This window comes from Epinephelus lanceolatus, chromosome 10, assembly GCF_041903045.1.
Source record: "Epinephelus lanceolatus isolate andai-2023 chromosome 10, ASM4190304v1, whole genome shotgun sequence".
NCBI lineage: Eukaryota > Metazoa > Chordata > Actinopteri > Perciformes > Serranidae > Epinephelus > Epinephelus lanceolatus.
In genome coordinates, this window is record NC_135743.1 from 32,322,479 (window position 1) to 32,466,657 (window position 144,179).

The following is a 144,179-nucleotide window of genomic DNA, read 5'->3' on the forward strand; positions in this document are numbered from 1 at the left end:
AATGGCTGTTCGTTTTCGGAAGAACAGACTCATGTACAAATGGGCTTTTGGTCCAATGGGACATTTCTTGGATTACTGGGGCTTCAGAAATCTGGGCTGTCTGAACAATGGGCAGTCCCCCAATAGACAGGGATGTCATTAGTTTTCAAGCTGTTTATGTTATAAACTCATGTATTGGACAAATTACTATTGTTACCTAATGATGGCTCTAGAGGAAAAGTCGTCCTGACATGAGTGTCTATCAGATTTCATGGCCATTCATACAACACTTATAAAGATATTTCAATAGATTTACTCAAATGAATATTCAATGACAACCTCTTGGTGGCGCTACAAAAGGAGGATCACCAAAGCCAGTAGTGTACATCCTCTGGGAAACATAAAATGAATTTATTTGAAAATTGTTGAGATATTAAGTGGGGGGCAAACTGACTAACAGATATTGGCATCCCTACAACCACACCGCTAGTGTGGCTGGAAAAATCCAAAGGTAATAAAATGCCCCAACATATTTGCAGGTGGACAGTAAATGGGAGGAAACGCTGAGAAAGCTCACGTCCACTTACTCAAATTGCAGTGACCTGTGATCGTCACAAGCTGGCAAGCAGAAAGAGTTAAAACACTGATAGTGTCCCTCCACATAAGTCAGTGTAAGAACCATTCTGTCTCTCCCATCCTATTGTGTCACAGTGGCCTGGAACTGACACAAATAATAACCCCATATTTTCACAGCGGAGACGATGAGGTGGAGCAGTTAAAGTATAAATCCAACTAACCTGCCTAAAGAGGAGGTAATATGCTGAATCTTAAAATAATATTACTGCCCTGTGAGTTTCATTTTTGGCTCCAGAAAGAGCCTTTGTAGAATGTTTAAGCTGCTGCAGCTCCAGTCACGAACTTGTAGCGTCGTCTTCCATCATTGCACAGTTGTAAATATAGTTTTGAAAGCCAGAAATCTCAACACCTGGCCGAATAATTGTTGACTCAGTTGATATTGATCAACAACCATAACAAGCCCCTGCTGACATATCACGGTTATTTTGTGCTATTGGACAGTAAAAACTTTTCTTTTTGCTCCTTTCAGCGAATTCATTCTTTTCACAGAAACCTGTGTTACTCGGGAGCACAAACAGTACGACAGGAAGAGAGAAGAGAGACAAATACAACAAATAAGCCTTGCCATAACATAACACAACATGGCTGCGCGTCATCCCCAGGAGGTTGTACGCGGAGGCCCACTGCCTGCTGGCCGGCCAGGTACGCTGCTTTGCTCTCAAGTCTTGGGGTGATTAATGAAATCTTAACGGCAGGCCAGACACAAATATTCATCACCTGGCTGCCCCTATTGTAATGCATGTGGAGAAGCCGGAGCGTGACAGAGGAGAGGGGAGACGAGAGCCGGCCCAGAGACAAAACACAACATGGGGCACAGGGATTATTACCAGGCCCACGGAAACAACGCTTTTTGTTCTCCTCAACAAAATGGAGGCATGTGATTTATGGACAGCCAGCATCTGTTTGGAGCAAGGGGAGACACAGATTCATGTCTGCTATTATGGGCTGTCCATGTTACCGGGGTGAGAATTTGAAAGAGGGGGGTGCTGTTGGTTGGGTTGGTTGGGGGGGTGGTTGCAGCCGTTAAGAGCAAGACCTTCTGGGAAAGTACACCGTGTCAATTCCTTGTCGTACTGTGAATCTGTGACATTGTAGCGTGTGGGTGAGGTGTTGTATTACATTGTATATCACAAGCAGATGTAGGCCTATGAGCCACCCGGGGGTGGTTTTTTGGAAAGAGTCAAGTGTTTGGTGGGTGGGACTGAGAGCGAGACGCACACGGAAAAAAAAAAAAAGTTTGATACACCAACTGATAATGTGTTACCACGCAGAGCAAGAGGGAGGATGAAATCTATTGTATCATCACTCCTCGCAATAAATACGGCTTTGTGCGCAAGACTGATATGATCATTTTGATTTATGACACACATGCAAGACTTCCAGGAATCCCTGAGACTGTGTGTGCACGAGGTTGTGTGTGCGGATTTTTTAGTGTCTTTGAGAGCAGCAGAGGCAGAGGGACAAAGAGACATACATAAATACAGATAGAGGGAATGAAATAGCCAAGCAGCGGAAGTGAGACAGAGTGCAGTAGACAGTGAGGGAGATTGTGTGTCGGTGTGTGCAGTGTAGCATTGACTCCTGCATGCTCCCAGTGATAGATAGTGTCAGGTTAGGCTGCTCAGTGGCAGGTCTCACACTGTCAATGCTATGGCTGTGGGGAGAGCAAGGGCCTGAAATGTTTTAACACCCATCGCTGATCCCTGTCAACATACACACTAACACACATGACATCAGGCGGCGCTGGCTGATACGCGCTGTGTATATGTGCACCTGAGTGTGTGTCTTCATGTGTACACGACCCCCACGCGCTTGTGTGTAACATTGCACACTTCACATTCTTTTGTGCATAGCATCATCTTGTCTCCTCCCTTAAAAACTAAAAAAATACTTAACATCTCCGAATCACAGCCTTAGAAAACAATTATACCAGCCCAGTTTTTTTTGTTTTGTAAGGATCTTTTTTTTCTCCTCCAGGCAGCAACAGAGAGAAAAAAAGCCCCTCATTGTTCCATTGTTCACATTGTGTCATTCTTTGCCTTGGAACAGCAATTGTTTGCTGCACAGTTAGGAACACAATGGTGTTCACATAAAAATGAGCCACTTAGCTCTCACACTAAATTGCAAATTGCATAGCACTGCAGAGGAGAGTCAGGCTTTCCAAATTCGCTTATTCACATTTTCCGCTCCTTACCAGCCACTATAAAACCAGCCGCTTCTGCTGAGGTGGACAGAAACGGTGACAGCCGTAGCGCACACTGTATCTGTATCCTGTGTTTTGATAGAGTAAGAAGAGAGATATTCAATTATATGGGGAGAATTGTATTATCATTCGCCATAATCGCTTGGAATCAAAATCAATATCCCGTTGCAAATAATGTCTAACAACAAAAATATAGCGATTAACCGTAAATGCAGACACGTGCAGCACAGTTGTTGGAGTTTTAGGGAGGTAGTGTGTTCAGTGTGACATATACGCCTCCAGTGGGAAATCCTTTCTGTTTTCCGTGAGAGTCCTATGCTCACTTTTACTCTAAATCTTACATAGCAAGTGTATGCTTCTCCCTGCTTGCATAGCAAAAGGTGGCATGTTGCACCACTGCAGCTTTAAATCTGAAAAGTGGCCATGAGGTGCTCCCGGTGACGAGTGACTGGAAAGTATTGTGTCATCTGTAAAGAAGAAAAAAATGGTGCACAGGAGTGGGTGATTTTTCCAGGCGCTGTTAAAAAATAGTTTTGCATGGGTGCCTTTGCTCTCCTGTTAGTAAAACACGTCTCGGAGCCCTCCCGCTGCCGTGACCAAGAATGAAGTACTCTCTTGGGCCAGACAAAATCAATTCCTCACTCGGGCAAATTTCCTCCTTCCCTGCTTTTTTTTTTTTTAGTTCAGCTATTTGTTTTTAATGCTGGCATAGACTTATGGCTTGAGGAAGGCAGTTATGCCAAACAGTATAAACTGCTCCTCCTGACAAACATTCAGAACGCCATTGAACTTTCATTCATTTTTGGTGGTGTCAGCCTCAACTTTCCAAGGCTTTGTTATGAAGAAGTAATGTTGTGAATTCCACAGTTCCTCAAATGTGGCACACACCTTTTTTTTTTTTTTTTTTTAAGAACGCACATCTGTCTATGTCTTCCCAAAGCCTACATTTATCATTGAGATCTGTTTATTTGAATGATCCCCTGGATGAATTACCTGAGCCGCTACATGCACAGCATTTACAAGAGATAAAGGTCTTTTTTTTCCTGTGGGAAATCAGAGTCACTGACTCAGTACCCAACATTGCCATTAAATCAAGTGTAATCTTACGTTTACAGCCTAACACTTACCCATAAGTGCAGCACTTGTGTCATTAATTGATGTCGCTCACTCAATCATGATGTACATGTTGTAGAATGTATTTTTCTTTTACCAGAGCTGATTCATAGATGTGACTTTTAAATATACAAAATGTACTTGTGCTTTTCTCACTCCTCTCTGGAGTTCTATAGATTGATTCAGGGACTGGCACATGATTAGGAAATGATTTAAATGTCTTTCCTTCAAGTTGTATGCAAGACGTTTTTGTTCTAAACGATCTCAAATGCCAATTTATAAGCTATAAATGTGAAATATGAATTAACACATTGGCACAAGAGGAAGGCCATTGTACTAAGCACAATTCCCTTCTTGATAACATAAAAATCCCCTTGTGAGCAATCATCTTTGTGTATTTGGCCGAAGTCAGTTTCACACGGTTTCCAGCTCCTCCTCCTCTCTTTCTGCGTCGACCCGGGGTGATTTCCATGAGAATCAATGTGGCGATTAATCACAGTGTTCCTCCACTCCCAGATGTCATTCAGGGCCTTTTAAAGACATCAGCGCTCTGTGATGTTTATGGGAGGAGAGAGATATGTGCTTGGCAGCCCAGCCCAAAGACCCAAGTGCAATCTCCCTCTGGGACACTCATACAGTCAGGCAGCTACTACTGTCCTGGATCATCCCAGAACACAGTCAAACTTCCTCCTCTAGAGGCAGACACAATCGAAGCCAGGCCTGACCGACAGCTGTACTCAATTTCTGATTGATGGTGTTTATAAGAAGTTTCCAAGACAGCCCTACACGCATACTTTCTGCTGTGTATTTGTGAGTTTTGGGTTTTTCTTCTTTACCAATGTGGTTAATTTACTGTAAATGAATTGAAACTCTTTTTTACTGACTGGTGTAACTTTATAGTTTTAAAGCATCATTTAAACCCTATCAGAGGTCGATAGAACTATGATTTTTAATTATAATAATTTTACTAATTAGTCTCATTTCTGGGTAAAATATGTATTGTGTGCTTTATGTGCTGTATCATTTTCAAAAACACAAGAACTTTTTACACACTTCAGGCCACACACTCAATAATGACCTCTATCAAACCTTTAAGCCAGCGCCCATAAGGAATTTTAACAAAATTATAATCACTTTATAAACTTTTTTTAACCTGCTACTTCATATCATAACCCAAGGCAACAGAAAGTGTTCTGACTTTCATATCCCCCTACTTGAAAATTTTCAATTTTTACATGCAATAATATGACCTGTTTTTGATAAAAACATCATCATCCTTTGATTAATCCAAAACAAAATGTTTGATTTTAGGATGGGAACAATCTCTCACAAATCAGAGGTACAGAAATCAGGTTAAAAAAAGTGTGCATGAATTGTTAAAGAGGCATAATTGATGGTTTAAAGGCATATTTCATCTTCTTAAACAGGGATTTTTCCATTTTTCATACACCCATTTGACTCATTGTGTGAGGCTAACTACTTATTTGGCCTCGCACATTGTGTGAGGCTAAATAAGTAGTTATCTACATATAAATGCTTTTAATTGATACATCATTAGAAGATCAAAATCCTCCAAAGGGCAGGATAACCAAAACCCCAATCCTAACCCTAACTGTAGCCTGACCCTTAACTTAAAGATAACAACTAGTGATGAGCGAGCACACCATTATCTGTATCTGTATCTGTTCAACCAACTAAATTATCTGTATCTGTACCCGTTATGGGTGGAGTTTATATTGAGGTGGGTGGGGCTTAAAGTGAAAGTGGGTGGGACCTAACTGGCAGTTACTATTTTAAGTCTGTAATTGATATTGTTTGATCAGAAGTCACTATATTTATCAGAATTGAGCTTCAGATTTTTGAAACAAGATTAAGCGAATAAACACAGTAACCCAAATGAGGATTTTTCTTCATCATGAGTATGGATATTGACACATTTTACTCGGATTATACACGTACAAATTACATTATCTGTACCAGATACTTGTTTCATCCAAGCATTCGTCTCAACCCTACCAGTAATTAGAAAATGATATGCTGCAATACAATATGCCAAAAATATTTTATGTGGTGACAGCGTAATTAATCATTAACTGAATATAACTGATGATGCTTGTGGTGTAAGAATGGTTTCTGTCTGCTTTAAAACCTGCTGCTGGGCCAAAATAAACAAATTATCGGCATTGCTACTTTCTCTTTATTTAATGAAGTAAAAACATGACTGCCTCCACAGGAAGTACTGGCAGAAATGAGGACAACAAAAGCAAGTGAAGGGAAATTCCCCAACATGAACTGAGCTAAAAGGTTAAGAATCCCGAGCTCTAACAGGTCCCTGATAATGAAAGGGAAAGCGCAGGCTTCAAGTGATGTCTGAGTGAAGGTGGTGGGTGGAGGGGTGAGCTCAGTTTAAAGAGTCTAGTGAAGTCAAAGACGTGTTAATAAACAGTTATGGAGAGCCCCGGGGGTGGGGGTGCTTGGGGGTCGTGAGGATGGAAGGAAGCAAGAAGGGTGAAGGGGCTGGGGAGGGCAAAGGGGGGGTGCTGGATGGGGTAGGGGGGGGGGGTCAGGATCATGGTAGTCAAACCGCTGTTTCCTTCTGGGGAGAAGAAAGGAGTTAATGACACCCTAGAGCTTCCCACCCCCACCCGCCGCTCCTCCCTCTCCTTTATGGAGGGTGAGCGACACACACAGCCCTTTCGGAGGTGAGGAGGCCAGGAAGACAGCCATGCCGTCCCACCGCCCCGCTAGCGGGAGGCTCTAACAAAAAGGAAGGAGGAGGAGGCGCGATAACTGTGATTATTATTACTAAATATAATATAAAACAGTCAGTGCGGGGGCACGGGGAAAGGGATCCACCCATCCGCCCACATGCTCACTATTGAAAACTCTGTTGAAGATGCGGGGACAGGTTTAAAGACAGCGCCTTTTCAATGCCAGGGGAAAAGGGAGGGGTTAATGAGGGGCTTGGTGAAGGAGCTTATGGTAGGGTGAGGGGTGAGGGAGTGGGGAGAGGAGAGAGGGGTAGCAGGGAGGGATGCCTGGATGCCGTGTTGTCAGCAGAGGAGAAGCAGGAAACAGACCTGGAGACAAAGCTGAGACAAGGCGACAGTGAGCATGTCTTCTACCCCACAAATGAGGGACAATCAGTAACAAATATGTCACCGTGTTTTGAGCTGTAATTGTGGCTTCCTCTCTTGGCCAGGAAGTGTAATTTTTGCAAAGGTGAGATGCATCATTTCTCCAGGTTTTGTCAAAATGAGGAGGCAGGGGTGTCTGAGGAATCACATGTGATGGAAAGAGTAACAAAGTAGCTTCCACTGCTGTGCCATTTTGAAAATACCAGAATGTAGTCGATGCAGGATGATATTTTTTCACTGTTTTCCTGCCTGTGATTTATCATGAACATCGTTTCCCCAAGTTTCTTGAAAAGTGGAACAGTGGTGACAAACCAGTGAACAAACAAATAAACTGACACAAAGCCTTTCTTTGATACATGGATAAAAGAATGAGTTAACCTGATTTCCTAGTCTCTCCATGATGAAATGACAGCCATGGCAGCATCCTGACAGGCACAGGAGAGGTGTTGACCACTGGAAAGTCAAGTTGAGACAACACCGGTGCAAGTCAAGGTCACAGGAAATCAGGGGAAAGACACCAGTTAAGTGCTGATGTGCTGTGGCAGCAGCCCTGAGCAAAGGGGCACTAAGTATGGGACGGTCCAGGCTGGAGTCCCAGGGCTATAAATCCCTCCTCTCCCTGTCCAGAATTCATTAATGGCCACACAAAGTGGCCAGTGAAACCAGATGGAGGGAGAAATGAGGGGGGAATAGGTGTGTGCGTGTGTTGGGTGGGGGTTAGCGTCTATTGGTGGAACACAGTGGGTCCTGGGATAGGGGATAACTGGTTCTCCTCCAGTGTAGTGTGAAATTATAAAGCGTTACCTGCTTTAATTTTCCAAATACAAATTAAATCCTCAGTAAGCTGACTTTAAATCAATAGTTTCATTTAAGGGGCCGCGTGATTTAACAAAAATGAAAACTAGCTGGTCTGCTCAATGGAGCCGGGTCATAAATCACAGGGCTTTGGGAGGCAAAAAGCCGATTTGACTTGTATATGGAGCGGCCGGTGGCCAGGGGGGAGCGCAGCGGGGAAATGAACTCACGCTTTATTAGGACTCATATTGACCTGCCTCTCCTCCACCAGCACCACCTCTGCTCTCACAGCGTTATGCTGTATACACCCCCGATTGAAAACCAAGAGGTGTTCGACTGGAAAACATTTATTCCTTGAGTCACATGCGACCCTGAGTGAAATTTTCTGTTTTTGCTCCTCAATTCTGGCGACTTTCTGGTTTAAGAGGAAAGAAAATAAGAGATAAAACAATCCAAACTTTTAAAAAGGGGGAAAAGGTAAACTTGAATCGAATCTGGAAACAACAGAAACAACAAATGTATTGTCAAAATGCAAGAAGAAGAAAAAAAAAACATGTCTCACCGGTGAGGTTTTTATTTGTACATCAGTTGTGCATGCCAACATCAAACATTTAATGTCAGCATTCTTCAGAGACACAGACGAAAGGAAGCGAGATGCAAGGCTCACATTGTCATCAAACAATCAAACAGTCATCCGCTTCTCCAAACAGCTTGCAGCTCAGCTCAGCTGGCACCAGACACTCACATTACAATAAACATCTCTCCTAATGTTGTGCTTACACCACGCCATGCTTACACAGACACAATGCACACAGACATAAAAAAATAATACTCTGTTTAATAGGTCGGCCTGACAGCTGGAAAATGGAAGTCAGAACAAGTCACACACAAAAACAGCGCACACACCGTCACGCAAAGATCAGCACTAGTTGAAGTCGCTCTTGCCATCAATACTTTGCCAGAGGATTATAAAGGAAGAAGGCCATGAACATTATGCTTGATTGTGAATGAATGGTTCAGGGCGCCACAATAAATCCATTATCAAGTTGTTATGTCATACTTAAATTCTCCCCCAAAGTGTTCCCATATATCTTGTCAGTGGTTCATTAGCCATTTGGACAGGTAAAGCTTTCTGAGTTCGGCCCACAGCTGACCCCATATTCTGCCTCTGTGTTCCACTTAAAAATAATGGACATCCCCTGTCCCGCATCCATCAATCACACGGCAAGAATCCCAGGGAAAATAGTTGAGAGGGTTAGGAATTACAGTTACAGTGGCTTTCTGACTGGGGATAGATTAGCCAGGCATTAGCAGTGTTTCATTAACCTTGCGTTAAGTGACATCCTCATATGATTAATGGACATTATTAACAAAAGGAAGATTGTATTTCCGAAAATGAACCTTTTGTGAAATGTCCGCTGCATTGTTAATAGCTTTGTTTATTAATCATTCATAGGAGAGGGCCTTCATTTCTGAGGTAGTGATACATAGAATGGCTATGAAGGAGACTGACAGCAGCACTGAGTGAGCTCCATGCAGAATGCAAGCGTTTGTTTGTCTGCCAGTCCACACCATTTGCATCTGAAGTATTCAACAGTTTAATGCAAGCATAAGCAATACTAAAAAGAAACTTAGTACTGCACTTAGTGTAATTTCAGGCTATTTGTACCTTACTTAAATATGTCCACTTCTACATTTCAGAAGAAAATACTGTACTTTTTATTTCACTACATTGCTCTAGAGATATAATATAAAAAGCACATGAAATACAATGCATTATTAAAAATTAAACCAGCTGTCCCAAACATTTTTGGCTTGCAAGCCCTTAAAAAAAACAGCATGTAGTTGGAGCCTCTTGTTTTGTTTCAAATGTCTGTCACTTAGCGGTTTTATTCCTGGTTTCATTTAAAGAGGAACTTCAAAAATTATACATGTGGTCTGACGCTGTCCAAAAAAATTAGTAAACACCAACAACTCTCTCCCAAAGAGTACTAAAACTCAAGTTTGTGATGTCATAGAGTATAAAGGCTGGAGCTGCTCCACAGACAATGAATTATAAAATGTGTTTTAGATGACACTGAGAGCACCTGGGGACTGTTGGTATATGGGCACATTTTCTGTTTCGTAACTGAGAACACTACAACAGAATAAAAATCATGTAGGTAAAAAGAAAACATCCACAAAATCAGTCTCCCATTCATTGTCTATGGAGCAGCTCCAGACTTTATACCGAGTGACATAACAAGTTTCAGACTCACTTCTCTGGTTTTTGGCTTTAAAAGAGAGTTGCTCATGTTCACTAATATTGTTTGATTCTTCCTAGGCCATCTAAATAACATATTGGAATTCTTAACTTAGGTGGTGTTCCCCTTTAAATGTACTTAATTATCCAATATTTCACAAAAAATACATAAAAGATTTGAAAAAAAATGTATACAGATTCATGTAGCATGACTTTGTGCATTTAAAATAATGTCATCATCATCTCATGACCCTTCAGATTTATCTTGTGACACTTTGGAGGAGCCTGACCCCTATGCTGGAAACCACTGGACTAATGCGTCTTTCCCACTGCATGGTACAGCTCAACAAGTTGTAGATCGTATCTCGTACCCGTACTTATTTTGGTCTCACTTCAGTTGAGGTTCCAAGCGAGCTGAGCCAATAACCAAAAAAGTTGAGTTCAAACACTGCAGGCCACTGATTGGTCAGAGTATCATCACCAAAGTTGCATGACACGATGTCATGGACTAGCCCGACATTTTTAAATAGCCAAGCTACTCTCAATTGACGAGCTGCAGACATTCCTCTGTTTGGTTGCCAATGAAAGGATTCCACAAGTGTCGCGTTAAAGATGATGTCACAGCAGTTTCATGTTTCGTCCCAGTGACAATCAGTTAAGAATCCTGCCTACATTCACGGGGTATTATCTGCAGTGATAAAAGAAATTTAGAAATGTACCTGGTTCCAAAAGTGTGTCAAGTTGAGGCCAATCAAGCTGTGCCATGCAGTGCAAATGAGGCATAAGTGTACTAAAATGTATGTAAACTAGTTCAAACAAAAACAACTCAAACCACTACAACAGTAAAACACTAAATATGAGTTGATGCATCAGTCACAATCAATATCATGTATACTAATATATCAGTCTGAATCTTTGTCTTTAAGTACATTTTGCAGATAATATGCCTGTGCTGTTAGAATTTTAAATGAATGACTTTTACTTACTTTTTCTTAAGGATGTGAGTACTTCTTCAACACTGATCATCATCATTTTACAACTGTCAATCACTAATATAACACAGTAGTGAATCAAATTTGACTTATTATAAAGGCTTTGACATTTGCTGTTCTAACAACCAAGTGTGGGGCACACAGGAGGTGATGCATTTGACATTTTAGATGAATTATGAGCACTGATAACCACTGTGGCGAAGCATACAAAGAAAAGAGCACCACCTATAGAAACTTAAAGGGAAAAAAAAGACCCCACAGATGCTCCTGGATTGACACGTGAAACCACAAAGCAAAGACATCACAGCAACGTACGGAGACAGAACACGAGCATTTTGAGGATTACCACTTAAACTCTGCTTCCTTCTCTGCTGCTGTATGTCACAGCGAGCTGTCTGTCCATGACGTTGGCCAGAGAGGGCGAGAGTTCACACCAGAGACGGCCTGTCCATCACCTCTCATCCTGCCGGGCTCTTCTGAGGGTTGCTGTCCTGCATGGTGAGAGGCAGTGGGTGAGGCTGGAGGTGAGGCAGCAGGTGAGACCAGGGAGGGGGTGGGGTGAGCGGAGGCAGCAAGATGAGGGGAGGGCATGAGGTGCTGCTGTCCGGGCCTCCTGTCCTGCTGTCTGGAAACTCTCCAGGCCACATGGGAGCTCACGGTGCTGTCGGCGCTGTCGGATGACCTGACAAACCGGGCTGCCGTCACATCTTCAGTGTGTGTGTGTGTGTTTATGGGAGGTATGAAGTGCAGGTTCGTTTGAGTGTACATCTGTGTTTGTGTGTGTCCTTGAGTGTTTGTAGCAGGCGTTTTATCTGCGCTCCTTCTGGGGTGACATATTGCACCCTCCTGCAGCTTAGGCTAAAAAATATATAAAGCAGCATAAAATGAAATAAAAATGCAAGTCTAGCCGTCAGGTCTGACAGGATAAGCAGCTCAATCATCAACTTGCCGGCTGTCAAATCCCCAAGCCAGGCACAGACACACACACAAGCCTGATGCAAGAGGTTAGAGAGCCACTCGGGTTGCTTCAAATCCGTGGACCAGCTGGAAAAATAGGTATAACCCTCCTTTTCTCAGCACGTGTGACTGTATGAATGTGAAGCATGGTGTTGATGAAAAGAAAAGTGAGATCTAAATGTTAGAAATATCAAATGAAATGCAGGATGTGTTTGCATGTTAACGCTGGACTCTACTCCCTTCCTCACCACCTCCTCGTCAGCCTGTGGTGGAGGTCTCGCTCCTCCTTCTCCTAACCCTCCTCACCCTCCTCCTCTTCTCTGTCCCACAGCCTGCTGCTGGGCTGGAGGATGACTGACGCTGTCATAACGTCTGGCAGTCAAACAGACCCGCTCCTGACGGGTGGCGGCAAACGCAATGTGACACAGCCAGCAGTATCTGGTTTCTCCTGCACCGACTACATTTCATATGGCTCAGAGGGGCTTAGAGCGGCCACGGGGAGGGCGTCTCTCTCTCTCTCTCTCTTTCTGTGTGTGTGTGTGTGTGTGTGTGTGTGTGTGTGGCTGTAGGAGGTAATCGAGCAGATGTCAGGAGAGAGTCTGAGAGGGGATGTGTACACTGAGGGACGACTGAAACCTGTCACATTGATTTTCAGTGGTCTGGTAGCATGGGCGTGTGTGTGTGTGTGTGTCTTTGTGGAGTGTGTAGAGTATGTCCATGTTCAAAGCAGTGTGTAACAGAGCAAATGTAATCACACTGTAGGAACACACTGTTACATTCACTTATAGTGTTAAGTGTAGAAAGCACAAAGAAAGAAAAGTACGAACACAAAAGAAAGGATAAATAAATATTTGACTTTTGAAAACATCTATTTCAGCTCGTGCTCATAAGAAAGTAGAAATTGTAACATAGGCAGTTTGTGAGTCATAATCCATTTTTCAGAGAGCAAATTTCACATTTTCTCCTATATTTTTTTGATAATGATTCCCAATTAACCCACCAAAAAAGGGGAAAAAAAGGACGCTCCAATCGTTCATGTCTGGCAAAAAGAAATAGTTTAGTACAGATTTAAAAACTGCCTCCGCAGCACCGGCGTGAGGAAAGAATGATTAAAAGAAATCAGCAACACCCATAAAAAGACAATTTTGGTGGGATTAATGAGTGTGCTTCATGACAAATTTGTTTTTTAAAAAAAGATCTTTCTCATTCCATGATCATTTTTATTTTAGGAACCAAAAATATTAACCTGTACAAAATGTCCTACCTGGTTAGCTGGAGCATTTATTTTCTGAATGAGACGTTTAAAACACAAATCATCAGGAACACCATCAGTTTTCGCCATATTCTCAGATTGCACTGTAACTCCACATGTTCTACAGACAAAATGAACCGGAGGGGTGGGGTGGGGGGGGCTCTCAGATGAAATGTCACAGCTATATATCCTCAGGCTCATTTTAGTGTAAAAGCAGCCACAGTACGGCTTGTTGAGCAACATGGGCAGAAGCATGACATCCGTTCACCTACCTAGCTCCTTCTTCTCCCTCCTCCTCCTCTATGAATCCTAGAAGCAGAAGATTCCCAGCAGAGGAAACACAGACGCTCTCCAGGTTCTAGGTTAAATACAGACACCAACAGCCGCCACAATGCTCCTCTCAACCCTCTTCCCGCCATACATAGTGTGCCATCTTTTGGCCGCTCGCAGAACTGCTCGCCCTGCCTCTTCTCTTTCCCTTTTTTTCATTCTTTGCAGGAAAAGATCATAAAATCAGTGAAATAAAGTGAAATGGTTGTCTGGGGATGGATATGTCCCTTGCAACGTGAAGTGGAACTTGAGGAAATCGACGGATCTCCTGCAGCTTTGCGGAGGACTATTGCTGCAGGGCTCTTTTTTCCAAACCCTTACAATTTATGCAGGCTCTCCAGCCGTAAAAACACACATTTCTGCCTTCTGATGTCTCACACGCTCGCTCCTGATGAGAGGATTGGACGAATGAATGAGCCGAGAGCTGAGAGTAATTATGGCGGTTAAAAACAATTAGACATAAATATTACAACTTCGTATAAAACCACGAGGACTTGTGTGCGTATACGTGTGAGTGTGTGTGTGAATGGCATGCATGCATACACTTGCACACAGCAAAATACAGAGAGAGATAGAGATATTCACCTTCGAAGGGTCACTCTCCTCTTCCTGGCTCATTAAAAACAGCCCCATTAGCAGTGTTCCTTCAGAGCCTGACTGCCGACAGATATGTGAGCGTGTGTGTGTAAGTGTCTGTGTGTGAGTGTGTGTGTGTGTGTACACTGGATTGTAAAGACATGCAGCGTTTTGGAGGCCTCTGGGCTGCCGAAGAATACATTAAACAGCAAAGAGCCCCTCTCCTCTTCCTGACTGACTCCTGCTGGGACTACTTAGCATTTCTGGGGTGAAAACTTCTCCAGCAAGGTTGTCAAACACTATATACAAATTACAGCCGAGCTAAATTGCTCCTGTATATAGTTATTTAACTTTTGTGGTGGCTCATGTGTGTTTTTGAGCGTGTGTTTGTCTTGGCCCAATGAAGGCTGTATTCCCTGGATACACTGTACGGGCAATGTCGCTGGAAGGGAGAGAGCAGATTTGTAAAAATTTGTGAAAGAGACGTTCAAAGCTGTGAATCCCACAAGGGTCCAAAACAACTTCACAATCGTTTGCTCATGAAAATTCTGGAGGATTTAATGTGTTTTTGGGTCACAGATGGTGAGAGAGAGTAAAAATATCTCATTTCTTTGCACTCATCTTATCGTGATCCGCCGAGAGTTAAGCTGAAAAATTAAATTAAATGCTAATCACAATCAGTTCACATGTTAAGTTTGTCCTTGTTGCCTCATGAAGCTAATGAGTGAGGTTTGATTGGCAAAGGCCTGATCTCAGATCAGCGCTGGAAGTCGGTCTCCAAACTATTCCTCTTCATTACAAGTGTCCCGGTGGTGTAATGAGAGGTGTTAAGGTGTCTGTTCTGCACCTTGTACTTTATTGCTCTATTTGTAAGAACCACTGAATATTTTAGACCTGTAACTCTGAAATTTCACTGATGCAAGAAGTGCTCTGACGCCTTTAATTAATTAAGATTATAAGTACAGAACATTCCATTACATGTTAACAACCTGCATTCGAAATTTAGTATGAGAACTAAGTATCAGCAACATTTATTAAAAGTATCAAAAGTAAAACTAGTCAATCTGCAGAAAAGTGTCCATGTGACATAAGATTATTAGCACCAGAGGTGGACAAAGTATTCAGGTCTTTTACTCAGGTGAAAGTAGCATTAACACAGTCTAACAATACTCTGTTACAAGTAAAAGTCCAGCATTCAAAATCAAGACTAAGCATTAAAATACAATTTAAGTACCAAAAGTGAAAGTACTCTTTATATGCAGAATTGCAATGTATATATCAGTGAGTTATAATTAGTGGGGCATTAATGTATACATAACTTTAACTTTGCAGCTTTTAAGGGAGCTATTTTTTATATTTCATTCATGTAATGCTGGGCAGGCAGCCAACCAACAGTAACACATAATTAGCTGATTTATATTTTGTATTAATCATCTGAATCTGCAAAGTAACTACTGACTGATGTTGTCAAACCACTGCAGCAGAGTAAAAGAGCAATATTAGCTTGCCCCAAGGTGGTGGAGTGGAGGTATAAAGTAATGTAAAATGGAAATACTCAAATAAAGAACAATTACCTCAAGATTGTATGTAAATACAGTACTTGAGTAATGTTCTTAGTTACATTCCACCACTGAGTACAAATGCATCAAGGTGTGAGTATCATATTGCAGTTGTAGCTGTTGTAGACGGAGGTACTTTCACTGCATTAGTTTGTAGTTTAGTCCAGTGTTTCCCAAGCTAAGGGTCTGGCCCCCTTCAGAGGACCATAAGATAAATCTGAGGGGTCATGGGATGAGAGCTAAAACCAAAGCTTTGCTGCACAAGTTTGTATAAATCTATGGAGCTGTTTAAAAGTGGTATATGTTTATAGAGGACATATCTGTTTAGTGGAACTGCTGACCACTCATAGGCAAAATCTGACAAGTACACGTCCACACGTTGTTAGTTTATTTGTTTGTTTGTTTTTTGGTCACAAGCCCTCCAACGTGTGGTAATCTTAAAAAATGTGTATCCATTTTTAATTTTTTTTTAGTATATATATTTTTGTCCATAAAACATAGTTTAGTTTATAAAGATGTGAATTTAAAATTATGTCTTCAAATTTGTATTAATTTAGGTCGAGACTGAGAATTTACATTTGTAAGAATTTAAAAAATGTCCTGTAAAATCATTAATGTAAAAAATTGTAATATTCAGTTTTGCCTGTGAAGGCAATCATTATCACGATTAATTTAATCCATGGTTGACAGTTCAGTTTTGGTTTTATCTATCAACAGGATTATCTTAGGATAAACTGTACAGCATTGATGGTGAGGCAAGAGGGAAAGAATTGTGTCCATATAGGTCCTTAGAAAGACAGTAATACCTGTGTGTGTATGTGTGTGTGTGTATGTGTATGTGTGTGTGTGTGTGTGTGTGTGTGTGTGTGTGTGTGCATGTCTTGTAGGAGTGATAACAAATCGCCCCGCCGCTCACCACCACCAGTCATCCATTAAAACTGAACCAGGATTCAAATACTCGACCCATCAGAGGTGCCAATAACGAGGAGCCCCGTAGAAAATTACAGGGGAATTTAAGTATGCTGGCTAATGGCATTGGCACCGACACTTTGCCAATACACATTTAGCAGTGTGGTGGTGCGGCTGGCCCGGGGTGCCGGCGGAGACTGACACATCTCTCTTGAGTCTGTCCAGGCGGGAGATTGGCCTGTCTGTCAACGGCCAGGTCCCTGCCATTACCCATGATCACCCCCAGCTCTTCTTACCCTTTTAACCCCCCACCCCTGCACTAAAATACCCTCTCTTCTCCCTTTGTCCACAACATCCCTCCGTGTTTTCCTCTTTTACTGCCACCTCTGTCCTCCATCCTTGTATTACAGCAGTGCTGCGGTGGTAAACAAAGAAGGTGTTTAAACTCTGCCCTCCAGTCGATGATCTTAATGAGACAAAACAACCGACGTAATAAAAATCAGATAAACCTGCAGAAAAGCATTAATTAATGGGCTTTTTGCCTTTTAAAACTTTAATTGCTCTAACACTGTTTAGCACTGTTTCTTTTGGCTTACATGTAACATTTAAATTACTCTGGAGTATTACAGTACTGTCGGTAATGATACAACACTGGTGAGAAAAGATATTGCTAATGTGGCAGTGTTTACTCGCACGTAGTTATTCAAAGGGTATGTGTCGAATTATTTTAAATGAATTAGATCTATTGAATTGGTAAAAAAAAAGAGAGAATATAAGTCTAACTCAAATTCTTAGCTTTTACATTTCACATTTTACTCCATTTAATTAAGTCTGATGTGTTTCATATGCCAACTTTTCTGCGTTGGTTAACTCACACAGTGTTTTAACATAAAGCCAGATAAATATTACTGAGTTTTCCTTACTCAAAAATATGCAGTTCACCCAACTCTTGAGGAATGGTTGGAAAATGTTGCCTCATTTTTTTTTAAGTTTTATCAACTCAACAGTTTTTAGAGTGATAATGTTATCAATTTACAAGTACATTCAACATAATGTCAGCTTATACATGTAAAGGTTACGTGAGTTTATTACATTCCTGCATCCCTCTCTTCCTTCCTTCGCCCCTCAAAAGAAGTATTTGCCGTTAAATTACCTTCATATTATGACAATTTGTAGCTACAGAGGCTGATGCTGAACCACCTTTGTCGCATACTTGCTATAGGGTTGGGTGACCTCCCTGTAGAAACACATGGGAAAAGCTCTCTGCCCTTGAACAAGGTTGGAGACCATCACTAATTACCAGCGTGGAGGGCGGAGGGCTGGTGGAGACTGTCGTTTGATAGAAACACAATGCTCATTTTTCACACAATAATCTCCTCCATGTACAGATCTAAGCAAAGGAATGATAATAAAATGCCAGCATCTCTTCCGGCCCTGTTATCCTCTGTGATTTGGCTTTGCTGGGTGCAGAACTATAGCGGAGTGAGGTTCAAGCCGCTGAAGGAGAAGCAGAGATGAAGGGTATCGGACAGCATTTGTTTGAACAAGAAGGCCCCCCCCCCCCCTTTTTTTCTTAATCTGCTGCGATGCTCATGTCAATTGGTAAAGGGGGTGTGACCGATAGAATAGATTTCGAACTTAAAGGCTTTATACGACCCCCGTCTTTAATTCTCTGTCCTTGTTGTCTTCTTGCAAAGGAGCAGAAAAAAGTAAAGTGTAGAAAAGGACGACTGAAAGATCTCTGCCAAAAGTGTAACATGAAATTTAAGCTCCAAGAAGCAGCCACAAGCATTAGCTGGTTAAGTATCAGCAGCAGAGAAGGGGTAATGAATGTAGAAGGGGAGACATATGAAATGTCATTAATGTTAATTCTAATCACTTTTTGGCTATTAAGCACAAATTAGTGAAGGCGATGTTAAATGTCATGGTCTGTCCTGGGATTCATATAAGAGAGGGTGGGGGCCACAGAATAGGTTCTCATTTACATACTTAAGATCCAACTTAATTCTCACAAGGGGTGATGGAAAATGAAGCCGAGTCGTAAACCGATGACGATGACACGCAGGCCGGGGAAAAAAAACACAAACGTTTTCTGGCGGCTGATTCTTCATTGTTCGTGCTCAAGGTTATTTTCTTGAGCTTGTCGTCGAACGTCATTCCCTTGAATAATTCCGCTCAGGCTTTTCCTCCCTCTGGCTTTAAGGTTTGTGCTATTTAAGACCAATCATGTCAATGTGGAAAAGAATTAATCCTGCTTAAAAAATATATTACATGACTAGAATGTATGTTAACATCCCCCCTGATTCTGTCTCTGGATATAGACTTTAGTTTGGTAGAGCAGGAGATAGTTGAAGTAAATAATCATGTGGGCTAGATATCAAGAGGAGTTCATTGTCAAGTTCACTTATATACTCACAAGAGCTTGTTTTCATGTAGGTACTCTGTATCTGTCAAGCACTCCAATCCTGGGAAAAAAATCAAGGCAGCGAACAATGCAGCATTTTAAAAGCAAGTCGAGCCAGAGCCCCACAAAAACCATGTCATGTAATTCATTGCGATAGATAGATTAACCTCAGTGCACCGCAGAGGCCTCTGCATTGTTGTCCACATTGTTCTAATGGCAGCCCACGGTCTTTGGGAATATCCTGTGTTTTTTTTTTTTGCTGCTCTCTCTTTCTTTCCTCTGTGGCTACAGTTGACTGTGGGAGAGTAAATAACATTTGATATGCATAAACAGCCCCTTCCTATTCATTACTGTCAGAGCGTTGGAGTGCAGGAGGCGGAGGTCAGCATGTGAAGGTCCTCCTCAGGCAGGAGAAACGCCTGTGGTAGCTGTCACTCCTCCACTCCCCCCCTACACCACCACCACAACTCAACCCCCAGCACTCCCTCCATCACCTCCTCTTCCTCCCCCTCCCTCACTCCCCTATTAGCACAGGCTCCGGGTCATAACCTTTCCGTGGCATTTTGCGATTCCACAACCCTTTGATTAGTGCAATATTTACATATTTCACAGTGGAGAGGGCGTTCTTGTGTCGCAGACACTTGAAGTGTTGTAAATGCGTTTGGCCTTTTGCCTGGGAAATGCGGAGGAGTCGGACTCTCTGGTGGTAACCGTAGTCAAGGCTGCCGTGCTGATATACGCCGTAGTGTGTTTTAAGTATATTTACCCCTCCACCGCCCGCACTACCACAGCCATTGCACATGTACAAGTGCCATTTGGTCTGTGATGTGGCCCTTGTCCTCCTGAGGAAGGCCGTTTAGCAGCCATTAGAGAGGAATAGTGCTCCCTAGTGGCAGATATAGATCATGCCCTCTGACTCGGACAGTACACAGCACAGCCACAGAGGGTTACATGCAAAGAAGAAGAGAGGACGCTACTCCGGAGGGATTACTGCAGTTCATTCTTACACGCAGGAGCAGCACAAGAGATACCAGAGAGACACGGATGAGATGCAAGGTGTGGTCAAGGCCAGACATTCTATATAGCGTACTGTAACAAGGGTTAGATGCTGGCTCTCTGTTAGTTGTTAACAGATGGATTTTTTCTTTCCTTTTGATGGATGTTTGTTTGCAGAGAAACGAAGCCATTCTGGTACGAATGAGTGCAGTTCACATGTCTCTTTCAGCCTCTTTATTGTGTGTCCTACAGTTAGGTCATTGTGGGGAGGTGTAACATTGCACATTGCTGACTTATGTATGTGATACTTCCATCGGATGGCACCAATGTAAGATTTTTTTAACAGCTAGATGTCAGCCAGACATTTTTAGTTGTCATTCATTTGTTGATTAGAAGTTGTTAGTCTTGCTGGAATTATATCCTCAGGGATGGCAATGTTGGCCATCAACTGGCAAGTCTACCACTTGGGTCTTTAAGCTAAATTATCTCTACAACTATTTGTTGATTTGCTAGAAAGAATTTCCTTCACACATTCATGCTCCCCTCAAGATGACTTGTAATCACTTTGGTAATTTCTTCACTTTCCATCTAGCACCATCATCAGGGCAAAATTTGGCCAATACTTTTGTTTATGACCAAATACCCCAAGACTTTGAAGCCAATTTGACATGGTGGCTAAACAGTCTTCACTACAACTTCCTTGGTCTGTCATGTGATGCCATTGGGCTGAAAAAGACTTTTTTCCCATGGGAAAGACGTCTCTAAATCAGTTTATCAGCAGCTCTTTTATACTGGTGGTGTATGGGAAAATGTTTTTGGGCTGCAGCAGATTTTTTTGTGGTAATATGTGTGGCCGGTGGGAAAATTTGGCTGCAAGGTGAAGCAGCGTTCCTGAGGGCCTGACTGGAAGAAGCTGGCTCAGCTAGCAGAGGTTATAGTCATAACTTTTGCTCAGCCGGCTCTTTGCTCTTTTCCAACAATACAAAAAAAACAACAGGTAATTTTATGCACTGGTGAGCAACTTTCATTGGAATGATCATCCTGTTCTCCATGCCAAATACCTGCAAAGCCAAAATTTTATTAAGCCTCACTTAATTTCTGTTTAATAGTATGCTAACATGCAAAACTAAGAACAGTACACATTATGCTAAAAATAGCACGTTAGCATGCTCGTGCTAGCAATTAGCTCAATCAGTGTATTTATTTGTTATATGAAATCATAAAATATGATTTCGTTAAAATGTAATTGTCAGTTCCGTCAATATATAGTAGTGGTGGAAATAAATAAATATCATGTCTAGAACAAGGGCAGGTCATCAATCAGTATCCTTATGGCTTGAAGCTCCTCCTGAGCCTTTCAGTGCTGGCCTGGTGTAACCGGTACCTTCCTCCCGACCTCAGCAGGGTGAAAAGGCAGTTATCTTAGTCGCTGGGATCTTAAATGATTCTCCTGGCCTTATTTTGCAGCGACTGGAATAAACAACCTTTATGCAGGGTAGAGCAGCACCTATAGTGTGTTCAGCTGAATGAACTACTCTTTGCAAGTTCTTGCGGTCCTGTTCAGTCCTGTTTCCATACCAGGAAGTGATGTGATATGCTCTCAATCGTGCAGGAGTACACGTTTCTAAGTATTTGAGAGGATTCCCAGAATGTCTTCAGGCATCTGAGGTAAATCTCAGAGCTGCTAGCGTCCATAGCTGTAGACTCTTGTTCTTAACCTCTTAAAGAAGCACTTGCAAAAATTTTGATCACCTGTTACGGTGGAGCGTCTGGGAGCTACTTCATAAAAACTGTTGTCCACCCACATCTAAAAGCAGAACTGTCACCAACAGCCAAATTCATACCATTCAAAAGCAGAAGCGCACATTTTTTTCTCTCCTTGAACTTATTCTTGGTGATGCATTTGTTTGAACAACACAATAATTGATGACAGTATTTTGGTGAAGAATGAAAAGAGAGAGCTCGAGAGTTTAAATCCTGCCTACTTTGTTACCACAGTGCTGCGTGAAATGGGCTTTCTTGTCAGATTTGGTTTGGATAAAGTTATAAATATTGTCAGAAACAGCCCCCTAACATCCATGGTCAAAAGGTGTGGAAAGAGGGGGTTTCTTACACTGCTCAACATCCAAACAGCATTTCTTTTGAATGAATGAAATGCCACATCATTCAATTAGTCACATGATATCCGCCACAATGAGTGTCAATCCAAGAATCCTGTTTCAAAGACCTGTATCGGATGAACCCAAGTCGCAGCCACACATAGATAAAAAAACAGACATGCATTTAACCAAGTGAAAATAAAACTTAGTATATCTTCTGTTCAATGACAAAAGTTATCCGCAGCTCTAACCCCTTGGTTACAGCTCTGTAAAAGCAAAGACTTCCAAAGAGAACAACAATGGCTTTCTTGCGACATAAAGAAGTGAAATAAGAAAAGCACATTATACTGTGTTCCTCACCACACCTATCCATCAAATCTGACTCAGCCTGACGTTCGGCGTATTTTCCGCCTCAGTCAGTCATTCAGTCAGTCAGTCAGTCGGCTTCTCTCTGCTGTGTGACAGAAAGAAGAGATGTCAGCGAACAGGTTTTCCAGGGAGCTCAGGGCCGTCACGTCTGCCTTCGCAGTGACTGATGAGGTTGGGAAGAGTGACGGGCAGCTGCAGTCTTTTCTCAGCCCGCGGGCCTGCCTGGCATTAACGTTATGTGCCATGTTCTCAGAGGGAACCCGTCAGTCAGCCGTCGCTCAAACCGACAGACAGATGGTGCACATAGACACCGAACATGAAAGAGACTGGCAAAGTAGCAACGAATCCCTAGGTGGTCCCTCGTAGTTGAAGGGTGAGGGTTTCTCATCACCGTTGCTTGGCAGCTCGACTTCAACCGCACGGCCACACATGGACATCAAGGTGCCAACGGGCCCGGGCGAACATCAAAGTCGCTATCCATCAAACATGTCACATGCTATGAAAGGGAACAGCTTGCAGTATGGCTTGGGTCTGATCTGTTTTCACCTCATCTCCATGAATCATGACCACTTTGGCTTTCTTCTGCCGGTCATGGAGACTGTGTGTAAAGCTAATCAAAGACACAAGATTTTAGAAAATAGATGCAATACTGTATTGTAGGCTATAGGCAATCTGTAACATTCACTTGTTTGTGTTTTTGGAGTGAAGTTGCAGATTCAACTAAATTTGTGGCATAAAATAGAACGAGAAACGCATTACTCCAAGGATGCTTTGAAGGTAGAAATACTTCTATAGGAACGTGTACATTATAATGAGACACTATGGGAAACAGCACCCTTACACATTTTGCACAGTGACTGCACTATAGAGCTGCTACAAAGTCCCATCTTTATGCTGCCTCTGCTTTTCTACACAGAACCAAACAACGGTGGCATCATGCAGCCATAGTGTGTGATTTTACATAGCATGCCAGCATCCTGGAAACAAAAGAGGCATGACAATAGTGACATGTAACACAACAGCATCTGCCTCTGGTGTGACATATAAAATATGTGCCATCAGCACTTTCTAAACAATAACAATGACATACATGGCAATAACAATCATTTACTGACCCTGTTATATGTGTTATATATATATATATGTATATATATATTTACTCAGAGGATAAGGAGCTCTCGGACGTCATTGTCACCCTAATTTGTGGCTGCTGCTCTCCTTTGAGTTAGCTGCTAACTGCTTCTAGCTGCTTGTTAAATTTCCCATTGGTGGATCACATACATAATACATTGTCACAGCAGCACACCTGTCCCATCCCGTCTATGGTCCCATCCTGCCGGCCGGACATTTACACGGACATTGATTCGATGCTGCGACTACCTCCGCTGCTGACTTTAAGGCAAGAAAATACTCGCCATTTTCTTGCCTGTTATACAGAACAGCGAGGTGGGATAATGACTTGACATTCTCCCGATGAAAAGTCAGTGTAAAAGGGGCTTAAGACTGAGTGGTCAGACCCACCATATTCATCCATCCAACTAAAAGGAGACATATCGCATTATTTCAAAAGGCAGTGAAACATCTTGGACACGGATTCCGCAGTCAAACCAGTCAGGTTGGCTGCAGCAGGTACTCTGTCCCCGCTGTTTCCATCCTCATGGTGTGCCAATGTCGGACGGTGGGTTTCTGCTGCTGCTTGCTGTGTGTTCTTATGTCCCCTCACACACACATTTTTATTGACTGATTAATTGGCACTGGGTATTTACATTGCTGTTGCGTACTTACTATGAATACAGTCCATCTGATGCTGGTTTTGTTACTGTTTTCGCTGTTTCATCACTACTACAAATCAGCCACAAAATAAGTTTGAAAAGCTGGAAATCAGAACAGAAGTACAAAGAGATGTTGCATAGAGATGAAACACCATCTCATCTTGTTGCATTGGTGTGGACCAGCAGGTTTTTAGAACATTGCAGAACGACACATTGCAAGTAGTTGTTGTTTCACCTCGTCTCGTCACTAGTCTTTCTTCTGAACTGGGCTTTATATGGTAGGCTGATAGTAGATGACTGTGGTTTGTCTTACGCCCCTGGCTTACAAAAAATGTAACATCAGCTGGTTGAAACTGTCTGTTGAACAGGAGGTGAAAGATCAGTTCATACAGATGTGGCAAAGAGAGATCAAAAGTATGTATAACTGTTCTCTTTATTTTGATTTAAAATAGGAATTTAACAGGAAAAGTACCTATCGTATGAAAACCAAATGTACAGATAGGCTATTTGTAAATTCAGGGTGAACAAAACCAGGTTACTGGAAGATATAAAGACCTGGCTTAAGGCTGGAGGGTCTGCAACCTTTGCAATGAGCTGTCTGAGAGACAAATGTCTCATTATGATCATGACAGAATATAACCATCATGAATAATAGGTTGTCAACCTAACCTTAAATTTAAACTGTCTTTGAACGTGGATATTCATTTTGTTCAGATATACAATTTATGCAGATGAGGCTGATTATTGAAGAACGGTCCACCTTTGATCAGGTAATGTACACTGTACAGTACCTAATTCCTGCTGGATGCTATTGTGTATTTTGGTTGTGTTCCACACTGTAACCATAGTCAATAAATCAATAAATCTGACTCCAGTCATTTAGAGCTTCTCGTTTTCCTGACCTTTGTGGACTGTATGAGGAAACATCTCAGAGAGGAACATATGAAGGCCCCATTTAGTGTGAACATAGAACTGCCTTGTTACAAGATGCTTGCCAGGTGATGAGTTTAGGGTAAAATCCCAAGAACAGTTTCAATGATTAATTTGAAACCATAATTGTAACAAAATAAATTGTAATCGTCAGGCTTTTGTTGACTGTAGAAAATGTGGACATGACTGACTGGCTCTTTTCAATACTGAGGATTGATATACCAGCACAGCTTGTGAGCACAGTGCTGACAGTAACAACTGATGACAGCGAGTGACCATGGCAAGAATAAGTTGTGTGAGAGACACAAAAGAACACAAAATATGCTCCGTGTTTTTTTCATCTTGTCAATATTCAGAGACTGCTGGGCTCTTTGTAAAATTTCACACCGGCAGTGTGAGTAAAAGGGAAAAAAAAAACATTTGCAAACTGCGAATCTGTGAAGCTTTTTCATCTAAACTTGGACGTGTTCAGTCACAGTGGCTGAGGTAAATTTAAAACAAACAAGGAAAACCAGATGAAACAGCGCCAACAGGTGCCATTTTGTGTGTCTTTATTGTGGACATGACATTACATCTTTTTGAAATGATGTACAAAAGTGTAACAGAACTGAGAATGGCTCAGACGAGGTAGAGCTTTCACATCGGCTTGCTGGCATGAAAACTACACAGTATAAAAACAAAAACAACCCAGAAAAAAAAAATCAAATTAAACAAACGCTCCTGTCTGCCTCTGTCCTCTAATCCTTTTTGAAGTGATAATAAATACAGATATCAACCAAATACATTTGGAATAATAATGTCTTCTAAGGTAAATTAATCATGAAGTTCATAACAAATAAAAAAAAGCAATACGGACACAAATAATACAACTTAAGAGGCATGATAAAAACCCAACCAAAGAGAAAAGAACAACACCTGCCAGCCCCTCTGGGAGGGCAGCCATGACTAGCTACTGAACAAATCCTACAGTTTAGCAAAGAGAAAGACTAAAAACACACTCTTACATCTTTATGAAAAAATAAGCACTGCTGCACCTAGCATTATCAAACTTTCAATGAGGAGACGTAGCTAAAAAGCTGTGCCACACAGCCGTCACAGAACAAATCATCTGTCATTTAAATCTATGGAATCATCCTATCAAAAAAAAAAAAAAAAAAAAAAAAAAAAAAAAGCCTCTAAACCATAACTGACATTGAAGTGTGTTAGCTGGCACCATGAAAAAGACATTCTCAAAGAAACCTTAGCTAAAATCAGACAAAATGAGAACGGTTAAAGCAGTAACCTAGTCTAAGTGCACTAGTAATGCCATTTGGTTTCTACCGCTGTATATAAGGGTTTGGTAAGAGTGGATTACAGATATACAGTTTATATTACATACACTCACTCCTGCTTCATAGTTTTTCTAAGTCACACTTCGGAGTAGAAATTCATAACTGAGGAGTTAATCTTAAAGGGAATTCTGTACAACATTGGTATTAGTACTACACTACCTCGAAGGCTAGAGTATCCGTTTCAAGTATTTTCACTACCCACACCTTCAGTATACACATTTGTGTATTATTAGGCATATTCAAGCACACAACATTGTATGCATAACTCAACAACCCACTGGTGTAGCAACCATTTCGTCGTCATGGCAAAAACTACTGAGGTCTCAAAATAGATGGGAAGTACAGTACTCTGTATGCTCCGTAATCTTTAACTGGTTTGAATTTTGATTTGAATGCGTACAAAAATGCCTCTCCACTCCTGGTCTTTAATTCTGCTTTCAACAGCCATGCTTTTCTTCTTCTTTTCCCCAGCGTGTCAAGGCATGGCTTCTTTTTTTTTTTAAGTTGTAGAGGCCATTGAGGGAGAGAAAACCAAGAGAGCATCTCCTCCTAGCAAAAACCAATCCTCAGGCTTCATACCAGCCGATAAACTTAAAACAGGCTTTCATTGCAAAGGAGGTAGGCTAGTATACAAAGCATCTAGAGGGAGGCTGGAGTACACAGGAGTTAGTCAACCTCTTATACAGTACTGAGAGGTTTGAAAAGAATGCACATACACACACATAAATGCACACTCACATGCACACACGCACACACACACACACACACACACACACACGCACACACCTGTGTTAAGGCTGTGACGGCTGTACAATTCAATGGGCTTCAAAACATCTCTATCTCGTGGATTCATACCTGAACTCTCTGGAAGCCTGACTTCTCGACCTCTGGCTGTTCTCTCTACGACCTCGTCGCTCTTTCCTCCAAGAATGCAAATCTTTACATCACCATTTAAGAAATTAGACTGACTGATATGGGAGTTTGGCTTATTAGTCTGCTTGAACGCTTTGGTAACAAAATCAGCTCCATCTCTCTCTGTGGCTGTTTGCTCTGTCGGATGTGGAGGCTATATTACAGCCAACATGTTGAATTATACGTCACTTTTATCTGTTTAACAAACCTGCCAATTCTGAAGGAACAGTTTGGGATATTTTAGGAAACCAATATCACTCTCATGTTTGTCCACTAAATGTACATCAATCATTAGTTTAACACAAAGACAGCCAGTCAAATTGTTTAACTGGTATTTTTCAACATGGACCCTATTTCGCCGTGTTTTTGTGTCTGAGTAATGGGAACGAGAATTTTTGAATTGGTCCAGCATTGAGAGCGCTGCAGCCAGCAGTTGCCAAACCAGTTGGTGTAATCATTTGGGGCAATTATGCACGGTCAATGTATGTCCAACAAAAGTGCTCAGATTTTCACAATAAGAGCCTGACAACATTATGGAAAGGATCCCGACAGAGGTCGTCGTCCTTGTTAAAGAGTAAGATTTTTTCTGTTCAACCATCAACAGCCTTGAAGTTGCCATCGCCAAATTTACCAGACTCCATTTAAATGATTAATTTTAAAGTGCACAGAGCCAGCATCATTTCAAATCTAACTGGCTGAATTACGGGTTGGCCATCATTGGTACAGTGGAAAGATGAACCAAGAGGGCTTTTGGGAGTTTTATTTTGTCTCTGTTACTTTAAATGTACTGTGTTGTACAATAATAGAATTGCTGCTTATTTAAATGGAGTCTGGTGGGTTTGGCAATGACATTTTCAGGGTTGTTCCTGGTTAAATAAAAAGGATCTTACCCTTTAACATAAAGGTCTACATCTGTAGGGATGCTTTCCAAAATGGTGTCAGACACTTCACAACAATCTGAGCCTGTTGTTGCGAAAACAGGCACTTTTACTGGACATATATTGATGGTGCACAATTGCCTATTAACGTTACATTGCAGCCTGTATTGCCGCTACAGCCTGCAAAAGTCTCACCAAGTACTGGACAAATTTCAATAATTGCTGTTACAATTAGTCACTTAGACACAAAAACGTGAAAATATAGGGTTAACATTGAAAAATACCAGTTACCTGTTAATTTAAAAAGGCCTGAATGGGAAAACTGGTTTTCAATAGGAAAAAAGGAATGGTTAGAAAAGTCACAAAAAATTAACCTAACTTTGGTGCTAAAGTACACTGTGCTGCTGCTTCTACCAGAGACATTGGGTAGGTTTTGGTGCAGCTGTGTGGGCCCAGTTTGAAACAGGCCGAAAAGTCAGTTGCCCTTTAGCAACATGATGCATCTATGCTGGCTCGCATTTGCAGTACCATATTATCTTACGCAAATACACAGGTTGGAGTTTAATCTGTGCAAAGCAGAGCCAAGCAAGCGTCTTCCTGTTGCTGTTTTGAAGTCAGTCTAACTCAAAGTCAGAAGTGTCGGAAACACTCCTTAACATGATGGAGTTATGGAGGGAAACTGCCTCCACTCAGTCCCTTCCTCTTAAATGGACAATAATTGAATGGCCATAAAAATGGTACGCTCATTTATATTGGCTATTAAAAAACGCACCCTCTTTTTAATGAGCACTAAAGCAGACACCCCCATTAGCGCTCTCTCTCTCTCTCCCTCTTTAATCCTACCTCTCTCCAACTCTCTCCCTCCTTCTAATCATCAGCTACACAGCCTCAGAGTGGTCACTACACTCCTAACATTACACTCTGGAGTGGAGGGAAGTGAGTTTAACACACTTGTGCGCGCGCACACACACACACAGACACACACACACAGATGCAAGTCTTCATCTTGGTGAACCCAGAGGGAAACGAACTTGCGATGCATCAATTGACTGTTGATGAATTGCAGAGCATCTTCTCTCTCGTCTCATCTCTGATGATTGGTGTCCTGAGGAATGCACAAACTCTTATACAATAAAGCTAAAAAAAAAGAAAGGGGAGAGAGGAGGGACAACTACAGCAGCCATGCAATGCCACAGTCCTTGATTAAAATGCTAGCAGTTGCATTCATGTTCAGCTTTTTCCGCTTCTTTTCATTGAAAATGTAGCTTTTCTTGTAAAGCTGCACTAGGCAACTTCACGTGTTGGTACCTCTAAAACGCCAGCAAAAGGTAACTCTTTGAATTCTGAGGGCTTCTATATTCAGAAATCCTTTACGGTGATGTAAACTACACACAGCTGGTTCGTTCTTGCAAACAGATGAACTGATGAAGACCAACAGAAGCAAAAGATTGATCGTTGTGTGTCTAGCGTTCCTGCTGAGGAGAAACTTTATATTTCATTTCTTCTTTGTGGATAGCATTGCCCACTTGTGTGCACACCTGACACCTGAATTTCTAACAGCAGTTTCTCACCAGAAACTCTTTCAATCAGTAGAAAAGCCACTCCCCTCTGCTGCAGCCCCACGTTTTGATTTTAAAATTGCCTAGCACAGCTTTAACTATCTTCTTATTTTAAAAACAAAATAAAATAAAAACAACTACAAGAGCCTTCATCGTAGAAAATTCATCTAAGGTCATTAAAGGATGACGGGTGGAGAGGAGAGGCTCAGAAAGTTTATCATGAGTCTCAGGTCCTACATCCAGTCCTCTGATGTTTAGGAATGGTGTTTTCAGGTTCCCTGACTAGTCTGGTCCCAAGTCCAGATCCTGGTCTATCAGACGGTCTACTGTTTTTGTGGGGTTGGTGGGTGTTTGGCAGCCAGCGCTCCTTGCTCCTCCTGGCTCAGCAACAAGCTCCTTGTGTCTGGGTACTGGCTGTTGTCAAAAGGCATATGGTGGACACTCTGGACGTGCGTCTTTAGGTTCCCTTTCTGAGAGGCTCGGTATGGGCAGAGCTGGCAGCAGAATGGCCTCTCCCCTGAGGAACACATACACAACACACAGATTCAGTTGAAAGGTCAGGTGGAGCCCGAGAAAGGACGTCATACATGGAATTCGAGAGGACAAGATTTTTAAATATACAGGGGATTTAACAAGAGACAACGATGTGAGCCACGGATGAGACTTGCTGCGGTGGAAAACAGAAATAAAAAAAGAGGGAGAAACAAGCAAAAACACAGACAAACACAAACCAAGACACATGATGGCATTCAACTAGAAATAGGAGAATATTATGCAGGTTGAGCGCAGCGTTCACATTTCATTTTTTACACCTAATTTCACTTAAAAAGTTAACTTTGCCTCTCTATCCTGACCCAGATGGACAAACTCTTCCACTCTCTTCCCTGCCATCTGGGGAAGAGCATCCAACGTCTGAAAAGTCCTACTTTTGTCTCTGTGTATTTCCCTCAATCACCCGAGCCACCCTTTGTCCCCCACACACACCCTTAAAACACTCTGCACACACCCTTTAGACTCTCTTCTAATTAGACTGACCTACAATGGCACAGACACCTCTGCAAAAAAAAAAAAAAAAAAAATATAAAAAACCTAATAAGAAAATAAGCAACACACACCTGAACAAAACAAATGAGATTGCCATTTAATTGCACCTAATTATCATTTTGATAAATGGAAGAGTATCAAAGCGGGAAAACAAATGACTCCCCGTGCCCCTCCCGCACCCTTCTCCCTGAAGAAGAAACAGGGAAATATAGCTGTTATCATACATCATCAGAAACACAACGGAGAGAAAGAAAGGGAGGGGGGGTGGAGGTGGTGAAGGAAGAGAGAGATAAAAACAAAAAAAGGTATAATTAATCACACAAAAATCTGAGAAAAAAAAAAAACAGCTGGAGAGACGGTGAAGGCGAAACGTGAGAAGAAAGCGAGAACCTCCACGACACCGTCCTGCGAGGAAACATCGCTGACGGGACCGGTGCACTACATTATAATAAAGGTTATCGTCACCGTAAAGCAGCGTCAACACTACATCTAATTGGACCCCTCCGCCGCGCCTGCTCCCATCATTCATAGTGTGCGGTAAATCTGAGTCCGTGTGGGTGTGTGTATGTGTGAGATGTGTGTGATTAATTAAGATGGAGGCGCAGCGTGTACAACCCAGCTCTTCTTCGAATGTCAAAGCAGAACAGATTTACTCCTGTGTTCCTCCTCCGCCTCGACGCTTATCTCAATGACTGACTCTAAAAACTCTTTAAAGACATTAAAGAAGCTACAGGGAATGTGTTGCTATTTTTTAAGTTTGCACATGTTTGCTTTAAAGCCCATATAGGCTACACTTTTCTTACTCCTAACAAAGGAACAACTAACACTCATTTTCATTACTGGTTAATCTTCCATTTATGTTCTCATTAAATTGATAAAATGTTAGAGTTTTTCTAAACTTTTTATGAAGTTTGAACTGGTTAAAGGCTGAACAGCTGTTGTCTTATATCAATTTGTAACAAAAAAGAAATGAATATAATGTCCTCTAGAGCCAATCTACCTAGATTACCTTTGAAAAAGGTAACTGATTTCATTGTATATATTTTAAAGTACAAAATTCAGTGCAGCCAAAGACAAAACCACACTTGAATAAAACAAAGAATAGGTGAAATCATCAAAATCTGCAAGAATCTGACTGCAGTACTGACAGTGTTTTAAAGGTCCAGTGTGTACGATATAGAGGGATTAAGTGGCATCTAGTGGTGAGGATTGAAAATTGCAACCAGCTGAAACTTCTCTCGGTTAGAGTTCCTTTTGTGTTCATTGCTCACAAGGTTTTTAACAGGAGCCGATTTACCTGCAGAGCTCTCTCCTTCTCCACAACAAACAGACCAGGGGTCTCATTTAAGTGTAGGATTCATACTAAAAACTACAGACAAAAGCCAAAAACGCCAAAAAATATTCAACAATTTCTACAATCAGACTTCCACTTCACCAGCTGCATCACCAATTTCCCGTTTCGAAACTGTTCGTAAGCATGGGTCATGGTTTCTCTTATCAAATCAGTTTTTATATCAGAACATTTGAGAGGGAAGTGGTGTACGCCTCTTTCAGGCCTCGTTATATGCGTACGTGATGTTTATAAATGAGACCCCAGGTGATTTAAATGGATAAAAACACTGCAAAAAGCATAAACACGTTGCAAATCAGTGTTTCTCCTACGATGTTTGCCATGTTGGAGACAGGCGGCTAGCCCAGCACCTGCTAATGTGTGCTCACCTTTGTTCTCCAATAACCTATAATTTTTTCTGATCTACACATTCAGAAGGTTTTAACAGGAAGCGGAATTATCCGCAGAGGTCTCCTCCTCTCGAGGACCAATGGACCCAGTGACTTCAACCGGTAAAACCAATCAGTGTTTTTCCAACGTTCTTGTCACGGAGGTACTTCTAACTATGGTGGCACTTTAAATGGCCCTATATATTTCTTCTGATCTAGATGTTCAGGAGGTTTTTACAGGGAGCTAAATTCCCCGCAGAGGTGTCTTCCACAAACGGACCAGGTGATTTAAACTAGTAAAAACACTGAATAAAGCAGTTTCATGTGAAAAATCAACATTTCTCCAAAGCTGTTTGGCCACTAGCCCAGCACCTGCTAATGTGTGCTCACCTTTTTCTCTGATAATTTAAGATCCTGATGTTCAGGAGGTTTTTAATGAGAGGTCTCTTCCTCTCCAACGAAGACTGACCTTGGATTTATACTAGTAGTAACACTGATTAGGCACTGGCAGTTTCACATAAAAAAAAAAAAAAAAAAAAAAAAATCTGTGTTTTTCTAGCGCTCTTGTCACAAAGGGGCTTCTAACTAAAAACACAAATGCCCCCCCCCAGAGCCATTGTTTATTTTGTCCATTCTGGGCTACTGTAGACAAGTGGATGAGGACCCGCTCCCTGAAGGTATAAATGGCTCAGTCTAAGGTAATATAAAGTTCTTATTTCCAGGTTATAATACAGAGAAGAAAACATACTTAGTGTATTTTATTCAATTCTTGCAAATATATCCCCCTAAATCCTACACACTGGACCTTTAAAACAAAAAGTGCAATTATTATTGTATTGAGTGAAACTTACAAGCATCTGGCAGCCTTTTCCACAATTATTTAAAAAACCTCTACCCCTTCAGGTGTAATTAAAACCAAAATGATTTTTTTTCAATGAGGAAAACTGTGATATGTACACTGGATACACACGCTGGTGTCAGGTGTGATCCAGCAGCATGTGAGAATGCCAGGTGTTAATGCCAGGTGCAGAGGGTGCCACATGTGACTGCTACACATGAAAAAAACAAAACACTGACAAAAGGATCGGAGAGTTGTGGGACTGACACAGACACACATGCGGAGGTGAGACAATAATAATGCAAAAAACATGCAGAAGCAATGGGGGAGCCCAGTGGTTAGCCATTGTGCCACATACTTGTTTGGGAGCTTCAGAAGCGGTGGTGTGAGCGTCAGTACCTCTGTGGAGTCCGTTAAAATCAAACCCAACTGTGGGGGGAGAAGGAGGATGGAAGGGGGAGGAAAAGGAGGAGGAGGAGGGGGAGGAGGAGGAGGAGGAAGGGGAGGAGGGCATTCGGTTAAAAGCTCTACCAGATCCACACAAGCAATTTTTTCCCCCCTTCCACCACCACCACCACCCGCGCACTGTAGCGTTTGCCACCAGCACCCTTGCTAATAGAGGGGACCTGGCAGTGATGATGATGGTGATGATGGTGGTGATGATGGTGATGGAACCTGGTGGAGGCAAGTCAGTGATTTAATATGACGCATGTTAATAGAGGCCTCAGGGTGGCTGGCCTTTTCTGTGTGTGCACGTCCATGCTGAAGACAACCGTCGGTGACAACATTAATTACAGCCTCGGCGAGTGTTTACAGACCCTATGCATGGGCGTGTGTGTGTGTGTTAATGCAGTGTGTGTGTGTTTACAACAGGGCTTGGGGGGAAGCTGAGCGCTGCATCACTTACCATTTGGCCTCTGTCACTTAGAATCACTGGCTGTGCCACATATCATTCACACTCTCTATAAAGAAGCTACTTATCTCACTGTCTACTGTGATCACTGCCGGCCCGGCTGATGGACATGACAGGACAGGAGAAGGAAGAGGAGGAGGAGGAGGAGGAGGAGGAGGAGGAGGAGGAGGAAGTGGGAAATTGAAAGGGAGGACAGCAGACAAACCAGAGAGGTAGGGGAGATGAAAAGGTGAGGAGGAAACAAGAGAGGACAAGGAGAGAAAAAGAAGGGAGAAGAGACTGTAGATGGGGAGAGGAAATGAGAGGAAATGAGGAAGAGGACAGGAGAAAAGGTGGAAGGGGGAAGGGAAAAGGAAAGGAGAGATGAAAGGAAACAACAGAGAAAATGGGTGAGAAAGAGTGAGAAAGAGGGGAGGAGACACTACTGGTGGGAAGAGGAGAGGAAATGAGGAGAGAGGAGAAAATGTGAAATGAGACAAGAGAGGAAATCAGAACAGGAGAGCAGAATAACTGAAAGAGAAATGAGAGGAAACGGCAAGAAAAGAAAAAAATAGATGAGAGGAAACGAGAGGAAATGGGGAGGATGACAGAAGGAAAGGTGAGACAAGAACAAATGAGAGAGGGGGTAGAGGGCAGGAGAGACTGCAGGTGGGGAGAGGAAACATGAGGAGAGGAGAAAAGGTGAGATGAGACAAGAAAGGGAAATAAGAACAGGAGAGGAGAGGAAAAGGAAGAGGAGAAAAGAAAAGTCAGATGAGAGGAAACAAGAAAGGAAATAGGGAAGAGAACAGGAGAGGAAATGAGAGGGAAGGAAAGAGAAGAAGAGGAAAGGTGAGATGAGAGGAAACAAGACAGGAAATGGAAGAAAGAGGGGAGAAGAGTCTATAGGTGGGGAGAGGAGAGGAAACAAGAGTAGAGGAGATTAAATGAGATAAGAGGAGAGGAAATAAGAACAGGAGAGCAGAATAACTGAAAAGAAATGAGAGGAAAGGAAGAGGAGAAAAGAAAAAGTCAGATGGGAGGAAACAAGGGAGGAAATGAGGAAGAGGATGGGAGAAAGGGTGAGATGACAGGAAACAAGAGAGCAAAAGAAGGAGGAGTGGAGAAAAGGTGAAATGAGAGGAAACAAGACAGGAAATTTAAAAAGGAAAAAGGAAAGGAAATGGAACAATAGGAGAGAGAAAGGGAAGGAGGGGAGAGGGGAGGAAAGTACACTAAGGAAAAGTAACGAGGAAAAGGAGAAAGTGTAGGAAAAGGCAGGGTGTCTAAATCAAGCAGTTTAGTGAATGGCATTGGGACGCATGCAAATGGATTCATAAGGCTGGCGTGGACAAATGCTGTTCTGCTTCATTAGAATGCGCAATTCCATCTCTCTAATTGACATGTGATTAATAATGTATACAATTTGTCACAGGTCAGTATCCGGAGCAAATCATGTTTCACTTTAAAAAATAGAGACAGCTGCCCAGCCCAGGGCGGGGAAGGACTCACAGACTGGCTGTCACACTCAACTGAACAAAAAGATCTGTTTTGATTTATTTTGGAGAAAGCAGGAACGTAGCGATGAAATATTGTCCAGAATGTGAATCCCCATGCATATATTCTCTATATCTCATGTGAGCGTTTCTGGGTGAATAAATGGCTGCGAGGGGGATGATGTGTGTGCACAGGTGGCACGGGAATGAGTGACTGTTGAAGGAGTGGCCAAAAAAGTGGGAACATCCAGTAATACATGAATAACAAGTAGCTAATGAGGATTTCTTACGCACAGTTTGGTAAGATGTCATTGTTGTTTCCTTTTTGTTTGCTGAGGTTGTTTGTCTGTGTCTGTCACACCTTCACCTTTAAATAATTCTTTTTTTGACTGATGCTTTTGCAACTTGATTACCAACCATTTTTCACCCATAACCCCTTTAATTACTGCTCGAGTCCTAGAGTCCAAGGAAATCAAGGGCCCTATTTGATAGCACCAAAAATATACTTGACGTGATCACCTAGATGCTTCATTATATCTTCTAACTTTAAGATAATTGTTTGATGAACCATGAACTGCTTGATTTTGAACATGATGTGTTTTAAAAGTTACTTCTGTAGGAACGTGTCATGTAACTGACCCCAAACTGAAGTAACACTGTTGTACATTTACTAAGTAGTAATGACATAATTGTTCATGGAAAGCCAATATAATATGTGAGACATGATTTATTTTCTTATTTGGTGTAATACCACAGCTTCATCCTCATGTTCATATTTTGGGCGCATTCACACCAGGATAGTCTGGGGGGGCCTTGGTTCGATTGGGCGGCGAATGGCGAAAAAATTTCACACCTTCATTTGGTTCGGTTCACTTTCACACTGCAGTTTTTAAAGTGGACCAAACCACCTGGACAACGTCACACTAGCCCTTTTCAGATAGTAATTGTGCAAATTTGCAGGAAAGCCCAATCAGTCTTCTTTCAGCATTGGCAGTATAAAAACAAAATCGGGGAGTGTGGCAAAATGTCACCTACCTACTTTTGTTTATACAGAATGCTCCTTTTTTGGGGCAATGGGGGGCGTGAGCAAGTAACAAAACGTGTAGCTCAGCGTGTGACGTAACCAGTGACGTAGGAGGGAGGCCACGGCTGGTCAGTCCTTCTGCGATTCTATCATAAGTCTGCCCGTTCTTCATCGTTCTGTCATTTGATGATTAATGGCCTCGTCGTTTGCGAGGGCAAGGAGGGTGCACAATTCTTTGTCTCCCCAGTTGCTCATCTTTACAGTGTCTGTCAGGTTTGCATTTCCCTCTTGCTACTAGCTGCTCACTGATTCCTGCTATCAGCTGTTTCATGTTTATCCACCACCAGTGCGTCGCAACAGCTCCTCCCACAAGTCATCAACAGCCCCTCCCAATGCGGAAGGCCGCCTCGGTCTGTTTAAACTAAAAAGGTTCCGCCAATATGACTACCCTACGAGACGGAAAATTGGGCACCTCGGATCAACTTGCCAATCCGGCTCTGTGTGTCTAAACACTCGCAGCTTCCCGGCAAAATGGCCCAACATTCGCGAAAAATCTGGCAGTGTAAAAGGGGCTTCAGTTACAACAACTGCTCATTTGGGGGCAGTATTGCCCAAAAAGACCACTGACCAGGAAGAAAAGAAGCATGAGAAAGAAGAAAACCCAGCTCATCGATTGGCCAGGACCGAAAACGGAAACCCATCCCCTTCAGCAAGCTGGGTCACCACAAAAACAATGGTGCAACACCAAATTTACGCCGTCTTGGGCCCATGAGACATTTTCCAACTTTTTTTTTTTTTTTACCTGTGCTTCTCCCACTTTTTTTTTCTACCAAAATGCACTAAGCTCTACGTCACTTACTCTCTTTGGTTCACTTCCTCTCTTTGGTTCAATGGATAGTCCGTTTGCATTTCCCACTGTAAGCGAACCGCACCACTATTCACTTGCAAGTGAACCGAGACCCCCAGTTTTCAAGCAGACCAGGGTTCGCTCGTTTGGTCCACACCAGAGTTCGAATGAGAGTTCACACCATTCCAAACTAACGGAGCTATCCGTGGAAGTGGACCAGGGTTCGTTTAAAGCGGACCAAATAGCGCCAGTGTGAATGCGTCCTTTGTCACCTTAATCATATCTGAAAGCTCAGTTTGTGGGTTGCCACTCAAATACTTTGCTTCATATTTGGGTTTTAATAAGGTCAGAAGGAAAGGAAAGAACTTTTTATGCGAAAACGCTTAACTTACTATCATTATTATCATTTTTACATACAGCAGTGGAGACTGGGATCCCAACAACTTGAAAGTAAAGGCAACTTTAACAAAACACAATGGCTAGAAGTTGTGATTTAATTTACTTAAAACGCGTCTTAGTGAGATGTTTCCATTGTTTTGTCAAGCCACTGGAATCGTGCACGTATGCAATCTGTGTTCCTTTGAGTGTGTTTGTGTGTCACTGTCTTGTGGCTGTATTTACCTGTATGGGATCTCATATGAGTACGCAGGTGGCTGGGCTGACTGAAACTCTTCCCGCACTCGTGACAGAAATATTGTCCCTGCCGCATCAGAGACCGCAGCATCCCTGATCACACACACACACACACACAGGAAAGAAAAAACATATGGTTAGACAAAGTACTGAAGAGCAAATCTTAGAAGAGTTCAAACATGGGTTCAATATAACAGTGGCCAAAACATCAAGATACTATATCCTCCTGAGACCCTGTGTCCTCATATGAGGACATCACAATTTGGGTTTATTGACCTTATACTTCATTCTACTTAAAGCCATAGTTGGTAATCCTGTTCAGAAACACTTTTTGTTATGCTGGGTAAAATGGTCCTTCCATTCTGAGAGTAGTCAATACTCTACTCCAGCTGCAGGCCTGTAAAAACTCTCCAATCCCTGCGAGTCGGTGTGAATGTAAAGAACCAATCAGATGCAATCAGATGCCTTTATGTCTCGTCCTGCCCGAGCCCCCCTCCGTCCCTCCCTCCCTCCTCCCTGCGCGCACTCATCACATGTCACCATTGCCGGAAATATTCAGCACACTCCTCAGCAGAAATACCGAGTTAGCAGGAGTTTGCTGCACAATGGCAGAGAAAATGCAGCCAAAAGTATCACTTCCAGCGTTATTTGTAACGGCTCGCCCCACTAAACAGGCTGAGAAAGGAAAGTTAGAGGCAGAAAAGGCTGCGATGAAAAAGGCTTTGGATAAAGTGAGAGGACAAACCAGACATCAACAGCAGTCCAGCTTTTGAACGGTGGAGACAACTGAGGGAGCTGGAGGGCCTGAAAAGTGATGCAGAGGTTGCTGTCTTTCTGTTGGACAGGTAATTATTTGTTTGCTTTGGGGGGATATGTTATTTTACTCGGCTCTCCTCTGCTCTGCTGCTGACTCCTACTGCAGGATGCGCGTTCAGGCATGTCTGGGCTCGTGGCTTTGGACGTAGCACTGATGGGAGGGGGAGCAGGGGGTGGAGCTTAGAGGAGGTGCCGCTTTCAAATCTTGCTAGCTCTCCAACATTACCAACTATAGCTTTAACTCAGACCTGCTGTCCTCGTTCTTGGACGCTTTTTTGTGCCATCTAGTGATAGTAAGAGCACAATACACTAATCCAAGTTAAAACAAGACAGCAGCCACCTCTGCCAAGTCAGTCTGCAACTGATCCTGACACAAAAGTGGACAAGGTCCAAAACCTGATCACATTTTATAGTTGAAACTTTATTTATGATTAATAATGTTTGTAGTTTGATATGGCAACAAATCTGACCAATTTTAGCAACAGTAACAAGCAAAGACACCGTTACTTAGGAAGTACTTGTTTGAAGACATTTGGACTTTAGTATCGTCTCGTTTCAGGAGATTGGGACTTTATTATCGTTGACAATGTTTTGTTTTTTATACTTATCAGGCCCTACTGATATCAAATAGCTCAGAGAATTTGAAAATGCATACCAAACAAAAGTTCAGGTCTCAGGAGGATACAAATCAAACATAGGCCATTGATGGTCTGTAAGCAGGTACAGCCGTGTTAAGATAGTTCTAGAAGTTATTCAATTTAAGTCAACGTTTTTTTAAGATGGCCAAATAGTTACATGGCCTGTGTCAGAAATTCCTCTCTTTTTACTATATTGCACTAAATATAATATCCACCATTTTGTTAGAGTTTCAGAATTCTAAGAGGGAATATCATGCACAATACAGTGCCCTGAAAAATCCCCACAATGGAATAAAAAAAAGCAGTGCTCATTAAGGTATACACTGCTTTCTGCAAACAATACCACCATGACATTTGCTGCATTTTATAGATGCTAAAATTACTGTTGTACTTTCAGTGATGACACAAAATGATAAAGATTCATAACTATCCATAATCTAGATTTACTGCTCACAGTAGAGTAAATCACTGTGTCTATTCTTAGACCACAGGTGAGGTAAAGCAATGTTTCAATATTAATCCATCCGCAAATTTCAAAGTGTGTCTTTTCTTGCTACACCTATTCATATCTCAGCAGATATTGTACTACAACAGGTTTTTTGTGCTGTTGGCAGGTGCGATTTCTGAAAAATGCACCATTCTTGAAGGAAGGCAATTTCAAAACATAAGCCCTTTTTGGCACAGGTGTCACAAATGGAACCCTAATTTTATATACCAAAAGGCAATTTTTAAAACATTATAAGGGGAAACAAGTTACATGTTCACATTTAAAGGCCAGTGTGTGCTTTAAAGTCCCACGTACAATTTCACATCGAGAGTGGTGGAAAAGGTGGACATCAGCCTGAGTTTATTCCAAAGCAGAAGACATTTCCACGTGTTTGCAGAGATTGAATGACGACGTAAAGGTCAGTAATGGGCAGAAAGTGAGTGGGTGTACATAAGCACAGAGCCACGGCTGCAGCGGTGGAGGTAGGTAGCGTCAGTAGTGGACTCGCGCAGGCATCATTAGTATGTCTAATGTGTCATTATGAGCGGCTAGCTCCAGGGGCTGGACTGCAGCTGTCACACAGCATCATCTCAGAGGCTGACAGCCAGACACACACAGCACACACACACACCGCATAAATTACAGGCAATTAAAACGCCCCGGCTGTGATGTGCCCGCTCCGCTGCCCGTGTGTCACATGTCAGGTGTGTGTGTCTGTATGTGTGTGTGCTTCAAGAGTTGTATATATGTGTGTTTGGTCCAAGGGAGGAATGTGAGGCATAGGTTGTGGTGCACACCGGCGACACAGACAGACACACACACACACACACACACACACACACACACCATGACACAACAACACTCCCATTACATGCACAAGTCAGATTAACATGTTAATGGCCTTAAATGTTGAAAGAAACTTGTTGAATTTTGATATATTTAAAGCTCATAAATCCTGTCATGTGACATGACACGAGTAATTGAGAAATCAGGACTGTTTTTTCTGTGTGTCTCTTAGTGGAGGAGAGGAAAAGATTGCATCATTGTAAGTGACAACTTTTTTTCTCTGTAAGAATTTACGCAAAACTTATAATTTATTTAAGCTTGTTGTTCAAACAACTGAAATTATGCAAACTGAAGTAATATATAATTCAGTATTATTACAACACTTCAGTAAAGTTATTCCACCTGAGATGAACTGATTGACCTTTACATATTTTTTTTTTTAATTGAAACCCCCTATATAATACATATAATACATTTCTTAACAAGAGCAAATTTCTGTTAATTGCAGGTAACAAAATTCAGTTTAAGAATTTAAAAAAATATTTTTAATAAAGCTACATCAATACATCAGCAGGCCCATAGATCAGCCAATATTAGCTCACTGAAAAAATATTATGGATGTATATGTCAGCCGAGAAGAAAGAAATGCCAAACTCGGGTTGAGGGAATTTAGAAAAAGTTTTGCCATCACATAGTTTGTCCACTAGAGAGCACTTATGGCCTGTGTCCACATAACGTTTTCTTTTAAGAGCCAGCATCTTTTTTCAATTGTTCTCAATAACAAGAGAGTGTATCCATTATGTAACCACGTGCGGCCAAAGAAAAAGCGCTGCGCCCAGCAAGTTTTTACTGAGTACTCCAGCTTTTTTTGTGCGGATGCTCCAAGCACTTCTAGTTCTAGTGTCATTACTGCCACTACTGTCTATCCCCAACTGTATAATATGACAGTCAGAAACTATCACAACAGACAGACAAGCCTATTTGTGTGAGTAGATGGGCCAGACACTCATTAATGTCGCTTGCGAGTTTTGTGCTTTTATCATCATGCGCATCGTAAGCTTGTTGTTAACTGTGTAGTCAACACTGTAGTAATGTAGCATCGTTAGGTTAGCTACCTAGCTAATGTTAATATCAAGATGTTGTTGTCATAGAATCAAAACCTCAACCTTTTTTTCAAATCAAAGGGATCAGTATCGAGACTGCAAGACTGGACGTTAATAAAAAGTTGGTTAAAAAAAAACCATTTTCCCAGATATCAATACTAGTATCGGCTGGGCATTCGTTTTTAATCATTTTCAGTCCAATTTGAAAACAAAAAAAAAACCCTGACAGTTCTTTACTCAATATAGTTAATGGGAGTTCTGAAACTATATGGAGCCAATATACTAAAAATGCCACTTGGAAATTGATTGTTAATGAAAATGAAGCCTTAATGTGTTTGCTGAAGCAGGCAGAATGCAGAGATTGGCTCAAAGAGTGGCCATTCAGCATAAAGAAACTTGCTGTTATCGGGTGAGGAAAACTGGAATGACTGTATTTAAGACAGCAAGAGAACCTGTCAGTCATGTCATAATCATGTTTTCTGGTGTGCATATAAATTTGGTCAGAGCAGCCACAGGGACAGCAGCAAGATATATAAAGAAGATTTAAGATTTAGAGATGGTTAGATCCATTTCACAACACTGTGACTACCACACACACATTCATGCACACAAACACATACACATGCACTCCTGTGACCTCTCCTGCTGACAGATAACAGGCCTGGGGGTTTGGAGGTGCTTTCGTTGATGGGGGGGTCTAACTGCACATACACCCCAAGCATAAGGGCTGGCATACACCTGGGCAGTGCCCAATAGTGGTGTGTAAGTTGGTGTTTGTGCGTGTAGAAAGTGGTGGGGGTGTGTGTGTTAGAGCAGCAGGACAAGGAGGACAGCGAGGCGGAGGAGGTGACAGAGAGTGTCTCTGGCAGCCCGACTGCTGGCCTCTGGATACTCTACTTCTACTGTGGGCCGCCAGCCCTTCTCACTGATGCACTAATGAAAGACAAGACAGAGCTGGACGAAAAACACAAGCAGACACACACACTCATACACATGTTACAGAGAGAAACAGGAGAAAGACTCAGTTGCTCAAAAAAGGTCACTTTATAGCATGTGACTCAAAGGGCTAAGGCGGATCGTGACGATATGAGCCTGGACGGGTGACAGCGATGTCATGCGTCTGCTTTGGGGCTGTTGTCTTTGACCCCTGGCTCCATACAGCCCCACTTGACCTTAGAGACACAGCTGAAAATGGGCAAATAATACGCGTGTTCGGTAATGACCATTTCCAAAGCAGCTGGTGGGGTAATTATTCTGTCTCATCTCTCTCTTTGCCTCTTATTTTCCCTCTCTCTCTGTTTTGCCTCCCTCCATTCGCATCTGTACGAGTCTCTCGTCAGGCAGAGCCGTGACCTAAACAGTTTGTGACAGCTTGCTGGGAGAGTGGAGCTGGAGACTAGGCATGCCTTGCAGACCTGAGAGCAGCAAAGGTTCTCTCACGTCTCTCACATAAAAGCACACACACACACACACACACACACACACACACACACACAATCCTTTTGCATCTAAAAACCCAAGCACATATGGACACACATGCACAGACACACATGCTGCCCCAGATTCAGCCTTTAATCATACCTCCCAAACATGCAAGCACATGTGTGTGCCTGTTTAATGGATCTCCTCTTTATTATTCAAAATCTTGTCAGAATGGAGCAGTGTATGTGTCTGTCAATCACTTCCTGCCAGATGGCGAGTTAGTGCGAGAGAGTGAGTCAGCGTGTGTTAGAGAGGATAAATATGTAAACCTAACTGAATATGGTTTATACGTTGAGTGTGGATCTGTGTGGATCTGGGTGTCATTTCCTGGTTCAGCCTGTCAAGTTTAGGCAATTCTACTCGTGACAGCTAAAGACAAGTCACTGCGTACCATTTCTCTTCGACTACTGACATTTGGCATTTTCTCCAAAGCAAAGATCCTCTGGGCATTTTGTATGTGAGCTGATGATGAGGGATTGCACAGGACTTTCTCCAAGAGAACATATTCTGATTGGTGGTATTACAAAGACTCAAAAAAACATTATTTAGCATTGTGTTGCTGCAAATTTTACCAAATACATTTGTCAACAAGTCAACAAATTGAACAAAAATTGAAATTGCTCCCTACCTGTGGGATCCAGCAGTGTATTGGCCGCACCCCAGCGGTGGTAGAGGGCAGCCAGTTCATGGGGGTTGTAGTTTTTGAGGAAGCTAAGGATGTCAGTTGGCATCTCAGGTGTCTCTGCAATTTGCTCCTGCTTCACATCTCCACGAGTTTCTGACGGCAAAGAGGAAGAGGAGGAGGAGGAGGAGGAAGAATTCAGCAGAGTGCCTCCATGTGCCTGGGAGGCTCCGTAGTTGTGTCCTGCCGTGGAGCTGTGGGTGATGGTGCTGGGCCTCGTAGCGTTGGCCCGGTTCTGGCTATGGGAGTTGGGAAGTGGCTGATGAGGGGAGCCCCTAGCTCGGCTGTACTCTGCAAGGCCATGTTTGCTGGACAGCATGAAGCCAAGGCCCTCTTGAGGCATTAAATAGCGGTCAGACACACGGGATGCAGTCGCAGAGCTGGGGCTTGGGACTGAGGAGCGTGAGAGGGCAGCAGTGCTCTTCTCCAAAGAGCTGGAGGAAGATGATGAGCCTCCCCGAGGATACATGTCCACTTTGGGTCTGAAGCGAGACTGATGACTCTGGTCCTCCATGTGTCTGACACTGCTGCTGCTGCTGCTGCTGCTGTTGTTGCTGCTGCTTGGCCGGACGGGGACCCTTGCAGCTTGGTTGCCTGAGGTGGATGAGGAGCCCCGGGAGAATGAGGAGGAGGGGGTAGAGGATGATGATGATGATGATAATGATGATGATGATGATGGCATGGCTGCCTGACTGGCTGGCCTGCTCTTCTTTAGAACCTCACTGGAGTAGGTTGGGGGCCGGGTACGTTGGGCACGCATCAGCGGAGGCAGCGGTGGACACTCCTTTCCTTCCAGAACTGGCGGGGGACCAGTGCGTCTCTTGAAGGATAGTAAGCTGTCTCTGGAGCCCTTGGAGTTGTTTTTCAGGGCCCACTTAGGAGCCAGATTGGAGCTACTGCTGTTGATGCGGTGAGCCACAGTCTGGTGCATCCAGAGTACCTCAGGGTAGCGAGTGGAGTGGGAGCAGAAAGAGCACTTGTGGCTAGGGAGGCTCTTCCTGTCTTGGGTTAGAGAGATTATGCCCCTGCAGCCCTCAGCCCTCACACATAGATCCACAGGGGTCAAACTGGGATTGAGCTGGGAGGATCGAGCTGAAAGGTAAGCTGGAGGGGATGCAGAGTTGTTCAACCCCTGGAGAAGAGCTTTCTTCAGCTTGGGATATCCACTTGGGGTGCCTCTGTCCGAGCTGGAGCTCGGGCTGGGTATTGGGCTGGGTCTGTCTCCGGGGGCAGCCGGGTGTTGGACACGAACATGAGTCAAGTAGGCCTGCAACTCTGTGGTGACAAAGTCACAGAGGCTGCAGATGTAAGGCTTCTCATCTGTAGAGAAAAGGAATGACAACATAAAGGTCAATAACTGCTAAGTAAACCTTTAGGATTACACTACCAGCTGAGCTCACTCCTACAGCTCACTGTGCCAGATTCATTATGTTCTATCCAGATGTAGTTCTGCTGAGCAGCCACCAGGCTGCAGTACTGGCCAGCATTCCCATTTATCCTTATTCAGTTCACATGTGAACATATCACATGTAAATAAAAACTGAAATAAAATTATTACTTCAACTATTACAAGGACAATGACCATATCAACATAAACATAAACAATGCACACTTATATTAAGTCATTTCAATATTGTTTCAAGGATTTGATATTTGTTCAACAACAGACAGTGAGAATGTATAAAGATAAGCATTTTCCTTAAGGTTATCATGTTCAGATATTAAAATGCCTCAGAGAAGTGTTGATTCATCTCTACAGTAATGGTTGGAATGTATTATGGTCTATGGTGTGTGAAACAATGACACCATGATATCAAACAGTGTAATAGAGTTGAATAAACATATTTTGACAGATTTAACAAACTGAATATTATATGGGTTGCATAATCTCAAACGATGGTTCATTCACTGTGATGCTCCTGTGCTGTAATCCCATAATATTGCACATTTACTGTATTGAGTCAATATCACTGATTCTTGAAGTGTAACTCTATGAATTCCCCACAAGATGGCGTCTGTGACCCATCTTTCTTTACAAGTGAATTTAAATGTTGTGTCAGGAGAACTTTGGATCTCCCAGTGTTCAGTTTCAGGAATTCAGAGAATTAAAGATATAAATAAAAATAAGGATTATGGAGTAGAAGTATTTGTATTGCCAGTGGATGTAAATTATTATTATTGTTACACATTAATTTACAGAAAACATTGAAATTGTTGGAACACAAAGGTTTTGAACATGAACTGTAAAACTAGACAGCACCTGGGTCACAGATGCATGATATCACCTTACACCCACATACATGCAAACTATTCCACAGATCAGATTCTGTAAGTAGCACATTATATTACTCCCCACCACACCTCCCCTTTTTCACAATAACACCAGTAACCTGCCATCTGTTTTTCATTTGGCTTCCTGTTGGCAACACTGGCCAACACACACAGCTCAGACTCTGCCAAGGTGAAGCCCCGGGGCTGGGTAGTCTAGTAGGGAGGGTGGTTAGACTGATGTGTCCTGTTTATCAGGCTGATATTGGTCTTTCATTAATTAATTATTGACCAGTCAGAGTCAGAGGATTCAAAGTAAGCGACTGAATATCCTGATTATACATGGTTTTATACCCAAAATATTCTTAGTGCCCTTCCAAAGGAAGCATCAGTCTATAATCTCTAACTACTCAGAGCTGATGATCATGTCAGTATGTGCTTGTACACTGTCACTTCTCATTTGCATTCCAAAAAAGTACCTAAATGGCTGAAAGGGACATCAGAGTATTTGCGACTAAAGCGTCCTCTGAGTGTCTCTTTCCCCACTGCCTGCATCCCTCTCCATCGGGAGGTGACTCTATAAATAACCAATCCCTCAGACATCGGGCAGCCTGGCTGGCTCAATGGTAAGAGGAGTGGATGAGTGACAGTGGAAGTGTGACAGGAGGTAACCTTAGAGATTAGGGAAGAGTCAGAGGGGACACAAGGGGGAAAGGTACCGAGAAAGACGATGGATAGACGGACAGAAGACTTTAGATCCTGACAAGAATAATCTTTTGGTAAATGCTGAGTTCTTATACATTTTATATATAGGCCTATTATCACATGATTGGCTTTGTCACAAATGTTAACAGAATTAATCAAATAATAGCAAAGAACCATGCTTCTTGATGTTGCAGGTTTTGTGTCTGTTATATACATTTGTGTATATTGAGCTAGAAAGATCCTGTATCCCACATACAATTTCTGAAAGCAGACACCAGGATGCCGGTGGGCTGGAAGAGAGTGAACGCTATACAGCACATTTATTACTATAAAGGAAGTTAACCACGCCTGTAACTGCTAGAACACAGGACTGTTATTGTGTTTCATAACTAATCAGTTGTTATACAATAAACAACCTCAGTAAATACAAAAAGGAAACATGGAGACAGATTTCCATGGTGAAGACATGAAAAGGAGAGCAAAAGACATATTCACACACAGATAAGGGGGGTGAGGGGAGTTTCCTGAGACAGGAAGACCTGAAATAGCACACAGCTCGATCAGGCCTGAAGAAATGTTACTGCTATTTTTGAATGTCTGTACTAACAGGGAGGAATGGAAGCAATCACTACAATTCTTTACCATCCACTATCCTAACCTGTACAAACAGAGTCCCCAGTGAGGTTGAAAGTTAAAAGACAAAGACCAGAGAGCTCTGACAAACTGTGTACACAGGAGTCCTTCGTTTAAGATGATTATGGGTGTTTTGCCCTTGCATACGTGGGTTTTCTTTTTTTGCTCGGCAGTGTTTATTGGTTGTGGAGGTGAAAAAAATGATAGGCATTCCAAAAATGCCATCTCCTCGGCTGACATGCCACTGAAAGGCACAAAGTTTCACTTAACTGTTAGCTTTATTGCTCTGTGATACAAAATAATTACACTGTTGTAAACAGAACTTTCAGTGGCAGTTAAAGTTTATTGACCATATTTGATAGTATTTGTGTGCAGCACTCTATAGAAGAGCTAAATTCAGATGTCATTCTGACTTTTAGCCACACGGTGGCTCCAGTTCCCTCTCCATAGAGGCTGAGCTGAGGAGCTGCACCTACACAAAGCACATTTCATCAACAGATGTTTACTACAGAGTGACAGAGTCAGAGGCCTGGAGTGGGAGGCTTGAAAAGGGCTGCAGTCATTTCTGCCACTGAAAATCAGCAGAGCGTTCTTCTATTAGTGAACTGGTGAATGTACCATTCATTTACTTAAATGGCATTTACAGTTTTCTATTGTTATGCTGGAAAGTTGAGTCAGTATCTTAAAAAGACAATAAGAATAGGCCTACTCACTTTGCAATGGTGGTCCTAAGCATGACCAAAACAGCAACAAAGGGATTTTCAAGGCCATGGCATACATTTTTTGACTTACAGCCAAAAGTACATGGACTTACAGCCAAAAGTACATGTGACCGAATGATTGAGATGGAAAATTACGCTGCAATTAGCTCTTCCTCAGTCCTGCCTCTTTTCTCTCAGTGCTCCAATAGCAGTAGAGCTTGGAACACAACAGGACCTCAGTCAACTTTCCCCTTTCCTGTTATACTTAGACATGTATGCACGACGCTTGTCTGTTAAAAATAAAACCAAATTTTGAAGATAGTTCAAAGATGTGGTTGGGGGACTGTCACAAGCTTTACAGACACATTACATTGTCTCATCTTAAGTTAAGCTATTGTTAGCAAAACGCTAGCTGGCTAGCTAACGTCAAAGATACTCTATAACAGAAGATACCCTATTACAAGCTGAGCCGATGGTACGAAATGGTATACACTTCCTGTTTCCTAAGTAGGCATGGTTGTCTCTCCTACGCATACCCCAACCTCATTTGGAAGTGTAATAAATGTGTGTATGGATGAAATCAGATTCAAAACAATAAAACACTATATACACTACAAATTCAATGTTTGTTCCTTATTGTGCCAATTGTTTTTATCTGCTAGCTTAATGTCTGATATCAACCAAGTGTAAGATCTTGTCAGTGGTTGCCAGATCTTGCGAGATTATGTTGCTGAAACAGAGACATGTATCGTACAGTTAATTTTCTCCTCCTCGTGTGTCTGGAATAATGCCATTTTCACGTAAGAATGTCTAAAAGGGTTGGGGCTTGTGAAAATGGTCCCAATAGGCTATTTACTTTAGTGACTACGGGTTAAAGGGAACACTTAATCTGTACTCATGTTTACTTTTCCCATTGGAATGAACAGACTCAGGACTTTCGCTGGTTTTCTTAAGTGAGCCATTTCGGTTTATCAACAGTCTCTGCTAACGTGTACCTACCTGGAGAGAAGTTAACCTAATGTCAGATTAACAACATCAGCTAGGTTTGCTTCATTCCTTATTCCTGTGTTAACGTTAACAAGCTTTGGGAAAGAACAGGTAAGTTGGTTGCTGACATATTTTAAAGATGACATGAATTACCCTTAGACAGAAAACATCAAGTCTAAGGTTCTTTTGTTTATATTATCCCTGTAAGGCTACATGCTGACCTAAAGTAACTTTCTGCAGTAAATAGATACTAACATTAGGTCAGCACCATGGTCTGACTTCACTAATAAATTAATAGAGTACTTAGTGATCCCCAGTAGGGGAAAGGGGGACACATACCCAGCAGTGCAGGAGCAATGATGACTGATAGTCTTGTCATCCTGAGTCCCTACTCATCCCTTTTTGTTGAGACAAGAAGCCTCAATTTGTATCATTTTGCCTCATTCATAACTGTTAACATGATGAATCCTACCATCTCATACTGTAGTCCTTGCTGTCAGTGTCTTGAAGCTATATTACCTGACTCTCAGAAGCTAACTAATAACACTGCAGCACCAGAACTGGCATCACCATGTTTCTTTTTATCAAGCATGTTTGACTTAGCTACAATAACTGAGGATCAATCATTTCCCAATATTCCACTGCAGTGCCCTCCTCAGATTATAGATTATCATTTCATATCAGTACAAGGCAAAATACAGGACAAAACCAATGAAAGAAGTTTTGGACCAACCTGCAATCTCTCCAGAATTTGCAGTACCCATCTCTGAGGCCTGGTCTCCAAGGGCAGATGCTGGTGGAGAGTCTCCATACCCCGGGGTGCTGGGGCGGCTAGGGGAGCCTGACTCAGGGTCGCTGGTGGAACCCCATCTGTCGTCTCTTGCAGTTCTTTCCTTGTCTCCCACGGATGCTCGACCTCCATCCTTCCTGTGGACTCGCTGGTGAACCATCATCTGATGACGACTGCGAAACACCTTCCCACACTCAAAGCATTCATTAGACTTGGAGGAGGATGGTCGCCGTCGGTCCTGGCGAGACGAAGGCCGGTACTCAGAGTCGCTGAGGCTCTCCGGTGTGCGATCCCCTGAAGAAGCATGGCTTCCCAAACCAGAGCTGCTGCGGCGCCCGGAGCTGCGTTTCTCTTGACCTTGCAGGACATAACGGCTGCTCTCTTTCTCAAAAACAACAGCAGCTCCAGCGAGAGCCTCCTCTCCCATACTTCCTCCCCCACAGGAGGCTTTGTAACTCTGCTCCACTGGCTCAACAACCCTTCCTTTAGTAGCTAATTGCCAGGCCTGGTAGCTGCAAACTGGATCTAACTCAGGGATTCTTTGACCTAGCATCTTCTTCTCATTCTCCTTCTCTTCATCCAGGGTCTTCACAACAGGTTGAAGGTTTAAGTAGTCAAGGTAACGTCTCTTTGCAGCTGGTGAGTCCTCATCATCACTGAGACTGCACTGGCTCTGGGATTTCCTGCCATAGCCGAAACTATGGATTTTATCATGGGCCCTCAGGCTCTCCTTGTTATGAAATAGGTTCCCACATTTGGAACACATTTGATAGATGGATGTAACAGAGCCTGTGACAATTTCAGGATCCTGGGCAACGTCATTGATGGTGGCAGGATGCTCAGTGGAATCTGCTTTTGACCGTGACCTGGATTTGGTGTTGTGCGTTTTCATGTGTGATTTGAGAAACCAAGCTTCACGGAACCGTCTTCCACAAATCCGACAGCAGTGGTCAAGAATCCCTGCATGTTTCTTCATGTGTGACTTGAGAAACCATGCCTGGGAAAAGACCTGGCCACAAGTCTCGCAGGGGAAGGTCCCATCACTCTGGGGTTGGATGGCATCAGGTTCAGGCACAGCCTCTTCCTTGACAGGGGTCTCCTCCTCTGCGTCTGCTGTTATGTGGACCTTTTCAATATGGCTCAGGAGCTGATCTTCTCGTTGGGCCTCGTAGCCACACAGTCGGCAACAGTAAGGCCTCTGGTCGGTAACAGACTTCTCTCTTTTCATGCTCCTCCCAGGCACTTTCCTCCGACTCTCCTCACCACTATCCCCATTGATCATCCGGTTACAGGCTGAGCTGCTCTTAGTTGGACTCGTACCTCCATCAAGACCCTCTGAAACACTCATCTCCTCCTCCTCTGCACCACCCTCTACGTCCTCATTGGAGTGGTGGGTAGAGAGCGTGCCCAGTTTGTGGCTGCGGATGTGAACTTTGAGGTTGCCCTTCTGAGAGGCCCTGTGGTCACAGTAAGGGCATTTGTAAGGGCGCGCACCAGTGTGGCGTCTCATATGTTGCGACAAAGAGCTGAGGAACGGGAAGCTGCGTCCACAAACGTTGCAGTCGAAAGACCCAGGGATTTTGTCATCCTCACCCTCAACCTCTTTACCAGGGTTGACCTGGTCTCCAATCAGCTTCTCCTTCTGAACTCCCGCCCGTGTCTCCATCACCTCCACACGCTCTCTAGTATTCATTGTACGAAATAAACTTCCCTGTCTACCTGGCCTTTCACAAGCTCAAAAAAACAGAAACTACTGCTATCTGCAGTTAAACATCTAGGGATGTCTACTGCACCTTTGGTGGTCAGTTAAAATGCTATCTGCCTTCAATCATACAGAGATCAAGCTGCTTACACAGCAGCTCATTTAGCACTCTCCAGTTACTGGATACAACACCATCTATCCATCTTCATCTAGTGCTGTCAATGAATAAGTGAATCAAACTATCTGTGTGCCTCTGGCACCACAGAAAGCAATGCATGTAGCTTTATCATTTATTCAGACACATGCATCAAATGTGAACTCTTTTGCAGGGTAAATAAGCCCCAGCAAATAAATCATGAGTGAGATTTAACTCTAATCTCTTTCTCCGAATAAAAGGAAGGTTTTCAGTCAATTCCAGGTCATCATTGTCCGTGGATGGATGTTCTGAGAGGTCTTTTCATCAGAGTTGCTATCCAACCACACTTCCTTTCTTCATTTTATTGGTTTCTCTTCATTTTTCAAGCATATTAGCAGCTTCCAGGTCATGAAACAGTGAGCTCTGTTTAACACGGCTTGCACATGCTGTGTATCATTCACCTGAGAATGAAAGAAAGAGACAAAGTGGGGAAGAAGGTGAGAAAAGAGACACAGAACATGTAAGTAAAGCCAATCTACTTCAAAGGCACTTTCAGTTTTCATACACACTCAGTTACCATTTGCATACACGGCTATGCTTGCCACAGTAGGAGGACGGTATGTGTCATAAAGATTTGCATATGATTCTGTAGTAATGTTGCCATGAATTAAAAAGCAAGACCTCGGGTTGGGGATCATCATAAGGGAAACCACCAACAGAAATAGAATAACATCCATGATACATATTGAAACACGTACATTTGCGCTTTTCAGGCACGACTGCAAGCGCTAACACACAAGCAACTTATGACTGAAGGTGTTTTATAGATTCACTTTACACAAAATCACTGAGTGTGATAATCAAAATCAAGCAAGACACGTATTTATTCACAAATTTGTTTGTTTACTCCTTTAATCCTCAAATTCATTGTAACCTGTATGATTTCAAATTTGCCAAAGATTATATCAGTAAAAACTGAGTGTAGATGGGGAATTATCAGGGATACAATCTTCTATGTATCTGTAGCTTACACTGTGCACTGACACTATGCACGTGCATGTGTGTGTTGTGGTTGTGCACGAGTCGTGCAGGGCTCTGACGCCACACTGGCTGAGTCGACACTTTACACAATCAGGGTGCGGGGGTGGTGGAGTTGGGGGGGGGGGTGCTGTGTTCACATCAGCAAGATCAGCAGTGCCACCATATTCCCTCCCCATACTGGCCTCACGCACCCGCCTCAACTGACACTATCACATGACAGGGATCTTAAGTACACAACAGGAAGTGGCTCTTCAGACAGTTTGCTTTGCTCTATTTCTCAAACTGGAGTTGAATGGGGTCGGGTGAGAGAGTCAAACAGAAAGAGAAACAGAGAGGGTGATAAGAGAAGAAAGTAAACAGTGTGCACTCATTTCATACTTAATGTATTTTCAATAGGTGGAATAATTTGCATATTTTAACAGTTTTTCTGTTAGTTTGCTTGTTTACTGTTGTTTTGAAACCTTAAAATCTGCTTGTAATTTATATACGTATAATGAACTGTATTGTATTACATATGTCAAACTTGTCAAATGTTTTCACCACCTTTCTTTATTATGACCTATTAATAGTATACCTTGTTGCAAAGTCTTAATCACTCTCACGTCATCACTCAAGTTAAATCACATCTTTATTCTTTTCTCCCTCTCAGCTCATCGATACTATCATTACAAAAGACCTCTTTCTGTTCCAGCTTTGTTGATTAAACTGACACATTTCTTACTGGAGTACTAATTTCAGCAGATGCTAGAGCCTGAAAGTGTGGACTATATGAAATGTGACTGACAGCATTATTACAGGCTATTATATAAAGTGCCAGAGCCCATAAGCTGAGTTACTGCCAGGCTCTAATTATAAGTGGATAATTGATCATAATCATAAGAGGATAAGGTAGTGGAGGAGGGAAGTTAGCACAAGAACAATCATATGTCTTAAACTCTCGTACTGAAAATGACTACCCTGCGCCAGAGCCACCTATCTATCTGGAATGATTTATGCTATTGAAATCAGCGCGCCCTCAATGGTTCACCATGCTTCCTCCTGGAGTGCTTAGTAAGCTCAGGCTCCCAGCTAACAAGTGCTGTTCCAGCCAATAGTGCAGCTGTGGCTGACATTACTTTGAAACAAAATGTATTTTCAGATCAAGACCTTTTTTCTGTCTAAATATAACATGCAAGGCTTTATCAATGTTGACTTAAAAAAAAAGGATAGAGCCTCACTATATCTGCTTACATTTCAAAACTTGTACCTTATACATTTTTTAGCCACATTAGCGGTGTCACTCTATGGATGTTAGTGACATTCTGTTGGTCAGTTGGTCCACCACTTTGTTCCAGGCTAAGATACTTGATGGACTGCCATAAAATCTTCTACATACATTCGTGTTCCCCAGCGGAAGAACCCTTATGGCTTTGGTGATCTCCTAAATTTTCCTTTAGTGTCACCAGCAGGTCAACGTTTTGACATATTCTGTTAAATATCTCACTCTCCATGACAGATTGGCATAAAATTTGGCAGGCATTCAAAGGTTCTAGGGGATGAATACTGACTTAGGTAATCCCTGACTTATCCTCTAGCACCACTCTGAGGATCATGCATAGACATATGTATAAAGTAACGGATGTAGCTACTGTAACATCACCTATTGGTTTGTGGTCTCGAGTTCTGCATCATTTCTCAGCCCCAAAGGCTGACGCTTGGCTTCACATTTGTGGTTGTGAGTAAAATGTCTCAACGAGTATTGGATGGATTGCCCTAAAATTTGGTATAGACATTAATGTCAACTTTGGGATGAATTATAATCACTTAAGTGATCTCCTGACTTTTCATCTAGAGGTATCATCAGGTTGAAATTTCAATTTGTCCAATACTTTGGTTTAAGACAAAATACCTGCAAAACTAATGACATTCGCATCAGTCTCAGCTCTAATTTATGTTTTCGGTTCTAAATCAAAATGTTAGCATGCTAACATGCTACACTAAGATGGTGCACATGGTAAATGTTATACCTGCTAAACATTAGCATGTCAGCATTGTCGTTTTGTTTTTACAAGTATTGGAATTTGTATTGCATGCATTATTGTCATGGTTGTGATCTGTGTGCCTCCTGCAATCACATGACTCAGAAAACCAGTGTGTGGTTTTCAGTTTGAATTATTTTAACACAATGACTACATTGTTACAGGCTATTATATTCACACAGGTACAGTGTTTGGTGGGACTTATGTGCCTCAGTAACATACTATATTCATAAACTGTTTATGACTGTATAAATACCTCAGATCTGACTGAGTTCATTTCATGACTTTATGAGCTTCTCTGAAAAGATTAGAGATAAAGGAAAGGCTTGAATGAGGAACAACAATTCTTGAGAAAATTGCGTCCAACACATGGCATGATAGACAATCAGGTGATGTTGGACATAAATCAGCAAACTAAGGAACACAACCCCTGTCTATCCATCCACTATAGTTTTCTCCTCCATCTGTTCCATCTGCTCTCTGCCTCCACATCCTAATGTTACTCATTAATACTTAGTAGTTTCTTCCAGTTCTGGCGCTAAAAACAGAGGATAATAATCTTATTTCCTGTTTAAATGGCCTTGCTGATTGGGGGTCAGGAGGGCCGGGGGGGTTGAGACTATTCAACAGTAAGCCTGTCATCCACCAGACAGTCGTATGTGCAAATTGAAATGTAATAAGATTAACCACCAGAAGGGAAACAATACAGGCTCCTCGCCATAGAGGCAAAGGGGGGAAAAATGACAAATTGGCTTAAGGGTGGAGGAACCGTCCAGGAGAGATGGACAAGATTAGCAATCATCTCAGTCATCAAAAAAGAGAAGAGGCATCAAAGCTCTGTTAAAGACCAAAATGGTAGCCACTGACATCTTTCAGCTAACGAGCCTCTCAAACACAAAGACACACAGAGATTAATAAAAGTGGAGATAATGTGAGTAGCTGAACTGAATTGTCTTTTTGTCTTGCAGGAAAATGATCACCTTTTAACACTTAAGACCAGTCCAACCATAGTTAGGACCGTCACTGGTCTGATATCAGACACATGCCATTATTGGACACTTAAGCTGCCCTACCATGAGTCACTGGGAGTGAGTGCAGGCCTACACTCAGCTGATAATGACTGCTGTGTCAAACAAAAACAAACTGTTCTTTTTCCCCCTCCTTCCATGCATGCTCAACCTCTGCTGTTCTGCTTTTTGAACGCTGAACCGAAGCGGCTGAGGTCCCGCAAGAGGAGGAAATCCACTCTTATTTTCCCATCCCATACACAACCTTTTCACAGCAGCCTGGCTATTTCTGTTCCAGAGACTCCTGAGGTTCACATCTGGAGTGAGTCTTGAAACAAACAGTGTCTAACAGTGCGTGCAGGCAAGCAGAGAACCTGCTTATAGCTGTAACACTGTTCTTGTTTCACACATTAGTGCTGTCACAAGGCCAGAACTTAAAAACTAAGATTAACATCAATACTACCGTCATGAGACAGTGCAAAACACCAAACATGAAGTATATTTTTTTTTGCCTTTCTGTCTCTTTAAATGAAGCAACTAAAAACCTGTCAACAGGTTTAGGACAAAAATAATCAAGCTCAAAACTAAGTGGTATGTTTGACTTTTTCTGTGCTAATCATTATTGCAGTCTGCTCAATTGCCCCCTCTAGAGGCCACAAATCCAGCTCACACATCACATTTGGTGCAACAATATTTAAAAAAAAAAATTTAAAAAAAGTATTCAAATTCGGTTACAAAACAGAAGCACTGCAGTCTACTATTTAAAGAGCATTTGAACAAAGAGTCATGCAAAGCTTTCGCAGAAGGTGCTAGGCCTCGCTGTTTTGCTCCTCTGTGATGGAAAACACTGTCATCCAGCCAGGAAGCACCTTCATCATGGCAATCATCTCAGAGGCAGCCATGACACAAATCTCCTGCACCCAAGGGTGCGGAGATTGGCTTTCATAACACACTGACTCACTCACGCTGTCACCTTATCACTGATAATGACTGTAGGTCGTTCTCGTGTGGGACATCCTTCAGCTGTGATGGGCTCTGCCTCCCTCCCACACGGAGAGAGCGCAGAGACGAGCAATAGAGGTTAAGAAAAAAATACACAGCCGGGGAAAATAAAGAGTGGACCTCTTGTTTAAATGCACACACACACACACACACACACACACACACACACACACACTCATGCATACATGCAGGGGAACTGAGGAATCAAGAAGCAAAACAGAGGGGGCTTTTAATGTTGTCCACACACATCTTTTGAAAGTCTATATGTGCACACTGTGGGCTTTTAACACTGTTTCATACAGGCAGCATTGAGAGCTTAACGGCCCATACAGAGAACTGCTCACACACGCGCGCGCGCGCACACACGTTGCTTCACGGAGCATAACATACAGAGAGCACTTTACAAAAAACCTTGCTATCCTCTGTTCAGTTGCTCATAAAGTGGAGACATTCAGTGCTCAGAGTGGGACAGAGGGGATGGTATGGAGTCTTAAACACACACACACACACACACACACACACACACACACACACACACACACACACAAACAACACACACAGTGCAGAGCCAGTGTATTCTCAGACCAATCAATAATCCATTATGAACAAACTGCTCTTCACCTCACACCCTGCTCTAAACCGGCAGACAAAGAGGTCTGCTGCAAGCTCCACCATGAAGAGAAAGAGAGGGGTAAAATACAGCTGGATGCACACACACACACACACACACACACACACAAACGCTCAGACACCTACAGGCTGTTTGCAAAACACACATACATTGGAGCTTGAAGACATTTTTAGGGTGACAATGTGTCAGCTGTGGTGCACAAAAGAAGCTTTTCGCAAACTTTGTGACTGACAGGTAACATTCTGCTTCAACTGCTGCAGAGTACTGTAGGTTCAGTTACATCCCATTTAGTCACTTTGAAAAACACCACACGTGTTTAGAGGTAAATGACACTTTCAAGTATTTTTACAATGTATTTCAAAAGATTTTGCATGTGTACATTATCCCTACATTGTTATTACTGCACTGTTTAAATTTATGTACAGTACTCACATACTTGCATGTAACCACATCTGACCATGTATGCATCTGTGTACGCATGCAACTCTTTAGAGACTATATGTAGATGGATGTGGTGCAGCTGTGTGTTATGTCAGTTTTTGGTTCAGTTTTGTGCAGGCTGCTCACAGATTTAGGTCGATTCTGACTCCAGATTGTGTCTAGACCGGCAGCTCAATAAGTCTGACTCAAATGTGGCTCTTTTTTCACAATTGTGACTCAATTTTAGCTCTAATTTTGACTGTGGTTTTGGCTGAGGTATGACTGATTCTGGTGACACGGTGCACATTTGAGTCATTTTTGTTTGACTCTGTATAAGTATACACAAGGAAAAAATATGACAGGATCTTATCTTATGAGGTTTGCTAGTTTGGCTGTAGTTTGATGTGACCCCTGTCTAGTTTGACCTCACTTGTACTCTAATGTAGGAGCAGTTTAGGTTTGATTGGTTTCACTCTGGGCTGAGTTATGTTATAGTTTTGGTCTAGTTTCCCTCTCGTTCCTGGTCTGTCAGAGCAGGTCATGCTCATAAGCAGGGAGAGCAGTGGGGGGTTTTGTGGCATTGTTGGGGTCTCCAATTCCCATCCTATCCCTAGTTCCATCCCTGCTCCCCCCATCCCTTAAACCCAGCCAGAACAATAGAGGGGGTCCACGCTGTCTGTCCCTTCTCAACACCCCCCCACCCCCCCCACTCTGATAAATAGGCTGAGAAGGGATCCTGCCTGCCTACTCTATTTGCGTGAGAAGGGAGTTTGGATAGAAAGGAGTCCACTGGGTCTCTGTGTGTGTATGTGTGTGTGTGTAGGAAGTGGCAGGTGTTTGGGTCAATACTGTCACGTTACATTTTGGTGACCGGTCCATGCTAGTGGGATTAATGGACGGGTCAGGAGGAGAAGGGGACGGTTCTCAGCCGTATAGAGTACATTACACATCAGCTAAACACTTTGTTATAAATGTTGGGAGTTTGACAGAAACAGCTACTGTTTACAATCACTGGTCTTCAATATGACTGATGTGCACCTGCAAGTTGCTCTCTGACTGTCGCACTGTGTCACTTAGTCCTATTGTGTGTTTTCTGATCATCTTTTTTGGATCTTTGAATAGAGAGGACACAAGTTTCAAAATGAGTTTAAATGAGACTTTACAAAAAAAACAATCTGTCACCATTTCCAGAACTAAACGGTGCATTTATCTGTCGATAACAAATTTAGAAACTTTTCCTTTTTGCATTGCTTTATACATTACACTGATCAACAAAGAGTGATACCTGCTGCTATCATTTAGCTCTGTTAAAAGCTACATGCTCCCATGGGCCCCAGCCATCTTCAGCTTCCTCTGAGACTCGGTGTGCATGTGTGTGTGTTCATGTGTGTGTGTATGAGCGCGCCTCCCTGCCCCCCTCCTCCTCAAACTCTGCCTGTTTTTCTCACACCGCTCGTTAACCCCTGGGTGCTCCTGCCCATAGAGTCCCCCCCCCCCCCCCCCCCCTCCTCCTCCTCCTCCTCCTGCACCACAGCAGCATTCCTAACACACACACATATACACACACACATTGAGATCTCCTGTCACTGTGCAACGTAGACTATGATCTAAAGTGCCTTAGAATTTTTAACGATAAGCTCTTCTTGTTTAGGATTGCTGGTTTTAATCCTTCATCTCCTAACTGTGACCTACACCTTAATCTAACCATAAATCTTAATCCAAAACTACTAGAGTAGATGTAGAAGCGATCAAAATATGCTTATGTAGCAGGATCTGGCTCATTTTCCGTATGGGGATAGACATTTAAAGGAATACTTTACCTACAAAATGACCATTTGTATATCAATTAGTTATGCCATGTTACCTTAAATTTGTGAACTAAACTTTGTTCTTCACGCATGCCTCAATGAAAAACGGCGAACATATTGATTCATCGATTGATTGGGGACCACGTTTTTCAAAGCTCATTTATCCGGTTGCATGCACAGTACCCAAACACAAGCATTTTCACTAAAAAAACTTAGTCCTAGCATCTGGCTTTTAAGACAGCAAAGATATGTTTCACTTTCAGTTCAGTTTTAAACAGTAAGAGTTTAGTGACAATGTATGTCTTTGGGAAGTACAGAGCTTCATCTGGATAACTGACACTGGGATTGTACTGCACAAATTGAGTGACAGTGCATGTTTTGACATGGATTTGCTGATGTTAAACGTGGTCCTCGATCAATCAATAAATCAATGTTTGCTGTTTTCTGTGGAGGCATGTGAGAAAAACAAATTTTTCTTCACAAATACAAGGTGACAGGGCATGACTAATTGATATACGAATGGTCATTTTATGGGTGGAGTATTCCTTTATGAACCTTTTTAAGATTAATTTCTAAACAAGTCGTTTAGAGAGTTACTATGGTGCCTGAGAAAAGACGAGACGTTGCATTGTTTTCTGTTCAGATCCATGCAAATGGCTGCAAAACCACCACTTCCCTCACACTGAAATCAAAGACACGCAGAGGCAGTACGGGCCAGAGAAGCATGAAGTAGAAACACATCAAGAGCAGAGGTGAAACAAGCGCCGCCACAACTTGTTGGTGTAATCGCGGCCAAAGCAGAAGAGGCACTCGTGGTAATAGTGTTCGATTGAAATCTAAATTGAAACTCCTCCATCTCTTTTCACTCCATGTCGACTGTCCACCGTTCTCAAAACTCTCCCTGTCTCCTAACTCCTCTTCCTCTGCACTCCTCCATCCATCTGCAGCCCCCGAACAACCCCTGCAACTGAACCTGAATCAGTCTCTCTCTGAAGTGTAATTAGACCGGTGACCTCAAACAGTCTTTCACACTGTCACACTTTCTGATATAACCGTTTTATTTTGCTGTTGGCTGCAGCAAGATGCCCCAGTGGTTTGTGAGTTTACACACACAAACACACACACAACATGGTGGAATGGATTTGTTCCAGTGTTGCTTTTAGGAACAAGCTGAGGCGTTGCATCGCCACTCTGATAGATTTTTTTTTATTCTGTGCATCAACGCAGTATGTCTGTTTGAGTTTTCTTTGACTAATCATTTACTTGCTTACTTGTTTTTGTTACTTGCTGTGTGCCTCGTTTAAAACCTGTCTTTACCTCCAGGCGAAATCTGAAGAACACATCCTGTAAGAGTTGTCAAGAGGAGATATGAGAACATAACAGGGCAACAGATCTGCCTTTGACTCTTCCTTACCGCCTGCACACACACACACACACACACACACACACACACACACTCACTGGCAGGCAGGATGGGAGGGTTTCCACAGAAATCTCCTGATGGCTCTACTACAGAGAAAATGTGTGGGCTCCAACAGGCAGTTGTTGTTGTTGCGAGGTGGTTCACACACTGCTCTCAAGTACAAACACACACGCCAACAAAAAGACACACATACACATTCTAAAGGAGCACAACTCCAAACAAAGTAACCTGTGGGTAAAATCCAATTGAATCCCCTGGAAAATGTGTTATTGCGCAGAGTACACTGGATTAAGTATTGAACCCTCTCTGTGTGCATATGTGTGAATGTGTGTGTTACCACAGTAAATAAAAAGCAGAAGCTGTGTAGATTCACTCTAAATTACCTTTGGGTGCAACATGTAGGCACTATAAATCCATACAGGATTGTCATAGAAACATTAAAGGACAATTATTGTGATACATTATAAGATAAAACTACCATAGAGCATAAGGTCACAAAAATGTCACTATTGAGGTACAAACCTAAATAAACTAAATCAACAATGAAGCTCTATTAGTGTAATTTTCTAGCCTGACATTGCCACACAAATCGCAAATGTGCAAAATATTGCAAAATATCTCAAGGCATATTATCAAAGGCTGCAGACCAAAATGCCTCTGGACAAAACTGGATAGTCAATCAGGGCAAAGAAACGTGACTTAGCATTGAGCGGCGGACAAATGTAAACAGACTACAGCGTGCAGAGATGAGCTGTGATAATATAGCATCAATAGCCCCATTTCCACCAAGCATTATGGTACGGTACAGTTCAGCACAGTACACGTTTTTTCTGTTTACCATTGGAACTGTCTCCATTTTGGTCACCCCTCTGTTGGGGTACCTAGAACACAGATCTGGTAATAAAAGGTGGAGTTGTGAACACAGTCAGTCCATTGATTGGTCAATAGTGGACAGTTACTCTAGTACAGTTTGTGCAGCGCAGACTTACGGTGATTGCTGTATGGAGCAGTTAGTGACAACAACCCCACTCACATTTAAGAGTACAGTTTGCAATGGAAACGCTAACTGGACCTAAGGTCTAGGAACCATGTCTGAAGGATTGCTTTTGGTTCCATAGGTACCACACCAAAAGTATTTGGTGGAAATGGGGCTAATATGTCTGTGAGCGAGTACTTTAATTTAAAATTATAGTACTTCAACGGAAAGTTCGACAACATCTGTAGCCATCTTGGTTGTTTTTGAAAATGCCTCAAAAGTGCCCTTCTTCACTAAGGTAGTTTTGCTCGCTGTAGTGTCACAAAAGTGTCACAAATTACATTATCACGTATTTTGTGTTAAGTGCAACGGCTCCACAAGTTATCAGTCATCCTCTCAAACATGCCCCATATTGGATAAACGGTTGTGAGGCAGGCCCAACTGATCAGGGGCCAGCTGGACATCTGTATGAATGGGAGGAAACAAGACAGATCTGCCAGAGCAAATATAACATATGCTTGCAGATTTTTCTGGTTCCCAGGCTACTACATCTCAGCAATAATTCTATTTATATTATAGTTTATGGGTCCAATGTGTAGGGTTTAAAGGCATCTAGCAGCAAAGTTGCAGAAAGCAACTTCTCCCATGTGCCAAGTGTGTAGGAGAGCTACGGTAGCTGATGAGAAAACTGGGTTACTGTAGAAACAACATGGCAGTCCCTGTGAAAAAGGACCAGAGAAAGAACAAAGCATATTTACCGCGCAGCAGTGAACTATCACATAAATGAAACGTGTCTGCTAAACAGCTCAATGGCTAAGGATATATAACTTTAATTCATATAACAAGTTGTTTTCATCTCACTCTATCTTGACTTTTGCTGTTTTTTTTTACTTTCCTCACTTCTGTTTCTGAGACACACTGCCAATCAGAGTGAATTCTCTGATCAACGGGCTCTGCTGACTCAGATATAACATGATGAAATGGTCAAAAAATGCCAACGGGGGCCAACAGGGACAGACAAGAGGCACACTGCACCAACTAGGACAACAGACGCTCACCAACACTTGGTGTCAGGGCCTTAGAGGAGAGTGGTTTTTGTTACCTTTGGACAGAGCCAGGCTAGCTGTTTCCCCCTGTTTCCTGCCTTTATGCAAAGCTAAGCTAAGCTAACAGGATGTTGGCGTTAGCTGAATATTTGACATACAGGTTTACGAGCGTGATCTTGATCTTAGTTCCCAAAAAGTCTTAAATTAAATGACATACAACAAAACAAGTTTACCATCCACTGTAATAAGTCGCCTTTATGTTCACTATGATGTCCGACAGACATACTTTGAGCTCCCGCAGGATTATTATAAAAATAATAAAATGACACAATAGGAAATATAAAATACCACAAAGTTCAATAAGGTCGCCACAAACTCATCACTGGCCATCAGAAGTCCCTCAAGGAATATTCTAGGAGTGTTTTTGTTTGTGTGTGACCCAGTGTGTGCTGAAACATCTGTCCAGAATTTCATAGCCAAAAGAAAAAGCCCCACACAGGAACTGGGGCTGCTAGATGAGAATAACAAACGTTGTTAGGCTTTTTATACGGGACACAGAGTTTTTCTAGAGAGCGCGCTGAAGCTACATGACACATTTCTTTCATACACAGGCTGACAGGCATTACCGTGAGAACGAGCTTATGCGGCTACGTGGTCATGATGGATGGCTGTATAAAAAGAGCCGGAGATCCCATCTGGGTCACGTCTTATCAGGCTGACTGATTCACATTGATGAAATCATGCCGGCTTGTTAACCCACTGGGGTCCAGAGAAAAAAAAACTCTAAACTAATACTGAGGGAAAACAAGGCAGCATCCGAGGAGAGAGCGAAAGAGGTGCATGTCAAGGAGAGTAGAAAAGGCAGAGCAAATAATGAGAGGGAGGGCAGCAGAGGGAAGATAAGTGGTAAATAGTGATGTAAAGTCACGGCAGGAGATAGATTGGGATAATAAGAGCTGACTGAGAGGGAGATTTGAGAGATTGAGGCAGACAGAGAGCAAGAAAAAGAGAGAAATGCAGGCCGTGGGCTGCACACTGCAGAAAATGTCCATCATACAGGAGTACTCTGACTTTTTTGGGGGTACTATTGATCACCGCTGTCTGATGAGAAGAAGGGTACAAAAAACAAATGTGTCATTCTGGTTATTAGCTCTGTCTGCTGTGTTCTCACTAAAACTTTCTTTGACCAAGCATGATTGGAACACTCAATACCAGACTACACGGCTGGCTGCGACAGATATTCTTTGCAGTGTAACAACAGCACAGGAAATTGGCAAAGATTCACTCTCTCAACATTCATCCAATAGTCCTACTGAGACAATCTGCTAGTATAGTTACACTCTTACCCCCCCTCAGCCCCCATTCAACCCACACTGTACAGTGCAAACGTGTGCAACAGTATGCACAGCACGTGTGTGTGCATCAGGATTGTGTGTAGGTGTGTTTGTGCGAGGGTGGGTGCCTGTGTGTGGGAAACGGTGAGTTTTCGAGAAAATTTGAGTTACTTTTTCCTCTGTTTTGACAGATGTTTCGGTTTAAAAAACATTAAAAAATCAAAGAAAGAAAGAAGAGTTGGCAGTTCCAATCTCTGTGCCCAAGTACCAGTAAAAGTAAAAAAAATCACTGTAATGTCTAGAAAGGCTGAAAACAACTGTCTCCAGAGGTTTGACTGGAAAAAGCCAATTTCGTGAAAGCAGCTACTGAAAATAACATCGGCTGCTGTGTGAAAAGTTTCCCTGCAAAAAAATGACAAACAACAAACACACCTACGTAAATGACACGCATAAAGTTCAAAATAGGAAAATCTTAGTTGAGTGACATCCAAAGGCATCTGATGGAAATGATGTGCTGAAGGACTGTAAATGCAGCAAAAAGAGGGGAATAAACTCCTTTATGTCACTGAATCAGCCATTCCTCTGCTTCACTTTCCCTCCTGATGCAGGTGGGTTTAAGAAAACCAGATCACAGCATCTTGTCGGTAAACAAGAAGCATTCCTCAACCCGCCTGTTTGCAATAAACTCACCAGCACAACCCGATCTGCACCAGTTACTGTGTTTAGACAGTAGCGGATTTACCAGATCGACATCTGGAAGCATGCAGCACCTACAGTGGCACTAATGTGGGGCTGACAGCCTGTCTGGTAATAGGCTACATGATGTCAGTGGGATATTAATGGTAACAAATTGCTGTCAAGTGAAAGCTGTACAAGTTTTTATTTTAAATGAAGGAAACTGTCCTTCATATAGGCTTCGAAACAGGGTATAGCCAGGGGTTGTAAAACTCTTTCACATGTATATGTATGGCACTTTTTTGGCTTTACTTCCTGAAAACACTTTAGGAGACACTAACACACCATTAAGTTTAAATTACCTTTAGTTTGGTATAATATTTGTTATTATAATGAGCAGTAGAGTAGCAAGCCTCTGTAGCTGCTCTGTGTTAGTTACTATGAGACACCAATAATCAATTACTAATGGTCATTCTGGGGCTGACCCTAATATTGAGGACAAGCTGCAGTGTGCAATGTTGGCAGGCAGCTGTAAGCCTCTCCTCACTCTTCAGCACAGACTGTCACATCAATGCAGGAAATAGGTGTCGGAATTTGAATGCAGTTTGTGGGCTTTCAAAAAGGAGGAAGGAAATAGCGTGCAATATGTTTACATTAATAAATCGGGCCATGTCAGTAATTATTAGGTATCAGGCTTTCATTAAAGGAATAGTGTGTAAGATTTAGAGGGATTTAGTGGCATCTAGTGGTGAAGATGGCAGATTGCAATCAGCTGACACTTCTCCCAGTTAAAATTTCATAAACGTTTGTTCAGGAGGTTTTTACCAGGAGCCAATTTATCCGCAGAGGTAAAAACAAAATGCAAAACAAACACACCAGATGATTTAAACTGGTAAAGACACTGAAAGAAGCAGTTTCACATTACAAATCAGTGTTTCTCCGATGCTGTTCGGGATGTCAGAGACATGTCGCTACCCCAGCACCTGCTCATGAGTGCTCACCTATTTCCTCTGATAATTTCTAATTTCTGATCAGGGGGTTTTTACCAAGAGCTGGATTATCCCCAGAGAACCCAGGGATTGAAACCAGTAATAACACTTAAAAAAGCAGTTTCACATTTAAAAATCAGTGTTTTCCCAATGCTCGTCATAGAGGAACTTCTAACTATGGTGGCCAATGTGAAAATTTGAATGGCCCTATCTAGAGCCAGTGTTTGGTCAACAATTGGCAGTAATACTAGCAGTACCATAAACAAAATGCTTTTTAATTAAATGCAAATTTTAGATATCTGCAGTAAGAGTAGTATTCATTGTCAAGTTTGTGCAAAGAATATCAGAATATACCAGAATATCAGCTCTGCTCTGCACTCCACTTAATGTTGAGCTATTAATTCAGAGGAGCAGCTGAGGGTAATACAGGAGAAAGCAAATGTTGCATCAAGCAGTCATGTTTGCGCAGCTTCCCCCTGGAGAGATCAGACGCCTCCAACGGGAGTTACCTGCATCAGCCGGGTAGCAAAACAGCCATTAAGGCAGCCAACCAGCCAATCGGCCGCCGCTAAACACTGACAGGCCTGTTACACAAGAAATAAGCGACAGAGGATTATGCACACTGTCATTCTCTCCACATCGCACCAGTGGACCAGCTTTACACAACACACTGTGCTGGGCCCAGACTCAAAGACTGCGGGATGGGTTACTTAAAATGGAGACAACTCGCTCCTAGAGACACACAAAGAGAGCGTATTGTGGTTAACTCACATGCATTTGTATGAATCTAAGATAAGCAAATCAAGTAGTGCCGTGGGTTGAGCTATCAGAGAAAGAACAGGGATGGTGACAGTAATCAATATTGCAATTACATCCACTATGGTTTGAGATGTAATGAAAGGATCAGAACAAGCACTGTGTCAATACTGTAACTGTAATTATGAACCGAACTTGTGTCATACAGTACATACAAGAGATTGATTGTTGAAACAAGATGACAATGGGCCTTTATTGCAGATCAGACAGACTGTTATGTATCTGATATTGTTGGTACAGACTGTATTGTTAGATCCATCTCAATTGATGACATATTAATTGTAAGGTTAATCAATACCACACTTGTTGAATTTGAATTTTGAACTAGTCCCACTCTATTAATAGTGCAACTTAACATAATAACATATGAACATAGTAGTGTTGCATTTAAAGCTGTTTCAAGGGCTTTCCCAGTCTGACTGTTTGAAATTCCTCAAAAGGTTTAAATATGAAAAATGGCATTTTTAAAAATACTGAAATTTGGCACAAAATTCCCCACTGCTTCTTTTAATGAGTTGGCAGTACCAGCCTTCAAAAAAAATCCTAATTCATACAAGTATAGCACACACACCACCACCTCAGATCTATCTGGGACAATGATGCCTGTGGAGCCTGCTGTCCAGGTATTTAAACCTAAGCATACCAACTGCTTGCGGGACTCCAGGCTCAAACCTAGTTGTGAAAATCAATATGCATTTACAAGAAGTCATATTGGAGAATGTGCAGCAGGCAGCAGCAACCTGAAATAACCATGTCAGAGTGGTACAACCATAGCATCTGTAGCTTGGTGGTAATGTACAGATTAAGATGGTCTCAATGTGGTTTAGCTCAAAGTAACACATTAAATGACATGATGTTTTTTTAATTCCCCTTGTCAAGTCTTTTTCTAGATGAGGAGTCACGGCCATGTTTAGGCTGTGCCCCACCCGCGTCTCTGTTTTAGTATTAGATTAAGACTCCATAAATGGGTCGGATTTTTCTATGTGACTTATTGGGGTGTGTTTTTTAGGGAAGGCTGGCTTTTGTGACCATTCTTAAGACTATTAATTGGGTGATTCTATGGAGTTGGTCAGGTATAATCTGATGGGATTAGCGGCTATGCTCTTTAAATAGAGTTCTACGGCCAGGGATTAGATGATCACAGCCAGTCGGCCTCAAGAGCAACAGATTTTCATCTCTATGGTTTTAGTTTAAGGGGAAAAAAACGTCGAAGCAGGGTGATACGAAGGATTATGATGCAGTGTGTGGATGTCTGTATCCTCAACTGAAAACATCATGGAATACTGAAATGAAAGTTGCAAGGTTGCGAATAAAATTAAAGTCTACTCTGCAGGTCTCACATATTTTGTTTCTGAGCTGGTAATACTGGAAAACCTCCAGTCTTGGGATGTGTTTAACTGGGATGGTGTGTTGGGACTGGGGGTGGAGGGGGGGCATTACCAGGGGCCCCTACCTTCCTCCCCTCAACTATCCTCCTCACATCTGGATACAATGTGGGAACAGGGCACTGAGGCCAGGGGGGTAGCTGAAGGGAGGGTGTGAGTGTGCTGGGGGATTCTTTACAAAACATCAAGAGCCAATGGAAAAAGGTGGTGGTGGTGCTGCTGCTGGTGGATGTGGGGCGGTGGGGTTGTGTGTGTTGTGGTGGTAGTGGTGGTGGGAAGGTGGGGAGGGGGGTACTAAAAAGCTCCCTGTCTTTGGTCTCTTCTTCCCTGTGTAGTTGACTGCAAGGCCCCGAGCAATAGACAGATAGAGAGGCAGCTGGGAACTGAGGTAGGCAGGAAACATAATGTGGGAGCAGAAATCCAGACAAGGTAAAAATCTGGTGTTTCTCTGCTCCTAACAGGGTAAATACACAGTATATAACAAGCAATCACTCCAGGTTTAGAATGACATACATACACTACATACAGTTATTGTGTTCCACTTTCAATGTGAAACATTGGAATCAAAGAAACATCACTCACAATCAGGGTTTCTGCAGGGTTCACCAAATTAAATTTAAGATGTTTTCAAGCATCCTAAATACCACATCAAATCCAATTTAATGCCTGTTTCACGATCATGCTAGCCAAGAATGATGGAAAACCAGTAGGGATGATATGGCCTAGAATTATTTATTATCGGATCACATTTTTTTCAGTACTTTACAGCTGCACACAACAATAATTCCTGGTGATATAAGTAATCAAATTATGGGAAACGGGACCCTGGTAGGGAGCATAAAATGGATGGATGGATGGATGGATGGATGGATGGATTAACCAATGACAAATGATTCATCCATTTAAGTTAATTTACATTTTTGCTTAACCCTTGCCCATAGCATCCATGCACAATCCACTGTCACTACAATCCCACATTTATCTTACAGGTCCATAATGTCCTTCAACAGCCTGCAATCAGATACAACGACATTTCATAACTAACACTCTGTCAGACTTTGTGCACCTCAGTCTGTAACCAGACTGTGATGTGTAAAATTGGTGGACTTCCCCTTGAATATTATGTAAAACATCTAATATGTCAACCAGAAATGCCAACGTTAACAAAGCTACTTGCTTGAAAAAGCATAATGTCAAGTATCGCTCAAGGAAGTAATTGAGGGGAGAGTATTTGTGTTATTTCTGTCTGTAACAGCCGTTCTTTGTGAAACGTGTTTATATGAATATGATAGGGAGATAGAGGAATGAAAAATGAGGAAGAATGAGCTTGTACTTGTTTTTCCTTGCTGAAGAGAAACCCTCAGAATAGATGATAGATGCACACAGCATGCAACCTGTGCATTCATCTTGCGCTCACGCTTGGAGTGGAACTGTATCTCTGATCCACATGTGGATTTGGGGTGAGCTCATTAGCCCCTGGGCGACCCTCCTCCTGCTCTACCTCCTCCTCCTCACCTCTGTCCTCAGTGACCCTGAGGCATGCTTGACCCTGTCAGACCCCCTCTACTATTTCCTATACCCTGTTTCCTAACTCCTGTGCATTCGCTCCACCACAAAGTAGCATATTACTTACAAAAACAAAGCGAGTAAGACTGTAAGACTGTCGTAGTATCTCTGTCACAAGTCTTGCCCTAATTTGGAATTTCTAGCTCTTTCATCTGGCTCATAATAAAGCTTTTACATTGCACAAATATGGTCACTTGGTACCATTATTCATTCTTTTGACTCACTTTGAGACAGCCAACAGTTTCTGGAAGCAAAGGAGAAGTCAAACTGCCCCCTGTATTTCCATATGAGTGGGTCTGCACTACCTCTTTTTCTCACAGCAAAAGAACACAACAATAATGACATGCAGGCACGTCAATGACAGCCCTGTACCAAAAGTTCAGCTCATTCAAAAAGCAATGCAATCGCTTTTAGTCATAGTTATTTGAGAGCATGAATTTGTTGTATTTTTATGTTGTAATCCCATAATTGAGAAAAGTAACCATGTATGTCTCCTCTATAATGATCAGAAAAGCATTTTTGACAGAATTAAATCCAGACTTACATCCATCTGTACCCCCTCTCTCCCATACACACACACGTGCATGCACACAAACACTCGCTAAAGCGCATCGCGGCAAGGTTAGGCTGACATCAGCGACTAACGATCAGTTCCTCTGTGGGCTCAATGATTAGCTGCAGTAGCCTGGAGACTTTTCCAGCTTGTTTCCCTAAGTTGGTCAGACATGCAACATCACTGGCCTTCAATCTGCACTAACTACGTCTACTCTCTTCCATTCTCTCTGACTCCAAAAAGAGAAAAGACTTTTACAGACTAATTGATGATGCTAACAATGTGGTGAATGTGGGGCAGTTGAGGTGGACACCGTCTGGGGGAAGTTGTTTTCATACTCAAATGGAGTAACAACAGTAGTTCCTTGAGGGAGATTAGCGCGTGGGCGTGTGTGTGTGTTTGTGTGTAAATGGGTGGAGTAGGTAGCAGTAACATATTTGCATCAAAGTGAAACTGAAGTGAGGAAGACAGGTTGCAGATATCTTTAATGTGGTGATCCAACAAATTCCTGTTTTTTCCTTTAGTTTACAACTGAAGTTCTCATTACTCCCTACTCTGATGTTTCTGCTCCCTACTTCCCAGAAGTCACTTCTCAATCATATCTTGCACTATTCTGTTCGAGCTCCCATGGGTGACACTCCTTACTTTGTCTGCATAGCCACACTGGCCATCACCACCTATGCTAACCACTTCTTCTCTTTATTCTCAAACAGCTGCAACAAGGCATGACTTCCTGAGCATGTGAGCATTTTTTCTTAGGAGAGAACCACAAAAATGTATCATTTTAGAACTACTGAATGTTTGCAGACTTTTTCATTCCCATTAGGAGTGTGTTTATTAACTGGAACAGACCGGTGTGAATGCTAAAAAGGAGCCTCTCTGCTTCGGAAACAGTTCACCCAACCCCCACCCACCCTTAATGCCCTCTGGGCTGCTGTGAGTTTGGATTAAGTTTGGGTGCCATGTCCCCTCCCTACTGAGCCCAGCCGTCATCCCTGCAAAACATACATGGGGAGTTTGTGTGCCATCGAGTGGTGCATCAAAAAGAAGGCCACAGTCTTGCAGATAAATAGACTAGATTGATAAGGTAGAAAGAAAGCAAAGGCAAGAAAGGCTGGGCTTACAGATGATAAGGGAATGTGATGCGTAAGATATATCAAAATACGCTTAACCGGATAAATATTACAACTCATCAGAGTGCTTTCTATGATCCTAGTTAAAAGATTTATACAGACTGAAACATCCATTTTGTAAAATAAAGGGTGAATCAATGCTAAAAGGTGTTCATATAACAGAATTGACATTATCCTTTTTAAACTCCCATTTTAATGCTTTCTAATTAAGGTATGAGTGCATGTGTGTGCCTGTGGTGTGTGTGTGTAAAGCAGTGGATCAATAATGGTAGTCTACTATGGTGACATCTGGGCTGGACAAAGAGTGCTGTTCCTTCCCCCGGCAGCTCTCCCCTTCTCTCTCTCCCTCTGCCTCTCAATCCCTGATCACAGCCACGTGGTTCTCTGGGCTATTTCTCCCAGCTAAGCTTATTTCTCTTCTTTAATCCCACAGCAATCACAGCAACAATGCCAAGCATCGGTTAACAGACGCAGGCAAAAATCTATTAACTATGATCACTATGTCAGCTCCAACCTGATAAGCACTGCTAATGAATCCTGCACATTCAGCTCAGCACCGTGTGTTCGTGATTGTTATTTCATTGGATCATCAATAATGTGTAAGATGGAAAATCAACATGAGTGCCAGTGATGGATAATGCGGCTTGTAATGTAGTGAATGGGCATCCATTTGGTCAGAAGTGAAATTCTACTTTCTGTGACAAAAAAAAAACACAACACATCCCATTCAATTCATCTGATGGGATCAGGAGGAGCTCTGAGGCTGCTTGCATCACTGCAGGCCCAGGCTGCTGCGAGTGTCCTCACTTAATGCAAACAGAGTTGTACTGATAAATGGGGTCGATACCCATCCCTGATTATCAGATCATCAGCCACTCAGTGTGGTCCACCTCTCATTTAAATGATGCTTCCAGCCTTTGCACTGAAAATGAAATTATTATCTACTGGTGCATTTTCTAGTAGTAGTGATAGTAACAGTCTGACCATGCAAAGTAGTCAAAAAACAAATATTGTATATATGAGATAAAGAGAAAAAAGCTTCATGCACAAACACAAAAAGTCATGACACACAATAATTTAGCACAGTTGCCAATTTTGGTATCTGTTACACATCAAATATTTTATTAATTGACACTTTTTAAGTATTTTTAGTTCGGGTAAAAGGAGCAGTGTGTGGCTGAAACTTCTCCTGCTTAGGATTCATCAATGTTCATTGTTCAGGAGGTTTTTACTGGGAGCTGAATTATCTGTAGAGATCTCTTCCTCTCCAGAACAAATGAACCTAATGATTGAAACTGCCAAAAAAGCACTTTATAAAGCAGTTCCACATTAAAAAAAATCGGTGTTTTTCCAAGGCTGCTCTTCGCGGAGGAGTGGCTAGGGTGGCTGATGCAAAAACATAAAAACACAAAAACACAAATGGCCCTATCTAGAGCCAGAGTTTAGTTTGTTCGTTCTGGGCTACTGTAGAAACATGGCAGTGCAACATGGCGTACTCTGTAGATGAGGACCTGCTCCCTATGGAGACAGGACTGGCCTATTCTAGAGTACCTAAATGTTCAGGTGCTTATACACTAAAGAAAACAAACCTATTATATTATATTTCTGCGAATATATCACCCTGGACTTTTAAGATACAATATTCCAATTAGAGAAAAACATGTTTGGCTAAGTACTTACTCTAAAATACATTTATTTCTTCTTTCATTACTAAAACAGCCAGGACTAGTGATCTCAACATTGAATGTGCCCTTTGTTCTTACTTCAACATTTAGTGTCAACTTTATTTCATGTAAGCTCTATTTACACTAATAAGTGTGTTGTCACTCACTGTTTGCATTAAACTGCCGATGATAAACAATGGAAAATATGGTGATGTATTTAAAATGTCGCCTTTTGCAATGTTTATTGAGGAAAAAAAAAAGCCTACAACTAATTAGCGTGGGTTGTTTCCACACCCACATTCAGCTGTTGTTCCTTTGGGTAATGACAGGGGCTGTATAAATAACAGTCATCTTTTTATCTGTTATTCAAAAACATCAGTATGAGGCTACATTAAGTGATTACAGTGAACAAAATTAAGTTTTCCTTACCTTAACCGACTTCAATTTCTGAACATCTCCTCCTTTATGCTAATAGACTGTTTATACATTTGTCTTTTAGAGGATTTTTCATTGTCTGTTTTGTCTGCTTTCAGCACAGTAGTAGTCTGTGACTGCAGTGACAGCCACATTTCCAAACTTGATAAACTGCCCCAGATATATCTATATTCACACGCTGTTATATGTATACTGTTTTCTATTCTGTCTGCATAGCGCTCTAATGATCAACTAGTCTGAAAATATCCTCATAGTATGGCTTTAACAGGGGAGTAGTTGAGTCCCACGATGGCATGCTCTATCAGAGGGGTTTTCCGCCACTTCTGGTGAAAATAAACAACAAATTTTTCTCATGGTGGTAAGTATGATGATAACAATCTTCGCATGAAATCTCAACTATTGGCAGCTGTCAGGAAAAAGTACCAAAACTTATGCAACACCAATGCCACGTTCCTCTCCCCCCTCCCCATCAGCATGGGCCAAGGCTAAAAGGGCCCTGAACCCCGCCTCCACCTCCCCTACCCCCCACCAAGTCTGACCCTGCTCCTATCTTAATCCTCCGATTACTACATCATTTTCTTCAGGTCTAATTTAGACAGCTATCAGGCCTCACAGCTCACTACCTGGACAGTGCTTCTGGGCTTGGCAGAGCCTCTATTGATCCTTATGGGTGGGGAGGATGAAAGTGTGACCCAAATAAAAGGATTAACTACCCACCTGTTAGCAAAGTTGCATGAAAATTGAGCTACCAAGAATGTTTTAGTGATTACTAAATGGACATATACATGTATTGAACATGTGTAGGATGACAGTAGCAGGGAATGTAAATTCCTTGTGATTATCCTAGGCAGTAAGCAATATGTTTCCCATGGAGGGCTCATTTATAATTTAATCCAGGAGCTTGGTGTTTCTAGGCTAACACAGAGAGATTGCCCTTTCAGAGTGGAAACCCCCACCATGCAGCAGGGAATCAATGCCGTTACCACAGAACAGACACTAGACTCCATAGTATTTCCATTTTTTGTTTCATAGCCCAAAAAAGGAACAGCTGTTGAAATGGGTTTGCACTTGTTGTTTGCTGCCTCTCTCCATAATCCAACCTCAATATGCCACAGAAAGTTATTTAAGCCTGCAAAGGCAGTTACATCTTTACTTTCATGTAGAAAGGATTGATATGATCTAAGAAGAGATGAGATAAGGAACAAAAAGAACAGGACTCTCAGCCTGACTGACTCAGTGTCTGTTTTGTGACTTGATGTCTTCGCTTTTGTTCATATTCATTCTCATTCAGAGCCACCCAACATTAACATGGGCGGTTTGGATAGAGATGAAGAAGTCAAGAGTCAGAGCAGGGTAGCAACTACACTCTAAAAAGGACTGAATGGATTTGATCTATGACATAAGTATGCAACTAACTCGCTCTGGATCTCCTCCAGACATGAATTCCACAAGGTGCTGGAAACCACCCACAGAGACCTCAGTCCATGCTAACACTTGTCAGTACTACATTACAAAAAACAGGAGATCTACACACTTAAGCCACTCCCATTAACCAGAACAGTACAGAGATACTAACTAGGAGATGCACCTGCAGGAGTAAATATAAACCTGTTGAAAAAACAAGAGAAAAAGATTATTTTGCCGACCCTGATCACAAGCCCAGTACTATTCTTGAACCTGCATTTCGGGATCTCTTGGCCACTTAGGGGCAGCAGAAACAAGCTGTAACGACAATATTGACATACTGTAGTATTAGGCTGCATTCACACTAAATATGGCGCTGCAGCAATTAGCCGCAGGGTTGTGCGGTACTTTGGGAGCGCCACTTAAAAGGCCCATTTGTGGGAGTGTGGAGGGTGGAGAGAAAGCCAATCTCCCCATCTCAGCAACAGAGTATTTGTCTTCAGTCAGTTTGTTTATCTTGGCTTACAAGATCTGTAGGATTCCTTTTGATTATAATTACTGTAGTATTTCTACTGCCACAAAAGACAAACACATACCAACAAAGCAAGCGCTCTCCTTTGAAGGATGGTACATACAAGCCATTATGCTGCTTCACTGTTCTGTATAAAAGGTACAATAATTACAAAATGGGGGGACAGCATTGTCTCACCTTTAAGGTAGCACTGGAGATAGTAACAGTGCCAAAACAAGGCCTGTATAAAAGAGACAACCAGCAGGAAGCGACCATGGGCGGAACAGGTGTGACGTTTTATGACGTGTTATACGTGCTATCCACCGTGGAAGATTTAAAAACTGCGTGATAGCAGTTAGCAGCTAACTAAAAGAAGAAGAACAGCCGCTGAAAATGTCCACACATTGGGAAAACAAGGTCCAGGAGCTCCTTCCCCTCCAAGGAGAGAACGAGGTCAGCCGCCATATAACAGGGATGGTAAACGATTTGTTATTGCCATGTTGATGCCATTGTTATTGTTTACAAAGCACTGCTGACATGCATGTTATATGTCAAACTAGGGGCCGAGGCTGTTGTGTTACATGCCGGCGTCACGCCTCTTTTGCTATTTTTAGAATTTCTTTGCTGGAAAAACGAAACAGTGAAGTTGCACGGCAGAGAAACCAAAACAATAGCCTGAAAATCGCCATAGGTCTCTGTGGAACTGAGGGGAACTGCAAAGCTGGGTGATTGTTTCCTGTGCATTCACCACTTTGAGCAACACGTTCCATGTTACACACAGTAATCTGATCCATTTTTGATATTTATTTTTATTATAGCAGCTTTAATATTAACTGCTGAGTCAGGCAAAATGAGCAGAACCACCAACTTATATCAATTAGTTAAGAAAAGGTTAAAGAAAAAAAAAGTTTGCCCCAAATATAGCTCAGTGATATTACCTAAAAAATCTCCTATAACAGAGTCTTTATAGTGCTGAATCCCCCCTCTCAGTTGGTGAAGGTAAATGACTATGTCCATGGTGAAAAGGCACAAGGCAGTAATGAGTAATGAAAACAGCCGAGTTAGTGCTGCCATTCAGTAAAGGGCCTGCTGCTGTGGAATGTGAGGCACCATTCATTCACATGGGTTAAAAATGCATTTCTGCCACCACAAAGCCCTGCCTTGTCCTCATTGTTTCTCACCACACCAATAAAACACTTCCACATTCTGAAGGGAGAAGACAAAAAAAAATTAAATTGCTAATTTTACTCCTACAGATACAGGAAAAAGGGGGGGTGGGGGGTGTGCGAGGGGTGGTTGAACTTTGAAAAAAAAAAAAAAAAGAAGAAAGGTCTTTGGAGGAGATAAACAGTCATGGCAGAGTTGAAAGTTTGATCACGATAAGCGCGGAGATGGAAAAGTAAGCACACGAGCTGCTTACAAAAGACAAACAAAAAGTCCTATTGACAAAAGCCCAATGTATGCGGCAGTTATTCAGCGTATGAAAGGAGACACAAGGGTGGAAGGCAATCAAATACAAAAAGCTTCGCTCGAGTCATGTGTGAGCTCTCGAGGGATCTGTTGGTGAATATGAGGCATCTGCGACAGGCTCTATTAAAAAAAAATATCCCATTCTGCAACTGCGGCAGGAGCTTGATCCAACATGAATCACATTTGTTAAAGTCAACTGATAGCCACAGCATGTCACATTTAAACACAGGCCTAGTCCTCTTTTGCTTCGCTTGACAATGCTCAACAAGTGATCTCAGATAGTGTTTGGACACTTGTATGACATAATCATCTAAGAAAAAAAATACACCCACACTGTGGCTTTCCCTTAAGCACATGTGAAAAAAACAAGCATGACCTAAAGTCTGTCAGCCATGAAGAATTTGCCTATGATTTCCCAAAAGCCTCACACACACACTAAATGTGTTTACCTTCAAATCTATTCTTCTATTCACGGGTTGGAGAACAGGTGGCGCTCTTAAGGACTATTTATTATCCAACAGTCAATTTGGGGAAGTTGGATCATTTATTGTTGTGCAGTGTTGCATTCGCTGGAATATCCACAGAGTGGGAGCAGCAGGCTGTGGAAGAAATGTTTAACATAATGTCTGAAATCTGACATAGGGGAGACAATGTAATCCTGTCTGCAAAACAACACTCTGTCTCTTCCTCCCTCCCTCCCCACCTCCCTCCCCTCTCTATCTCTCTTTCTCTTTCTGTATGCGACCTTACACACAAGAAAACACTGTATCTTTACACAACTGGGGAGAAAGACAGAGCACCACAGAAAGACAATATCAAAGGAGAGGGTGGAGAAATGCTGTCAAGTACAGAAAGCTCACAGCTGATGATCCCAAGCTCACTGTGAGTTTGTAAAAAGATCATTACTGGAATACTACAGAGTACAATGTTCATATCACCAAGTTAAAAAAAAACACCAAACTCAGTGCACACAACAGGAATATCATAGTGTGTGTGTGTGTGTGTGTGTGTGTGTGTGTGTGTCAGTCTACTATCTGAAGCCAAAATCCCAACAACACCAGATAACACAATGCCCAAGTTTCTCTCAGCGTCATTTGAATACCTTAAATTATAAACAACATGAATGTGAGCGTGCTTTGACACAGGTGCGCGCGCCCGTACATGCACGCGCCCACTGTCTTCTCTCTCTCTCTCTCTCTCTCTCTCTCTCTCTCTCTCTCTCTCTCTGTATTGCAAACTCTGCTTTTACATAACTATCTCCTCTGATACTCCAGCCTGCCCCTGAGGGAGGATCCCCATGACAATCCCATAATATACCTATAATAGGTATCTTTAATGTTTAACAGCTTTTATTGTGACCTTTATGGATTTCTGCTGCTATTATCACCTATGGCATGGCTATTAATTCCACTCCTGCTGCTGCTTTGGAAGTTTAAAGCGCTCTTGTGATACTTTATAACACTGTTACGTCGGCTGTAATATCAATATCAAACTCCTTTGAAGAACTTCACCCTTCCTAAATTTGCCATATGATTGCTCTTTGTGCGCAAGGTTCCACTCTGTTATCAAACATTCCTCAAAATGACCCTTATCTCCAGTGTAGCACATCCACTTCTGCTGCCCGTTTTTTGTAATCAGTCCTCTTTAACACTCTTAAAGGAAAGCACTGGGTTAAAAAGCAAAGAGTGTGTACTAATAGCCAAAGCTCGCGCTACAGCAGCAGCAGCCCGATGAACGCACCCTCAAAATAACAAACAATGATAATTATATACAGTCACTTCCTTACCAGTTAAAGCACCGCTGAGCTCAAACACACACTCACAGTAGAAAAAAAGAAGGACCGGTGCAGCTCTCCAAAAAAAGCAAATATAAAGAGTCCAGATCCGGCACAGATAAGAGGAGACACACTGTATCTTCCAGTGCGGCGACTGACAACAGCGACCCGGGGTTCAACTCTGGGAGAAAACAGTGCTGAATTATTATGATGTGTGGTGAATTCCTCTCTCCTTGTGTTAGACAACAGTACAGGTTCCTCTCTCTCTCTCTCTCTCTCTCTCTCTCTCTCCCTCTCTCTGCTCCCCGCGCTGCTTCTCTGTGTCTCTCGCTCCTGTCTCTTGACGTTTCACTGGCGCTGCCTTCAGGTGTTGTCGGAAATGTCGCGACTCGGGGAGGAAAACTGGCAAACGGTGGGAATTCCGGGGTAAATCCAGTATGGTGATTAGCTTATTATCTCTATCAACACAATATTTGCGTACAGCTATCTATAATTAATATTTGATATAGCCTACCTATCTTATGTGTCTTGAATCAGGGGTCCAAGATGAGGGCATTGCATTGTGGGATACTAGGCGTGTTAATAATATGCTATTGTGAAAGAAGTATTCAAATTTAACTTAAGTAATAGTACAAAATTATTAGCATAAACATGAAAGTTAAAGTACTAGTTCTGCATAATGGCTCATTTCAGACTTATATATATGATATTATTGGATTATAATACTGGTGCATTCATGTGTACAACACTTTAATGTTGCAGCAAGTAAATGTGGAGCTTTTAATTTTTTTTTTTTTTAAATTTTATATACTAGGGGAAATCAATTTTTTCATGCTGTTGTCAATGCTGGGTTGTTTAACCTATAATAATATATCACACTTTATTAGTTGACTCATATTTTATATTAATAATCTAAATCTACAAAGTGATCAATAAATGTGGTGGAGTAAAAAGTACAATATTGGCCTCCAAAATGCAGGGACGTAGAAGTATAAAGTAGCATAAAGCTTAACTAATAAAATAGTTTTGCCTTAAAATCATACTTGAGTAAATGTACTTCCTCAATTACTCAACTGGGCGGTCAAAAGAAAATTAATCAGCAAATTTATTTTGATGAGCAAATAATTGATTATTAATGAACATTTCCTGCTTCCAAATTCTACAAGTTGTCATATTGTGGAATATGATTTTTGGACTTTTGGTCAGAGAAAACAATGACAAACTGTAGAAATGTCCTCTTTTAATATTTAAAGTAGATTAATCAATAAAAGTTGAAAAAAACAATCAATAGATCATCTAGAAATAATATGTTGATTTAGATTAGAATGTAATATTTTGTTTGCATATAATGCATATTAATTTAGTGAAGTCTGACTTTTTCCAGGGATATTGATTGGGACCTGTGCCCACTCCATTTCCCATGATTCCCTCATCTATTTAAAGGAAGTGCCCTGAGACGGCTCACATACATGGTCTTGTGATAAAACACATGTGACCATCCGACATCCCTAAAGTCACATCAGAGAGTGCGGCTCCCTTTCCTGTCTCAGATAAAGAACGCACTTCTGATCAAACTCCTGCGATTCAATCATATAAATATCGGAGCTTATGGGAGCACCTGAACGCAGCACGAATGGAAAGAAGCCCTGTGTGTGTGTGTGTGTGTGTGAGAGAGAGAGAGAGAAACACCGAGGACAAGATCGAGGGCGAGAGAAAAAAAGGAGAAGCAGAAAAGTTTGTCCCCGCGGTGTAGTCCTTGTCACCAAACCTCAGTCCACACACAGAGGTCACACCATTTCACCACGTCTGTCTCATGTATGTCTCCATCGCTTCCTATCAGCGGGATCAGCTGCTGTGTTCATGTGCGTGTGTGTTTATCTAAAGTGTCCACAGAAGAGAAGAGGCGACGTTGAACAATTGTCCCCAGCTCACCAGCACTCCCTCCACCATGCATGCGCACTGGGCTCCGTGCGTAAAAAGACGTGTGTTTTTGGCACGGGGGGGGGGGGGGGGGGTTTGATAGCACTATCTGTAATCGGGCTCACTTTTGCCCACATACCCTCATTATGGTACACTCACCTGTACGTACACGTCCTATAGTGGAGTTAAAGAGAGCGCAGAACACGTCATTAATTCGGATTGTCTTGCACGAGCCCCCCCCCCGCGCAGCTTAGTCCCATTGTGTCCCTCTGCCATGACAGCAGGCTCACATCCTGTAGGTGCATCATCATTTGAGGGGGGGGAAAAGTTACATGCACAGACCCCCCCACCCACTCACCACCCCATCACACACACACACGACCCCCCCCCCCCCCCCCCCCCTCCCCTTACTCCTCCCTCGCCACATGTTTCCGCACCCCCCCTCCCCAAACACACACACCGCATGCAGATGAGTTGTGAGAGCTTGAATTGGCGCAGAGATTGAAAGAAGAAGAAGAAGAAGAAATGCGACACAGCAGAGATCTTCCAGCGGTTTCAGATCCTCATATTAAATACATGAAGAGCAGTTCCGGCTGCTGGCACCTGTGCCTTGCTCAGTGGCAGTTGTGCCATGTCTATTATGTAGGACACGTCTTCCTAATATGGATACACCCCCCCTTCACCCCTCCCTAACGTCCACCTCCACCCTGTGTGTCTGTCTCCGAAACAATCTTTCAAATAATAAAAAAAAAGAAAATATCCATCCATCTTCTAGATATCCCTGCATTGTGCCATTTCTTTTTTTATCCCTCTCACACTTTTATTGTTACCACAAATCTGTCTGTCCGATGCTGCGGTGATAGAGTGTGTGTCCAAAAAAAAAAAAAATTACTCAAGGAAGAGATGAGTGTGTAGCCTATGGTGAGCTGGTGGAAAGTTTGCTTAACCTCAGGAAGCATTACGACTCCGGCCATTCTCAGTTTATTCCCACATTTCTTGTTAGAATAACTCACTTTAGGCATCTTTTTAAAGCCTGACATTAAGTCCAGCGACTCACATTTATCTCAAGTATCATTAAACTGCTGCAACTTCTAAAACGCCTGTAGAAAGTGGGAATTATAAATGATTATTCCACACACTTCTCGCTCTTGTGCCTTGAGATGATCACCGTCAGGAGGTCATACGAGATTTTTTTCCTCTTCTTTAATCAACCACTACACCCTTGCCTGCATGTAACCTATTTATAAATCAAGATCCGACAACCGCCTTCCACCTCCAGCCCATTCACAGCCCGGGAGGTGGTCCGCTGCTACGCTTCGTATAGAGAGGAGGAAATGTGCGTACCTGCTTTATCCAAAAGAATAATCCAGGGTGACTTCAAGAAGCGCAGACAATCCAAAAGGTGAAAGCATGCTCTTTGCAGTGTATGCTGAAGTGCATGATTGAGTAGGGCGAGTCCATTCTGTCCCGCGGGGGTGGACAGAGATTCCTCGCGGCGATTATTTCCATATCTTTAATACGTTTCGCGTTGAAATTAAACACACACACTCACATGTTTGATTTCAACCACAGCAACCACCGTGGTAAAAATGCTACCTTCTTGTCCCCGTGCGTGTTTCCTTAATTTCCTGACACCCCTTTTCCGTGGCTGAATGGTTTCTCCCGCATTAAATGGAACTATCTGCTATTGTCTCATCAGCGAAAAGTTGTTGATACTGCCAGGGACTCAAAAAAGTGTGTTAAGAGTGTGAGGGTGTCCACCATGTCGATTTTTGGTGATATTTTAAATCATGTAAAGGCAAAGCTGAAGGATAACGTCATAGATGTTGATGTCATTTAAAGCAGTGTCATTATAAAGATAGCTGAGGAGTCATCCTCCTTGAGCCACCCTGTTGCAACACCCAGGCAGCTGCTTGTGAGGGGGAAATATTTTAAGTGGAAATGCAGTGTAACATTACCTCATTGTAATGAGCAGAATCCCAATAACATATTACTAAATTAAACTCTAAATAACTTGATTATATATAAATATGAAACACACATAAATCCATTGTTACATTACTCAACCATCATATTACCATCCTGTGCCATCAAGACACTGATTTTAAAGCTGAAAAGCCCTGAAAGAAAATGAAACTGCATTCAAACAATGTACATTTGTCCTACTTTTACAGGCAGTTTCCCCTGTTTTTGATACCGTCCGTCGGAATGCATGACCACAGTCTCACTATATTTTCAGTCGAGCAGGTTTTCAATCCTGTTCCACACACACACACACACACACACACACACACACACACACACTCTTGACAATGCCAAACAAAATAACAGCAACAACAACCCAAGGACAATCCATGCTTGAAAGTTAATCGCATAATAACTGCAACATTGTAACAATACACATGTTGCTGCCAGTTGTAGCTCTAATAAAACATCATTTTGTGCTCCAGAAAAAGTTAGTTGATTAATAAGGTTCTGTGTTACATAAGATGAGTAAATGCCAGACAAAAAGAGAGTTAAAGTGAACTCCCTTGCAGGACTGGAATATCTGGAAAATCGTGGAAAATAAACATGATAACTCAGTGATGCAAAAATGTTTGAGCAACTGTGGTTATTCAGCCAGTAAATCTGATTTAATCTAATTATGGATCAGTGTCTTTTGCAACACTTTTAATTTGTCATAATCTACATATAACATCTCCAAAATGTATACATTTTCCAGGCATTAAGAGCAGATTTTTTTCAACACTGCTGTTAAGATGCACTCCAGCTTATTGTCTGTTGAAGTCATGTGTAATAACTGTCACTCCATGGCGTTGCTGTGGGTGTTGCGCAGAGGTCAGGCTTGTTTGCTCAGCATGCGTGCAGTGAGAGGGAGCCATGTTGCTGACTGGTGATGTGCCAGTGAGTTAAGACACACAGGCATCTTATCAGCGAAGAGCCCTTGAATTGTAACGGCAGTGCTTTAAACATGCAGCCCCCGGAGCTCCACGGGGGCTCCCTTAGCATTTGCACACGTATACTGAAGACACACAAACACAGACCTACACACTGACCAATGAGTATCATGTAAGCCCTAAAATGCATCGCTGCTTCCTCAAATATCTGCTGATATCCAAACACATCTGTATGTGTGCATACATGCCCGTGCAGATGAGCGTACAAGACTGTTAAGTAAGTCATTATGTCCTTGATGACACATGATCTGCTCAGCTGTACACACACATAAAAACACACTAGTAGCCCCTCCAGCACACAGACACACACCCATATCTACTAAAATGCAGCCCTGCATTCTTGAAATGTGATCTGCTCACGCACGCACACACCCACACCCGTGCACATGCATGTGGACTTCCTCACACACACACACACAAACACACACATACACACACACACACACACACACACACACACACATTAAGATATATGTTTAACATGGCTACTTAAGGATGTTATTCCACGCTTTGACAGATGTGACACTCCCATGCACGCACACACACACACCCACACACACACACACACACACACACTCCTTTTACAACTGACGCTCCTTATTACATGCATGGAAAGAAAATCTCTTCTCACACCCATGAATGTAATAACAAACACACAGCACATTAACGGTACGTCGTTACAACACAATGAACAGAGCCTCCCAGCTCTCTCTCTCTCTCTCTCTCTCTCTCTCTCTTTCTCCCTCTCTCTCCCCGTAGTGTGTGAGTCACTGTTCAGATACTTCCTGTTATAAGAGAGCAGTCTTTAAAACAGCCTCTCTCTCTCTCTCTCTCGCTCTCTCTCTCTCTCTCTCTCTCTCTCTCTCTCTCTCTTTCTCTCCACTCCTGCTTTCCAAGTCAGAGGGAATGTCAGGCCAAACACACACCAAGGTGTCCTCTCCCCTCTCTCTTTTTTTACTCCCTCTCTCTTTTCTCTCTGAGCCATTCGGCAGAGAAGCCTCCCTGTCTTTCATCAAACGCCCTTCAGTCTGCAGGGTCAGCCACTCAGCATTTTAAAACATACCTCAGTGAACCCTCACCTTTAAAAACCTACTGTACCAGCTGTGCAGACGCACACTACAATGCATGCATGCATTTTGCACACTATTGCATGCACAGCTGCTCGTTGGTGCGTGGCAGACACAAACGCACACCTCGGGGCGGCTCTTATTATAGCTGCCCGTGATATCAAATGCAAGGATGTGCATTGTTGTAACGGCAGCACTGATTTACATTACGGGATGTGGTGTGTGTGCATGTTAGACCACAGGTTGAATTGCACTTAATAAAAGAAGAAAAATAAGTTACTTGAAAATTGCTGCTGAGTTAGAAGTACATATGGGTTTGTAGGTTTTATACATGTGGATATGCGGGTGAATGTAGATGTGTATGTATAAAGATGTGTTAGACCTGTGCAGGAGGAAGAGCATACTCCTGGAACTGAGGGTGGAGGACTGAAAGTTTACCTGAGGATTGTGTTGCAGCCCACAGCCATTATGGCTCTTCCCTTTTCCTGTGCACATGCACATGTACATGCAAATAAAAAACTGAAAAAGGGTTTTATGTAAAAAAAATATGTGAGGGATTTTGCACACTCTATGATGTGACCTTTTGCAATCAAAATAAAATCGGAAAAAAATGCTGATATACTTTGAGTACCGGTGTTAAATTGTGCAACAACCATAGGGTAATTTATTGTCCGTGTATTTTATCACACTGTCTGCATAAAAATATAATTCTGATATATATCAACAAAATATTTCCTTTTTCGAAGGCGTTCACACAGTCTTTTCTGACTTTATTTGTGCTCGTTTTATGACCCACTTTTCTTAAATGCTTCAATAAAGTTGATACTGCTCTCGTCTTAAAATGGCTCTGGTGTTTGGTACTAGGTAACGCAGCCATCACGAGCCCTCTCCAGTGACTGACACCTTCAGCCCCCTTGTGCTCAATTAGTTTGTAGTGCATTAGCGACCGCATGCTAATTGTCAGCTGGCAAAGGAGTGCAAGGAGAACCCTCAAGGAGATACCTCAGGGAGGGAGAGAGGGAGCGAGGGAGGGTGGTTGGGGGGGGGGGGGGGGGGGGGGTGCTTTGTTGCCTAACCAGCCCATGAGCAAATACCCACATCTTTCCACACAACGTGAAATATTTATGGGATATCGCATTACCTCTTTTGAATAAGACAAATTACAGCCTTTTTGGACTCTGATGCCACACCTCTCTAAATTCAGTTGAACAGAAAATAATTTGGCTCAAGTCAAACGTGCTTTGTAGGTATGAAACAAATAAATCTTGGATCCACATTTTCTTCTCTTTCACTGTTAATGGTGTCAAATGGTGGCAGCTTTGTGAAATGTGTTGTGTTCAGTGTCTCTTTCTTTCTCTTCAGGTGATGTTTCAATAGGGACAAAGGTTTCCCGAAATGAATGCAAACGGTTTTGAATTGAGAGGCACCGGGTTCTTTTACCTCTTCGTAGTTACAGGAGGAAGTGCGGCTCCCTCACTCTCACTCTCTCGCCCTCTATCTTGTTGACTCAATCTGAAACAGCTTTTGGATCTCATCTATTTCCTGGTTACACTCCTCCCCTCCTCTCCTCTTTAAATTTTTCACATCTCCTCTCATTTTGCTCCCCCCGCTCCCTCCCTTCCTCCCCTCTACTCCTCTTCTTCCCTTTTGACCACCTTTTTCTTTGCATCTTATCAAATTCCATAGGATGGGGAGGGGAAGTGAGGGTGGATCCACCCACATGAGTAATCATTCATGCTATTTTAGCGGCGTTGTTCTCAGCTGGGCCGCAACATCCACCTGCAGAAAGCTCCCAGTGCAACACAAATCGGTGTTGCGTCACTGGATCAACATAAAATGGGAGACATAAAAAAAATGGCAATACATCACAGCACAAACATCGTTAAATCATGCTTATAGTCACTAATTCAGCAGCAGAAGCAGCAGCAGCAGGGAGGATAAAGATGAAGGTAAACGGCTGACTCCTGCTGTTGTTAGTTCAGGGTGTGTACTTTGTGTATCTCTGTGTAAGGCCGGGAGGGGTTGTTGAAAAGTCCTCTCGGTACAAAGGGAAGGTGACTGATTGAGAAGTCCCAGGTTGTGTTCTGTTGCTAATATAGTTATGTGGTGTAATCGTGCAGTAATAACATCATAATCCCATCTGGAATGAGAAACTGTGGACTGTGTGCTACAGTGATTGAGGCCATTTCCTGTGTGTGTGTGTGTGTGTGTGTGTATCTGTGGCAGTGCATTTTAAGCAGCGGTGACTGCAGGAGGCAGCCTGATGGATACAGGATCATACTGCAGCGCTCACATTGTCTTCAGTCCTCCTCCTCCTCCTCCTCCTCTTCCTTCACCCTCCCCTACTGTCTGCCTGCCTCTCAGCAGAATTATCACTCTAAAACACACACACACACACTAACCCCCGAACACACACATACACATACATGCAGGAACAAGTGCAGCCACATGCAAGCATTGTTTACACACACTCTGCATGAAACAAAATGACATACACTGAAAAAGTGCACAATCTCATTGCAGGAGAAGTGCTGTCCAAAAGTGCACACATGCAAAACACACACTCAAAACGGTAGCTACATACCCCCCCTCTTCTCTCTTGCATACAGTCCACACATATACTCCCCGGCTCATTCAAAAGCAGCCATGCATGTTCAGAGACAAGGTGCCTGCGAGAGTAAACAACAAGACAAAAACAGCCATCAGGGATACACCGAGAATATCACAGCATCTCAGCACGGGATAGGCTATTTCATCATCAAATCTTATGTCATTTGACGAGTATGTTGCAGAGCTCACATAAGGATCCCATGTCTGACTTACACAAACAGGAAGTCAGACAGGGAGCTGTTGTCGTACCTTGCCAAGCGTGCACGCATGGTTAATTTTACCAGTGACAGCAGAGCCTGTTACATACAGCTTGTCACAGCGGAAGGGAAGTGTCCACTCCTGTCTTAGCCCTTTAATTCAAACACAGAGACGCCTGTGTCTGTCCTCAGGTTCAAAAGAGATTGAGAGGAGGGAGAGGGTGTTGGCCATGTGTGTGTGTGTGTGTGTGTGTGTGTGTGTGTTGGGGGGGGCAGGAAAAGGTGCCTAAAGCTTGTGTATGTTGTATAAATGTTATGCCTCTGTATGTATCAGCCTCGTTCTATACATTGGCACACACTGCAATTTGAGGCCGCCGCTATTGTGCTTTACATTGTGTCACCCACTGGCTTTGTAACTGGCGCCTACACGGTGTCCGATGCCACGGTTAAAAAAAAAAACACATCCTTTTTACTGACTTCTCTAGTATCGCTTCCACTTCTCTCATCAGGTGAAAAAAAAGCCTGCCAGCATTTCTGTGAAAACTATATTTAAGAACATAATGGTGGGTGTTGGGATTTGGTAACATCTATATTAAGTGGGGTCATTAAATGCTGTTCAAAATTCCTAAATTTAATTTTAGCAAATGTTGTGCAAGGAGTTCTATAACTGCAGGCAAGTATTTATGTAATGTCTATTTATTCTTTATCCAACCAAGTTGCTGTTTTAACATCATATTGCATTTGAAAGACACCCACAGTACCTTGTGTTAAAAGCTGTCATATTACCTCGGTGTTTATTTGTGTGATGATGTTGTAATTAACACGTTGGCCTGGACGTGTTGCCTGTTTGACATTGTGTCTGACATTGAATCTGGCGGTAGACAACCGCTCAGAGGCATGTGATGAGTATGCCGGCGAGAGAGGCTGGTCTAGACTCCAGGCGACACACCATATGATATTGATTATCTTTTGTTTGGCTATCTCTGCAGCTCCTTGCCCTAAAGGACTTAACTCGCATTATTGTCTGGCATGAGGCTCTATTACTCCAATTTAGCGAGCTCTCCAACCAGCGGGAAAATGTGCTGCTGTTGAAATGTGTCCATGCGATCCCATAACGAGACAGCTACACATTGCACTCTGTTCATGCACAGGTTTTAGTTACACAAACTTTCTTTTAGGGAGAAATTATCTTAATCGGTTGAGTTAAACGTGCCAACCTCAGATTGACAAACAAAAGGAAATTTATTCTAATATGTACATGATCATTTTGTATTATTAATATAAAGGGATATGACTTCGTACTGACATAAACCAAACATTAATAATCTTAAAAGCTCTACAGACTTAATTAACCAGAGCCTAAGCTTTAAAAAGTAAATCTTATTTTTTGCTTTTCTGCTTCCTTTCCTGCTCTGAGTCCTTTAGATATGCACTGTTTGCTATAAAGTGCAACACTTAAAAAGATGTCAGGGCAGTGCGTAAAGATAAACACATATTTGTAAAGTACAGAGAAAAGCTGCATCTGTAACTTGTTGTCTTGCTCAATTTTCTGTCTCTCCCTCGCTGGATTTCATCACATCATGAAGTGCAAAAGTTCAACTAAGCGAGTGGCATTTCCACAGTGTTTATGTCTATGTGTTTGAGCGTGTGTTTTTGTGTGAGTCTGAGGTGATGAGAGCGAGACCGAAGTGTTACTTAGGCCAGTGGTTTTCTTTTTCTTTTTTCTTTCTTCAGGCGAAGCATTTTCTGAGATAGCCTGCACTGATGACCGAGGTCACACAGAATGCATTTTAAGTGGTGATGCAATTTTACTCTCATGTGCATAACACAGGGTTTCCAACATTTATTTATATGATTTATATGATTTATTTATATATTTATTTATATATTTGTATAATTTCATTTCAAGAGAATTTCCATAATGTGACTGCAGACAACAACTTGAAAAGGAAATTATCTTGCCTTAAAGCAATTACAAGGAGTTTTTAACTGGTTATGAAACAGTCTCAGTTTAATACTGATGAATTTAATACTATGACCTACACGAGAAAACAAGACCATCAGCAAGAAGACTGGCAACTTCTATATAGTTATTCTTCCACGGGTCTAATGCCCTGCGAAATCAGACAAAACAATTAATGGCACACATACCGGAAGAGCCCGTGTTTACATTTTCCCAAGCAAAGTTTGGCTGTGAGTAGTGCGTTAGCCAGTTAAAAGGAAGCAGGAGATTTTTCTTTTGAGAATTTTAGTTATGACATCTATATATATTTTCTGGTTATGGCTGACACTGGGGCAGGATCATCAAAGAGAAAAAGAAAATAATTGACCAAAGGAAAAAAGAGCTAAAAGGGACAGTGAAAGAGCATGGGTGAAAACACAAGTTAACCTTGAACGGCCATTCAACAGATGAAGAGAATAGCTGTATTTAAATGGTTCAAAACTGACCCTGAATCGACCCTTCTCCTCCTACACAGTTATGTAATTTATCTATTGTATTTATGAAATACATTGGTTTTACATAAATATGAGTTTGCTTTGTTTCTTTATATTACATTTATTAATCTTGCAAAGTTACTAATAGATACATTACTTAATCACTATGCATCCTGCAAACAGCTGTTTCAAAAGAAAAATATTGTCAAAAGTAAGTAGTGCGATTTTTTCTTTTCGTGCTTCCAAAACAAGTCCACGCGCTAGCCAGATCAAGATCTATGCAACACGGTGGTGCTCAGGGAGACACTATTACTGTCATCCACAGAAGCCTCCAAAATCAACACTAAATGAAAGTTCCTTGTAGTTGCTTTAACAAGAATGGCAGATACTGACCCATACTTTAGATACTGACCAAACACCTGATGCCAACAGGCTATTTAAGCAGCTACACTTACAACAAAGCTGCAGCTATTACAGTAAATCTGCAGTCAATTTCACACATGCTGAGTTCCACAAATTGCTAACAGGAACCATACTCCCGGCTAATGATGTAATGAAATACACTTTACATACTGCATATTAATATCCCTTTCTGCATGAAGAATCTGGTTTAAGTATTTTAGTTTAAGCGACAGTTCAGCCTTAAATCAAAAATGCATTACAGTACATCCCTCTTACCTGAAGAGCTATTTATGAATCTAGATTGTTTTGGAGTGAGTTGCAGAGTGTTGGAGATATCTGCCGTAGAGTTGCCTGTCAGTCTTCTCTACAATATAATAGAACTAGATGGCACTCAGCTTGTGGTGATCAAAGCGCCAAAAAATAAATTAAAAAAACTCAACAGCAATGTCTCTTTGCAGAAATCATGACCTGGTTTCTCAAGATAATCCACAGATCTTGTTGTGAGCAGTTTCACATAGGAGCTATTTTCTTTCCACTGAGCTACACATGCCAACTATATCACTGTACAGAAGGAAGAGTGCATCTACTCATGGATGAGAGGCTTGTGCTTGTGACAGCGCAAGATGTAAACATTAATGACCTACTCCTCAGCTGAGTTGTAACTTTAGCGAGCTCAGTGGTGCTAGATGCACTAGCAGTAGATGCACTCTTCCTCCTGTGCAGTGATACAGTTAGCAGGTGAAGTTCAGTAGAAAGCAAATATTTCCAATATGAAACTGCTCACAACAAGGTCAGTGGACTATCGTGAGTAACCAGGTCATGATTTCAGGAAAGAGACGTTGCTTTTGAGTTTATCAATAGTATTTATTTGTTGCTTTGAGCACCACAAACCAAGTGCCATCTAGCTCCATTATATGCAACAGAAGGCAGACATTTCCACGGCTGATATCTCCAACGCTCTGCAACTTACAGCTAAAGAATCTAGACTGATAAACACCACTACAGGTAAGACAAAAAAAAAGGTATTTTTTGATTTTGGGGTGTCCTGTCCCTTAAGAAAATCCAGCCATACAGTAATGCTTTCTTACAATCTGTCTGAACCATGAGACACAAAAGTCAAAATCACCTTCTTTTATGCACTATAGCTCCATAACAGTTTGATATACATTTTAAGAGAATTGGGTTTTTAAATTACAATTAAGGCACCCTTACAACTATAAATGTGCATTCAATAATCAGATGAAGCATTAGCATCTTTGCTCATCATGTTGTACTGCACATGTTTTAAATAAAGATGTAGAATGAAGCTGAGCATGTGCCCAGTTATGGCAGAATGTAGTTTTTTTTGGTGACCCCTCAAAAGCACCTGGGAAAAAGCTTATAGCAAACACACTGACATGAGTAAATTTAGGTGACTCCCAGTATCACTATTTTTTGGTTTGACGCCCAGCACTATTGACAATCCATGAAACATGATTTCAGATAAAGGAGGTATAGAGTTCAGGCCCCATATTACCGGCTTTGCAGACACTTACAAAATCTGAAATAGTACTATATCTAAAACCTGCTTACACACCCACTCACCTAACCCTCGCCTCAAACACTCTCACTCACCATCACAGCCACCTCCACACTCCCTCCCTCCCTCCCCTGCTGTCAGTACGGAAAAGTTGAAATTGAAACTGCCACTACAACTTATAGTACAACTTCTGTTACTGCTATTACTACCGTTGAAACTGACCACAGTAGCAGTTGCTGAGGTTCACACTCTCAAGACTGACATCATTAAAGGGACTGTGCACTGTGGTAAACTTGGGAAACTTGCAAGAGACATATTAAAGACAGAAAGGTCAAAATCAAAGCAGCAAAGGTCAACACATACTGCCTGGTAAACACCTATGTCTGTCATAAAAAAAAACCCAATCTGAGATAATCCTGATTACATCACTGTGGTATCATCAGGCGCGTTTTCTCAAGCTGAACAAAGCTTCACTAGAGCCATAGAGGACATTAAAGTAACAAGTAGTACTAGTAAACTGATCTTTGAAATTAAAAACAAAAAAAACGATTTGGATTCAGCACCAGATATTTTCAATCTTAAGATGTCTTTGGTCTTTCAAAAAACTAATTGCAAGGTACTCATGATGCAGAATCTATCTATCTATCTATCTATCTATCTATCTATCTATCTATCTATCTATCTATCTATCTATCTATCTATCTATCCATCCATCATCCATCCATCCATCCATCCATCCATCTGTCCACCTATATATTGGATTACCGGATAATAATTATTGATGCATTAGAGCCGGTAAATAGCTGGTAGTTAGCCTAATCTATTCATCATAATTTGTTAGTTGGTTGCATTTTGTATTAGTAATATGCAAAGTAACTAAAACTGTCAAATAAATGTGTAAATGTGGAGTAAAAAGTACAATAATTCCCGCTTAGATGTGGTGGAGTAGCAGTATTAAGTAGCATAAAATGGTAATCAAAGATGGTTCTTCAAATCAGTCAAATCAACTGCTACAAAACTGAACTCAATTCCTCTTCACTGGATATCTGCACCCTTATGCCGACATGAAAAATTCAGCATGTTTCTCAGACGGATTCCCGCAGAGAGTCATATCTGTAAATAAGGAACATTCTTGTCAGATATCCCTACTGACTACAGATACAGTGGTGAAATATGTTACAGCACATGCGATGTAAGGCCACATGTAAGCTGTCATTTCAACCAAGACGCTGAAGGAGTCAATCGCCTGCTGTACACCGGTTGTTGTTTAGAAACCTGCATACATGGCTGGGCTTCCTTCCTTTTTCCACACTCTTGTACATTAATCATCCTCAGGAGTGATGAATTGAACAATGTGTACTAATATACAAATACACATGTGGTCAGCAGCGTGACAGAGCCTTGTGGTGCTTCTCCTCTCACATTAACTTACATTCACCAGCTTCGTGGTAAATAACATGCCCACACACCTCAAAGTTGGTGCGCATTTATCTGCCATTGTGAAACTTAACAAATAGTCGTTTTGCAGCGCAAAAGAACACAGACGTCTTGAGTTACCCTCCACTTATCTTGATCTTTCTAATTATATCCAAGGCGTGTGTGTGAGTGTGTGTGTGTGTGTGTTGGTGTGTGCCTATGTACATGACTGTGTGTTTGACTTTCCTACTTGTGCCACAGACAGCTGTTGTTTGAATTGCCCCAAGTGCTCAAACCGACTTTGTAATTAGCCCTATCTGTGTTTTACTTTACTGAGGAGAAGTGTTTGTGTGTGTGTGTGTGTGTGTGTGTGTGTGTGTGTGTGTGTGTGTGTGTGTTGGGGGGGGGGGGGGGGGGGGGGGCACCATCCCAATTCACAACACCCTACCCACCCCCAATCTCTTCTGCAAAGTAGAGCCTGAATCACACACACACACACACACACACACACACACACACACACACACAGCTCCAGCTGGTAACAATAGATCCAACACAGAAGCCATGTTCAAAACAGCTGACATTAAAAAGTGTTAGTTTATGACCTCATTCCAAAAGAATTGAGAACATATGGAGTGTATGTTTGTGTGGGATCTCACTGAAACAATATTCATCACTTGCATATCAAAGCAGCTTACACACACAGAAACCTGTTGCCTCAAGCAGCAAACGTGCCAACAAATTTTCTCAAATCAATGAAGTCAATAAAGTGGCATCAGTCAGGATAACTGAGAGTGTTTTGCATTATTTTGAATACTCAAATAGGAAAGTTTCAAGTTAAAAAACACAGGCCTCAAATAGGAAGGTGAGGGAGGAAATCATGGCAAGACATGCATTTTTTTTTTTAAGCGAGAGGGGGATGGGTGGCTTTTTAGATTGTCCCTCCTCCCTCTTCCTCTGTCTTTTTTTTCCACTTCCCTCTCATCTTTGTTCAAGGGCTGCCTGGCTAAAACAAGCCGCCCCTGCACACTGAATGAAAGTCATAATAAATGAGTCCAAAGTGGTCAGCGCAACATTGTCACTGACTGGGAGTTGGTGTGTTTACTTGAGATATTGTCGATTATTATTGTGTGGTGTTGGTGATGTGTGTTTGTGCTTGTGCGTTACTGTCTAAGAGAGTGAAAAAATAAGTGTGTGTGTGTGCATGGGAATGAGTGGGTGTGGATCAGGGGAGTTGCAGTAAAATGAGGAGAAACGAATGACTAAACACACACATATGCATTTAAATACATATCAAAAGCAAAACTTTTATTGCTTTGTTACAACTCCTCATAATGCTTACTGTTTTATTCTACTCTAGTAAAAAAAAAAAAAAAACTCAGGAAAACATTTGCCATCTCCATCATCTCCGTTTTCCCTCTCCCCTTCATCACCTAACAAGTGACCCTGGTGTGTCTATTGGTTTAATGACCCTTGATGACGCACAAACACAATTTCCAACTCCATCTATATGCTGCGGGTAGGCAGAGACACACAAAGCCTCTCACTGAAAACTCTCTCTCCATCTCCCTCACAAAGCCTGCATGCCTCTCATTTGTAAATCACTTAAAAAGCATGACAAATGTGCATTGGAAGTTTCAGAGCGTCCCTCTTGAAAGCATTTTCTACTCTCTCATTCGCACCCCTTCTCCCGATACACAACCGTATTGTACTAACCAGGCATATAGCTTGGCGTTAGACGCACGGTTATGGTCACTTAATTGCCATCAGGGTGGTGGCAGGCCAGTGTGATTTGGCTGATTACATTCAGCGTTTCTAGTGGCTGAGCAGAAAGGAGTTTTGTAGTTGTGAAATGATTTGAGAGCAGAGAGAATGTGAGACTGAAATCCAAAACAAAGGAGTCTTGTCCACAACACTAATCCCACAGGAACATTTCTGCCGTAGACTGGGAATTACTGTGTGTTTCGATCATGTGATGGGCCATCAAGCAGCGGGTTACAGCATTTTCTTGTGTGTTTGGGTCTGAATGTCAGCTAATGGCTGGGAATTTATATCGCCACCATCACAACAGAATTTTACAGTGTAGGCTCTGAATGAAACACAGTGTATTTCAGCAGGTTAACAGATCATTTCATTTACAGAAAAATGTGGTGGAGAGGAAAGGGAGGGAGGGGTGGTATATTCACAGCACTGTTTTAAAAAAAAGTCTGGGTCACTAAGGGGTCACTAATGAAACAAAAATGTCACCAACATTAAGTAGATTATCTCTCACTGCAGTCATTCCTGTGGCAAAGAAACTTCAGCGTCAAATTAATTGTTGCTTTCAGAGATTTTCAATTGCAAGTCTACAGTGGATAAAAAAACTCAAGGTCATAACATCTATAAAGGTTCTTCACAGCTGCACCACAATAGCACAGTCATGAAAAATCCAATATCAACTTGTGGAAGTGTTCTGGGAGAGAGGTTTGAAGTATGTGTGGATCAAATGTTAACATTTTATAAGAGGCTGATATTATTGTCTTTTAGAGGCTGTGGCACTGTTATTTTGAAAGCTAAAACAAAGGTATCTTGTGAAACCAGATAACATAAAGCATCTATTGGTGCCAACCATGTCGACATAGCTTGTCAACATAGCTTGTAAATAATGCTGCAAATTCAGGCTAAATTTTGTTGAGGAAACGACTACCATGGGTATTTTTAAAGGGGTCCTTTGAACTCTCACATCAAGATTTCCGAATGAAACTGCGTTCTATGGGTACCTATAAGTCTCCCCTAAACGTGAGAAGGATTTTTTGTGTTGCTTACAATCTGTGTACTCCTTTAAATTAAGGCTGTATATTTGTCTTTCTAAGGAAAAGGATAACCACCCTATTTAAAGAACAATGGATTGCCTAACACAGTGGTTCCCAATTGGTGGGTCGTGGTCCAAAAGTGGGTCACAGGTCAGGTCTGAAGGGACCACAAGTGACCAACAAATGTGTCAAGTTTGTAAAAAACACACTTTATTTTTAAGTTCAATAAATTTCAGGCATAGATTATTTTGGGGTGGCCATATCCTGATTTGGAGTGAGTGGCTAACGGACAGCTCCTTGACAGAGACAGCAAACTAGCTTGACGACATGGCCAAACACAAGTATGGCACTGAATATATTAAACTATGTGGACCTTGAACTATTGACTAAGGAGAAATCTGGACCCCGGAGCTGCACCAGCTGGAAACCACTGACCTAGAGTATATACTACAACAGCACCCTGAAATTCAGTTATGGCTTTTGTTTTATGGTGTGACACCACAAGATTTTCAGGTGCCCCATCTGGCCATGTGTATTCAGCATTCTGCAATTAGCAACAACAGCCCTTTTTAAATAGGAATCGTGCAAATTTGCAGGAAAGCCCAATCAGTCTTTTTTCAGCATCGGGGGAAAATCGGGGAGTGCGGCAAAATGCCGCCTGCCTACTTTTGTTCATACAGAATGTGCCTTTTTCAGGGCAATGGGGGGCGTGAGCAAGTAACAAAACATGTCGCTCAGCGTGTGACGTAAACAGTGATGTACTCCGCGGCTGGTCAGTCCTTCGGCGATTCTCTCATAAGTTGGCCCATCCTTCACCGTTCCTGTCATTTGACGGTTAATGGCTTCTTCATTTACGAGAGCAAGGAGGGCACGCAATTCTTTGTCTCCCCAGTTGCTCATCTTTACAGCATCTTTCAGGTTTGCGTTTCCCTCTTGCTACTAGCTGCTCGCTAATTCCTGCTATCAGCTGTTTCCTGTTTATCCACCGCCAGTGGGTCGCACATGCGGCGTCATCAACAGCTCCTCCCACAAGTCATCAACAGCCCCTCACATGGCGGAGGGGTGCCTCATTCTTTTTAAACCAAAAAGGTTCCGCCAATATGACTACCCTGCGAGGCGGAAAATTGGGCACCTCGGATCAACTTGCCAATCCGGCTCTGTGTGTCTAAATGTTCGCAGCTTGCCGGCAAAACGGCCCAACATTCGCCAAAAATCTGGCAGTGTAAAAGGGGCTAAAAACAGTGCAAAAAAGTTGATGAAAAGTTGACATTGACTTTCAATTAATAGTTTACCTTTTTTACTTCCTAACCCAGCTTTGGAAAGTAACTAAGAACATTTACTTAAGTGCTGTACTCTTGTATAATTTTGAGGTCCTTGTACTTAACTTGAGTATTCCCATTTTCTGCTACTTTGTACCAATGGACAGCATTCAGAGGAGAAAGTTGTACATTTCAACTAGTTACTTAAGATTTTACATAACAAAACATGCAATAAAGACGACGTTGAAGATTAAATTAGTGGCTCCCAACCTTTTGGCTTATGACCCCTTATGTAAATGCAGTGCCTAGTCTAGAGTCATGTCAAGTTTCAGATATTAATGCAGTTCCACCCTGCCAAACTTCTCAGATGATTTCATTTAAAAATTGTTTGAGGCCCAAAGAGAGGAAGATTATTAATTATTTAACAAAAAAGCAAGGCCAAAGAAAAGTCTGAAAAAGTAATATAAATTTGTCTAGTAGAATTTTTTTTCCCTCTTCCCTTTCCTATTAATGATCTCACAACCCTTTAGACTTTTTTGCCACTGGCTAGTAGACAAGCCTCGCACATCTAATTACATGATAACAAATATGTAGCCATCCAATGTCAGAACAAAGGCCCAAAGAGGGGAATTTATTTAATAGTTTTTCAAGACAGAAAAAAAGCAAAGAGTTGAGAAAAATCTGAAAAAGTGATACAAATTTGTGTAGAAGAATTTGTGTATTTTTCTCCTCCCTACCACATTAATCATCTCACAACCCTTCAGACTTTTTTGCCACTGGCTAGTAGACAAGCCTTGCACATCTAATTACACGATTACAAATATGTATCCATCCACTTTCAGGACAAAGGCCCAAAGATGGAAATTATTCAATAGTTTTTAAGAAAGGGAAAAGCAAAGAGTTGAGAAGAATCTGAATAAGCTATACAAATTTGTGTAGAAAAATGTGTGTATTTTTCTCTTCCCTACCCCATTAATCATCTCACAACCCTTCAGACTTTTTTGCCACTGGCTGGTAGACAAGCTCTGCACATCTAATTACACGATTAAAAATATATAACCATCCACTTTTAGAACAATGTTAGCTGTCAACAATGACTGGCTGTGCGACAGTCTGCCTACAGACTAGACAGTTATTAGAGACACAGGATGAGACTGTGGTGCCAGTCCTTGCATCACAGACAGTATACTGAACACCAATGGGACAAAATCCTAAAAGGACTCATAGTTTTACTCACAGGTTGTCCACAGCCTTTACTATGTGCCTTATTGTTGCTGGGGTCACAGCTCACGTTGTTGTGTGTTCAAGCCTAACAGTGTCTAATCTACAGTATATTGTCAGACGTCTTTAAAGTTGCTGCTGTCACAGGAAGTTATGGTTTGCTGTCAAAACTGCTGTTGCAAATACTTTCTGAGAGGCTGAAAGGATTCCTGTGGTTTTTAGTGCTTGGCGTTGCCAAGGAGGAAAGCTAAGAAAAAACCTATTTGTAAAATTAGAAAAAATCTTATTCCATTCTGTCTGCCATAATAGATACTAGTGTAATAAAAGTGCAGTGACAGCTTCAGCTTATTTATACATCACTGTGGGTTTGCTAACGCATTTTCATTTCTTTATCAGGTCACCTGTGAACACTCTGATTCTGTCAATTATGTCCCTTTTAGTTTGTCTTGTACAAACAGTGAAATGTGAAATGACAACAAAAAGTGTTGGTTATCTAACAACTTGGCTGCCAAGCAATTGTTGCCACCCTGACCGAAGCGCAACACACTGCCCATGGAGGAATTGTGTTGCACAGCCATTTACTACTGCATGGAACTCCCCCATGAGACACGAGGTGTGCTTTTTATTCTCATGAGCCATAAAATACAGTAGGGAAGTCTGTGCTGTTGCTCTCACTTCACCTTTTTCGTGTTATCACTGTCTTAATGAGACATCTAAAAACCCAATGCTAATGGTTAATGTGTAAAATGAGTCACGCTCTCCTTGAGCTCAGCCTGCGCACCGACAGGGAAATAAGAGACAGAGAGATAATTTGGTCATATCTATACAGCGTTTGAAGAGGAGCAGTACCTCTTATGCTGTACACCTGACAATTTAAACTGATACAGCTATCACATCCTCATGATTCACCCATAAATATGCTGTAATGAAAAATTAATGAGGTATACTTTGTCAAAGGATAAATTATTTACCTCTGCATGAGGTTTCAACACCTCCATTAAGCGTCTGGTCACTCCCTGCAGAACTGCTATCTATTCTACTTCACCGCAACACACATAGTGAAAGGATTTCACACCATATCAAAGTTTTCAGCCTTTATTTCTGCACTTTGGTGTCTTTGTCCCCCAATCGCGCACACATAATACATGTATGCACACCTCTGCTCCCACACCACCACCACCACCCTTGTGTCTTTGTATGAGACCCCTGCCTCATCCCTATTGTCATGTTAATTACCTGTTTGCTCTGTTTTGCAGGAGCCTGCCATCCATCAAAGCGTCTCCCAGCTTTTCATCTCACACAGTGCATCTCTACCTGTAATTAGGTTTGGGGCGAGGGGGAAGATGGATTTTGTTAGCACCCTGCAGAGGGAAAAGAAGACATTAGGAAGTCTCCATGGCTGTTCTGGGACCAGCCTTTAATGGTGTCTAATTGATCTGAGCTGTCATGGGGCCATGGCTTCATGTGGTAGGAAGCTGATTATCCGTATGTGTCATCCTCAGTGCATGAGCATTAGCTCAGCGCTCTGGCTTTTACAGTCTGATAAGGTGGGCACAGGCATGTGTGTGCATACAGGTGTGCACGTGGCTGCAATTATTATTATTATGTGCATCTGTGTCTGCAAATACAACTACAAATTTGATGTACTCTCCATCCATGTGACTAAAAAGTGGGGGGATGGGATCTGGTTTGTGCTTGTGATTATATGTGCATTGCTGTGTGCACAAAGGGTGACTGTGTGTGTATTTTTTACGAGTGTGTATGCATGTTTGTATATGTAGTGCCTGAGGAGAGGCTGAGCTGTGGTCAGAATAATTTAACATCCAGATGTGCGGAAGCTTGAGGGAAATCGATATGGACGAAGGTTCCCGAGCAGGTGCTGAGCATACTGTCATAATGCAGTAAGGATGGAGAGGGATTAATATTTAACAGTAATCTGGACTGAACAGATGGCCGTTCATAAAAACGTTGAGGAGTGTGAGGATGAATTTACATCAAGGCCAAGTAACCACAGAGAGCAATAATATAGTAATTAAAATAAGTTGAGATAATAATTGGTGTTTCAGTAACACTCTAGATTACAGCCTGCAAATTACTGTGTCATTATTTGGTGCAGTGATTCTCAGAGTGGTGTCCGTGGCCAGGGGGTCCCTGAAAAGTTTTTAGATTCAGTAATTTAAACAATCATATACTAAAAATATTTTTATTACTATATAATATAATTAGAATAGTCTATTACAGTCATATCTTGATTTATGTATATGCTAATTTCAGTTATATATTATTTAATTTATGTATGCATTAAGAGTGAAACTTTCTCATAATACCTGGTGTGTGTGTGGATGTGTGTGTTCTGAAATGCAATTCAAATGAACCCCTTTCTCTTTATTAGTCCTTGATATTTTTTTAAGGTACAGAGTTACTTGTAGCTAACTGAACTGATGAGAGTTGCATTGTTTAATGGATATTCTGTGTTGAGATTAGGGGTAGGTATTGTTAAAAGATAGTGATACCAGTACCAATACCAGTATCCTTAAAGTGATACCAATACTAAATGAAGCACTGCATTTGATACCCATAATGTGAGGGGAGTGGTGTGTGGTATAGCTATCATTTTGAGCATTTTGGTGGCATCTCGGCACACTGACATGCCAAATCTGTTATACACTGTGCTCAACTTCACCACACCACAGAATGTATGGGCTGTAGCTGCTGTTGCAATGTGTGAACTCTGTGCCAGGAGAGTCTGACTGGCTGCACACACACAGTGACAAGGCTAACTGTTAGCATCACACAAATAGATAACATTATCTAACAGTTATTTAAGGGTTTAACAACAGAGTTAAGCCGTTTCGGTGTCAGTGTAAGATTTCTGGGATGCAGGCACATGCACAGATAGACACCAGGTGGTGCTCAGGCACCTGCCCTTTTGCCCTCTGTCTAGATAAGTACTCCTTTTACAAGACATGTTTTTTTTCTATTTCTTTCCAGAATTTTCATATTCCAGTTTTTAAATTTTGCCCTTAGTTAGTTGTGTGCCCTGCATCTGAGGCGAGTCCCTGCTCCTCCCTCTTCAACTTCCCCTGTGGCAGCAGCACACAAATCGAATGCCCTGTGGAGCAGCATCATGTCTCCCTGACTTGCCCTCATGGACAGCCAGGTAACGATAGCGTTTGCCCTAAACCTCCTCATTGTTTGTCACTTTTGTGAAATTAAACCACAATTACAACATCTCAATACAGCCAGTCTCATTTAAGCAATAACCCACTGTTAAGCTTTGAGAATAAAAAGAGGAGAGGAGAGCAGAGTTGGCCATAGTTTGGACAGTTGATTGATTGGTTGTTATTTTCACTATTCACAGAACAGCATTTTTCGATGTTCTGCAAAGCATTGTTGTTATGGTTATTTACTTTAAAGACCACCGAAGCATGCACAATGTGGTATTGTTTTGTTGATGCCTGTTATAAATAAATGATGACTGTAGACGTTGAACATAGCAGCTGCTAGGTGTATATAGTATAAATATTTAGATACCTCATATGTAAAATAGATAGACATTTCCCCTGCTCATTACTGTGCACACGTGTAGGCTACTGTGTGTACTCAGGCCTCAAGCTCAAGAAACCCTCTGGTGCTGGTAGATACAAACCTCTGGCAGAGTGCACTTTGTGTGAGCACGTTGGGAAAAAAAAAAAAAAAAATAAAAAAAAAAGGGGAAAGGCATGTCCTTTTTTACACTAAAGCACCTGCCCTGCAAAATGCCTGTGCACGGCACTGCTAGGATGATTTAAGGCTCAGTGTTGGAAGTTAGCCGCTGCTGCTATGTTAGCTCATGCTAATCAGTGTTCCAGATTAATAAGTGACCATGTTAACTGTTGACTCATAAGCATCTGCGGTTTTTGAAGTGATGACAGCTGTTGAAAACAGTAGTATAACACGTAGCTGTTCTCATAAATGCCTTTTTGTTTAGTTTTCATTTCAGTGTCACAAAATACTGAGCAGATGTTGGAGGACAGCGACTCCAGAGACTGCAGCAACAGAAAGTTTGCTTATATGGCAAGGAGTCTGCATGGGCTGGTATCAGACCCCCAGCTCAAGAAGGATCAAGTTCAGGTTATAGTTGACTGGAAATGTTTCGATACTAATTGGTACTGGGTTATTTCAGTCAATACCATAAACGTATCGAGTACTGATACTCAGCCCTGGTTGACATGGTGCAAATATTTTCAATACATTTCTAATATCTTTCTAGTACCTTTTTTCGTGTGTTGTTCTTTCATAAAGAAATGTAAAAAATAGACTACATCAAAATATTCTGCTGACATACACAAGAGAGTCCTCCTGTATATTCTTTATTTTGTAAGGGGTCTTTGGCTGACAAAAATTGAAAACCTTTGATTTAGTTTATACAGGGTATCAATAAAATACTACTTAAAAAGGTTAGGTTTTTTTTTTTAAATTACTGAGTACCTCTTTTAAAAATGACAGTTCATTTTTAAAGTGAATGAAATAAGTTGAAGTGGCACATGTAATTTAGCTCATTAAATGACAGTTGTTATGAAAGGAAACACAGTATGAGCTAAATCTGTTGCTACCCTGTTTGTGCCTTGTAATTATGTGCTGGGTAATAAAAAAAAAAAAGCACTTACCCCCCCCCTAAATGCAAGTGTTGTTTCCTGTACATGACTTGCTCCTATAGGTGTCCAGTACCTTAGTATCCCATATTGCACTATAAATTGCGGGCTGAAATCTATAGCGCCACCCTTCTTTTTATCCAAAGCATGTTACTGAAAAGATTAGATTACATTAGTGATCAGATTACATGACCAGCTTGGAATAGCCCTGATTACATTACCGGCACTTAATCAGAGAAGTCTTGTTTATCAAAAGTGTTCCTTGGTGTCAGTATATAAACATGTATCTATACGTATGGAAGGAGTGAATGCAGAAATGATTTTTTTGTGTTATGCACTGTAGGGACGTCCATGCTGCTCTGCTGACCTTCAGCATGAAATGAAAAGTGTCTGATGCCTCTGGTGTGTTCGGAGGGGCTTTCTCTTTTCCGAAGATGGACAGCCATGCATTATTGATTACAAAACACTCCTGCAATGCTATTTCATCTTTCCAACACAGCTGACCGTGAATCGGGCTTTACCTTTTTATTTAGTTTAAATTAATGTGTGCAAGTCTTTGATTGGCTGCATAGTTTTGTTAGGGTAATGCTTTTTTCTCTCCTCTCCCCCACCACCTCCTTTCCCTGTAACAGCCAGTGGGAGACTAAACGGTAGATATGCAGAAACAACTCCCTTATCTCCACATCCTGCTACACAGTATGCTGACAGAGAATTGCACAAGACAAAAGACAAAGGTAGGCAGAGACAAACCAATGTGGAACAATGCGAGGGTGAAATACAGCCTAATGGTTATCACACCAACTCTGTCACACCTAACAGCATTTATTTAACTTTATTTTGAGCTCCATAGTACAGCAGTTATTTAAACACACACCTGCACACTGAGACACTTTGTGCACACATGCGTATCAAGCACAAGAATGTTTCTGCAGTGCATATTTCAACTGTCTGCATACACACCTCACTGTGCATTTATGTTTGCATTCTCAATCCATACTCAATTTCTCTCTGTCACTGTGCTCTACGTGTGTTATTTTGCACAACCTGCACGCTGTCAACAACATCTCATTGTAATTCTTATTAATTCTGGTGTCAATTACTGCCTGTGAGATGTTAAATATTCATTTGCTCGCTTATTTATATTCTATATTTTTTCCCTGGCTCCTCTTTTGTTGCTGCAACATTTTATATTCGGCAATCATTAAAGGTTCATTGTGTTTTATGTTTATGTCGTGAATTTTCAAAATAAAACACAAAAATCTTTTACATTGTCAAAAGCTTCTTTACTGAAGCAGAGACCCAGCAGACCAGTGAGTGTTGCTGAGCGTGGCCTTACCTTCCCGGTCCCCTGTTGAGGATGGTCACAGGGGAGGACGCCCATGGCGACCGTGGCTGTCAGATGCTGTTTCCATGATGCCGAAGAATGATTGGTTTCATGGATCCGGACAGTGCCCTCCGACACCTGGGAGAAGAAACACTGGCAAGATGTGAAATGTTACTGAACAAGGTCATTCCAAGGGTCATTGTGAGACCTGTCACCCGTCCCCCAACGTCATCGAGGAATTTACAGCCAGGCCTCGTGCTAGATGTGGAGAATATTGTGTCTGAATTTATCCTTTGTTTGAGACGGGAGTCTGACTTAGGCTTTGTCTGCCTCTGCGTGAGGTGGTGGTGAATCTGCAGACAACAATGTCCCGGTTTGAAAAGGGGAACGTACAAGCCAAAATCAGCAAGGACACCCTCCAGGCAATGGTTGGTCCTGTTCTAGCTGTGAGTCTGGTGTCATTAAATTGCAGTAGAAGCTTCTGATTGCACAGGAGTTTTTCAACCAGATACCTCATCTGCAAAGTGCTGCAAACAAGCACCGCATTTTCAAGTCTGACTCATGTCTAGCCTAGTCTGTGGAAAAGCGCAGCCAGTATCATTGATGTCAGTGCTGTTGGTGAGGCTTGTTAGCATGAATGACAAGGCTGGAGATGTGACTCAACAACGACAGCTCCCTCACTCTCTCTCTCTCTCTCTCCCTCCCTCGCAGCATGTTTTCCACAACATGAGTTTAGCATGTTTCCTACAGAGGTGCACTTCCTGACAATCCTACTCCCAGAGCCCATGACAATTTTAATGATTGATCGCTCTCCTCTTGACTGCGGTGAGAGGGAAGAGAGCAGACCGCAGAGCAAAAAGAAAAGGAGAGGGAGGAAAGAGGGGCGTGGACAATCCCACAAGGTCAGAGTGATGTCCAGTCTTTTGTTTTCAGTGGTGAGATCAGTGGCCTGTGCAGCCGCGAGGGGACAGGCAGCGTAACTGGCGGCCTGGCAGGAACAGATGTTCTTACACAATGAACATGCATTTGGTTGGTTGCTTATTCACTAAAAGTCACAGGGGCTGACTTCCCGTTTTTAGAAACAAAGAAAAACACAGCAAAGAGTCATGGCTTTCCACCTGTAGGCCTGTATCAGGGAAAAATGTTGCTGAGGCAATGAGGCTCATATACAGTATGATTTAGGTCCTGCTAAAGATACATCCACACAACAGATGGGCATCTATTTATGGGCATGATTATATGTTTAAGTTGCACATAATCCTGGTGTGTGTTTGTGTGTATGTGGGATTTTTGAACATTTTTAGGTGGTCAAACACTCTTTTTTGTTTTGTTTTAAAAAACATCAGGACTGGGTGGTGCATTTTCCTTTGTTCAGAGACGGCACCATTACTCTTATATTGCTCCCATTTAATTTAAATCTGGACATAAATTGTGTACTCAACTCCTTAATTGTTTTCTACATTTACTTACACTACCCTAGCTACACACAACTACCAACTGCAGTATATAGCACATGTGCATAGGCGGAGATTTTGGGGGATGACATAGACATGCAAAATGTGCATTTGTCCCTCCCCAGTAAGAACATGAAAGTAGCAGAGGACTTTTGTTCAGACAAAATTAAAGACACCATATATTGATGCAGAAAATGCACAAAGTGGTGTATTAAAAAAATGACCAGAGTGAAGGAAACTATGCTTAAAATTTTCCCCCTAAACCCCCACTTCATGTGTTATATGTAGTATCAAATTCAGGGTGCAGTATTCTGAATGGAATATTTGAAGTCAGATGTCTTCTAGCTCACCAAACAATTGTCCCAGTTTAAGTTGTGGAATCATGTGAAATGGAAAATTGTTTTTTTCAATGAAATTATGTGAAAGTTTAACTGCAAACAAAAATGACTGAACCTCTGTGTGTGAGGATGTTGCACCTTATGTAGAGTGCTTCAATGACAGGAAGTGAACAGGTCTATGATAATGGCGAGGTGTTGATGTTGGGTTTTTTGGTGCTGTTGTTGTTGATTATCTGATCATTGCTGTATGGTACATGATCTATCTATCTATCTATCTATCTATCTATCTATCTATCTATCTATCTATCTTGATAACAGTGGGAACACTATCTCTTAGAAAAACAATGCATTGCAGTCGCACACATCTAAACACTGTTTTTAGGCAGGTGCGGGACCAATAGAAGACAGCAATGAAAACATGAACAATTTAAGTGCAATTTATTGGCACAAGTCTGAAGAAGAGCATTAGCCTGAAACATCACTTGTGGATGTGCCAATAAACAGTAACTTTGGGTCCATCAGATGAAACATACAGGTTTCAGTCAATGTCATTTCATGGTAATCAGCAGGGAGTGAATGATAATACGACACGACATCACATTTGCAGATGCTGTAGCTTGGAGTGGACATTTTTAATGACAGATCTGAGGTCAGGCTGAAGTAAAATCTTCTAATGTGACAAACAGTAACACAAACTCCCTGACACTTTTGTTTTCAGTGATCCAAAAACTCATGATAATCCACAAGTGGCATGATCATAATGTATTTGGTCACTAACATAATAGAGCAATTAACCTACACAAATGAATGCACAGAGTGCTTCAGTTCCTAATGGTCTGTATTCTATATTACAGTGCGGATCTGTATCAATTAAACCATACATTCTCTTGACTTCCTGTCCTTCTGAATGTACTCCATGAAAGAGATGTTATTAATACCAACAGCAGATTATGAACACCCAAGGAAAAGCACTTAAAATAAAATGAGGCATGAAACCAGTCTTAAACATCAAAGTCACCCCGGGTGCATTTGTGTGTGTGGGTGTGTGAGCTGCCTGTGAGTCTTTCAGTTGGAATTTAGATCAGTTTCAAGTGTTAGGTAGGATGTTTATCACAGGAGTATACCAGTTAGCTGGGCGCCATTAACTCATTCAGAACCAGAGAATATTTGAGTGAAACAGTCTTTTAGGCAGTTGAGATAAGCAGGACAGTCCTAAACAGGAACACCAGCAGAGTCAGCTTGTTGGCATCTCCAGGATTATTGGCTCATAAATGATACAAGAGCATTCATAACTCATTGCCTCCCTCTGCTGGTGTTACTAGGCGGTAAAGTCATTTTACAACACGCCTCATACACTACTGAAAAATCAATATGCTATTGTCTACCGCGCTCAGTTGTGAGTGCAAAACTAACATATCACACTTTATGATATTTTTATGCCTGACACTCCTGAGGGACTTAAACTGTGTCGTGGGTGAGTTTATCATACAGTATTTTATGGTGTTTTGTATTTCCTATGGTGTCAGTGATATTTCTATTTCTACAGGTACACCAGGAGGCAGTCAATACTGAGTTTAATATACTTTGCAATGGTTTTCCTCCTATAGTACCACCAGAAGTGTCCTGTTCCTCTCAGGAATTAGTGTGTTTGTAATACTCATAGGTATCAACTTACTGTCTCGCCAGTTTAAATAAAGTAATTAAGTAAATAGAACAAATTTAAATACTTTACAATATATGATATTATATTTCCTGCATTATGTTGAGACATTCATGATATCCCCTGATAGTTCTTTTTCATCAGTGATATCTATGACAATGGCTCCTTAATCTGGTTTATTGGATGGGTGTGTGTGAGTGTGTGTGGCCTGGGTAGCGGTAGTAAGGAGTCAAAAAGATAGTTAAGAAGAAGATCAATAGGATCAAATTACCTTTTATTCATTTCTTTTATTAATTATCTTTTTTCATTTCATTTGTTTGTTCCCTTTATTGTGTGGCTTTTTTATGCTCACTTTCGAACACGATTTACTTTTGTAGCCTAGACATGGCCAGATTAACCTGTTGGAGGGTCATGGGGCAAAACTGAGCTACGGGCCCCTATTAATTCCCAATAACAGAAAATCATTCAGGAATATGTGTATGTGCTGGTGGTCAGAGCAGGTAATAATGCAGTACCTGCCTATAGGGCTTTATCATTTCACTTATGTGCTTTAGTGGTGCATAGCACCAAACAATCTGTTATAAGTTATATTAGCCTACCACAAAACAACAAATAGAGCCTTCAGGGCCCCCGAGGCTGTACATACAGTGGGCTAAAGCCAAAACAGCTACAGGTGCCATCTAGATCAGTGGTTGGGAACTTCACGGGGGGTCACAAGGCCTTCTTGATTGTGTAAGAATATGTATACACACACAAATAGGCCAATATCTCAGCAATTCATCCATTTCTGAGAAGAAAACTAAATTAAACTTTTATTTTCAAAACTTAGATTATCAAGATATAAAATAAAATAAAAAGAAAATCTCATGGGGCATGATGAAAACCTGAACACAAGCTATATACACAGTGTCTTCACGCGTCCTCATCCTCTGTTAGACAGCCAAATGCAGACATTCATATTAAAAGTTCTGAAATACAGACATTCATATTAAAAGTGAAAAACTAATCTCTGATGCAATATTCACAGGAAATAACCTGCTCAAAATTCATTAAAATTGCACATTTTACACAAAATTGTTAATTTCATTTTATTAATTAATTGTACAATTTATCACTTGAATAGAGTATAATATGGAATTTCCATAAAATATGTCATTTAGTCAGAGGTCATAAGTTTACTCAAAGGAAAAAGGGCGGGAACCACTGATTTAGATCATGTATCATATATGTGCACGTGTCTGTGTGTGTGTATAGTCTCTCTCTCTCTCTCTCTCTCTGTATATATGTATATATATGTGTGTGTGTGTGTGTGTGTGTAAATATATATATATATATATATATATATATATATATATATATATATATATATATACACATGTTCTAAATTCTTATATTTTCAAGGTAGGTGTAGGGTATTTAAGCCTACAATAAATTAAAAGTAGCCTATAAAATGACAGACTTAAACTGGCACTTAAGGTATATATTCTAAAAATATATTTTTTTTATTATTTATTCATAGTTATTAAGACGCTCACTCCATTATTAGTAAAACAAAAAAATGATTTTTTTGTGTCTACCTGAAGGTGCATGTACAATGAAGCAAACGGTAGATGTCTCCCTACTCCATGCAGCTGTGTGTCTTCATGGGTACGATGCTGTCTACAGATGACCGAGTCGCCATTTTGAAAAGCAAATCGTTCACAGCACACCCGCCCTGAGTACTGGAACTATGCCGCGGGGCCGGCCTCGCAAACTGAGAGTTAAAAGCAGCGACGAAACAGGTAACAAGTACCAAAATGCAACGAATAAAAAATACAGATTATGGGCTATCCAAATAACGTGCTATTACTTGCTCAAACATCTCTGTGTCTTATATAATAACACTTCAATGTAGTGTATATAGTCCCCGGATATAGTATTGCGGGTGGGCTTTGCTTTGTGCGGCGAAGGAGTGATTGAGGCGGAATGATATTAATAACGTTTCGGTGGCTCTTCTTATTGGCTTCCAGTCTAAATTGGTGTCCACGAGGGGAAGAACCCCGGTCTCGTGTAGTGTCAGTTAATGTGCGGCTTTTACTATTAATCTTTGTTTATTAATATTTCGACGTTAGCTTGTTGTTGCTAACTAGCTTGCTTTGCTACCGTTAGCTTTTAGGCTAACGCCGATATGTTGGCCATTGTTATTTTGATCCCGTGAGGCACTGTAGCGAGGCTGTGTAGCTGCTGATAGATCAGTTGTGAAAACGTTAAACAGAGCAGGCTGTCACATTCACGTATTGACACGACTCTAAACAAGTGTTGAAATAGGAACTTGTTGTGGTTGTAACGGTATTGTGCTGACATTTTGGTGGCATCATCGGAGTAACGTTACTGTATAATTTTTAGCTTCGTTATGTTGTCATGTTAGTTGGATAACTTCAATGGTAGGTTAAACACGATATCGCAGATGTATGTAAGCTGGTTTACACGAGGAACAAAACCGCTTGACATTAATATTACATTGAAATTCACATGCTGTTAATTTCCTAAACATCAGTCACATACTGTCCCAGCAGCGTCTGCGACTGTGACAGCCATGATGGGCGTGTGCAACCAAACTGTTGAATATCTATGTTACAAACACACAGCAGGTTCACAGACATTATTTCACACAAACATTCTTTACATAAGTCTGCAAATGCACCTGTTAACGCGAGCTAAGAGAGTAAAAATACATGATAAAGTTTAATTGCTTTTGTGTTTCCGGGAGGCAAATAAGTTGAATGAAAAATGTTATATTATCAGGCAACCTCCGTAACGTACTCAGACCTTACTTTTCGAAGTGTTGTTATTGAATATAGATTTATGTATTGTAAAATACAGTAAGGTCTGCTATTATAGTGGGTGTGGTAATCTTAAATTAGTTTCCATCCATACATACATTTGAGGGCTATTACTATATTTTGAACTGTGTTTTTAACAGTGAAACTTAAAAATACTACATATCTGTAAATTACCAGCAGGCTCAATTCAGAACTATTGCTGTCATAGTTAGCTGTGATCATTGAGAGCATGGGTGGTTTATGAGACAATGAGCCCATGGGCACAGACATGCAAAAGGCCCCACCACCTCTCAAGCCCTTTTTAGATAGGAATTGTGCAAATTTGCAGGAAAGCCCAATCAGTCTTTTTTTCAGCATTGGCAGTATAAAAACAAAATCGTGGAGTGTGGCAAAATGCTACCTGCCTACTTTTGTTTATACAGAATGCTCCTTTTTCGGGGCAATGGGGGGCGTGAGCAAGTAACACAATGTGTAGCTCAGCATGTGATGTAAACAGCGACATGGGATTGAAGCCGCGGCTAGTCAGTCCTTTGGCGATTCTCTCATAAGTCGGCCCGTTCTTCACTATTTCCGTCATCTGACGGTTAATGGCCTCTTGATTTGCGAATACAAGGAGGGCGCGCTATTCATTGTCTCCCCAGTTGCTCATCTTTACACTGTCTGTCAGGTTTGCGTTTTCCTCTTGCTACTAGCTGCTCGCTAATTCCTGCTATCAGCTGTTTCCTGTGTATCCACCGCCAGTGGGTCGCATCAACAGCTCCCCCCACAAGTCTTCAACAGCCCCTCCCGTTGCGGAAGGCCGCCTCGGTCTGTTTAAACTAATAGGGTTCCGCCAATATGTAGAGGCGGAAAATTGGGCACCTCGGATCAACTTGCCAATCCGGCTCTGTGTGTCTAAACGCTCGCAGCTTGCCGGCAACACGGCCCAACATTATAAAAAAATCTGGCAGTGTAAAAGGGGCTTCAGACACTGATGCAAGAAACACAGATTTTGTGGTGTTTTTTTCTCTTTTGTTGGTGTTGATGTTTTGTGTCTATTTGTAGTCACCGTGCCTCTCTTTTTTGGTTTTGTGTCTCCGAGGACATTTTGTGTCTGCTTGTGGTTCATTTACCCCTTTTCTGTTTTGAATATATTCCTGGTCAGTACACGTTAATTTGAGTGGCATTTTGCAGTGAAGGGCCCTGACACTTTGGGCCCCTGGGCCTGTACCCAGTGGCCTGTTCAGTAATCCATTCATGATTGCTAGCCTTCAGTAACAGATTAATACTGAACAGATTATGTCCACTTTTGCACTGTACAGTTTTACTAATACATTATGTGGATCCCAGGTAGTTGTTTCCAAGGCAACAACTAATGGGGGGGCTAATAACCAAACAATATAATAACACAATTCAGCATTGTTTGGGAATATTACTTCGTAGTGAAACTAGCCTATTCCACTTAATTTTGAAACTGCCTAAGTACCCCACTTTGAGATACACTGAGTTTAGTTCACATAGATGCCCAGTCACAGTGAGTGCGTGTGTCCTTAGTATGCTATCACATCAGTATCTATCATAATATAAGGCCACTGAAATGGAAGTAGCAAATACGCCGTACCATGCACCTCAGCTGTCCTTTTCATCAGAAAACCTCTTGGACCAAACTTAGGTAATGAAGCGTTCTCTCTTGTGCTTGATCAGATGCAGATCCCAGTGACAATAAGGGGGACAGTTTCAGTGATGGAGAGCTCAAGGACAAGAAGTGCACAATATGCTCCCAGATCTTTACAACTGAGAGCCAGCTGCAGAAGCATCTCCGCGAACATGAGATCAACGATAAGGTAAACACAGCACATAAGTGTAGACAGTCATAGCCATAACTAGTTTTCACATCATATTTTTTTATCCCTTAGTTATCCAGAGTATGTCGTAAGAGGATGCTTGCTCTGTATCATAATCACATGTATTTGTATTCTTGTCACAATCCCACACATTTCTTTCTTATTATTGTCAGCCTATTCATAGCTAGTAGAGTAGTTTTTTTTTATAGTTCTGATAGTAATAAAATTTCAGACATGATTTGTCAAACTAAATATTTTAGCTTATTAAGTAATTGCGTAACGGCATTCCTGGTGCTGTTTACAGCCCCAATGCAGGAACATTCTGGAATTCATTTTTTTGACCTTCAGTTTTCCTCAATAAGGCTCATATTTGATATGTCAGGCAACCAGAAGTTCAGGGAGATGCTGTGATATAATGCTGAGCCAGGCATCACAGGACATACCAGAGCAGTTGTCACAGTGCAGCTGTGATGGAGGTATGAGATGAGAGCATTCAAGCCCTTACAGGAGCAGTAAGCTTCATCTGAGGTAGTTAACCATTGTGGACTACCCTCACAAAGCACAACAAAAACTCAACAGTTTGTGGAAATAGAGTAAACTCTGCACCTGACATCTCCAGCTGAGTTTGGTGCAGATGATGAGGTGAACTGACCTGCTGTAGTAGATAACAATGCACCAGCTACAGGTCGGATTTGGGCCAAGCTAGTGGCTTACCGTCAAAAGCTGGAGGTGTCCTGGATTTTTCAGCTCAGATGATTTTTCACAATGTGGAAGTTTAAAGCTGCCACAGATGCAATTGTTGATTATATTGGACAGATTCAGCGCAGGTCTCAACTTCCGATCACAGTATTTAGTGCCACCTGCTTCCACAGCTTCTGGAATGTGCTCTTACCACCAGCATGGACATCCTCCTGTATTTTCGTCATACAGAACACATCTGGGGTTAATTACTTGTCCTTATGCGACATTACATTAGAGCCACAGTATTCTGCATCACCACATGTTTTCAGTTAGCAGGGTGTTTGCTAATACTGAAGATGTAAATGAGCATAGCCTCGGCTGAGTTGATTAAATAAAGTGCTGCTAAATAAGACTTGATGCTCGTCTGTTTCAGACATGTTTTGTGCTATATCTGGAGAGCAATGGAGTGGAAAAGCACAGCATGTTCTCTGCTCCTGAACTTTGAAACAGTGGAAACTATTGTTGATCTGCAATGGCACAGTCTGACTCCCAGATGAAAGGAGATCAATATGGAAGATACCTTGTGAATGGTGAATGGTTGCTTCAGTCATAATGTACTTGAGTGGATCAGCTGTGAGCTATCTCAGGGGAAAAGCATTTGCTTTGTTGCAAAGCATTATTGGTCTTTTTTTGTGGTGGGGGTGCAGCACAGTTATAGCAGAACTATAAAAAATTGCTAAAAAGAACCAAGGTTGCTTAATCCAACCCCACCTCCTTGGCTGGGGTCTTTCTTCCTCTATGGTGCCCAATAAAAGTTTTAAATAGCATAGCAAATATTATCCCTCCCCCTTCTGTAGATGTTGAATCATAGCTGCAGCTTCCTCTGCTGCAGTACTTCCTGGACAGTAATAGAAAAGTGGTTTCAGTGGTTTGATTTGTTTGAATTTCCATTCCCTCCTCCCATATTTGACTGTCCTACATAGGAAAATCCTAAAATACATATTGCACATTCAAAAACATTAATCTTCAATTTAGCATCTACTGAGTCACCAGATGAGTCAGAGGGTTCTGCTAATCATGCTTTGTAACATGTAAAAATAATCTTGTGTTAAGATACTGTGTGAAGTACCTTACTGCCCATCAAGGACATACAATGATGTGTTTCAACTCTTTAGTGGCCACTCTTGGGCCGAGTATGGCAGGGTTAACTTGTGTGAGTACTTTATCCTCCAAAGGGCAACCAGTGTTTTTTGTTTTAGGAATTGTACAGATCCATTGTCAGATCCATCTGCACTCGTGTACTGTCTCCCTGTCTCTCTTACTTCCTCTTGCAAACACACACATACACATGCACACATTACACACTTAATGACAGACATGTGAAAGGGGAACTATGCCATTTTCATAATTTATACATGTTATTCCTTGGGTCTAAGATAGTCCAAAAAATATGAGAAAACACAAACAATTCTGTATTGCATTTTGAGCAGATTATTTTTTGTGAAAACTGCATCAGAGATGAATTTTCCAGATATTTTGGAAAACTTTTTTTTTTAATACTTTGTCTGTATTATGTATTTTTAAAGTTATTAGTGCTGATTCATGCTTAATAGGCTTGTTTTTTTGTGAAATTCAATGTTTTCTTCTCCCTGACACATGGCCATTATTCTGTCAACTCTTTGGTTGTTTCACCTGCATACTTTTCTAATGCAGAGTGAGGCTGTTTAGCAAACAATGAAGGCTTTGTGAATATAGCTTGTGATTAGGTCTTTATACGCTTATCCAATAAGATTTATTTGAAGTTGTTGTCTTGAATAATAAGCAAAGGTTAAAAATAATCATTTAGTTTTATTCACAGAACTGAATGAAATGCTGAGGCAAAGGCTTACTGTTTATATTTTTAGAAAGTTTTCTTATACCTTTAAAATCAAAAAGGCCTTGCAAGCCCCTGTAAAACATTGGTGACACCTGTTGGGGGTCAGGACCCCCAGGCTGGGAACCAGTGTTCTAGTTGATACTAAGAGCACCCAGGGGGATGTTCTAAGTATATGGGTACATTTTCTGTTTCAGGTGGCGTCCTCCTTTAAGGGGCCAGGTTCTTCACTTCATTCTATTAACAAGTAATGTTAAAGCAAAGAAAATGTCTGTCTTTCGGTCTCCTCTCTTGACAGTCTCCTCTAGCTTGAAATGTCAATAATAAAACCCTACCTCACTTCATTTGCAGCTGCACCTGCTGTTGTGGGCCATTTCATTTTCAAGGCCACCATGTTCGCTTTACATAGGCGCTCTCTCCAGGCTGAAGAGCAGCAGCCTTGGGGTCTGCCGCTCTGAGTAAGACTCACTGTCGTCAGTATTGCTCCTGGCCTTCACCGCAATCAGAAAGTACCCTGAAATTAAGTCAGTAAGCCCCTCTAATAGAAATGGAATTTAATACTGGGGCCATTCTAACCCATGGGAAATGTTTTTTTAATGTTGTCTGGTGGGGTTCTGTACTTGTATATTACTGTGATATTTCTCTTTTTCTGTCTCTTTCTGTTTCTCCCTCTACCTGCACATGAACGATTACCTATAAGATAATGAGTTTAAATATCATGTTTTAACACACATGTTGCTTTGCAGATGTGCCCATGATTCTATGGTACACTTGAGTAGCACAGGAGGAGAATATGGGGAGAAAGCTTTCCAGGTCCACAGCAGATGTAGATGGTAAAGTCAGTTAAGGTAGCATATTGATTGAGGTGCTACAGGGAATCTTTATTTCCTTATCTGTCTTCACCAAGAGTGAGAATGAACAGCAGTGAGAACATTACTGCAGAGGGAGATGTCTGAGATCTTTTACACTTACACTATTCACTACTTTCTCTAACTTCTCCTCTCTCACTGTCTTGCAGCCTCATCGATGTGACCAGTGCCCACAGACATTTAACGTGGAGTTTAACCTCACACTCCACAAGTCCACACACACGACCTGTGACTTCACCTGCCCCGTTTGCAATAAAAAGTTCTCCCGCATTGCCAGCCTCAAATCTCACATCATGCTGCACGAGAAGGAGGAGGTTAGTCTTTTGACCAGTCAAACATGACACCATTATTGATTTGCATTTACTGTCTGTGAGGAAGAACTTTATCTCTCTGTTTGTTTTCTCAACCACCTTTGCCGCCCACCCCGCAGAATCTCATCTGTGCAGAGTGCGGAGACGAGTTTGTTCTTCAGAGCCAGCTGTCTCTGCACTTGGAGGAGCACCGCAAGGAGCTGTCGGGCATCAAGGTCTACACCTGCAAGACCTGCGACAAGGAGTTCAAGACGTCTGCACACTTGAAGGAGCACATGAAGTGTCACATCAAGATGAGGTTGGGCCGGGCTGCAGATGCTAATTTATTTCATTTTACTAAGTCAGGCGGAAAAACTGCTTGAAGTTAAAAAGTGTAAAATGAGTCCAACAGCTATCAGACAGAACTATGAGGATCATGTTCTAGACAATTTACAGTCTAACCACTGTGATAATGATATTCAGGGGTTCTAGCTACCCACATTCAGTGTTTTACATCTCATTTTATTTTCCAATTTTTATGCCAAATGAGGCAACAAGAGTGCAGTGTTCAGTATTTCACAGAAATGGAGGGGCATCTGAAACCACAGTTAGACTATCAAGAGACAACAGTACTTTCTGTGGATTACATTTCTGGTTATTTTAGTGGTGACAAGTCTCAAGCTGTGGTCAGGAATCAATAAAATCATCAATAAAAGGTTTAATTGGCTTGCATGAGGACATGCCATGGCATTTAACAGAGAGCTTTCGAGAGAGCTTTCGAGTTTCGTTCTCATAGTATTCAGTGCACATAACAGGCTCTTACACGGCCTATACAAGGGCAGCAGTCCTCAGGGCTGTGTGCAAACCCTCTGTAGACTACTTTGAGTGGAAGGCAAAACATTAGAACCAAGGTCAAAAAAGGGCCTTGCAGCAGCAGCAGCAGCAACAACAACAACAGTAAAAGCATGGGATGATCCAAAAAAAGCATTTATTGCTTTATCAACTCAAAAATGCTTGTGTGGAAATTATAGATGTGGTTTGATCTGAAGCAATAAAACAAAAATAGCTCTTAGTATTGCAGACATGCAAGAAGGACAGACAGCATCCAAACAATTGACATAACCGGGTGTCAAAGAGACATAGTGTACAAATAGGGCATGTGACTATATGTTGTGGCACAAATTTCACTATAAAAAACACCAATATGTGCATTGTGAAACTAAAAAAAGGATCGTATTATATAGTAACTCTAACTGAAGCTCTTGTAGATTTACCTTCACCTCACTTCAAATCTGCAAAAAGGGGGATAAAAAACATTATTAAAAAAAAGCATCACGTTATGTGAGTTGTTTTGCACTTTCATAATTTATTTTCTTACTAACATTATTAAAACTATGATACCAGACTATGAGCTGACTGCGCAGTGACTTCCTAATGTCTAGTATGCACCAAAATGAGTACTTTTTAATGTGTTTTCTCCGAGTGAAATTCTTTCTGTTGTTGCAGTTGCAAACTAGGGCTGTTTCATGGGGGGAAAATGCTACGAGACACAAAAAAGATTTGTACGTAGAGTGCACCCAGTCATGAGAATAATTTGTTTTTGCATACTGCACAAACATTAAAAAAATGGAATCCTACAAGGTTCAAATGCAACAAAACACTGAATGATAAAATCTGTATTATGGTAATTTTGATGATCCTCTGTGAGCTTGTGGTATGTTAAACCAACTTTATTTCTGCTTTCTGCCTACTTTATTTAAATCAGTGTTTCTCAACCTTTTTTGTGTCAAGGACCTTTAAATTGGTAGAAATTAGGGTCAAGGACTCCAATTTGAAATGATCTCACTTCAGGGACCTCGGTCTGAGAATATTTGAGTTGTTAGATATGATTAAAACCAGATTTAGTTATTAACTACGGTTGAGGAGGTCGTTATGGAGGAAGTGAAACCTGTGATCAGAATAGTCACTCTTTTTGAAAAGGGTGTAGGTTTTTTTTTTCCTCAACATTTGAAGGTGCAGATATTTACTGGAGTCTACACCTACCTATGCTTATGACTTTCACTTTGGCAATTACATTTGGTTCACTTCTATGGTGAATTACCATTTCTTGGGACCCCCTGGAATTCCCTCAAGGATCCCTTGGGGTTCCTGGACCCCTGGTTGAGAACCACTGATTTAAATGTTTGTCATGTGCTTCATAATGACTCTGCCTAATGAAGGCCACAAGCTGATCCGTGTTTGTCTTGCAATAGAGTTGTTCTGTATACTACAAAATTTGCTGGAGTTTTAAAACCAACTTGACATTTTTTGTGTTTACTCCTTCCGCAGGCCGCTCAGCTCTAGTTCCAGAAACTACAAGAAAAACATTGACCGCAGTGGGTTCACAAACAACTGCCATCACTGTGGGAAGGCTTTCAAAAAGCCCAGCCAGCTTGTTAGGCACATACGAATACACACGGGTGGGTGAAAAGCGCGGAAATGACATGATATGTTTAGTTTACGGATATCTAATGTCCATTTAAGGATTCTTGCTCAGAGGAACTGAGTTTGCCTCGATTAACTGACCCTATGACACAACGCCACCAACTCCTGAGCTGTTTAGCCTCCATTTCTGGGGGATTTGTTTACACCTCAGCTCGGTTCATCACTCATCTGTCATGCAGAGATGATGTTGTGTGGGTTAAATTTCAATATTAATACAACAAATACTCCCTGGTTCAGGCAACTGTGTTTAGGTAATGTTGCCAGTAGCTTCCACCCACATGTTGTTTAAACATCATCCACATGTTAATTTGTTTGGTTGCCTGGCTGGCTGGATGACTAATGGTAGATGGAGTTAATTCCTCTGTGCTTTGAATCTCAAACAGCCCTTAAGCTGATGAGGTTAGGAGTCATTTTGGGAGAACACATGCACACGCGCGCACACACACACACACACACTATGCCTCACTCTCTCTGACGCACAGAACAGTAAAAAAAAAAAAAAAGGGTCAGTTTTATTCACACTAATACCAGAGATGTTGGAGCCATGGTAACAATATTACATCGTCATACTGGCACAAAACGTTATTTTCGTGTGGGGGGATGAATTGCTGTAAAATAAGTCCGGGTCATCATGTGTCTTTCTTTTGTCTAAATGTGTTAAATCCCTGTAAAATAAAGTCAAACATGATGATATAGATCTGATTTGTGTAAAGAGCAAGATTTACAGTATCTTGCTAAATTAGTTTGTTGTTAAATTTTGTTGAATTAATAAAGAAACAACATTGTTTTTGGAAAAAAATACAAATTAAATTCTTGTCTTTGAAAAGAGTCACAATAATTCACTGATCCAAATGTATAATAATAAAATGCTGTAACTAGCCTCAATAGCTGCTTAAAGTAATGTGAATTTAACATCAGAGAGGAGTAATGAGGATAACATGAAGAAGCCCCCAGTATTTACCCCTAATTTTTTACTTTTTAACTTTTATTTTGAAGTGATTCACTTTGATTCTAGGTATTGCAGTCATGTCAGATTATCATCAGTGTTTCCAGCATCCTATTTGACCTGTGTTTGACCTGACCTTGCCCTTCCATTCAGGTGAGAGGCCCTACAAGTGCTCACATTGTGGCAAGGCTTTTAACCAGAAGGTGGTGCTGCAGACTCACATGGTGAGACACACAGGGGAGAAACCTCACCTCTGCATGTTCTGCCCTGCTTCCTTCTCCCAGAAAGGGAACCTGCACTCCCATGTTCAGAGAGTTCATTCTGAGGTAAGAGCACAGTGCTGCAGGTTTGAAAGTGAAATACTCAAACAGTCAGGTACTGTATAGGAAATATCTCTGTGGGATGTGATGCCATCTGGGATTAGGTAGTTGTGTATTACAGCAATATAAGAGGGTAGAAAACAATAGTTACAGTGTAAAAAATTTGGAGTTTCCCTTTAAATAGTTATTTTTCCATTCAAGTTATTTGCACGTTTTAATTCAAATAAAACAATAGGATTGCCACCAGTGTGTAGGCTCGAAAAAGAAGAATCAGACTGATCTTAAGATCTCCAAATGCACGGCATCAATAATCATCACCCTTTTAAATGGAAAGACAGGTTTGACACATCCATCACTACCCAAATCCTCCCTAAATCCTCTTGGAATTTAGCAACAATTAGAAATAACTCCTCCAGATTTGTTTTCAGTGTCATAACAACAGAGCTGATGCTCTGTGTCAATCCATTTAATTCTTTTAGCTTTTACCACATGCCAGGGCATTGTCTGTGTTAAACAAGTGAAACACTGTTCTAAATGAACATGAATTAATTTAGTCATGAATGTGGTTTTGTTTTGTGGATTTCAAGAAATACCCGTGCAAATCTCCTAACGAGTTGGAGCAACGGAAATCACGTCACTCATACAATACGGTGGAAACTGCTTATAGTGATCATGGTCACAGTGATGAACTGCATACAGATCATAAAGCTTTGGACAGAATCATTCCTGTAAAATGCTGTTTAAATCATTTGCTTTTTGTGATCAAGTAAAGTAAGTGCAGTAAAAACAAGTAAAGTTACTGTTATTCTTTTTTTTTTGTTTTTGTGGTTTATTTATTTTCACTTTACTCCCATGATACTTGCGTTGTTGTAACCATAGACAGACCTATTGGTCTATGGACTCCCATTTGAAGCCTCAAGTTAGGCATTTTGGCAGTCACCATCTTGGATTTTTGGAGCCAGAAGTGACCATATTTTGACATGAGGGTGGAGATAAGCCTAATGGTAGCTGCTAGCTTGAGTAGGCTGGCTCATTTATAGCTATGCTTAACCCTATGGGCCCGAACGACGCATAGTGCGTCCAAATTCACACCCGTTCTTCTCTGTGGATTTTCTCCGCAACCGTGTGTCACGTGAAACAGCCGAACTGTAGCTTTCCGACAAGGGCAAGCCTTGTCGGTAGTCCAGTGTTTTCACAGCGAAAAAAATTGATAAATTTACAATAAAATGATGTATAACAGAGCTTTCATACAGCTTTGCACACACATTACTGTTGGATGGATTACTCACGAATGCAGGGTCGTACAGAAATGCCACACATATCACATGAAAGCGCAGGACTAGAGCTTTCCAGTGATATCATACACATCATTGTGCTGTCATCCCATCACGCTATAAATCCAGATCAATTGTCTATAACATAAAAACCTGACGAATTTCTTTACAATCCATTATACAGACCTTGTTATCAGTCACTTCATATAGTGAGGATTATCGTATCTTACCACGTCTTAGGCTTGCATGTGTTTCTCCCTGTCTATCCACATTTGTAGTCCGGCTTTCAAGATGCAAATATCTCCATATTGTCCAGTTGACACTCCATCAAACTTTGTATGACAAGACAAGCGCACCCAGACAACTGCAGCCTAATTACGCATGCTGACAGGGCAGTAGTCACTATATACATTGAGGGGGACACGTGCCCCCCCCCCCAACCAATGCCCAAAATGTCCCCCAATATATAACTGAAACTGAAATACAAATATTATCTTGGAGGACATCATTGCACTTGGTTGACTATTTTTCTATGATCTTAGATGTAAATATTGCATGTTTCTTTCAGATAAAACACATTTTTGATTTGTGAATGAGTCAATGGAATTTCTTGCAATAATGAAAAAATACTGGCAGTCATGTCCACCTGGCACAAACCACATGTTTTGGACAGCTGTGAAGTGACAGAATGTCCTACCATCATGGTTCTTATATTGCCAGATTCCAGAGAGTCTCCCCTCTTCATATAGGGCAGAATATGTCATTTTCCAAATTGCTATGCTGAGATACATGTAAAAATGTAAGAATTTAGTCACACGGATTTGTTTTTATCATTGATATAAAAATTAATATAAAATACAGGTACATAGAAGGACATGGAATTATGGCAAATCTGGTTAGCCCAGATTGTCCTGAAAAAAAAACCAAGATATAGCATGTGTATGTAGCCTTTAGAATGACTGTGATATGAGCTTAAAAGTAAAGGCAGCAAAAATACCCCAAAAAGGCCTAGGGCCCATAGGGTTAACTGTGATCATGCTAATGCTAATTTTTGCTAGCGAAAAACTGAACATCTGACTCTTGTCTTTTAGGATGACCAAATGTTAAATAAGACTGTTCAAGAGACGAAAATGTTAAAGTCAATATTAATTAACTGGAAACACACTGAAATTGTGATAGTGGCTACACCTATACTCAGTGAATCTTTGGTTACGCCATGTTTACCTTCCTACACGACATTGTTGCCGTGGTAGCAACTTGTCAGTAGTTGGGACCTACCTGTCACTCAAAGGGACCACGCCCTTAATGAAAACTTTGTTACAAAGTTGCATAATTGCCTAGATTCATGTTCTCACGGCAGCATTTACAAGCAGACCAGATAAAATGCCTTGTGTGTGAGAAAGTTGCTTTTGATTGGTCAGAATTTCTATGCTGGACACTCTAATGTCACAATGAAGGGACAACTACGCAGGTTGATTTTTAGCACTGGTCATCGTGGACTATATTGCTCGCATTATTCACTTTAGGCAAATGATACAGTTTGAACACAAGGTAGGCACCCAAGTGGGACTGTTGTGTTCACACCTGCCCAAAGGAACTGCACTTGGGGGCAAACGAACTTGACTTTGATTGAACTGAACCCAACAGGGCAGGTGTGAAAACACCCCTGGACTGCTAGTGATGGAGGCAGAAAAGAATGCACATGGGGAAAGCACCTGTGGTTGAAGCCACCCTCGGCATGTGGATTGATAGCCTAATGCCTGGCCACGTAATTGCCCCATAATGAAACAGTCAATAAAATTCAGTAAATAGCAGAGCAGTCATTTAATTCCTTCATGCCTAAGATAGGAATCTGCGTGAGAAATAAAGAAAAAGAAATCAGTTAAAATAATTATCCACTTACCGTGATCAATGTGACCCAGACAGACGTGATCATTATCAGCGTTTTCCACTGTACTGGATTAATTTAGGAACATTTTTGAAGTAAGCAAAAACAACATTGAAGTTATTTTAAAAGTTAACTCCACTGATTCAAAGTCTGCTAACAGTCCTTGGAGAGTACTACTGCATATGTGGGGAAAAAAAGTTGTACAAAGCCTTTCGTGGCTCCAGAGGGAGCCGTGTGAAGTCTTAAAATTTGTCTCAAGTTCTGTCTCTTGAGTTGGTTTAAAAAGTTTGGAAAAGAAGAAAAGTGTGGGGTTGTGAAGTTAGACATAGGTGAGCTCTGCAACCTCTGTAGCCTGCTCCTAATCTCTGCTTGAGGCATACAGCTTAGGGCTGCATTAGCTGCTACCAGCATAATAATATTTCTAAATCACTGACTTAATGATACAAAATGTTGTAGAAAACACTGATCTGAAAATGTTTCAGTTGTCTGTAGAAGGCTGAGCTCAAGTAGTGAATGAGATGGCCTTCAGTAAAAGCAGCCAGTGCTTTTATATTGAAATGTGTGTTTTGGTTGCAGGAGAAAAGTAAACTAAAAACTAAATAGCCTTGAGAGAGCCAAGACTGGTGGATGGTTTTAAGTTATGGACTTGAGCAGCTGTTTCTGCATTCTAAGTGTAAATGCATCACACAGAAAAATGTCTAATATGCTGTTTACCAAGTTTTGGTAATTCCATATCCTTTTTAAAATTCTGGTCCAGAATATTTCAGTTTCTTTTTGTACATCCCCTTCACTCACACACTAAATTGCCTGCCCTCTGGCTCACAGCTTGTTATAGTCCTTGCAACAGGACACCTTGTCATAACATTGTTTGTCTGCTGGAAAGGCAATGAGGTGAAATTGCAGTTTTTTGTCCCTCATTTGCTTCTTCTCCTTTGTAGAGACTTCACTGCAGCCAATCTTAAAGAGCCTCTCTGATTTATCCATCCTCATTTAGCCTGGACTTTGGCCTCTAATGATGCTCTATCACTGACGTCACTTCCTCTTAGTGCCAAACTGTGGTTGAGAGGTTGTAAGAATTGTGCACATCTAAGTCCTCCCTAGGTTCCCAAATGTCCATGTTGACAGATAATGAGTTCTCCTGTGTGTTGATGTCCTTTTCAAGTGTTTGTTACCAAAGCGCGCAAACAGGTGAAGTGGTGGGAGAAGCTCCCAGTGTAGTCAAATGTCCTTTCTTCCACTTTCTCTTAGTCTTTTTTAAGAAAAGTGGATTAGAACTAACTGAAACGTGGATTTTTTTTTTGTCTCTCACTTGCAGCCATCATTGTCTATTCCATGCTAAAAGCCCATGATGGGGCCAGTTGATTGAATTACTTCTGGAAAGCCAAACAGCAGGACCATTTGAATAATGCATCTAATTTTCACAAGTGTCCTTCAGCTCTCCCGTTCCAGATAGAGTTTGTCCTTATGATTGACTGACTTTATGAATAAATAATGGTCGGGCAACGTTATTCGCAATACATTTCATGAGCAGATGCGTACCGTGGACCCAGCAGAGTAAAATCATTATGGAAAATCCACTGAAGTGTTTGGTCATGTAGCGTGTAGGCATGTTGAGACAGTCCCACTGTCTGCACATAAATGGCATAATAAATGGCATGAATCAGTGGAAGAAAATGAATGTACAGACACCATCTGCTTTCGGTTATTACACTTCAACTGACACTTCAACTGCTTTGAGTGCTTGAACTTCAACTACAGCTCCTTTATATCTAACCTACCTGGTTGGGGGGGGGGGGGGGGGGGGGGGGGGGGGGATGTGTCTCTGGCTCCCTGGGGGTGCTGGCCATTGCCGCCCCGGGTCCTTGGGCCTGCGTGGTGTCCTGCGGCCTTTGTGGTGTCCTGCGGCCTCTGTGGCTCCCTGGGCGTGGGGTCTGGGCACTCCTGCGGTCTTGGGGTGCCATACCGCCCGCCTTCCCCTGCAGGGCTGGCCCTGGACCCTGGTGATGGTTTTCATAAACACATTGGGAGGGTTCAAATACACGCATGCATGTTCGATACTTCAGCTCTGTGACACATCGCAAAGAACCGATGGGATCACTTAAAAGGGGCCCACTTGCTTCCCGAACCTACCACACTGCGCTGGCAACTCTTCTCCACAATCGGGCTTTTCTCCTCCACCAGGACTCTCACATTTTTGGTGTTCAGTATAGACTTCTCTTTTGTTTTTGTTTTTCAGTAAGTATAGTAGACGTGTATATGTTTATTTTTGATAATCTGTATGGAGCACAACCACCTCAAGGCCACAATACATCAGCTACACTGTCTGTTTCTCCTCTGTTTTTTTGTTTGTTTGTTTGTTTGTTTTTTCCTCCTTCTTCTCCGCATGCACTGTCGCTATATAACTCAGGACTTAAGCACCTGCCCCTCAATCCCCCCCTGCTTGTTCCTTACTTTCCCCTTGACACACTTTGGTGTATCACGGCCCTCTCTGGCTCATATTAGGAAGTTTTTCCAATAAAGGCTGATAGGCTAGTCTCCAGGGAGGGTGGGTGACGGTCACAACCACGCACAGTATGGGTATAAAATACTTGACAGCAAGATTAACAGTGCATTAATCTTCATAAGAAGCTTACACCCTTTAGTGGCGCTAAGCTACGAAGACCAATGCAGACAGGTAGAAAGAAAAAAAAAATTAAAAAAATTTAAAAAAAAAAATAATAGAAGGGCACATTAGCATTACCGAGACTGTGGGCTTGGATTTTTAATCAGGGTTTCTTATGTAAAAAAAAAAAAAAAACAACCCCTCAACTATAAATTTATTTCTATTAATTAGTTAATTACTAACTGCATTTAATTCCGTACAAAACAAAACACACACTTTTTTAATACCCCTTATCCCCAAATTTCCATTGTTGCATCAACCACCAAATACATTTCAACTTCACTTGCACAATCAATGACGGAACACGGCACACCTAATAATTTCCGTCATCCTCCCCCTCATTATTGTCATTTAAACCTTTGCCAACTTTTCTTTTCATCCATTCCATCTGTCTCCCTTCTTTTGCAGTCCTTTTGCTCCCTCTTCATGATTATTGCCATAGTGAAAGCACATATATGCTCCAAAAGAAATGACCTGCCGTGTCCAACCATCTTTCCAATATGTTCTAATCTACACGCTCATCTTAAACCCAGCTGCCACACACCCATTATTATGACGGTGATAACACCTTACTGGAGCTCCTTCATACACCCTCACATTTTCACAAACACACTTCAGATGCACCCTTTCTTAGTTCAGCCACCTTTCTTCACAGACATCCTCCATTTCATATAAACAATCTCTGTCCCCTGACTTATCCTTCTCTTCACCAGTGGGTTGCCTCTCATGGAAGTGCAATTAACTTCCCTCATGTTTTTTTTTTTCTTTTTCTTTTATTTTCGTGGCACTCAACATTCACACTTGCTCTTATGGGTTTTTTCCTACTGCACCCACACTCACTATTCACTTTTTGACAAGTAGCATCATTTAAAGCTTTGTTTTCCACCCACCACTTGCTGTCATTTCTGTCATAGATGTCAGTGGTTCTATTTTCAAGCTCCCCTCTCTTACATCAGCATCTTACTCATCTCCACTCAATTTCTAGGATTCTCCAAAATAAGTCAAAACTCCCAAGATCTGCCAAACCCATTCAGATGTCCCCTGCCCTGGACGTTAGCTTTCCCCAAGGCAATTTCAGCAAACTCCGCTGTTTAAAATAAATGAATAAATAAATAAAAGTCAACACTGCTTCCCCACCATTTCAGATTCAGTGGTGGACTGAACTGTACTCAACACTGCTAACACTTGGGGATTGACAGACTTTCTTAAGTGATTTTCAACCAGGTCTATGTCATCATGGTGTGGGGAGTGTGTGCATATGAACAGTGTTTGGCTTTCCCCCATGCTGTCACCGTGAGTTAAAATTTGTCAGATGACGCAAAATGTGTTATTGTGCATCATCTGGCATATTTGGCTGCTGGATGGACGGGAACCTCCAGGAGCTGGAGTAGCGCAGGGGTTGCCTTAACTCTGTTTATCTGCAAATGCTCCCTATGCCATGGCTACACAAACCCAGCTACAAATAGGCAGAGTGTCCCTTTAAGAGGGATAGCATGTATTAGTGCATTGCCTGCTTTGCATTATCCACATCATGATACGATAAATCAAGAGCCATCAGGTGGTGATATTCACAAGTGAGCAGTTTCTCACTCCTACATACTGTGTGTTATTATAGATCATAATAAATGACTCTAAGGGGTGTTAGTACTCGACATTAACTATAAATTAAAGCACACACTCTTGAGCATTTTCCAAGTTAATAACAGGAACTGGTATTTGACTTGCCAGCAGAGTCGTAAATATCACTAGTCTGCTCAACTACTGATAAACAAAATACCAAGAAAAGGGCAAATATATCCATTTAACCTTTACTTCTTTATAAAACTGTATACATTGATACAGCATCTCCTCATGCCTAGAACACTAACAAGAGCAAAGAGAGAGGTTTATGTCTGGCATCCACTATTTACAACCACAACTACAATATGTTTTCCCTGCTTGAGACACATTATACAACTCTGACACTTAATCATCCTCTGCATTACTGAAGAAAGACCAAAATCAGTATCGTTTCATATTTAAGTTGGTATTCGTACTATAATCTCAGCTGATCCCTGTGTGAAATTGAGTCCAGAATCTGAATAAAGCTGATTTAATAGACAGTAGCCAGTCTAATCCCCCAGTCCTTGTAATTGAATTATTTCCTTAGCAGTTAAAGTAGGAATATCACTTGAGTTCCACCAACTGAAATCTGCATCCGTGTCCAGATACTTAAACTCAATTTGCTTGAGACTGTGATAGGTATTGATGATATTATCATATATTTCTCTCTGAAATACAAAATTTTCAGAGATTTCAGTTACTAGAATGAGTCACTGGCAAAACAGCCAGGGATAATGTCTTGTATGTGTTTCATGTTCTCTTACAGACTAAAGGCGTACCGCTGTTCCCGTGTATGGACTGCAGCTGTGTATTTAAGAAGCTGGGGAGCCTGAACGCCCACATCAGCAAGATGCACATCTCTGTGATCGAGGTTCCCTCCAGCACTCCAGTAAGAGAACAGCGTGCAGAACACAAGAGCAAAAAGATCGTTACACTTAATCGGTATCCACTTAGAGTATATTAAAGGTCATGTTAAATATTTTGACCTTGGTAAATGAGGTTAATAATTTCAATACACTTATTCTTGGAAATTAAAGGTATACTTTAGCTCATGAAAGAGAGGCCATGTAGTTTAAATATGTAACTACTGCAAACAACTTTGCTATCAAGATTGTTAGGAGCCTCTGTGTAACTGTATCTTCTTACAAATCCCTGCTTTTTGATTTTCTTCTTGATAATGAGGCTGGTTATTTTTTTCCATTGGCATTTCAGTACCCCCACCATTTCCCTTTTGTCTAAAACTGAAAGCTTCAGCTTCATTCACACTAAAAGATCAGCACACTCTTCCAGTTTTATGCTGTTAAATAATCTCCATTCTGCCATAAATCAAGCAAATTTGACTTGGCCTACTGTCTAAGATGTAGCACAGTGCATGCCAGTCTTCTCAGGCAGTGACAGCTTTTCTTGTTTACAACAATGGTGATAATATGTCAACATTATTTGGTAATTAGCTGGTGATTTATTACTAATTATTGTTTCCAGTTTAGTGATGGTAAAAGGAAGTGGTGGACTCAGGCTGTGTGAGGGGCAACGGATTAAAAAGGGCACTGACTGCATGCAATGGAGCAGAATGTTGAAAAAGAAAAAAGTCCACCGATGTTAAAATACTTCATGTCAATTATCCTTTTGACAAACTAACCTTTATATACTGTATGTACTTGAAGGCACTGTCTGCATATATTTCATTGTCTTTTTGGTGGGATGCATGATAAATCAAAGTGGGAATTATTCACACAGATGTAGTCACTGATTAACATTTTGTTCAATAATGCCCAACACTCTGTTAATTTCATGCTCCAGAGAGCCCCTGTTATAAGTTAGTTAGCTTTCAAATTCTTTTTTAACAGCCTTTTATCAAATTGCTCCTCGTCTTCTTCTTCTCTCCTTCTCGCTCCGCTTCCCCCTCTTCTTCTCCCCTAGGAGCCCGAGACGACAGGTCAGGCCCCTGGGGGGTCAGAGGGCGGCGAGGGGGTGACAGATGTCATCCAGCAACTTCTAGAGCTGTCTGAACAAGTCAGTGGGGAGACACCTCAGCCCCAACCACCAGAGCCAGCTATTGCCATGGAAACTGCAATCAACCAGGACATCCTGCAGGTGAAAGGAGCAATGGACATTCACCCACTCTAAATAAATTAGATGATCAGAACAAATGTCAAGAGTATTCAGGGCCCTATAGACTGACTGCCTCACACCTTAGCCACAGTATATGATTCAAATATCAGTCTTAAAGCCATACATTTAACGAGTGCACCACTTCAGCTCATACCCCTCAGTGTGACATGTATTTATGAAGATGTGAGGATGGTCAAAATGTCCTCATTTAGAAATTTTTTTGTCTTCCTGTATGTATGAGGGGCTAGCAGTTAGGCACCGGAGCACACAGTCACAAATGCACAGCTACACACACGCTTGCACACAACTCAGCAGGTTAGGGAAGACCTCAAAAAGTTAGTGGAACCATTTATGTGGAAATGATTTGTATGGAAATTGGAGGACCTCCGGGGGGAATATATTTGGCCACAGTGAGGGAGATGAGAGGAGGAAAGTTTTCTATAAACTCAACAAAAAGTCCCTGAAATTTGGGTTTAAAACCAAATGATATTCGATATTCTTTCAAGTTGCTTTCTTTTGGTGACTGAATGGCAGTGTTTTGGCAGTGATGATAGCATGAGCCAGCCAGGGTAAAGAAGACAGTAGAATGAATGATGAATTTGTACTAGGAATTTCAGAAATGATTTCTGCTGGAGAGTTGAATAGAAACTCTGCTTTCAACACATATGGATGTGATCATCAGTGAGCTTTGGCTCTGGACCATGGCTTTATGTTTGTGTGTCTTATCTTGTCAATATTTGCTATTATTTCCAGCAAAACATAAAATTGTCAAATATAAAGTAATAACTCTCTTGAAATTGAGAAAACATTGTAGTTTGATGTACTGTACATGAAAGCATTTTTAAGCTGTTGTGTTTGAGCAGGTTGTTGTTCTGTTTCTGTAGCAAGCTCTGGAGAACAGCGGGCTGAGTGTGGTCCAGCCGCAGAGCGATGCCACATCCAGAGAGTCACAGAACCAGACCACTGAGGGCACCACTGTAGAAAGCAAGAAAGTACAAGGTCCTGACAAACCGGCCAGGGAGAAGAAAAGGAGCATTTTCAAGAAACCTATACAAATGCCAGGTTGGTGTTGTATTACAGAACATTTACACAAGCATTATATCACAATCAGAATCTCTGTGTGTAAATGTAAACCATGTTGGAGAAAAAGACTACTCTGTAAGGCACAAAATAATCTGGCAATCATCATTTTTATAACTGATTAATCAGTTCAATTATTTGCAAAGTAAATATACTAAACATTTGCAGTGTGATAAAAACATTTAAAAGATTTGGTGTTCTTATCTGCATTTATATATTTAGAATGATTTCTCTCTCTACTGGCTGCTGTTCAAAGTAAATAAGAAAATCTGTCATCTCTCTTTTAATGATTTACAAGGATAATAAATTCATTCTTAATGAAAACATCTTTCAGTTGCAGCACCAAAGCTATCGACTGACAGAAACACTGGACAACTGCCTCACTCTGCCTTCTTTTCCAGGCTCCATCAGGGAGGAGAATGGCGTCCGCTGGCATGGCTGCCCATACTGCTCCAAGGAGTTCAAGAAACCCAGCGACCTCGTCCGCCACATCCGCATCCACACTCACGAGAAGCCTTTCAAGTGCAAACAGTGCTTCAGAGCTTTTGCTGTCAAGAGTACCCTCACAGCACATACGAAAACGCACACAGGCATCAAGGCCTTTGAGTGCCAGTGCTGTCTCAAGTGCTTCTCCACTTCTGGTAGCATGAAAGTACACATGCGTCTGCATACAGGTGAGAAGCAGGTCCACTTCATGAAAGGGTTACATTTAAAGCCAAATTAAGTTAAACATTTGAAAACACTTCTTCACTTTATTGGCTTACTCGTCATGTTACATTTATATGCCAGCTTCAGAGATTGTATATGAAGATGGACAACGCGACTCCACTTTCCACTGCACAAAAATGAAGCAAAAATTATCGTTATATACGTTGCTGCCATCTTACAGCCAAAATACATGGGACACGGTTGTGGCGTGTCACATCTGTCACTGTGTGCCCACAGCAAATCATGTCCATTGTAATCAACTGAAGCTGCTACACTGACCGAGGAAGCTGCACTTGCCCGTGTGGGCACCATGCTGCTCAGTGTCACTTTATTATATTTATGAGGCTGGTATATTTATTTTCCTCTATGTGCAGCTCCACAGCCCTCCAACAGGTAAAAACTACATAGAACTATGTAAAAAAAACCAAGCACAGCCTGTTTAAAAATGATCGAAATGAATACCTCATTGTGCAAGAGGCTGAAGGAACAGAGCAACCACGTGGGTGCTTTTACAGTTCACATTATAATAAATCAGTAAAATCAGGTCTGTTAAAATGATCCATTTAGTTCAGTACCATAGTCTGATTAATACTGAAGTCTAGTTAATATAGTCCATACGCTTCCAAACCCTACATCACCATTGTCACTTGGCAAAACTCAGTACACACACAGAAGGACCTGTGACCCCAACATGACCCATCGCGTCCATGCCCATGTATTTTGGCTGTTAGTTATATGGAGCCAGAGTGTGCACAGTAGTGTCTGGAAAGTGAAGCCACATCATCAGGTTTCCACTTAGACACCCATCCGCGAACAGTGCCATTGATCACCAGCACACCGATTGACATACACCTGTCGATCATGACGTCAGACCCCCCTTTAAAAGCCTCAAATAACAAATTAAAACTGAACTTATCAGAAAAACGAACACTTGAACATACCGTTGCGTGATTAAAACTACTTAAAATGACTGACACCATATTTTGGAAAAATTATTTTATGTGCACTTCAATTTTTTTGTTTGGCTCATGTCCCATCTGCTAACATGGAGGGGGTGTGGTTTATGACCTATGCTTTTTTTTGGCTTCACTTCTGGGGAGCTGTCATGTTGTCCATCTTTATATACAGTCTGTGGCCAACATAATCAGTATATACGTAAGTGAAAGGAGGCATATATGAGCTTTCAACATTATGTTGTCAGTTTCCTGTCAGCCTCAATCATTCAGTATTTAGTTATATGTTATGATAAATTATGCCACAAATGACAAAAGCTGGACCTGTGTAAATATAGTGCTGCTGCTACAGCTAGAGCAATCATTTGCACTCATGTTTGCAATCATTCTGTATTTGCTTCTTATAAAGAAACTACCTTAAAGAATTATCCCCTGGACATGAAATGTCAGCATTAGTGTGAATAAACAGAACTGTAACAGTTAAATTATTATGTGCATCTGTGCATTAGTTTTTGTCTTAAATTTCTATGTAATAGCCCTTTCTTTGTTAGGTGTTTACTTTAGCTTTGGTTATGTGTTAGCTCTAAGCTAAGGCTCTGGATAGATTTGTTCTCAGCTGTATTTCTCTAAGACTTTGTGCTTTTACGGTTTCATATTGTTGTCACTTTTCCATGTACTGTAATTTGGTTTCATAGAAATATATATTGTCTCCTGCTAACTAAAAGGCTTTGTAACCTTTTGTAGACAAAAAATTAAATAAAGCTATATGAGCTTGCTTAAATTTTTTGTTTATGTGTGAGTTTCATATTTATTTAGACTGGCTTAGGGATAGTGAATTCTGATATAAGTTGTGTAATATGTAGCTTATTTTTAGAATCTTTTGACATTTTTATGTAAGCACATATCAGTATGTCAGAATCAGTCTAATTCTCTAAATACTAATTCTCCAAAAGTGCCGTTTCTCCTTGCTTTTCCCAGGTGTACGTCCTTTCCCCTGCCCTCACTGTGACAAGATCTTTCGTACATCAGGCCACAGGAAAACACACATTGCTTCTCACTTCAAAAGCTTGCAGCAGAAGAAGCACAAGTTTCCCCGAAAAACCAACAAAGCCAAAGTTTCCAAGAGTAACCTACCTCTGCCTGACATCCCCTTGCAGGAACCCATCCTCATCACTGACTTTGGTAAGAGCACGTGATGACAGACACACGTGTATACACATGGGGTTGTGTTACATCTGTGTTCACAATTGTATACACATACTTGTTCAGTTGTCCTTGGGATGAAGTTGAATGCATTGTTCAGCTGTTTTCTTTTCTTTGTGTTACTTCATGTGGGCTGCGTGGCTCTGCACAGAAATTAAATGTGTTTTTAAACAGAACACATGTTGCTTGTTCACATGTTGCCTAACAGGCCTCATCCCATCCCAAAATCCTCGCTTGGCTTTTCAACAGTACCTTGAGGTGGTGGGCAGTGACCGGCCATACAAGTGCCAGTTCTGTAGCAAGGCCTACAAGAAATCAAGCCATCTAAAACAGCATGTCAGGTAAAGCTTCTTCGTTTTATGTCCACCACAGAATGTAACAGGGTTGAAGCAGTATGAGTGCCTGTACAAGTATTTTCTAATTAATCTGCTGATAGTTGATACGTTTCCTTCATATACATGATATTAAATAAAATTAGTTTTCTAAGAGACCGAATTCTAGGTGGTACAGTGGTACTGAATGTTGCGTTAATGGATAATATGACTAAAGGGGGCATTTATACAGAGAACAAAATGGGCCCAAGGATTGAGCCTTGGGGAACACCACAGATCAGTGGGGCCATCAAAAAGAGGCATAACCAACAGCTACTGACTGGTTCTGTTTAACAAGTATAACCTTAATCGGTCAAAGTAACCATCCCTGATGCCAACTCATGTTTTTGTGGTCATTTCTGGTGGATGAACCCACCGATGGTGGTTAAACCCTTTCCACCACTCCCATACCAAAATTTCTATTTGAATATTTGGCCAAGAGAAAGACAGTTTATCATTAGGGTGTCCCTCACCACAGGTGTCTAACAGAGAATAGATTCACCTATATGCAGGCTGTCTGTGGAGTCTTAAAAATGATTAAAAGGTGATAAATCAATTAAGCCACAAGTAAGAAAAAAAGAAAATCCGACACTGTATTTAAAGGGAGACATCTACCATTACATCACTAGATGGTTTTAATACCTGACGTAAATGAACAGTACAAGGTCTTTGTTAAAGTCACTTTAAACTACCCCTGTCAGTTGAAACAGGACATTGAAACAGCGGCAATAAGAATGATAAATAGCCTAATCACTCAGCTTCTCTTACCTATGTATCGCCATTGAACTTTCTAGCCTATGCATTATGACAGACTTACAGCATTTGTCCTCCTTTCAGTATCGAGCAGTAATCTAAATAATGGGGCTGTCATCCTTGCAGATGGCTACGCCTCTTCATTCGCCTTTGTTGTCAATAGATTTAGATGTATGGCTCGAATCTCAAACAGAGGACCCATATCTGTCACTAGTGACAGTTCCCTTGATTCACTGATAAACCAGCAACAGCATAAATACATAAAATGTTAGTGAATTTGATTAAAATTGGCCAAGTAATAAACTGTCCTGACAGTTCACACCGACTATGCATAGTAACTTTCCACCTTGTTCTGGAGAGATAACAATGTTTACTGTTCATTTTGTTTATCCTCTGAAAAATGTTAGGTTTTCAGTACATAATATTACTACACTTTAAATCACTTCAATTATCATTAACTCTCAAAAAGTCATATTTGACTTTGAATGTTTTATTAATATGCTGCTGCCGCTGCTGCTGCTGCTGTATACTTTGTCTCCCACTTTAAACTTAATACTGAAACTGCAATATCATGTCTAAATCACTTAACGTTCTCATCATTCTGTCATCCTAAGGTCTCATACAGGAGAAAGGCCGTATAAGTGTGTGCAGTGCAGTCGAGGTTTCGCCTCCTCAGGAGTCCTCAAAGCTCACATCAGGACCCACTCAGGCCTAAAGGCATACAAGTGCCTGATGTGCGACACAACGTTCACCACCAGCGGCAGTCTGCGACGCCACATGACCACCCACAGTGACCTGCGACCTTACATGTGCCCCTACTGCCAAAAGACCTTCAAGTCATCACCCAACTGCAGGAAGCACATGAAGACACACAGGTTTGGGTTTTGTCAGCGAGGACAACAACGTTTTAAACAAGCCACAGTATCGTAGTAAATATATAATAATACACTAAAGTCTAAAATCTAAGCACCTGCTTTTCTTGATTTTGCCAAACCAGGTATGAACTGGCCCAGCAGCTGCAGCCCCAGTCAACAGATGATCCCTTAGGAGGGGGCACGGTGGCCCATGACATACAGGTGGAAATAGATGGAGATACCCTCCAGCAACCAACTGCTACATCAGCAGAGCAGCAAAGTATGCTGGGACTGGGCCAGACAGAAGTTGTGAATGGAAGTCAACAAGTGACTTTGGAGGCACCTCTGACTGACCAACCCCTTGTACAAGGAGAAGGTAAACAGTAGAGGGGCCAGAATGGGTGCCAGCAGTGCTACATCATAGATGAAGTGAACAGGCCTACGGTGTATAGGACAAGAGCATCTTTATGGATTAACTGTTAACATTTGTTGTTGGAAACTCAACCAGATTTCTACCAAAAGGAGCAAGAAAAATGTAATGGCAGAAAGATGTTGTATTTGTGCTTTTCTAAAACTACCTCAGTTTTAAAATGCATGTTTTGTGGTCAGGTTCAGTCCTCTTGACCTCAGCGTTATATATTTAATGACATTTTAATAGTGCATAGACTGACATTTTCCCTCCATACAAATGCAGCACATTGTTAAAATATAAAAGGAGAGACAAGTCCATAGAATACAGTATTTTCACATTGTTCCCAAATGCAGCAGCTACAGCAACCAAGCTACACCTTATCTAACCTCTATTTTTTTCTCACGGTTATAAAGTATTTTTTATTTATTTTTATTATAAACCTTTTATCAGTTTGCACAGTTTCATGACTATGCAGGATGAACTGTGTAGTTTATATAAGAATATAAGGATTCATAAAGATGTAGTGTCCCATGGAAGTGCAGTGGGCAAACACCATCAAACATGGAAACAGAAATAACGACAAGAGCAGAGCAGTTACACTAAGTAGTGTGCTGTTCAAGTACTTTTTTAGAGGGAAACTTAGGTATTTTTCCACTTGGACCCCATTTTCCTATGTTTTTGTGTCTAAGTGATTAATTGGAAAAAAAGAACATTTAAAATTGCACCAGCAGCGGACGTACATTGATGGTGTGTAATTGCACGAAAGCATTCATTTCAGCCTGTTTCGTGGCTGCCAGCTTCAGCACTCTCGCTCAATACTGGACCAGTTTCAAAAATGTATGATATAAATGATATAAAAACATGGGGAAACAGGATCCAGGTTAAAGTTTCCCCAAGTGTCCCTTTAACTTTACCTAGATGTAGAAACATTTAAATGTCCTCCCTATCAATCTTTCTTTTTTTAAATAACTTGTGTTGCTGTGCATTTCTTTCTCTGTGATGACAGATTCGTATGTGACTACCCAACATGCTTTGCCTCAGAATATCAGCCAGTTTGAGACACCAGCACTTCCTCAGCCTGCCTTTGACCAGCAAGCTCTAACACAAGGTGCAAAAACACAAGCTTTCTGCCTTACGATTTCACTCATGGAAGCATCTTCATCTGTTTTTTCCCTGCAGAATCGGTTTTTTAACTATTGTGTCCCTAATGCGTGAGAATACACAATTGAGTGTGTGCTTATCTATGACTAATAAGTAGAAAGTCCTTGTGTACTATTGTACCAAACATATGTCTTCTGATTGAACAGTGAATAGACAATGAGTTGTAGCAAGTCATTATCTTTCAAGTAATTACCCTGCAGTGTTTATTGTTAATAGACTGTGCAGTGTGCAAATGTTGCCCTCAAGAAACCACCTTTGTAATGAAATCTTTTGCTTTAGATTATCGTCAAAAAGAAATCAATTAAAAGAAAAACAACAATGATAGAATAAAGTTTCTGTCAGCTTCACTCATCTGTCAAAGGAGACAGCAGATGTTGGTTGAGGGGTGAAGCCATACTTACTGAAATTCTCACAACTGTGAATTGAGTCAGAGAGATACAAGAAACTTTCACAGATGGTGCATGCGCCATCTCCATTCTTTCTTCCCTCTACTTTGCATAACTCGTAACCCAGTGGAGTGCTTTCAAACATATGGTTGCTCCTTTACTCCCACCAACTAATTCAACAAGTTCCCACCACAGGTCCCAGCCAGTTGGCATAACTGACTGTTATTGTTGGCAGCCTGGATTTTGTGGAATCACAATAATGGGCAGTGTAGCACACTGACAGCAAACATCTGTCAGACAGAAATACCTTTCCCATTCCCTCAGAAGGCACTACAGCCTTTTTATCTGCTCAGAAAAGACCTGGAATTTCATCATTTTAGAAAGCTTCATGGGCACAAAACATGTGCCTCGATAAGAGGACACTTGAGCAGCTAATCATATTTTAACTCCCAGTTTACCGCTGCCTTGTGTAACGCATTATTATGTTCTATCAGTGATGCCTGAGGTTTTATGTGTTGTTTTGTAAATTTTAACTTAGTTTGTTTGCTCACAACAGTCATCTCAGGGTCTGGATTTGTAAATTGCTGCAGTTCATGTGTGCACATGCTGTGCTTTGTATGAGGTTCACATAGTGGGTCTGCAGCAAAATTAGTAGTTCTTAAACAGCCACAGAATGTTCTGAATAATGAACAACCAGACTGCCAAAGCGCTAACGTTTCAAAAATCACAAAAAGGAGCTTGGACTGTTTTCCTTTGTGCGTTATTCAGTAGTTACTTTTGTTCTGAAATATTCAGTTGTAGGCACAGTTTGAATTTGTTAATTTAAAATCATCCGCTTTGAAATGTTGAATAAATTTCAACTGTATAAAAACAGCCTGTCAGTTAGATTTAGACAGAATATGCAAACACAGAATTTCAAAGACAAGTTTTTGTTTTTTCAACCCATGAATAAGCTCCTAGATAAATAATCTAGTTTGGACAGAAGTGTCTGCCAGTGAATGTAATGCAATAACTTTAAATCACCACAGTGGAAGCTAGTTGCACAATAACAACTAGTAAAAGATACACAGGCCAGACAGCTTACAGCAGATAGCATTGTGAATGATGTACTGCCACTGGGCACAAAAGACCTGTGTTGACTTCTTAAACTGCTCTCTCAACACATGGTTTAGACTACTAAAACACCAAACGGGATGACTTTCAAATGAAGTATGGTCTGAATCTGTCTTCTGGTTCTTTCCTCCAAAACTGTCTCTAATGAATCAGAGATCTACTTAATTATCAAGTTTTATTTTTATCACACATAATCACTTGGGAAGGAGCATATAAAACAATAAATATAGATACATAGAGATATTTGATCCAAAAACTAGTTACTTGTCAACTTATTCTTTTTTTCCCCCACATAGTTTACACAGAGATTTCTAACACTAACAGACCCAAGGCTCTACATCATCTAGCGTCTTTGTGCTGCAGGCTGTAATCCCTCTGTTGTTCAGTCGTCAGTGTCATTAGTCAACAGTTTTAATGGATGATGGTATTGCACTTTAAGTTTAGTAATTTAAAATCAATTAAAACCATCCTCCCTGCAGACGGGCCAAGTTTCTGCCTGCTGTTTTGCTGTATTGTGCAGAGATGTGATAAACATGCATGCACGCCTAAATTTTGTAGGTGCCAGTTATTATTTTTGCTAGGAGAAAGATTTGTGCCTTATTGACTTATTAACTGCATTTATTATAGATTCACTTTTGCTCATAAATGCTGTCTCATCAGGTATTTTGCCTCCTGTGGGTTTAGTGTTAGTGTTTTTATTTTAATCCATCCATTGCTTATAACTGCATTACAGTATCTTTCATTTATATGTGTAATTTAAAGTTTTGTAGCCAAAAACTGTTTTGCTATAGCCATTTTATTTCCCAGTTCCTTATAAAGTCAGTATTTCAGTCAGCCAGTGCTAGCGCCACTGAATCTGATCCATAACTCAAGAGACTGATTATTTTCTTTGCCAACTCCCTCCAGGCTTCACCATCACTGAATCGAGCTACAATCAGTCCCAGTTCTCCACCGTCCAGCAGCTGCAGGATTCCAGTACCCTGGAGTCTCAGGCCCTGTCTTCCAGCTACCACCCCCCGAATCTGCTCCACGTTCCCAGCGCTGAGGTGGTGAGTCCTGGGCCTCCACATGTGCCCTTAGCCCTGGACTTGTTCTCAGATGTAGAAAGTGGATATATTCACAGCATCAGAATTATATTTAAAACTGAGTTCAGAATTTCCACCACAGACTCCCTTTTAGAGTAGAGAATTAGATCAAATTTTGGAGCAAGTAGCTGGATAGATTTGCTTATTGATGGTACAAGAACTGATCTTCCTGCAATTATAATGGAAACTCAGTGCACTGGAATATAGATAGAGCTAATTTACTGACTCATGAAAAGATCTGCTTAATTAATGGCATGGCTTTATCATTAATATGTAGTTCACTGGCTAGCAGGTTTTTATTTCATTGACCTAATTCTCTTTATTTTCTTTACATTTCGGACTTACTACTAACCACCATCTCAATAACAAATATAAATAGTTTATGAATCAACACATCATGGAGGTAGGATTTATTGCAGGACATGAAACTAAAATTGATCTTTTCATATCAGTAAGCATATAACAGTATTTCCCAAAATGTCCAACTATTGATTTGAAGACCTCTAAACCAAATACAAGACACTGGACCCTAATAATGTCTTGTAAACTGTATTTCTATCTGCATTAAGCTGACTGTATCTTGTTGATTTGTCTTTAGACAAATGGGCTTCTCCAGCAGAGCAGTCAGGATGAGCTTCAGCTCACCACTGAAACACAGGAATACCAGGATGACAGCGAGGACAACAGCAAGAGAGCATACAGGTTTACTTCAGAGTTTTTTCTTTTGTGTGTGTGTGTCCATGTCTGTATATGCCTGTGCAAGTGGCTTTAGAAAGTACCAATTCCAACCCTCTGTAAAAGCAACAGCAGTTGTTATTAGAGCGTCAAGTCATCTGGTTCTCTTTCATAGCATTCGTTTCGTGTCTCGCATTGGGAACGCCTTCGGCGTGACCTTGTCAGAAGCTCCTTTTACATTTCGCCAGCCAGGATTGGCTGGAACTAAGCACGTCAGTGTCAGGATGGGTGGAGACCCTCCCCCTATAAAGGGGCCTGACACTGCGCTGCACATCATTCAAAAACCTCTTCTCGCTACGAGCAGAAGTTCCAACCTCTCTCGAGCTGACTGTTTCTCCGTGACCTAGCTTAACTGTCCGCAGACATGAGCGAAAACTCAGTCGCCGGGCGCTTTGTTCACGAGGCAGTTATCCGAGAGCTATCGCTATCTGTGGAAAGTAGCAATACTTCAACAGCTAGCATAACCGAGTGGCAACACTCAACCCTATGGTAGCAATACCACACAAGTAGCAATACTTAATCACACTAGCGCTAGCCTCACCCGGCTAACGCACAACGGAGTCGCAACACTCTCGCTGTATTTCATCCGGTGCCCGCTTCTCCTAACCACATCAGGCTAGCAGTTGCATACCATACAGCATAGCTTCACAGCTAACAAATCTCGCTAGCTTCACAGCTAATAAATCCCACTAGCTGCACAGCTGACAAACCCTGCTAGTGACTATGGCTAACGCTAATGCTTCCACTAAAGCAGAGGAGAAAACGCAGGTGCGAGCCTGCCCTTGCGGGAATAAGATTTCGAGCAGAGACACTCACCCGATGTGTGTGATGTGTCTCGGCCTGAAACATGCCCAAGCCGCCTTTGAGTCCGCGGAAGAATGCACACACTGTGAACACTTCTCCCTCAAAGTGCTCCGTCGCCGCCTGGCTCGTCAGACAAATCTGTCCGGCAGCGCCCCGGTCTTGGCTTCCACATCCGAGGCTCCGGAGCTAATGGATATGGCTGTGGCAACGGCTCCAGAGCCCGAAGCTGGTCCGAGCTGGGGCAGCCAGCTCAGCCTCACCGGCCCGTTTTCCCAGAAATTAGACGGACCCGGCCTCGCGGCCGGCCCGCTCGATTTTCTGGTGGAGAGGGCGGAGGATGACTCGGATGGTGGGTCGGAACTCCTCATGACCGACGAGGATGACGACGATGATTCTTCACTGGGACTCTTGGTCCAGGTTGCAGAACTCCAACCCTCAACGATAGCTGTGGCGGGAGACGGCTCGTCTTCCCCCGCTGTGGATTTGGACTTGCAGGACGTGTGCAAACGCGCCGCTGCCAAGCTCAACATCCAGTGGCCCGAAGTCCAAGCTGAGGTGACGCGGTCCCGCTACGACTGGAAAAAGTTGCCAAAAGTGAAGAGAACAGGGAAACAACTCCTGCCTATCTTCCCAGAGTTGCTGGAAGAACTTGCTGTCTCCTGGCGCGACAAGCCATACAGAGAGAAGCATCCTGTGGCGGGCAGTTCCATGCTTGACTGCGAGGGGATGGAGAGCCACAGTCTCCGCAACATCTCTCCAGTGGAGCCCGTGGTGGCGGCTCACCTCCACCTGAAAGCATCCCTGTCATCACTGGGGCCCGCACTCCCATCCAGAGCGGATCGTTTCCAGTCCAGCCTGACAGACAAGGCGTACAAGGTGGCTGCACTGTCGGCGCGAGCCCTGAACGCCACCTCCCTTCTGATGGCGTATCAAGCCGAGCTGGAGGAGGAGATGATGGCTTCACCTGACCCCGTGTTGTGGGAGGAAATGTGTGTGATCACTGACCACTGCCTTCACCTCCACAAGGTGGCCATCCAGTCACAGGGCAGAGCCATGGGGTTGATGGTGCTACAGGAGAGAGCCCGCTGGCTTATACTCACCACGCTGTCAGCCAAGGAGAAGGAAGATCTCCTTGACACCCCCATATCACCCAAGGGCCTCTTTGGCGCGGCGGTCACGTCCATGCAAAAGAGGTGCGAGGAGAGAAAGAAGGAAGACGAAGCCCTGAAGCTGTGTCTGCCGAGAAGGGCACCCGCTGCCACCCTCCCGGCTCACCGTCAAACCTTTGCCCAGGCTGTGGCACGGCCTCCTCCCACCTTCAAAATCCCCAAGCTGCCTAAATCCCAGGCAGCTCCTCAGGCTTCGCCAAGAGCACAGGCTCCAAAGGGTCCATGGCAGAAGAAGTCTTCATCCCAAGAGGGGACTCTGCCCGACCGGCCACCTCCCACCTTTACCCACGGGGTAAGGAGGAGGAAACGGCAGGCCTGATAGTTCCAGATGCGGCCAGCGAGACAGCCCTGATCCCCCCGGCTGCGCTCGCCCCAGCAGCTCTGTTCACGAGCATTGTCACAGAGCCCAGTTCTGTTCAGCGCATGGACAACGGGATGTTCGACCTGGCCCAGCGCCCTGCGAAGAGAAGCAGAGACAGTGTGCAGCAGGTGGAAACCCCCAGCAGGTCCCAAATGTCTCACAAGCACTTCTCATTGTTGCAAAACATTAAAATTGTCCCAACTGTCGCATCCAGGCCGAGTGCCGAGGGCGCAGTTAAAAACAATGAAAAACAAAATAAATCCATTGTTGAAAAACAGTTTGGTCACACATTTTACGGAGGGAGTGATCCCTCTCTCAATAAACGACCGTGCGGTGAACGGCGCAGCGGGCGCATGCGCAGTACCAACAGAGCGATACTGTGCCCCAGTGCCACGAGAGGGAGCTCTTACTCCGTGTGTGACAGACGAGCCTGTCAGCCCGCTGACCCTGAGAGCAGAGAGCTGGTCAAAATGCACAGACTCAGAGTGGGTTTTGAGAACATTAAACAGGGGTTACAAGCTGCAGTTTGCCGTAACACCTCCACAGTTCAGGGGAATAACCCAGTCTCAAGCCCTAGGCGAAGAGAGGAGATTTCCTCCCTGCTAGAGAAAAGAGCAGTAAGAATAATTCCTCCCGAACACGCTCGGAGCGGGTTTTATTCAAGATATTTCCTGGTCGCCAAGAAGGGGGGGCACAGCATGCATGCGATTTTAGAACTCAGAGATCTAAACAAGCACCTCAGGAAATACAAGTTCAGGA

General features: G+C 41.8%; 2 protein-coding genes across 4 annotated transcripts in view; one reads left to right on the top strand and one right to left on the bottom strand.

Moving 5' to 3' along the window:
• Positions 1-25,784: 25,784 nt before the first annotated feature.
• On the bottom strand, positions 25,785-82,763 carry LOC117266042 (zinc finger protein 516-like). Of its 3 annotated transcripts, XM_033640976.2 has the most exons (6): positions 82,685-82,763; positions 50,445-52,800; positions 44,364-45,737; positions 38,412-38,516; positions 33,890-33,960; positions 30,241-30,447 (listed from the first exon to the last, which is right to left on the bottom strand). In XM_033640976.2, the coding sequence occupies exons 2-6, from the start codon at positions 52,192-52,194 to the stop codon at positions 30,388-30,390; spliced, it is 3,360 nt and encodes a 1,119-aa protein (XP_033496867.2). In that variant the 5' UTR covers positions 52,195-52,800; positions 82,685-82,763; the 3' UTR covers positions 30,241-30,387. The 3 variants fall into 3 exon arrangements, with proteins under 3 accessions (XP_033496864.2, XP_033496865.2, XP_033496867.2); XM_033640973.2 differs by lacking the exon at positions 33,890-33,960 and having other exon boundaries at positions 25,785-30,447; XM_033640974.2 differs by lacking the exons at positions 33,890-33,960; positions 82,685-82,763 and adding an exon at positions 79,433-79,735 and having other exon boundaries at positions 25,785-30,447.
• A 27,517-nt stretch (positions 82,764-110,280) lies between these two features.
• Positions 110,281-144,179, top strand: part of LOC117265890 (zinc finger protein 236) — a 66,947-nt gene continuing 33,048 nt past the window's right edge. The window contains exons 1-17 of the mRNA XM_033640696.2: positions 110,281-110,407; positions 113,132-113,271; positions 116,844-117,008; positions 117,125-117,303; positions 119,313-119,443; positions 120,568-120,740; positions 128,927-129,049; positions 130,081-130,254; positions 131,157-131,334; positions 131,754-132,026; positions 133,992-134,195; positions 134,425-134,557; positions 135,955-136,215; positions 136,338-136,570; positions 137,613-137,714; positions 140,173-140,315; positions 140,950-141,053. Of these exons, the coding sequence (XP_033496587.1) occupies positions 110,356-110,407; positions 113,132-113,271; positions 116,844-117,008; positions 117,125-117,303; positions 119,313-119,443; positions 120,568-120,740; positions 128,927-129,049; positions 130,081-130,254; positions 131,157-131,334; positions 131,754-132,026; positions 133,992-134,195; positions 134,425-134,557; positions 135,955-136,215; positions 136,338-136,570; positions 137,613-137,714; positions 140,173-140,315; positions 140,950-141,053 (2,768 nt within the window). The 5' untranslated portion in view covers positions 110,281-110,355. The remainder of the gene's footprint in view (positions 110,408-113,131; positions 113,272-116,843; positions 117,009-117,124; positions 117,304-119,312; positions 119,444-120,567; positions 120,741-128,926; positions 129,050-130,080; positions 130,255-131,156; positions 131,335-131,753; positions 132,027-133,991; positions 134,196-134,424; positions 134,558-135,954; positions 136,216-136,337; positions 136,571-137,612; positions 137,715-140,172; positions 140,316-140,949; positions 141,054-144,179) is intronic.

Coding starts and splice junctions, on each gene's coding strand:
- LOC117266042 (XM_033640973.2), bottom strand. CDS start 52,194: ATGAATACTAGAGAGCGTGTGGAGGTGATGGAGACACGGGCGGGAGTT. Junction 45,738..50,444: donor AAATTCTGGAGAGATTGCAG/GTTGGTCCAAAA, acceptor TTTTCTCTACAG/ATGAGAAGCCTTACATCTGC. Junction 30,448..38,411: donor TCATATGAGATCCCATACAG/GTAAATACAGCC, acceptor TGTGTTCCTCAG/GGGAGAGGCCATTCTGCTGC.